Below are 144,179 nucleotides of genomic sequence, written 5' to 3' on the forward strand. Positions count from 1 at the left end.
AGAAATTGAGGAGGATCTCAGAAAATGGAAAGATCTCCCATGCTCATGGATTGGAAAGATCAACATCTTAAAAATGGCCATCCTACACAAAGCAATCTACAGATTCAATGCAATTCCCATCAAAATTCCAACCCAGTTCTTCAAGGAATTGGAAAGATCAATGTGCAATTTCATATGGAATAACAAAAGACCTAGAATAGCGAAATCCATCCTCAACAACAAAAAAAAAAACATCTATGAGAATCACTATCTCTGACCTCAAGCTATATTACAAGGCAATTGTGCTGAAAACTGCATGGTACTGGTACAGAAATAGGCATGTGGATCAATGGAATAGAATAGAAAATCCAGAAATGAGCCCTCATGTATATGGTCACCTGATTTTTGACAAAGGAGCAGTAAACATTCAATGGAAAAAGGACAGCCTATTCAACAAATGGTGCTGGTTCAACTGGCACTCAGCATGCAAAAGAATGAAAATAGACCCATTCTTATCTTATTGTACAAAGCTCAAGTGTAAGTGGATCAAAGATCTCCACATTAAACCAGATACACTGAAACTATTAGATGAGAAAGTAGGGAAAACCTTAGAACACATAGGCACAGGAGAAAATTTCCTGAACAAAACACCAATGGCTCAAGCTCTAAGGTCAAAGATTAACAAATGGGACTTAATGAGATTGCAAAGTTTCTGTAAGACTAAGGACATTGTCAAGATAACAAAACGGCAACCAACAGTATGGGAAAAGATCTTTACCAACACCACATCAGATAGAGGCCTAATATCCAAGGTATACAAGGAACTCAAAAAGCTAGACACCGGAAAATCAAATAACCCTATTAAAAATGGGGTACAGAGCTAAACAAAACGTTCTCAGTTGAGGACACCTGAGGAAGTGCTCGACATCCTTAGCCATCAGGGAAATGCAAATCAAAACAACCCTGAGATTCCACCTCACACCAGTCAGATTGGTCAAGATCCAAAACTCAGATGACAGCAGATGCTGGCGAGGCTGCGGAGAAAGAGGAACACTTCTCCACTGTTGGTGGGGTTGCAAGCTAATACAACCACTCTGGAAATCTGTCTGGCGATACCTCAGAAAATTGGATATAGTACTACCTGAAGACCCAGCTATTCCACTTCTGTGCATATACTCCAGAGACACTTTAGTACACAACAAAGATATATGCACCACAATGTTCATAGCAGCTCTATTTATAATAGCCAGAAGCTGGAAAGAACCCAGATGTCCTTCAGAAGATGAATGGATACAAAAATTGTGGTAAATTTATACAATGGAATACTACTCAGCCACCAGAAACAATGACTTAACCAAATTCTTAAGAAAATGGCTGCATCTAGAGAATATCATCCTGAGTGAGATAACCCAGTCACAAAGGAACAGACATAATATGCAGTCACTGATATTGGGATGCTAATCCAATGGCTTGCACTCCCCCAGAAACAAGTCACAGACTGTATAAAGTCCAAGAAATAAAGAAAACAAAACAAAAAAAATATTTACAAAACAAGAAGACTTTGACTATTTCCATGTTGCATTTTGTTTTGCATGTACTTTACGCTAATTGTAACTATTAGGTTTTCAATGCATACTGTCAAGCCCTTGAAAAAATCAAGTACTGACTAAAAATATATTCACATAGTTTTATGTAAAAATTATTTTAATATCTGAAAAAACAGTACTGACAAAAATGTATAATTTTAAGCAAAAAAGTTTAAAATCTGTACATTTATCTTTGTTTTGTAAAATAAATTCGTTAAAAAAAAATAAAACAAACCTCAACAGATACAAGAACATTGAATTAATTTAATGTATTCTATCGGACCACCATGGACAAAGGCTGGTCTTCAATAGGAATAAAAATATCAGAAAGCCTTTATTTATGTGTAAGCTGAACAACTATCTACTCAATGGTAACTTGATCAGGAAAAAATATCAAGAATGAAATAAAAGCAGCTTTAGAATTCAATGAAAATGAAGGTACAACATATCCAATCTTATAGGACACAATGAAAACAGTAATAAGAAGAAAACTCATAGCCCTGAGTGCCTCCATAAGAAATTGGAGAAACCATACACTAGCAGCTTAACACTCATATGACAGCTCTAGAACAAAAAGAAGCAGATTTACCCAAGAGGAGTAGATTGCAAGAAATAATCAAACTCAGTGCTGAATTCAAGCAAATAGAAACAAAGAAAACTATACAAAGAATCAACAAAAGTAGAAGCTGAGTTTTTGGTTCTTTTTGTTTTGTTTTGAGAAAATCAACAAAATAATCCCTTAGGCAGACTAACCAGGGGGCACAGAAACAGTATCCAAATGAACAAAATCAGGAACAAAAAGGGATACATGACAACAAAAACTGAGGAAACTCCAATCTTACTACAAATGGTGGTTCACAGACCCATCCTTCATATCTCTTCTCATAATTTAAATCACAATGCATCGGTTAACTGAAGCATCCTCACATCTTTCTAAGAGCAGCTTCTCTTTCCCTCACTTGGTTTCTAAAAACATTTCTATCCCTCACCCCTTTACAAAACCCTCTTCTTCAATATAGAAGCACTTGTTTAATTATTATTTGCTCCATTAAGTCTTTGCTAATTGCCTCTAAATTCTTCATGAGGTAGAAATGTCCTTGGCTATACACTGAGTATACTTGTTAGACCTATTCTACTTCCTTTCTTAAAAATAAAGAAAGAACACAGGCACTGTCCATGGGTATATCTTAGACTGAAATCTTCCACAAAATGGCACCTGATGCAACTGTTGGGGGTACTACATGTATTTGGGAAGTGATCCTCAAGTTGAGTGATGACTTTTCACATAAGCTTCCTTTCCTTAGGCCACTTTTCTGTGAACAGAAAAACTTTTGAAAGCAAGAATTTTTATCAAAATCATATTGCAATTTTTACATTGTTCATAGAAACTCAATAGATAGTTCTGTATTCAAAATAAGCAGTGAATTAATTTAAAGACAGAAATTATAGTTTCATGAATAATCATCATTGATCTTTTATTTTAAAGAATGGACTAACCCAGAAACAGTAGCATATGAATGTACCCCTGAAATCTTCTAATTGGTATGTGTACTTCAAGAAGGTGAAATAGCAATGGAAAGTTTTAGCCTGTATAAAACATGCCAAAAGCAAAATATAGTTTCATGCCAGCTGCTCTCACAACTACCTTCTTGGAAAAGATAATTTCAGACCTCCAGACAAAATATTAAACTTTAATCAGTGCATTTTCTTGTTTTATTTTCTCCATCTGTTTGTATTTGTATGCAATATATTGTGCTGAAATTGGGACTACAAAATGACAATAAGAACATCTTTGTTTTTATGGTTGAGTGAGTCTTAGAAAAATGGTTTGCCATGTAAAATAATCTACATTGGAGCAAGAATTTTTTTTTTTTTTTTGGTTTAGTACGTCCAATTTAGTGACAGGGATAGAAAACTGCTTTTCTCATCATGCAACCCCTGAGAATTGTGAGAACTGTGTTAAGTAAAAGAGTTGCCAGGGCACAGACCAAAACTCAGGAGCAAATACTTTCTGGTTCAGTTTCAAGACAAGCACATGCTTGTTTACTTTATATTTTTATTTATCCTGAAATGATGTTGCAAGGTGTATGTTATACAAGGAGTTTTCTTGACAAAAGAATTTGATAGCTTTATACTGGCATTTAAATGTGAGAGTTAATTTGTTTTTATTTCATAAATAACATAGTATATAGGGATAAATACATGTCTCGATAGTTAAGAGTACTTCTTTTTCTTATAGAGGATGCAGGTTTGATTGCTAGCACCCACACTGTATCTCACAAGCATTCCAAATTCTAATTCTAGAGAATATGATCCTGTCTTCTGATCTTCACAGGTACCAGATACACATGTGTTGAGTACATACATGAGGAAAACCACTGAAATGTCTAAAAAATATTTAAAATGACATACTTTACTCTGAAAAGGCACACATTTATATAAAAGTTAAAAAAATTAACATGGATAGTATTTACTTATAAAAATTTTTAATATGCATCATAGATACATCTTCTGACCTGTGATATTAACATAATATCCAGCTAGGATGTAATATACTGCTTAAGAAATTATACCTTTTCTAAAGTATAGCCATTCTTTATGAATAGTTTCCATGATAAGACAAGCTATTCAGCAACATAATCATAACACCTACATAAGGTTACCTTCTTTAACATCCTAAGAATTGTCCAGTTTCCCAAAAGGGAGTACTCACTGTTTGGGTCTACTAAAAAAAAAAAACAAAATCTGGATCACATATCAAACACTAGTTAGTTGAATGATTCCAACCATGAAGAATATGGTAGATATTTGTGTCTGGTAGTTTCTCTCTAGCATTTCCATGTAGACATTAGCTTTGTTTTTCATTTAGAAATAAAGCAGTACCATTACATGGTGAGCTTCTAGTTTCAATGCCCTTAGATTAACTAACATATTATTTGGGGAAAATGTGAGTAAAATAAAATTTATACAGAAGGCCCAAATATGAATGAAAAAAGAATATTTTTGATATTGGTATAGATATTTTTTAAAATTTTTGTCACACTCATAGTTGTTAGAGTAAGGAGACACTAGAGGTTTGGGAGCTAGAAATATAATAGAAAATGAAGAACAGATGTTAACTGAGATGTCAGAGAAGGAATGGCAACATTCTAAAGCAAACTGTGTTTTGATCTACATTCATACTGGGATTTGAGCTCAACTAGACTGTTTATGCTTGTTTTTATTTGTTAGGTTTCGTTCTTTAGAAAGTCTCACATAGTACAATTGGGTGTTGATGATCTGGTGATCTTAAACGGGTATATATATATATATATATATATATATATATATTGCCTAGTGCATTCATTTATGTTATTAGTTTTGCCTAAAGTAATTTGGTCAGGATTTCTTGTTAGCTTCCAACTAATAATTGAAATAGACAAGCTTGTTCAATTTCCTGTAAATAAAATAAACTATCCATCACATATTTTTACCATTATTATTTCAACGCACCATTAATAACTACACTTTTATAACACAGTGATAGGAACCTGAGAAATCAGTAGCTCATGAGATCTATTTGCTTTGCATTTTCTCTCACTAAGGAATGGGCTTTTAATGCTGTAGACCATTATTTTAAGAGTCGATTTCATTTCTTGAGATGAGCAAACATAGAACAAAACTGTGATGTGCCGGTGAACTAATGATTGAATTTGCTGCAGGAGGAGTTCCAAGACTTCCTATTTAAAGACACATTGCCCTCTCGCCTGAGACTACATATGAAAACCATATGAAACAGGGTGAAACACAGAGTGTTTTCCAGAGTCTCAGTTTTATACAGCAGTAAAAACCTTCATTGTGTTTACTGCACCTTTTCAGAATGAAATGTAACCTGAACTTTAAAAACATGAATTCAGTTTCAAGGAAGAAAACTTTAACGTTCCGCTGAGAATTAAACACTGATGGTTTGCTTTGTCTACTTTTAAATTCCAGTTGTCTAAAAAATCCTGCTAAGGGTCATGAATATGAATTTTGGAGTAGGAAGGATTTTGGCCTCTTTCAGTTGACAAGATTATATTTTATACCCCAGGGGTAGTGTTTTAGACTTTGAACAAGGGAAGAGGGGGTTCTGTTTTATTTATTTATATTTCAGCATAGAGCAGTACATTTCAAAAATTTTTCCTGTCCATCAGCCTAAAAACTGTATAGATATCCTGAAGTGGACCCTCTCTAACAGGGTTTAAGAGAGGCAATGAATGAATGCAAATTTATTGATTTTATTATTTATCTACATTTTTGTTTGTTTTGGTTTGTTGATTGTTTGTTGCTTTGAGTTGGGTCTTACTATGTGGCCCAGAGTCCTGAAACTCACTATGTAGAACAGACTGGCCTTCAGTCCCTAGAGATCTGCCTATCTCTGCCTCCCAAGTGCTAGAATTAAAGTACATACCATCACAAGCATCAGGATTAGTTCTAATCATTACGATTAAGTCTATTTTAATGTAAAAAAAATCAGAAATGTAATAGCAGCTTAGTGATGAGACAGGTGTCAAAAAGAAGCTATAGCAAATAATTACAACAATGTAGAGTATAGGAGAGTTTTTTCAGATGGCTATTTATTTTAGAACAGGTGCCAATAGGACTTTTATCTCTAACAACAATTTCTCTTCCTTCCATTGAAAATATTTGTGCATATTTGTTTTCTTCTGGTCATCTTCTACCATTGTTTCCACTGAATCATATATGCCATTACTAAACATATATGCTTTGAAGGTTCCCATGTGTTCAAGTCCAGAAAAGAGAAAGGAAACCAACACACAAAGGCTTCAATTCAGTAGCAACATGTAATCTCAGAGGCAGTTTATCCTTCAGTGTAATAATGTGAGTCAAGAGGAAGCCACAGACATTTCTTTGAAAAAGGCTCTCCTTAATTCTCTTTCCCATCAAGATGAGCAAACTCTTGATTCCATCTGTCTCTGGGTATTCAGCATGTCTCATGCCTTGGATAGGGTAATATATTCTCTCTTAGGATCTGAAATCACCTGGGAAGCAAGAGTGCAGACATACCAGTGAATGATTATTCATCATAGGTCAGCGTCTTGCCATGCTTATGAGAAAATATCTTTTTTCCTACTCAAGACAAGGTTTTATTGTATCCCAGACTTTAAACTAACAGAAACTCACCTACCTCATAAATGCTGGGATTAAAGGCATATCCTGCAATGCTATGCCCAACCATCAGGAAGTATAAGGATTAGATTCACTGAAGTGGGAAATTATACCCTAATAGCAATAAAGGCAATATTATTCACTGGGCTTTGGTCCTAGACTGTTAAAAAAAAAAACTTACTCCTTTAACCTAAGAATGTATTGTTCTCTACTTCCTCGTTTTAGCTGCAACTTGACCAGCTATATCCATCTATTCCCACTAGCACTGGTCAGTCAGGATAAACTCTGTCTTCAAACTGTGAGACAACGCTTTCACCTCACTACCTTTTCTGACCCTTTGCCATCCTTCTATATCTAATGAAGCTACTCATAGATCTCTAAGAGCTTGCAGGTCTGTCATCAGCAATTTTTTTTCTCAGCCTCATATAGTCCTTGTTGCTTTAATTTGACTTTATTCTCTTGCATAGGTGTTCCATTTCCTGATTCAGTCTCAAGCGTTTGCCCTTCTTTCCTTCCATTTCTGTACCATGGCATCTAGAGATAGAATAGATGTCTCACTTCTCATCCATGCTCTATATAAAACCTTCTTGCTGAAAGATGAAATATTCTGCCTTGCGTGATTCCCAGTATCAGACCAGGCCTCCTAATACTTCTTGTTTCCATTTACCTCTGTCATCACATCTCCTTGCAGACTGATTCCTCCTGCTCACCTCCATGCTTTTGACCATTGTGAATATCATGATGCTTGATGATTCCTGAAGCTACATGGATGATTTTTTTCAGATTTCTCGTCCATATTTCTTGGACTTCTTTTTCGTGGATGATAATAAAGCCTAGTGTTGGTTTGTATTGTCACCTTAGATAAAGTAGAGTCATTTGGGAAAAGAGAATCTCATTTGAGAAAATGCCTAAAGATTGTCCCACAGGAAATTTTATAGAGTGCTGTCTTGGTTAACATTTGATGTGAGAAAGCCCAGGCTGTTGGTGGTATCCATGGCCAGGTGTTTCTAAGTTGGTTTTGGTAATGGTGTTTTATCACAGCAAGACAAACCCTAACTAACACAAACCTGACTCAGAAATTCCATATCAAAATCAAATGCTTGCCAGTTCTGTTTATCAATAGAGAATCACAGCAGCCTCTTTGTAGTACCAATGTCTAGTGACCTTCCAGAACTCTAGAAGGCCTAGTGCTTTGATCATATCAATTACTCATTACTTTTCATTATTCCCTTCCTGTTCCTCAATTCTTCTTTTACTTAACTACTACTTTGGTCATCCATCTCTCCTGATAGAATTCTTTCTAGCTATTACCCTCACCGTATCAACATACCTGCTCTGTGTATCTCAGTAGACTTTATAGGTGTCAAGGATGGTCCCGTGTCATTGTACTTATTGTTGAACCTTGCCAAATTTTATCACATTAGATCACATTCTCCTTGCAAAGCTAATGTGGTTTCCAATCTTATTCCTCAGATCTCACTTCTCCTATTTTCTAACCTCATATTCACTTTGTTAGGCTAGATTCCTTCCATTTCTGACTTCTGCCTGTTGGAGTCAGAGCTCAGATCTGCAGCATCTTTGCTGTTAATCAAACCCAGGTGATATTAGCAAGAATCATTTTACATACTATTAAATATTCTGGTGCCTTGAATTTTTTTCTCCACACTACAACTTCTTCCTTAAAAATCTACATTTGTATATCCAATTGTCTGTTTCTTGTTCATAAAACTTAGCTCACTCTTTCTTCATCTAAGTTCCCACTTTCCTCAGCAACCTTCTAACCCTGCTGGACTCTCTTGGAACACATTAATTCATTAGCCACAGAGCTAGAATCTTTTATATTTCTTCTTCTATTTAGATTTTATGTTTGTCTTTCAGCAAGTCTTTTCAGATCAAATCTAAAACCATAATCATTCTATTCACTATGCTATATTACACTAAAGACTAAACCACTATGCCCAGATTACTGAAATACTATACTTCCATCTTAACCATGGGAAAGTATCTATGCTGCTGAAACTATCACCAAGTCCTATAAGTTAAGGTTTTCTCTATATGTACATACATATACATCATTAACTTTAATACTTAAATTACATACAGGAGTTAATGATTATCAGTAATAAACTGAATAATTATAGCAGATTCTAATGAGAATTATTTAAATCATAACCATCGTGAAGCAAGGAAAGAGGAGGAGGATACATGGTTGTTTTCCTAGGTTTGAGTGGCTGTGATCAGATGACTTTCTGTGAGTCTAAAGTCTGCCAGAGCTACATTGTGTGTTTTAGAGCAGCTTGTGCTGCAAAGTGTGAACTTATGTCGAAAAAAAAGTTATCAAAACAAATAAATCCTATGAATCTTCTGTAGGATCTTTCAATGATACTTTCAGACTATATATAGTAGATCATAGGCATCTGAAAGCACAGAGAGTGAAAGTAGAAGTGGGGGGACTATAATGTAATCTATATGCTTTTACTTGTCAAACCTATTGTATGTTGACTAGAATGACTTTCTGAAAGTTAGTCCTCATTAGTTATCTGTATTAGCTCCCATAGAGTTCTCCAAATGCCAAGTTCTCCTTTAGACCTTCAAGTTCTGTATATTATCTTTGTGGCAGTCATCTGCTTTTTTCTTCCCTCTACTGCTTTCTGCTTCAGACCTATATGTACCCTATACAAAATGCAGCTTGAGTCCTTGGCCTTATGAATTTGCTTTCCTTGGGATGAACCTTCTGCATGGATCAAATTTTGTTCCACAAATTCCCTGTACACCTCAGTTCTCCTTAAGGTATTTTTTCCGGTGATATTTCCAAAAAAATTCATGTTATAATTGATGTTCATTTTTGTACTAACCAATCACACACAGTGAGTGCATAATTACTTCTCTATCATCTCTCTTATCTCCTGGAATGTATAACTTCATGGAATTGTGATCTTTGTCACTGGCTTTTTTTGTTATTTTCTCTTCAATGTTGTTGTCTGTGTACTCTGGAGGCTTTGAAAAATTAAGGGATAGACGGACAAAGACACAGGAAAAGCTAGAATTTGTTAGGAGGTAAATTGGGGATGGAAATGAATTTGCTGTCAGCTTATCCAAAATTCATTATGAGGATATCCTTACATTACTACCATCGAGGAAATCAAACTTGAACTCATGATGAACCACCTACAGGTTTTATCCTGTACAATTACTACGAATATTACTACTATCAGAGATAGCCCTCTTTTCTGCCCCATTGCCATTGAAATTCAGGTCCCCTGGACTCATTCTAGAAAAAAGTGTGAAGCATAGGTTCCACAGTTGAGTGACTCCACCTAAGCTTCCTTCCTTTGAACAAGTACCTATGCGTTTGTAAAGTTTCATGTCAGTTTTAATCTTATAAGTCGTTGCATATGAAACAGTTGCTAAAACTTGTCTAGTTATTTCTTGTCTAGAATGTCTTATTCTTTTTTTTGAAGCTCAGCCTCTTAGCATCTCCATTATACCTTGTTAAGGAGACCACAGGGCTCCCAAATTGCTGCTGAGTGCATAGTGTTTGTGTAATAAATGCCATCTGAATGCTTCCAGTGTGCACTGAATCATGAACCTCGGGTTTTAAGAAGTCTTAAATCATCTTCCTCTGACATCCATCTACTGTTCTCTTTCTATAATGCTTCTTTTGTAGCATCTCCTGAGAATGAACACACCGCCTTCTCGAAAACATCAGTACTGGTGAATTACACAGTTATTCTGGGTTGAACCATAATCTCCACCCTTTCCATTTCAAACATGGGTCCTATTTCCATGGCACAGAAATGAATAGAGAAGAAAAGACATGGATTTAAAGGATTTAAAATGAGATGGATTAGGTTTAAGTCTAATTAAAGCACTTGTTGGGGTTTCTGTTTCTGTCCTCTTCACATCTCCCAAATTTCACTTTCTGAATCTGTCAAAAGGATCAATATGTTAACTGTTTCATATCAGATTCAATAATAAAATGATTTCAACTCAGGAGAAGATAAATAGCATCACAATGTAAGTGAACAAGTTTGTGGGACTGTTCTCCTCCATGTGGTCAGGTATAGGACCAGGCCAAAGGAGCCAACCTCAGAATTAGCATGGTTTAGGGAAGCAGTCTAATCCTGAATGTATTATCAGATCCTATATTCGTCATCCAAGCTTATTGTGAGGATGGATAGTGGGTTGAGAATTTAATATATAAATCTATTTGATCAATTATTGGTTTTGAGTCATGCTTTTACCTGGCTGTGGAGGACAGTGTGTGAAAGCGATGGCTGAGAGGCAGCTAAAGCTTATGGGTCTGGCTTTTTGCCTGCTGAGTAAGAACACATGGCGCCTGTTGTGCCCAACCTCGACTAGCAAGGAAGACAGGACCCGGGGAAGATCTTCTTCAAGCAGTTTATTTAGGATCCTTGAACAAGCTTCGGCTTCTGCTTCTGCCTCTGTCTCCACCCCTGGGGGAAGGTCCACACAGGCTTAAATCCCCTTGTGCCCACCAACCACTGTAAGCCACGTGGGCCCTGCAGATAGGCTGCTTCAATACAGAAGCAGGCAAGCTGAACAGGCACAGCCAAATAAGGTCTTGTTTACTACTGAGAGCACTCACCATCAAGGAGGTGGAAGGCAGAAACCAACGCCATCTTCGGAGCGTGGCACCTCACAGCTCTCTACAGGCACCATGGACTGAGGTGTGTGCCAGGCATGGTAACAACCTGCCTAGGGGACAACACAAAGAAGGAGGCTAAAATAGAGACAGCTGGGAGAGGGTAGCTTGTGGACCAAGTGGCAGAGTAGCAGCCAGGTCCACACATACCATGTAGCCCTGATGGATTTGGCACAAGGGCAGGATAAATGTTACCATAACTTTATTTACCACAACATCACTGCAACCAACAAAAATGATCCATATTGATCCTTATTGCTCATACCATACATCCTGGACCTATCCCACTAAGACTTCTTCCATATTTAATTGACTTTTCTGAAACTTTGATTCCAAGGTTGTGATGTAATTGTTTCTTCTAAACCAAAGATAAAAAAAATAAGTGATGGCATGTACACATGTGGGATCTCTGTATTTGTGTGTAACTCTGTATATAGGTGTATTGTACATGGAAGTGACTTCCTATTCTTTTACTAATATTTGTTGAGCAGATCACTGGAGGTCAGGAAATATACTACTTCTACGAGATAACCCTGAACGAAAAGAAAAACAAATTGGTCTTTGTCTCAATTGCCACAAAGAAGAATACTTTCTTTTAATATTTATAAAAAAGTATATATTTTGCAGAAAGTAGTTGTTATTTTCCACACCTGGCATGCACACAGAACACACCCATTCTGTTCCTTATATGGTAATCTTAAAGTACATAATAAGGTCAGCCATTACTTGTCACATGAGTATTTATCCTCCTGATGAAATTATTCTCTGTTCATTTGCTATTGCTTTCACACTGTGTTTCAAGCCCTGTGACAATCAGGCTTTGATTGTTTGCACAAGCTTTGAACCTGATCTATATTACACATAGGAATCCAGGTAGTGTGTGCAGCATCTACAGGAAAGGGTTTTTTTTTTTTTTTCTTGTTCAATATTCTATGTCTTTCTTAATGTAATGAATGATAAAGATAGTTGTGCAAGGAGTCTCGTTCTATCTCTGATGTACTATGGCACTGCACTTGAATAGAGCCCTTAAGTCTTTCATTGTTTCATTGCTTTGCATTTCAAAGATGATTTGCTGCCTTTTACCTGAAATGTATCCAATTTTCACATCAATAAAAATCCCATACAATTATCAAGAAAACTTAGGCCTTATCCAATGCAGCACTTAGACAAAAATGTGCACTTCTATACACAAAGATGTCCTTGGCATCCCACAGTTTTTTAAAAAAGATTTTCTTTTGATTTTGTTATTTAGTACAGAGATAAATCAATAGTATGGTATCATTTTACAATAGTCAAGCTACACAAGAGCAGAAATTGTCTTAGCTCTATCTTAGGAGAATTTGCCACATATGTAAATACTTGGAAATGGATGTACAGAGTTTGTAAAGATTTTGCACATCTTCCATTTCTGTATCAAATGTATTTTTTATTTGCCAGTGTACTTTAAAAGTCCAAATGTGTGTGTGTGTGTGTGTGTGTGTGTGTGTGTGTGTGTGTGTTGAAATACACAGAAGCAGAAGCATCAGCTTCTTTATATGACCAGTGCTTGCTATACATATATGAAAGTCCATTTACTGGGTGATCATTTTAAAGGTACTTAAATGAGGTCTGATTCTTTCCATTAGGACAAGCATGCTTCAGTGAGCTTCCTGAATCTACTTCAAAGCAAAAGCACTGTCATTTTCTTTTACACTTAAATATGTAATTATGGAGTTGCCCTAATGACAGTTTTAATTCTACGAGACAATAGAAACATTTTTTTTTTCTGAAAAGCTAAGGATGATTTTCATTTGCTTTCTCTAATAATGGCAGAAAATGCTTTTCTCTCTGTAAACTCACTAATAACATGTCACAGGGTACATAGGGTTTCTATTTAAGGCAGCCAATAATTAACATAGCTTTTTTCAAATCCATATCATTCACTTAACTTTTACTATTGACCTTTTTGAGGGTTTTGTTTTTGTTTTTTTGTTTCTGTTTTTTTTTTTTTTTTTTTTTTTTTTTTTTTTGCACTTAAAGGATTTATTTTGAATGTTTTCAGAAAGGATAAAGTTATATCATAATTATAAAAATTACTTACAAAATTAACAGAGTTGTACTGTGTAACTTCTAAATGCAGAGAACAGGGAACTGTCTACATGCTGTATAAAATAAAATTAATATTAAAAATTCAAACTCAAACACTGAGGTCGTTTATGGACCTCTTTGTTTTTACTGCGGAAATGTTTGCAACAGTTTTATGTCTTTGACTAACAGTGATTTTTAAGCATGTTTTAGAACCTGTGGTGACCACTGTTTTCTCTGTCCCCATTATGACACGAGCCTCAATCTGTGTCCACCCATGACTTTCCATGTCTCTACTGTCATCAAATGTCACCTAAGGAAAATTTAATTATCACACTGTGCACAGAGTATCTACCTATAGTGTGCTGTGCCCTGCTGCTATATTTAAGGTGTCCAAGTCATGATTTCTATTTCTCCCCCTAACTTACCATGTATAGTTCCATATAGCTTCAAGCAAAATCTATAGGCTTTATTCGTGAAATATATCCCACTTTATCCTGTTGTTGGTTTGTCTCCCTTCACTGACAATTTAATTTTCTCCTGGTAGTGGCATGTGCTTTTAGTCTCACTACACAGGAAACTGAGGCAGGAGTATCTCTGTGAATTTAAGGCCAGCCTTGAATACAGAGCTCGTGCTAGGACAGCCAAGGCTACACAAAGAAATGCTATCTTGAAAGAAACAAAACAAAACCAATAAAGAATTATTTTTATTTTCCCCTTAAATAGGATCTTTCCCATGACTGTGTACTCGTTATGTATGTATGTACTGATCCTAATGTTCTTTGCAATATTTCCTGTGTCCCTCGACAGTTTTTTACTCATTTTCTTGTTCTAGTTTAAAAAAGGCAAGTCAGGTTGAAATTCTGAAAGTAATCTAGGCAAATAGAAAAACTGCAGCTAGCTTGCTTTCTTCTTTTGTGACTAACACATTGATGAAGGCAAGTTAGTGAGCAGAGAGTTTATTTCAGCTTACACTGCTAACCATAGTCCATCCCTGAGGAATATCAAGACAGAAAGGAAAGCAGAAACTAAGCAGAAACCAAGAAGGGAAACTGTTTTTGGTGGTTTGTACTCTAACTTGTTCAGTTAGCTCTCTTATACAGTCAAGAACAACCTGCTTAAGAATGACACTGAACATAGTGGGCTGGACCATTTCACCCTAATTACCAAAATAATCTCAATTGAGATTCCCTCTTTCCTGGTGACTCAAGCTGTGTCAAAGTGACAATAAACTAACTAGCATATCTATTTTCATAAGAATAAAATAAAATGAACAGTTATACTTCTTCTGAGTTAAAAATCCTGGTAGGACCACCTTTTGATATAGGAAAAATGTCCTTACAGATATGTCTCACATAAGGACACATTATCTTATAGAGCATTGGGCCCTTGCATGATCTTTAGGATCCTTGTGTGTTCAAGGTAATAGCAGGATCCCTCCCCCAATTCATGGAATTGGAGTCATAGTGGGAGATGAGATTTATTACAGAAGTAGAAGTGTTAATGTCAACAAGAGAAAGTCATGAACTAAGAAATGGAGGTAGCTCTAGAAGTTAGAAAAGCAAGGGATTATCCTCTCAGACCTTCCAAAATGGAGTTTGCCTGGTACCCTTTCCAGTCACATACATGAGATCCAGAGAATAAGGACAGAAAACAAACTTAATAAAAGCTTTTGATAATGGTTTCATAATCACTATTTTCCCTAATGGGTAACTATATCTTTTATGATTTGTTTCTGGGTTTAGAGTGTCATGCCTTACCCAGTCTTGTTTCTTGCCTATGACATCTGCTCCATCAGACACCATGCCTGTTGTGCAAATAGCATCCTGAGAGATTTGCCGCATCATTTGCCAGTCATGCTCAGACATGTCTAAACTCTAGTAATGGTGTCAGCATCCTCTCCCTGCTCAATAATATTTTACCTTTGCATCATGCTTCCCATTAAGCAGAGCAAGCCACAGACACTGACAATCTTCATTCTCAGTGGGACTCTCAGAGGAAGGTGGATGAATAGGACACTTTTATCTTTATTTTGTGGACTCAGACCCTACATCTTATTTAAATTCACATAGCTTATAGAAAGTACCCTAATTAAACTTGTTTAATTTCAAACCCAGTGTTTTTTTTTTTTTTTTTTTTTTTTTTTTTTTTTTTTTTTTTTTCGATTTCTTAATATTCTTTAAAAGGAGGTAAGGACTAATTTATTTCACATGAGAAATTTTCATGACAGGGAATAAGCAGATGATAAACAATGCTTCCTGTTTATTATGCAAGGGAGCAGGGCATTTGGCTTGGAGAACAGCAGGGCCTCAATTGTTGCTCATTTCAACAGCATAGTCAATACTTTTCTTGTTTTTGAAAAACAGTTTTGTATGATTAGTATCCCTTGGTGAAATTTATTATTTTACCATTTTTAAAGAAAGTTTTAAATCTAACTCATGCCTTGGTAGAAGACCCTTAGTCTATATTTTCTACAAAATCTAGGAGCCAAGGTTTCTCTTGTGGATACCATTGCATCCTAATAGGTATCATAACAAGATTATGTATTCTGTTATTCCCAGATGCACAGTGTCAGCAGACTAAATGAAATTGACAGTGTTATCATTTTTATTTGCTAGCAATAGCTCTAGGGTTATTGGAAAAAATTTAAAATAATTCTGAAATCTCAAGTTCAGGCTGTTCCTGCCTCTTTCTCCTACTCCTCATTTAAATTCCAATTTAGAGCATCACAGAGACGGCATGACATTCATCATCTTTCCCAATGATAATGCATATTAAACATATGCATATTTAGATTTTGACTGCTTATTGTTTTTATCTTAACTGAGTCCTGAGATGTGGGCAAGGGCACAGATTTTATGCAGTTCTTATAGTATTATTGAGTCAATATGATGAAGGCTGGAGTCATGAAAAATGTATTTATACGCTGAAGTAACTTAATGGGAAACTTTAGAAAATATTATGCTTTTCACATTTTTACAAATGTTTGTTAACATGTTATTTTAAGTCCAAATTCAAATGATCTTCTTTATATCTGCTTTTAAGTATCAATTCCTATTTGTTGTATACTTGAATGATATTTTTCTTTGCAAAAATAATAACTTAATTATTCATGTAGTGTGTGAGTATGTGTGTGTGTGTGAGTGTGTGTGTGTGTGTGTGTGTGTGTGTGTACACATATACTAAAATGCTCTTATAGAGATCAGAGAACAACTTGAGAAATTTTATTTCTCCTTCCATTCTGTGGCACCTAGGCATGATACTCAGGTCATAGGGCTTGGTGACTAGTGCCTTCATCTGTTAAGCCACCTCTTTAGCGCCAATTTCTCTTAGAATAGAATTTCTTGGTTATTTTCTTATGGTCTGTCATAGTCCTAGTAATAGGTAAGAACTATTCCACTTATGAATTTCTTGATTATTTCACACACTCTTTCTTAGTCTTGGTGATATCTGAGAATGATTCCACTTATAGGAAATGGACCTTTATTTCCTGTGTAGTCTTTTTGTTTCATGCTTTAGAAAGAAATATTAGCACATCATTCAGCTTATATTATAGAACATGCTAACAGAAGCTGCAGTTGAACTTACATTTATAAAGTGCTTTCAGCACATAAAAAACTGTGTTCAACTCTCAGTAAATATGTTTCATTTTTATGGCAACCCGATGAATGAAGTTAAATTTCAGCCAGGATGTGATACAATTCTATTTTAATTAAAATATATTCTTTTTTTTTCTTGAACTTCACACAGTCATCGAGTTGTTTCTGGGGTGTTCAGAGCTTTCTGGGGTTAGTATCCCATTATCAGTGACTGCATATTATGTCTGTTCTTTTGTGACTGGGTTATCTTACTCAGGATGATATTCTCTAGATGCATCCATTTTCTTAAGAATTTCGTTAAGCCATTGTTTCTGATAGCTGAGTAGTACTCCATTGTGTAAATGTACCACAATTTTTGTGTCCATTCATCTACTGAAGGACATCTGGGTTCTTTCTAGCTTCTGGCTATTATAAATAGAGCTGCAATGAACATTGTGGTACATGTATCTTTGTTGTATGTTGGAGCATCTCTGGGGTAAATGCCCAGAAGTGGAATAACTGGGTCTTCAGGTAGTACTATGTCCATTTTCTGAGGAACCGCCAGACTGATTTCCAGAGTAGTTGTATCAGTTTACAACCCCACCAACAGTGGAGAAGTGTTCCTCTTTCTCCACATCCTTGCCAGCATCTGTTGTCATCTGAGTTTTGGATCTTGGCCAATCTGACTGGTGTGAGGTGGAATCTCAGGGTTGTTTTGATTTGCATTTCTCTGATGGCTAAGGATGTGGAGCACTTCCTTATATGTTTCTCAGCCATTCAATATTCCTTGATTGAGAACATTTTGTTTAAGGCTGTATCCATTTTTTAATAGGGTCGTTTTATTCTCTGGTGTCTAAATTTTTGAGTTCTTTGTATACCTTGGATATTAGGCCTCTATCTGATGTGGGGTTGGTAAAGATCTTTATCCATTCTGTTGGATGCCGTTTTGTTTTCTTGATGGTATCCTTAGCCTTACAGAAACTTTGCAATCTAATTAAGTCCCATTTGTCAATCTTTAACCTTAGAGCTCGAGCCATTGTTGTTCTATTCAGGAAATTTTCTCCTATACCTATGAGTTCTAAGGTTTTCCCTACTTTCTCATCTAATAGTTTCAGTTTACCTGGTTTAAAGTGGAGATCTTTGATCCACTTACACTTGAGCTTTGTACAAGGAGATAAAAAAGGGTCTATTTTCATTCTTCTGCATGCTGAGTGCCAGTTCGACCAACACCATTTGTTGAATAGGCTGTCCTTTTCCCCCTTTCCTCCCTACAGCCCCTCCCAGTCTCTCTCCTATCCCTTCAAATTAATAGCCTCTTTTCCTTTATTATTGTTACATATATACATATGTGTATGTATATGTACCTAAAAATACTTAATTACAACCTTAAAAAATGTATTCGTATACTTTTATGCAAAAATACTAAAAATTTGTACATTTATCTTTGTTTTTTAAAATAAAGTTTTTCAGTAAAAATAAAAATAAATAAATAAATAAATAAATAAATAAATAAATAAATAAATTGCAGCCAAGCCATTTTTTTTCCCCAAAACCAACCAACTGAGCAAACAAACAAAACCTTTTCTTCTTACAGAAGTTACTTGGGGGAGTTACCCAATCAAGGTCACTTAGATAGTAATTTGAGTGAAAGTTCAAATGTAGGCAATAAAACTGGATTCTGCTCATTCATACATAATGTGCACTTTAAAGCTTACTTTTTAAACATAAACCAGTCTCTGAACAAAACAAACACATGCTTGGAAGTGCAGAGTCGCACTTCTTATGAGCCAGAAGAAATCAATCATTATTTGGGGCACTTTCATTGCAGAAGGATTGGTTATTTCCATGAGTAAAAACTATGCAAAGCTTGGGGACTTTCCATAAACTAAGATTGACAACCACCCATGGCAGAGATTGAGTTATCTTTGGTGGGAAGAAAAGACCCATGCGCACCAGTCAACATCAAACTTCAGCCATCCAGTTTTGCAATTGTGGGCAAATTTTTATTTCTTGGAATGTCTGAGAAATCTATTCAAAAAATAAAAATAGTTCAAATGTCATTTAGAGCCCTCTGCAAACCTGTGCTTCTCTCTTGGTCAGTGCTGCTGGTTTGTCATCATGTGGGTATTTTTGAGTAGAGATGTGATACTCTGTAGTGGTGCCTTCCCTCCAGAGAGCATTTGACAGTGTTTGTCAGTACTGGTGTGATGCCAGCAGCAATAAGGGCCAAGTATGCAGCACATATATAATCAATGGCACATGGCACAGTCCCCTAATGAGGAAAAACTGTCCAACCCAAAATGTCAACACTGTGGCTATTGAGAAACTGTGGTAACAGAGTTTAATATCATTGCACATTGCAAAATGCTAATCTCTCATTGATGCACTATTAATGATTAATAACCATAATGTCTCTTTCTGCTTTACTATTTGTAATATGGTGCCAATGATGCTTTATTATTTGATATTTCTATTCCCAATGCTAATGTGTATGGCTTGGTCATATAATGATAATTAATAATACAAGACTGGGGGAGGAATATGGGCATGCCTGCCAATTGTATTTTTCCTCTTAATGGGAAAAATAAAGTTATAATCCCTTCTGTACCTGCTGTTTTCCCAACTCTATTGTGTTTCAAAATGTAAACACATGTTCAAAACTATTGAAGCTTAAACATTCTCCATGTGAAATTTGATATTACAAGAAATCGAAATAACACTGATCTCAGTGATAACCCATTTTCTGTATAAAAATGAAAAATCCGAAGTATGAAATGCCATTAAAGCAAAATGAGTCACACATTTCAAAGTGCCTCTCCATCGAAAATTGGCAACCGAAGCTCCTCTGTGCTTGGAGAATGAAGTAAGATTTCCTAACATGAAAACTCATTTTGCAGCAAGGCTTGCTGGCCATGAAAAGCATCTGATAAAATGAAAATGTCTGATTACTGTTAATAAATATGATCTCATAGTAAGCAGGAAAGCAAATGTTTGAAACATGTCCAGGATGTTTAAAGAGGAAAAACATACTGAACAAAAGCTTTCCTCAACCAGTACACCAGATATGATACCCTATGATTTAAATTTGCATCCAAATTGATACCACAAATGCTTGGGGGACTTTTGTACAATTTTCATTTCTTCTGTACCATTCCTCTACTCCACAGAGATGTTCTCTAGGTGGCATTGTGGCTGTCAGCTCCTCCCCCCTTTTATTTTCCTATGAATGACTAGACTCAGGCTGTTTCAAGGAAATGACACATTCAGTTGGAAGAAGTGTGTACATAGAATTCCATATAGAATCCCAGACTGAGGACTTGTTTTTTTTTTTTCCTTAAGAAAAATGGCAGGATTTAAAAGAGTACCAAAAAATAATCTATTATCATAGCAAACCTAGAGAGAAAACAAAGAAAAGATGAGAAGGCAAATAGAAGTCAGCGACCTTTAAGTGAAGAGAGAATATGGAATTAAAATAAAGCCTTTCTGACCATTTTCTCTGTTAAAACAAAGAAATCTAGGGTTCAATAAAAAAGCAGCCATGGGCCAAAGCAATGATTCGAGTACTTGATATTGATTCCATCAGGGCTGTCTTTAGCAATATAAACTTAATTTTAAAAGTAGCTATATCTTATGTCTTTCACTGAAGTTATCATTAGTCTTCATTTAAAGGCAATTAAAGGAAATGAAAGAGTCTTCTTCAGCCCCTCTGCTATTCATTAATACAGCCAACAAATGCTAATGGCGTGCCATCTAAAGAACTCTGCTTTGAGAACAAAAGCCAGCATTATCATTGTGTGGAGGCATTAGTAGACTTTTATACTGCAACTAACTCCCATATCTAGCATCATAGATGAAATAGATGTTCAGAATCTTGTATGAATTTTATGTGTCAAGAATCAGAAGAAACCTGTTTATATGATGCTAGCCCAGAAACTCTTGTAATACTATAATCAACTAATGATCTGTCAGAGCTATAATTCTTGACACCTCAGTGGTAGTTAATTCATTTTCCAAGATGTTTTATTCCCCTGGCATTGTTTGTTTTAGTGCACCTCCATGGCATACTTGAGTGCAACCCTTGAAAGAAGGTTGCTGGCTTTACCTACAATGAGCTATTTAAACAGAGGTAGGGTTATAGACTGACCCTGATGTTTTGTGTTGTAATTTCCAGAACATCACATTGGAAACAAAGGTCAACCCCAGAAAAGTAACCCTGGGGATAACACTAAACAAGAATCAGCAGGTAATTTTGTCTGACTACAAAGACAAGCGAAAAGATTGTTATTTATGATGTATGATAGTTTTGGGTAAACAGTAAGAAAGGAGTTCCTTCCCATAGAGATTCTACTCTGGAAGAAAAGACAGATAATCAACCAGTATAAATACTATGTACAAACATTTGCCACTAATAAGAATGAGCAGGAGAAAGAATGTGGAGAACTGAGGTTATCTAGAAAATTCCCTCTGCGGTGGTATCTAAACCTGAAATCTAAACAGACAAATAAGTATTAACCATTTGCAGCTCTCAAGGGTCACAAATGTGCAATGTCAATATCACAGAGAGGAGACCCATGTGGCCAAATAATTGTGTGCAGAGAAACCTGGAATAAAATATAACGCCACCCATTAGACAGGCTAGCTCAATTAAGTTTCCTTGAAACTCCAAGCAATGAACTTCAACTGCATGGAAAGTTACGGGGATTAGGCAATTGGAAGTCATTTGTTTACAATTTATGGATATGCAGGTGCTTTTAAGAAAGAGCTTCTTTAGGTTCAAACTTGAGTGTAGGTTTCACTGCTAGCAGACAGAAGTAGTAGCTTTCCATTGGGAGAAAATGGCTGGTGAGTGAGCCCTAAATGGTATGGCCTAAAATATAAAGAAACTCTTGCCTTTTGGCAATATCTGTTCGGAGAGTGAAAGGAGCTAACCATTCTCCCTTTTTGGGTGCCTCAAGCAGGTAGTCTCTAAAAATACTGCAAGTGGCATATTTCAATTAAACTATTAGATAGGTATGTCATGTTTTAGTTTCTAATTCACAAAAAAATGTACCTTTTGTATACAACTTCCACTGTACATTGTCTTTAGAAAACAAGAACATATGCCACATGTGTATTTAAAAAACACTATACCAGTAGATTATGAATACTGGGAATACTTTTTGAAAGCATATTATGACCCAGTGAATGAATGCATTCACAAAAGAGGAGTGTTTCCCCAGAACAATGAACCATAATTAAGGGGAAATTTGGACCACAATACTATGAAAGTTAAATCTAATTTTACAAAACATAGGAATCATTTTCATTCATAATGTTTACACTGCTTGTACAAAATCAAAGAGAGCAGCTACAGATTTGGAACTGAGGTTATTCACAGATGCAGTTATAAAATCTCTTTTGATAAGAACTGATACTACTAGATTCTGGGTGGTACAAGCACTTTAAACCTCACAGTCACTAGCACATGGAAATATCGCACAGGATGCAAATATTTATATGCACTGCCTGTATCTCATGGTAGATGAGCTGCTCTTTTCTGCTTCTTCATGGTTGACTGCTACAATTGTGTTTTAGCAGTGAACTTTATAATTGCTAACCCTCTAGTATACCTCCGTTTCTTTCCAGCCGCTCTGTTTTTCTTTTCAGTCTCTTCCCTCTTACGACTAGTTTTTTAGTGACATTTCCTTCCCTTTTCACTTGAAAATGTGCATTTAAAAATATACCCACAATAAGAATCTTTTCCCCAAAGCAAGCTCAACTCATCAGAGAAAGTGCATTTTGGAAACCATGCATTCATAGCAGGAGTGCACACAATGCCCTTACCAGGCAGATATATTAGTATCATTTATTTTAGATTTTAACCATCTAAGCGATAAAGGTCACTGAAGGGTGGCTTTGAAGACAATTAAGGTCATCAAGATTTACTAAGAATTATTAGTTCTCCTTAAAATGGCAGCAGACGTAATATTGAGCCAAGAATGCCAAGTGGCAAGAGCCATTTTTAATTATTAAAAGTAATTTCACATGTGGTTTAACAGTTATAATTGGAATTTTGAATTATGCTTTCCTTGGTAACAATCCATTTCCTTTGTTTGGATAAACCTCAGGCATGGAGAGATGAAATATGATGTCCGTTAATATGTGGTACTCAAAAAAAAATGCATTTCACCAGCAGGCATTCAGCATCTCAGCTGCTGAAATGGAATCTCAGTAAAACACAATAGAGATCAGGTCTCATCATAAATACATCTACTATTCCAGCTTCCATGGCATTATAAACAAAGGCTATTGGTAAAAGAAGTCTATATGATGCCCAGAGCATTTCACAAAAGCCTTGTGAAAGATTGTCAGAATATGGTTATCATCTAAGAGGAGGAGGTAGATTCCCAGCAGAAGCAGTGTGTGAATGCTCTTAGCAGATTTGGAAAAGAAGTAGCTGAGTGGTACTCCATTGTGTAAATGCAACACAGTTTCTGTATCCATTCCTCTGTTGAAGGACATCTGGGTTCTTTCCAGCTTCTGGCTATTATAAATAAGGCTGCTATAAACTATTCAGCTATTAGAAATAATGACTTCATGAAATTCATAGGCTAATGGATGAAACTAGAGACTATCATCCTGAGTGAGGTAACCCAACCACAAAAGAACACACATGGTAAGTACTCACTGATAAGCGGTTACTAGCCCCAGAAAGCTCTGAATACGCAAGAAATAGTTCACAGACATTACGAAGCTCAAAAAGAAGGAAGGTCAAAATGGGCATGCTTCAGTCCTTCTTGGAATGGAGAACAAAACACTCCCAGGAAGAAATACAATGTCAAATAGAGGAACAGGGATTGAAGATCACTCAGAAGCTGCCTCACCCAGGGATCCACCACATATGCAGTCACCAAATCTAAGCACTATAGCTGTTTCCAAGAAGTACTTACTGACGGAAACCAGATAAAGATGCCTCTGCAGGGTCATATAGATACAGCTGAGCATGCCTGCAGATAACCATTGGACTAAACATAGGGACCCCAATGAGGGTGCTAAAGAAAGGACCTAAGGAGCTGAAAGTGGTTGTAACATCATGGGAAGAAAAGCATTATCAATCAACCCTCCAAAACTCCCATGGACTAAAACACCAACCTTTGAACACACATTAAGAGACCTATTGATCCAGTTGCATATGTAGCTGAAGATACCAGTGACTGTCATCAATGTGAGAAGAGGCTTTTGGTCCAGGGAGGGCATGTTTTCCCAATGTAGGAGAATGCCAAGGCAGTGGGGTAGAGAGGATGATTAGGAGGGAGTGCACCTTAGTGAAAGCAATGGAGGGGGAGAGGGAATGGAAGCAGGGCAGGGTAAAGGGATAACATCTCAAATGTAAATACAGAGTAATAAAATAAAAAGAAGTAGGTGTATCAGACTAAAGTATAAATGACCAATATAAGAACCAACAGTGCCATCTCACCTCAAAAATATTAATCTAGAATTTCTCCTGTCAAAAAGAAATTCAGAGACAAAGTGTGGAGTAGAAACTAAAGAAAAGGGCATCCAGAGACTGTTCCACCTAGAGATCCAAACCATTTGCAGATACCAAACTCAGCCACTATTGATGATACCAAGAAGACTTTGCTGACAGGATCATGGTATAACTGTCCCCTTAGAGGCCACACCAGAACCTGACTAGTACACATGTGGATGTAAGCAGCCAAACATGAGCCTGATACAGCTGTCTCCTGACAGGCTCTGGCAAGCCTGACCAATACAGATTTGGATGCTTTTAACCAACCATTGGACTAAGCCCAGAGACCCCAATGAGAGAGTTGGAGCAAGGACTTAAGGTGCCAAAGGGATTTGTAACCACATAGGAAAAAAAACAATATCAACCAACCAGATCCCCCAGAGCTCCTGCAGACAAAACTACCAAAGAAAGAATACACATTGGGGACCCATGGCTCCAGCTGGATATTCGATGAAGGATTGCCTTATTGGACAGCACTGGAAGGGGAGCCCCGTTGTCCAGTGGAGGCTTGATTATCCAAGGTAGGGGAATGCTGGGGTGCTGAGGCAGATGTGGGTGGGTCTGTGGGGAGCACTCTCATAGAGGCAGTGGAAGGGGGAGGAAATAGAGAGATTGTGGAGAAAAAACTGGGAAGGGAATAACATTTGAAATGTCAACAAATGAAAACAAAACAAAACAAAAGAATTAACACCATCAGTAAGACCACACAAACCAGCCACCTATCCAGAAACAGCCTCTGCTTTGCTGGGCTTAGTAAACTCCTTCTGAGGTTCCAGACACAATTTTAATCTATTTTTTTAATTGTCAAATATTCATTAGTGTACACTGCATTTAATTTCCTCCATCTCTAGGGACTTATGGTCATCTGCCTTAGGCTGAACTCATGCTGTTACCTGCCATTTACTAACTTGTGTGTTCGGGAAATTGTATAGAGCACTTACTATGCTTTAGATACCTACTATGCATTGAGCAACTGACCTAATGTTTAGTTTCAATGTTTTTCTTCAAGACCCCTAGGTGATGAATTCTTCCACTAACTAGATATAAAAATTGGAGTATAGGAGGATAAAGACACTACTGAATTACATAGTAGGTATCCATACTTAAAGTTATATACTATTCTGATCCCCAAACCTAAACTCTTTATTAATACATCATATTATTGTAATTGTGCTACATAAAACTTATATTGCACTATATAATTTTAAATAATATTGGTGTGTGTATGTGTGTGCATAGATATTAATACAATAGGATGTATGCATGACACAATACAATACAGTGGTCCCCAACCTTCTTAATGCCATGACCCTTTAGTACAGTTCTTCATATTTTGGTGAGCCCAACAATAAAAGCATTCTTGTAATTATTATTAACAATTGCATAGTAAAATATTATGCTACTTCATAACTGTAATTTTGCCACTGTTAGCAATCATAAATATCTATGTTTTCCAATAATCTTAGGAGAACCCTGTGAAAGGACCATTCAACCCCCAAATGGGTCATGACCCACAGGATGAGAACCAACAACTGGCATAATACAATGTGGCATGCTGTGCAGAGTTGGCTAATACTGCTTATACTGGCTAGTTACATCCCAGCTCTACATGCATTGAAACAATGTTGGTAACTTGATAATAGCTCTGGTAGGAATATTTGCCCACAGCACAATAACTGCAAATGATACTATTCTTTCCTTGTTTTTCCAGAAAAGTTACTTGTTAAACCTTTACCAAGCCTACTGATTATATTATCTTATAGTTCATGTGCAACAGTCTATCTTCAATCATTTTCTTCTGGAGAGAAGGGACTGTATCTTTTCCCAAGCTTATACATATCACATCACTAGCACATAGAGAGTACTGATCACAGAGCCTAGCACCTAGTGGTTATTCAGTAAATTATTCTTACACGAAGAAGTGAATATTTTACCACATCTTTCACAGCTTTTACAATATTTACTTCCATTAGTCTAACAGTCTCCGTGTTTGTAATATCAAGGCAGTAGGTTGCCAAAGGATAAAAGGTATAAAGTCGGAAGTGCAGTTCATTCCTTTTCAGCTGAATTGCTTCCCAGAGAAGAGACACACTGCATATCAAATACCTTACACTCATTTTCACCTGCAAAGCCTGAGACCCTGAACACTGCACAGAAGGTGAAATTTTCTGCCCTCTCAAAACAAATCAACTCTAAATAGAAATTATTGAAGATGTTGAAGTAATCTTGTCATGTTTTGTTCCCCTGAACTTCTTTTGTTCCATTTCTCCCGATATTCTATCTATTTTGATCTTTAAGTAAAAAATATTTAAAATTCCAGGTTCTTGTTATAGCCAAGATATTGTTCCAAATTTATATAAACACTATCTTTTGAAAAACATGTTTTTAATCCAAATAGAATTATATAACATTCTCCACTTCCTATCCTGTCCCAATGCCCCAAACCATTTCCAAGTGCCCCCTAAAGTCCATAGATTCATTTTCTTTCATTATTATCACTGCATACATAAGTATATGTGTGTAGTATATGTATGCACAGCTATATATAAATACAAATACTTGAGTCCATTTTTGTCATCTAGATTTAAGTGGTTTCAGGATTGACTACTCTACACTGGACAACCAATAGGAGAGCTTAACTGTGTCTAAACACTATCTTAATTACCTCTTATGATGGTGATGTAATCCATAAACTTAATTTATCTAAGGCCAATTTATTCCAGAAGCCATTTTTACAATAGAGCACCATAAACTTGAAAATCTGATACACTTTCTGCCCATCTCTACCCTGATCAAATATGGGCTTTTCAGCATGTTTTCCCTTTTGTGAAATAGTTTGATACACCTTCTTTGAAGGGATCAATTACAACATGGAAAGCTCCTTGAATGGCAGTTGACCTTTAATACCCTTTAGTATTATATTTACTATAATATTATATTTATTATAATGAGAAAAATGGCTTATTTTCTTCACTGCCTTCAAACTAATCTAAATGAATGAAGAATGAATGAATGAATAAATGAACGAATGAATGACACTCTACCTGGTGTATAAGGTAACTCCTATAATCCTAACTTGACATAAACAATGCCATGTGTCAAAGGCCACCATCCAGCCTAATAAGATCCAAGCCAAATTGGGATAGAAAGAGAAAACTGGTACCAAAATACAAAATAAGAAAAAAATTCACCAAGCCTCCTGCCTTTCAGAGCAGTCAAGCAGATGTTTCTGTGACAGCAATAATAGTATGTGTCTGTCTGATACATTAAGCAGCCTAAGCCATTAAGCTTTGGGCCCCATGTACCTACTGGGGATGTTAATGTATCTAGTGGCTAAGGAGTTAAATCATGAATTTTACACAAATTCAAGTCTCTTGAATCTAATGCTTGCAGGTGGCTTGTGGTTTCTACATTACAATGAATTACATGACCAGCTATAGGTATTATGTTCTAAGCTGAGAATGAAGATTCAAAAGCTTTCCCTACGTGGGGAAGGACAGAGGAACAATATAAACACTCACTACCCCCAGGAAAAGCCTTGCTACTTTCCTTGCTCATCTCGTCCACAGAACTAGAAAACTGTGAGGAATTTCATGGGTTTGAGAGGTTCTGTGTGTGTCTACTGTAGCCACATAGTCAAAAGCCCTCCCTCCCTGCTGGGATATATTTAAGCACCAAGCACTGCTGATAGACACCAGAGTCACCCACCAGGGCACAGTGGGAGGAGTAAAGGGTTAGAAGGTCATGGGTGACTGCCTCGGTAATGTCCAAGCCCTTCCATGGTTCCCAACTGGCAGTGGTTAAAGGTTAGGGGAATTATGCTGTTATCTGCTGATAACGTGACCCGGCAGCCTCAGCAGCTTCATTTGCTGTTGCGTATTCTATTAAGAGGAAATACATAAATTCATTTTAGATAGTATCCTGAGTAATAAGGACAAAGGAGCTCTATGTATTTAAAGTAGGTTGCAATTCAAAGAGGCGAAGCTAAGTAGGAATGTGTGCAGACACATACTATTAAATCATGAAGCAAAGCCTCTTACTAAGTCATCTAATTCTGCCCACTTATGTTACAGCTACAAGGCTGAGGAGTGAGTGACTGAGGGACATAAAGAAGGCTGCAATACTAAAACCTTGGCTTGTTTATTTCTTGCCCTTTCTCTGGTACCCTGCACAAGTAGGCATAGAGATAGGAGAAACAAACCAACAACAGAATGCATCTCAAATTTTGTTCTCAAATACTGCTGGAATGTCACAGTACTCTAAGAACAGAGCTATAGGCAAATGAATTGCAACGTGACAGGTTGGAAAGAGGATAGTGTCATTTCTGGATTTGCTTTAATTTCCCGCAGCACTTCCTTCTCACCAGGCACTCCTAGATTCTTGTTTCCCCATAGGACATAATACCCTCTTGGAGTAAATTAGGCAGGCTGGAAAACAGCATTACCTCCTTCTGCTCCTTGGGGAATCTCTGGTAACTCCATGCTTCAAAACACCAATTTTCATCCTAGAGCATGGCTTGATGTACTGTGGAAGAGGGAATTATGGGGTATGCTGGTGAGGTCAAGGACCACATTATTATGAGTTCATTGCCAGTGAGATTAGGTGCAGTCTGCTCAATGTAAATCAAAGGGTTTATGGTGAGGCAGGTGGTTGCTTTGGCTTTGTCACCTCAAGCTCATAACTGGACAGGCTATAATCTCTCATTCTTCAGACACTTAGGCTTCTAGCAGCCACCATGCTTTTCAAACAATAACTCTGTGTTTCTTAAGAAACAGCACTGTATTATGCTGTCTGAAATCACTCAGTGGCTAAGAACTCATTTTATTTCTGCCATCCAGTCTTCTAGGGGATTGAAAAGCCTAGGTGAGCCCAGAAACCTCTATGGTCATCATTGCTTTAGCTTTTGCAATTTCTTGTTTAGGGAGAGCTACAACTGAATGTTCTAAACCTGCAATCTGCCCCCATGTAAAGAGTAGCATGATTTTAGCACTCTTACAAAACAAAATGGCTTCAAAACTGTAGGCATATCTCATACAACTCAATCTATATTCTGGCTACCTCCTGTTTGCATTTTTACACACACATACACACACACACACACACACACACACACACGCACACATACATCTCAAAAATTCTAATTTACTAAAAATAAAGATGATACTATATGATTCTTACCTCAAATTATTTTTAGAAATTAAAATAAAAGTTTATGGGCCTTTCAGAAGAATTACCAACACAGAAAACTGATGTTAAGAATGTGAATCATTCTGTATATACCCTCTAGAATCTTTTCCATTTTTTGCACGGTAACTGCAGTCTGACATGGAGGATTTCTGAGAAGCACTAGCTTCTGAGCATTTAAGTTCATTAAACATGCATCTCATTTTGGCAGGAAGCCACTCTCTTTAAGCAAAACCCAGTTACAGCTAAACGGAAGGCAATCATGGCTTTGCTAATAAATGCAGGCTGCAGAGATGGAGTTGCCAGTCTTAGAAAATGGGGTGCAGGGAGAACGTGTGTATTGTGTTCTTATGAATCCCACACCATACAATAGAGCTGAAGCAAACAAACCCTATGCTGACTCTAGGAAGTGAGATCACAACTGCGCCTGCAGACAGGAGTGATTCAATGTGTTTGGCTTGAGTTGTGTGTACTTCCTGAGAACCTGGACACCAGCCATTCAACCAATGACATAATCTGACTCTTTGAAATTCCTGTGACTTTCTTGGGAAAACAAATGAAGCCAAAACTATGGTGCACATGGAGACACTGGCCACAGGAAAGTCTCAGAATAAGGAAGGGCTTGGTAATATCATTGAGGTTTACCAAGAGAGTAAAAAAGCTTGCTGAGAAACCCATACTTGAGATGATAACCAATGAGAAAGGGCTATGGAACAGTGATTAGAAGATGACAGTATCACAGCAAGTGTTCCCTCACTGTAACCTTTATACAGCACGAAGGAATAAGGCAGGATGATGTCCTCTCACCAGGAACGATGAGGTCTACTGTCAAGAACACCTAGAAGCCAAGAGCTCTGTTCAGTGGACTCTGACAAATTCCTTCCATGTTAGAAATTTATTCAGGAATCCTAATAGACAGAGCAAGCTAAACAAAACATGATTTTAGCTCTGCCTACCAGTCTGAATCTTTACCCTAATCAATGAACATTTGTCAGCCAATGGTTCGAATCTCTGCTTTATCCTGCTTACCTAGACATAAGAGCTTATTTCCTTTCCCCTTGTCAAGGATGATGGCACTGTGTTTATCTTTTTGTACATAATAACTTGGGCACTCCGTTCTAATGGTGCAGTCATGATGACTAGGGTCAAAGTTGCCTTGGAAAGAATCTTTTGAGAAAATAGGAAATAGGTAGGTAGAACAACAAACAGAAAAATTAATTTATAGGTTTTCTCTTCCTGTTTCTGTGATTAAAAATAGCTATCAAAAGCAACCTAAGGGTTTATTTAGGCTCATGACTTAAAGAGGAACATATCTTATTACAATGGAGAAGCTATGGTGGCAAGAACATGAGGCAACTGGTGAGAATCCATCTGTAGTCAAGAAACTATGAGAGAGAAATTGGTGCTTAATGTAGAAGTGCAGCCATAAGATGGGATCACCCTAGTTCAAGGGGGAGCGGAAATCTGTTTATTCAGCTAAGCCTCTAGAGATACCCTAATAAAAACACACTGAAATGCATTTCTCAGGTGATAAATTTAGTACAATTGACAATGCAAATGAACCATTCAATGAGAACAATCTAAGGGTAAGAAAAACAATAGGAAACAAACAAACAAACCAAAAAATATATATCAGAGAGGTTCAGATGCCTAACAAACATCTGCATCTTTAGATCTAGAGGATCTGACACCATATTTTCCTTCCTTGGGCACTGTATATTCATAGTGCAAAAATATATATTCAAGCAAGACACCAATATATACAATAAACAAATAAAAGTAAATAAATCTTGGCTAAAATCAATAAATGAAAATAACAAAAATCTTACTTATTCTTATCTGGCTAATATCAAGTCTGTGTCAATGGCCAGTTCTCGCTACAAACCACACTCCCTTCCTTGTGTCAGGACTCATACCTCAGCCATTCTAGGGAATCCCACAGTTTCTGGCAATCCCACTTCCTAACAAATAGCTATCTGGGTATTTACATCTCTGCTTATATCCTAGAGAAGCTAATCTCTGCGATTTTTATAGGCCTCTGGGGTCAGAGGAGGGTAAGCCTACTGATGAAATCCCTTCTTTGTTAATGGGTGATAAAGTAAAATCCAATCCCTAGGGCCTACCACACAGAAACCCTCTGGTCCTGCTTTATGTGGATCATATATCTTAATAGATTTTCAAGCAATTTAGAAGACAAGACAAAGCAGCTGGTAAGGGCCAATTTACAAGGCCCTTGTTCCCAAGCCACATATCCCCTGCCCCCATGACAGTTACAAAAGCCCAATTGACAAAATGAAGCCTTCTCTCAACAGAAGAGTTTGCATATATCTCAGAACCCCACTTTACACAACACAGATATGTCGTATACATGGTGTAGGCTTATTTATTTTACCGAAGATTACATCCGGTTGGCGTTTAGTTTTTTTTCTTCTTAGGTATTTCAAAATAGCCACTCTTAGGTAAATACTATTGTCAGTTGCCTGTTTAAAAGAAAAAGAAAGAAAAAAATCTGACTATCTGAATAAATAGCCTATCCCTTTCATATTATTATTGCTTCTATAACAAAGGTTTCTCCAATGTGGAGGTGAAACATAGATAACTAATCTGGCATGTGATAACACTTTATCTCAGCAATTTCACCTTTGTAAATCTAAGGCAAGTGCTTTGAGGGGATCCTGTGGGGTTCAACTGCAAAAACCATGACAGGGTAATTCTCAGTGGGGAAGAAAAATGAGTCCTGCTCTTCAAGGTGCCTTCTGCTCAGGAATACATTCCAGGGTGGGGAGAAAATTAACATCCCCACTTTACTCTTGCTCATTGCAAACCAGAGTAAACAATTGCTGCATTACACACTCTTTGAGAGGCTCTGAAGGCCACTGGTGCTTACTGCTGATTTTCATAAATGATCTTCAAGGAGCTTCCCTGGGGATGATAGATCAGGGAGGTCCAGGGAGAGGTTAGCAAAGGCTGCATCCCATTACCATAGTGATGAGATGCAACATGCTGTCTGGATATAGAACCAGTTGCCATGATTTGGAGCTATGGTTTTCTGGCTTTCTCAGGGACTGTCAAATCTAATGGACAGCATGCTCCCTGGGCACTGTGCTTTGGGCAAGCACTTGAAACAGAAGTCTGACTCCAACTTGGAAGCAAGCCTGTGATCTTGAACTGTGTTGACATAAGACAGAAATCTATTGTTTTTGATAGTGTTGCTCTGGGGCTCTACAGATATTTCAAGAAGTACCTGCTCTGGATTCTGAAGTCAACCCTCATTGTGAAGATAATTACTTAATTCATTTACTTGTTTTATGAAGTCTCCCTTAATATTAAGAGAAAAATTCAGGAAGTACATGAATATCTTTGCTTTTGTTTTGTTTTGATTTTGCTTGTTTGTTTTTCTGAATTATCATACTCAGGATACCTTGCAAAGAGCAAAGAACATAGTAATAATTCAGTTGCTATTTTCTGAGATAATATTCAAGTAAATGGTGACTGCTTACTAGAAAAACAGAACTCATTTATTTATAGAGCTTTACATAGGGACTCAAGTCTAATAATTCTAGAATTCTGTTATTTACTGTCTACTGGGTTGTACAGTTAAAAAAAGAAGAAAATGAAAGAATTTCACTGTTCTGAGTCACTGATGACATGGGTGATTCTGGAGAAAGCAAATTTGTTGATCCAAAGAAGAAGAAGCGATATTTCATTAATTCACAGCCTTGAGTCCTTCATGCTTTCTTTGGCATAATTGATACAGTCTGTCTACCACTCTCCAGGGGCAAGGAGTCTTAGTGATAAGAAAATGTGCCATTTAAATCCCCCTGCTCAAAGAAACCATAAAATCAACATTTTTAAAACTGCTTCTATGGCTACAGTACTGACTTACTCCAGTTCAGTGTACTTGCATGGGGACACAAAAGAATGACTTTGCAAACATACTAGGTGTTTGTTATAAAGAGTAGGGAGGTGGGCAATTAGGAGATAAGAGAGGGAGACTTTAGGCTGGTGAAAGTTTAGCTAGGAAAGGCAACAATCCTGCATGGTAGGACAGGAGTTCTGTAAGGAAATATTCACACTCTACAACCTTTCCGTTACCACAAGCACAGAAGAGGTACAGCTTGGTGTCTTGAGAGGATGGGATGTCTTCAGTGGCACAGAACAGAGAGATCCTCTGACTCTCATTTCCAGACAACATCCAACCTGCTTGACCTATGTGCTAGAAGTCAGAAGGCCTTAATAAAAAGTTTTAATTCCAACTTCTTTTGACCTGTCACCTCTCACTTGCTAGAGGGAGGGAGGCAGCAAGGCCATGTTATACTTTATCAACACAAATCCAGGGAGGTTTCCAGGGAGCCATGACCTGGTGTATGGGTGTGTGTGTGTGTGTGTGTGTGTGTGTGTGTGTGTGTGCGTGTGTGTGTGTGTTGGGGGGGTCCCTCCTTCCCCAACTCCCTCCTTGCCTCTGCGTGTGGTGTGGGTGGGGGAGAAGAACTGCTCAGCAGCTGTGATCTAACTGTGGACTTCAGGAAGGCATCTTGCCCTACTGGTGTACATCCATAACTTATCTTACAGAGTTCTACTTCTGCGTGAAAAGCCAGGGTGCAGTTAGTATTTCATGAATGTGAGTAAAAGTATAACACATTTCTTAAGGTCTCCAAATGAGTTATCATACTCACCACAACTAGAACATATAGACTCATGCAAGAACAATTGCTCCTTTAACTTTCTGGAATATGGAGGTTTCTAGGACCACTCTTGGGCCACTAAATGTCTATCTGCTTTCCAGTACAATGTAAGACAAATAGGACTGGGTGTTATTTTGTAAATATTGCCCTGGCAACAGAGAGTTATCAGTTTAATTGGGTAAAAGCTATTTATCATCTCCATAGTTTGCCCATCAGTGGTATTTACTGGGTGTCTGCTTTGAGTACCTCGTTATTTAACTTGCCATTCAAGAGTATCAAATACCTGGCCCCTGATAACTAATTTAACATCAGCCATGCATGTTACCACTTACAGAATTATATTGTCAACAGGTAGAAGCTATTTCCTTTCACATTCCTTCTTGGACAACTGACCAAAGGTGTAGACACAGAAGTCACTTTATACAAGCATCACTTCTGCCTAAATATCTGCTGAATTCTATTTCTTCTTGGTGTGTGGGAATGTACCAAAATGGCCTCCTCTCCATTGATTTTCATCTTCTTACTTAATGACTATGTTGTCTTTGATAGTGGAATTGTTATGAATCATAGGCCAGAGAAATCATTCTGGTTGGCCCAATATCATCTCCCTCAAAAGTGAAAGAGGATGAACAAAGGGTAAGAGTTGGGGCAGGCCTGACTTAAAGGAGGTTATCATTGGCTTTGAAGAAGTCAGGGGCACTGAGCTATGACATACAGACAGGGCTGACAAACTGGAAAAGGCAAAGGGACAGCTGTAAGAAGCTAAGATGAAACATTTAAATTTAATTTTTGGAAACTGATTTCAGGCTTTTGTGCTCCCAAAGGGTAAGATGATGCATTGGCCCATAATATACAATAATTAACATGAGCATATTACCCACATAATACTTTTAACTTTCTGCTCCCATATTTTTACTTCCATATAACTGTGCTATCTTTTGTTTTGTATCAAGAAACCATCTTACAACTCCCAAGTTGGTTTGGAATTCAAAAGTCTTTTTGGTCTGGTTATTGGGTATTGGAAGTAGCGGTGTATGCTATCATACACAGTTACCTATTTTTACAGTAGTTAAGAAATCTATCTTATCTAAAAGAAATTCAAAAAAAGCAGATCAATGTTTAATGCCTATAATATTTTATTTGACACTTGACTCAGGACATTTGATTGGATAGCAACTGGTGCTCATTACATGACACTAGCTCCTAGACTGCCTCAAATAGCAACACTACTATATCCAAGCTCTGACTAAAACTGAGACTGTTCTTATTTGATTCACTTTCTTAATCTTAGGAATAAAAATAGTAATTTAACCTTCCTTGTAAGACAGTAGTAATTAATATGCATTCATTGGTTGATATAAAGAGTTATAACACAGCTGCGCATAGTGATGTATGCCTTTACTCTTGGGTGACAGAGGCAGGTAGATCTCTTGAAAGTCAAGGCTAGCCTGGTCTACAGAGCAAGTTGCAGGACAGAACAATGTTAACTGCATAAGGAATACCCCCCCTCCCCCAGAATTAAAACTCATGTCTGACATCTAATAAACATTATGTAACAGACATTGATTTCCCCACAGTAAATGTATTAAACTGAAGCCTGGAAGGTTTACTAAACAGGAAATGAGAACAGGAGTGGAATTAGGTTTATAAGACAATTTCAACTCATAAGATCAAAATGAGTTGCTTCAATTAATGCATCAAAGATCTCATAACGTCAGAAATGGAAGCTGTGGTAATACAAAGAAAGTAGAAAGCCCTGAGATTTCCGAGTGTCCTGAGACTGTTTGAAAGGGAAATGGATTTTGATAGGAAGAAGCGAAAGAGCCACTGGTGTTACTTGGTAGGTCTGCAGGCAGTGGCTACATCACATCAGAAATGGTATGTGGTAGTGCCAGGATAGTTTTACCCGACAAACATGTTGTCATGGAAACATTTACACATTCTTCTGAGGGAATCTTGGGAAATAAAAGATGTGATGGAGAGAAAGGTGCCACAGGTTCCTACATATCTTTCTTTCTTTTCTTTTCTTTTTATAGGGTTCTTAATTTTATTCTATTCAAATTCTTTCATTATAATTATATTATAATTATAATACTTTCCATTTTCCTTTTCTTTCTCAAAATTCTTCTATTCCATATACCTCTTATAGAAACAATGACTTTATGAAATTCCTAGAAAAAAAAATGGATGTACCTAGAGAATATCATCCTGAGTGAGGTAACTCATCACAAAAGAACAGGCATAATATGTATTTCTTTACATGGCATTAAATCTAAGATGGCTTCCTGCACACCAGTGAGACAGTAAAACAGAACCAAGGCCAGGGCACTGACTGCCTCCCCTGTCTTCATGGAAGTCCTCATAGAAGTCCTCACTCCCCCTACAGCTCTGAGATACCTCATTAGAGGGGCCTTTTATTGGATGATTGGAGCACGTGACTGACGATGTGGAGAGGTCCAATTGGGCAAAGTTTTAGGAGCTTGGGATTATTTCAAACACTGTATATATGCTTATGAGCTGAGTTTATCATCTGCACTCTGATGCTGGTCTCCGGAGTCGGATTTTCCAGGGATTTGTCACATGACTCCGTGGTCTCTCACCCTGTATTCTCAGTCCTGTGCCCACACATTCTATAATAATTCTCCACAGGAATTAAAAATATACACAAGCTGCGAACATCAGAGGTGCAGATTACATCATCTATGAGGACATGTGTTTCATTGTTAAGTCTTCCTTCATAGCAGAGATTCGGGCATCCTAATGGATCAGGTTGTGGAATTCAGTTGCTCGCTTGGGTTCACTTTATCCGGGCAGCAGAGCGGGCAGAACCAGTTTGTTCGAGATGCTGGCGGTCAGGATCCTGATCTTTTACAATTATTTCCTCGCTGCTTCTGCAGTCCACGTGTACTTCCGAAAGACTCAAAAGGATTTAATTGTCTCAATCTAACATTTCAGAGAACTAAAAGGGAAGTCTTGTCTGAGTATCTGTAACAGCGTGAAGCCCATTAAAAGTGCCAGACTGAGAGAGGAAATAGGCTTTATTCAAGAAAGCCTTTTAAAGATTTTAGGACAACAAGGAAATGATTCTTGGGCAACAGCAATGTCAGACACCCAGTTTTCAACAGCAAGAAAACCAGGAACATCGTGTCCTATTCACGTCTCCCTCAGCCCCACTGAATCTCATTAATTAGATTCGGATCTCACACCCATCACTTTGTTCTCAGTAATGAGTGAGGTTTTAGGGTCTATGTTTACAGATATTCTTGGTAGGCATTTTGTATTACTTTTTCAGTGAAGAAAAAGGAAGTGTGTGTGTGTGTGTGTGTGTGTGTGTGTGTGTGTGTAGAACTGTGCGCAAAACATATGCCATTAATAAATCACAGAAGTATCATTCCCAACACATCCAAATTTACACTCCTCACCTGCTCATCGGGTTGGGTGGGGTTCTAAGCATCATCATTCAATATAATCGAGAATAGGAGGAAAATAATCAAAAGAACAAGAATAGGGAGGAGAAAGGGATGAATGCTTCTACAAATTTTTTATTTCATTTTAAAATTTCTCAGCAACCACATAATACCTTTGAGCTCACATTTTTAAATGAGTGAAATGAGTGATTAAAGACTTAATTTGAGATGATAAAATATTGAAATATTTCTCCTTAAGATGAAAAACCAAGAAGCCTGTCTCTGAGAAAACCGAGATAAGTCAGCCTGACCCATAAGTGGGAAGGGGTAGTGGATATATGGAGCTGTCCAGATCTGTCCTACTAAAAGTAAATCACACTTCAAAATGCAGAAGAAATATATTTGAGGATGAGGAAGGTGAGGCAATATGGGACAACCACAAGAATGTAAAAGACTTCTAAAACCTACTGATTATTAGTAACTGTCCTGACAGTAACAGCAAGCAAACATTCTGTCTCATTCCTCCAATCCCATCTCAAATTAAGTCCTTAATCACTCATTTCACTCATTTAAAAATGTGAGCTCAAAGGTATTACATGGCAGGAGGGTCTATAGTTAATATGTGGCCAGACCGGGCTTCAGGGTGAGGCTGTCTCAGAATGAGAGACAGACAGAAAGACAAACAAACAGAGGCACACAGACATACATATGGGAGAAGGGGGAGGGAGGGAAGAAATAAGGGAATAAGGAAAACCATACAATTCCCAATAGATTTTTACCTAGTTTTATGAATTATGTCATGGTGAAAAGAAAAAAAGTGTGTGTGTGTTGTGTGTGTGTTCACATGTGTGCGCACATGTGTGCACATGTGTGAAAAAGAGGAGAGAAAGGGAGTGGGAGAATGAGGGGATGGAGGGGAAGAAATGGGGATAAAACTGCATGTGAAACTCATTCAAGGTTTATTGAAATATATCAGAGTTCCAGGTGATACTGACTTCTCTCCATAACTAAGGGTATGGTCAGCTCCCTAAGAGTTACAAATTAATGTCTGCGCATTTCCATAGAAACAAGAAGAGAAGCTGCAAACAAGCTAACAAGAAGCAGATTCTCAGCAGGAAAATTTTGCATTTTGTTTTAGAAAACCAATTTTTCTGTAATCACCATTAACCTGAAAAATTCTTCTTTGATAAATCTCTATGATAGATTTTGATTATCTTCACCCCTCCCCCAATTTCACCTAAATCCATCTGGTTTTTCTTACTCATCCAACGTTGTGTCCTATTATAAAATTAAATGGAGGCTAATTTTTGCTATACTCTTTGTGGTCAACCTTCTAGAGGCCACATGCTTAAAGGAACTGACTTTTCCCTTCTAGCAGCTATGGATTATCAAGATGTACCTGGGTGGTGGTGGGACTGGAGGACAGACCACTTGCCTTCTCCATACTGGCATCTCATCTGTCTTGAGCACATGCAGGTCTTATGCATACTGAAATATTTCTGCTGCATGACCCAGCTACAACATGCTTGGGAATGTGCCCAAAAGACTCTATTACCTGCAATAGAGATACCCTGAGCATCCATGTTTATTGCTGCACCATTTACTGTAGCCAGGAAATGGAATCAGCCTAGATGTCCCTCAACTGATTAATTTTAAATGTCATATATTTATACCCTGGCAAATTTTTAAGAAAAAGATGAAAACAGTCATCACTTGGTTTACACCTTGAAAATTATATAACCAAGAATGGTTCATGGATTCAGTTTAAGTCTTTATTCACAGACTTAACTACTTACGTAACTATTTAACTACAGACAGTTCTCTATGTCCCTATGTAGAAATGGGATGCTTATCTCACATATTTGTGAAGATTAAGTAAGAGATCATTTGGTTTAGAGCGTGGCCTTCACCAGTGATCAAATTGTCTTATTCAATAAACTCTTAAAAAACATTTTTAGTGTGAGGTTTTGATGTACCTAACAATGAATTAAAACATTTTTAAAAGCAATTCAATGACATTTAGTACGCCATCACTTTCACCATAATAAAGAGATTCTCAGTACCTAACAGTCATTTTAGTAATTGCCTGTAGAAAGTGCAGTGTATGGATCACACCGAGTAAGACACACATATAAAGGCCTTAATGATGGAGGCATTTTAAACATATTTCCTACTCCATTTGCAGTCTAGACTTCTGCCAAGCTGAAAACAGTATCAGAGACTGTCAAATGGACTTTGGAATGAGCTCCTCCAGGGATGGCAGTTTGCAGGTTGAAGCAAAAGCAATTAGTTACCCATCATGTGGTTATTGATCTTCCTGTCTTTTTTGTTATCTGGACTTTAAAGGCAAGATAAAAGGAGCCACTTCAATGCATCGCAATTTGGAATAAATATGAATAACATTTGGAACATAGGGGCCATGATTTTTCATGAGATGTAGATAGTAAATAGCTCTTGACCCCTGCAAAGTGGAAGTGATTGTCAAATTCAGATGACACCTTTCAATGAGGAGCAATGTAGAAAAGACCCTGGAAGAATGGATGACCCTTGGCATAATTGAGTCAATTAGAAATAACAATAAATGTTCTCCCACTGCCACTCAATTGCATGAAGCCTTTGAACTGCTGTTTTCCATTAAGGTTTGATAACAAAAATGTTTAGCCAAATGGATGCATCTGATTTTGTTTGTTTGTTTATTTGCTTTATTTACACTTTTAGTAGATACTTCTCCTGTTATTATGTTTTCTAAATGGACCCCACAACTCTATCTGCTACTTTCCAGTGTTAGTTTTACTAGAGACATGTACATTTAATATCTTAATCTTTCTTATGAATCTTTATTAATACTACTGAAAGATGACTGCATCTTGCACATGTGGGGGAGAAAACTTGTGCATGGTCAGACACATAGAATTTCCTAATGAGAGAAACAAAAATGCTTTAAAACATTAGTGGGACTGGAGTGGGGCTGGAGATATGTCCCCTCATTTGAGAATATATACACTTTGTACAGAGTATCCAAGTTTGGTTCCTGGTACCCATGTCAGGAAGCTCAAAGCTTCCTGTAAATTCAGATTCAGTGAATACAGTGTCTCTGGCCATAGTTGACAAATATACACACCTACACACAGAAGCATAGACATAAATGTGATGGAAAAAACATACTCAAATGAGGGAAAACCCACAATAATCTAGATTTCTAAAGTCATGTGAAGTTTCAAATTTTGAGTTAAGTATATTCTGAAAGATTGTTTGAATTAGAAACATGAGGCCCTTTTCCATCCTTCTGCTGTATCCAGCACAGGTTGACAAACTATAGACCATGCTTGTTTTGTAAATAAAAGTGTATTGGGTGCCTACCTTATTCCAGGTCCAACTATTCCCGGAGATGCTCCCTACCTCAACCCACCTCCTGTCAGTCTCAGATTTCCATTCGTCTTCATGGCCATCCAGCCATCCCCCTGCCCCTTCCACACCTGACATCAAACACCCCCTTTTCTCCTTAGTTCCCTCCCCCCACTTCCCTCCCTTTATGCCTTCAACAACCATTCCATTACTCTTCCAAATGAGACTCAAACATCCTTGCCTGTGCTCTCCTACTGGTCCAGCCTCTTTAGCTCTCTTGAGTATAGCATAGGCATCCTGTATTTTATAGCTAACATCCACTTATAAGTGAATATATATGGTGCATGCTCTTTATTGTGACTCACAGCATTAGAGATATGGAGTCTGGAAAGCTGCCCACTGTGGCCAGGCAGGAACTCATGTGGAATGATAGGGACACCAACCCACCCACAAGACTTTCAATCCAAAACTTAGCCTGTCTGTATGAAATATAAGGCACTGGGGATAGAGCAGAAGCTAAGAAAATAGCCAACCAATAACCAACCCAAATTGAGACCCACGGACAAGCACCAATCCCTGACATTATTAATTTCTACTTAGTTATGCTTGCAAGCAGGAGTCTAGCATGGCTGTCTTATGACAGGTTCCACCTACCAACTGACCCAGACAGGTGCAGACACTCAGTCAAACAGTGAATGGAGCTTGGGGACACTTAGGGAAAAATAGGAGGAAGGATTGCAGCCCCTGAGTGCATAGGAACTCCATAAGATGACTAACAGAATCAACTAATCTGGACCATTGGGGTTACTAGAGACTGAACCACCTACAAAAGCAAACATAGATTGGACCTAGGTCTCCCCACATATGTAACAGATGTGCAGCTTGGTCTTCATGTGGGTCCTGAACAACTGGAGTGGGGACTACCCCAAAAGCTGCTGCCTGTCTGTGAAATATGTTTTTCTACCTGGTCTGCTTGACTGGCCTCAGGATGTGCCTAACTTAGACTTGCAGAGACTTGAAGAGCCAGGGTAGGAGGATACCCAGGAGGACCCTCACCCACTCGGAGAAGAAGAGGAGGAGACATGGGGAAAGGACTGTAGAAGGGGTGACCAGGAGATGGGCAGTGAAAGAGACATAAAGTGAACAAAAATATATGGAACATAGATTCATTTATTTATATTTTGGCAGTGGCTGAAGACCATAGGGCTAACAAATATGAAATACTTACTATCTTCTTTTCTATTATCTTGTAAATGAAATTCTCAGACATTTACTGAGTAGAACATTTATCCAAATTAAAACTATCACCACCACAAGAATAATGGCACAAGCATAAATTCTAAAGCATCAGCTTGCAAATGATGGCTTATCTTGAGTTTGTTTCCTCTTTTTCTTCTCAAGTTTTCTTTCATCAACAAGTCCTATCTTGGGTCCTGTTTGTCCATCCCAATGCACTACTGCAATCCTCCTGCAAATCAGCACCATTTCTCAACGAGACCATGGATGGGATGTGATACATGTGGGATGAGATGAAGGACCGCAAGTCTCCAAAACACATATGATAGAATTGGGACAAGGGGGAGCCATGGATTCTCACCAGTAAGGATTCCTCAGAGTCTCTATCCAGTGTGCCTTGTCTTCATAGTCCTTCTCTAAGACTTTACATCTCTTAATCTCCCTAATGAATCACCATGCTTAGAGATGATCTGATTTAGTTACTCACTCATTGTCCCTGCTGTCTGTCTTCCTATATTTAAGGACATTGAATTATGCAATCTGCCTCTTCCCTTCTATCTTTCACTACCTTCTGCACATTAAGCGCTGCATTCGTGGAATAAATAACTATTTAGAAAGGCTTAACAACTATGGTTTAATGGAGAAAAGCTCAAATAAAGTTAAATAACCAAAAAAGTGCATAGAACAACTAATTAAGGTGAACGTATTCCAACAACACAACACATACAGTCAATGTTCTCGAAACACCAAGAAAGATGGGGGAAAAGGCTGCAGGAGCCTGAGGACTCAGGTATCTATCTATTATAAAGACACAGTGACTTTTAAAATCTATAACCAAGGATATGAAATGGAGAGTAAATTGAGGAGGAGGTGAGGAGAGATATGGGGAGTGGATATGATTAAAATGTATTGTGTGAAATCCTTAAGGAATCAATAATAATATATTACTTTAAAAAATAAATCTAAGAATTACTGCAATGAAAAAGTGAAATGAGAGGTCTGGGGAGAGAGATCAGTCAGGACAGGTCTCATGGTACAAACCTCAGAATCTGAATCATATCTGTAGTACCTTTGTGTGCATGCGCGCGCGCGCACACACACACACACACACACACACACACACACACACACACACACACACACACTTGTAATCAATGTGCTCAGAAGACAAGTGAATCGCCATGGCTTGCTGCTCAGCCAGCCAAGCCTGATTGACCCTGGGATGAGAGATTCCAACTCAAACAAACATGCCAACAATGAAAGTGGCATCTAAGCCTTTGCATGCACTCATACCCATGTGCGCACACACATATCCATGACATAATACACAGGAATGAACACATAAATGTATGAACATGGACACACATGCATATATACACAAAAATAAGAGGTGTGCAGAATGTCAAATTATATAAATCACTGAGGTCAGAGAATGAGAAATATGTGGGTTTCTTTGAAATAGATGTGTTTTTCTTGGAGAAATAAGACTTGAAAGAATATACAAAAGGTATGGATGAATATTAACGCAGGAATTTGTATTCTAAAGACAAGATGAAAAGGGAAGAACTCCAGCAGCCTAACCAGATATGAAATTTGCAGAAATAACAGAAACTTTATTGAGCATAAAATCAAAATTAATGAGGTAGCTGAGAGCACTTCGCACAGGAAGAAAGATTATTTCAAATCAAATTACTTAAGCACTGTACACACCATACAGAATAGAAGAGAGATATGAGGAAATATTTTATCTCCATATTGTAAGGTCGGCAGCTGCAGACATTAGCTCATGCTCTTGCAAATGCAAAGACGGTGAACTGACAGATGATTGAATCTAATGTTTGGTCCTTTGCTGATCTTCTCTGCCTTTTTGCTTTCCTTTTCATCCACTCATCCCAGGGTTACACTTTGAAGGGACAGTTACCTGAAACCCAATCCCTTCTCTGGAACTTAGTAGTTCACCCTCTGAAAACAAATGGCCAAAATTTATAGGTTGTGGTAACTTTTATTCTTTCCCTAGGAGCTTCCAGAGACCACTTAGTGTCCTCATAGTTACATGGCCCACCTTTCCTTAGATGCTCCATTCCTCTTGCTCTTCTTGTGTATCCAGTCTTTGAACTGTTCAGTACATGCTGTTCTAGTGCTTGCAAATGCTTTCTCTTGTTTTCATCAGCCTCTTTAGCCTCCAGACTTACTAATTCAGAAAATTCAAATGCTACTGCTCAAACATTTCAAATATTTACAGCCTCTTAATAAATTTAGAGATCTCAAGTACTTGTAGTGGTTCAAAGACTTTGCTTAACCAAATATACACAGAAACAACCCTCGGCATTATGGTTGTCTTTTAAAGAAGTGAAGCTTGGCCGTGATCAAATATGCCCAAACCTCAGAGTCTTGACTTTCAGTTACACCTAATTCTAATGTTTCTAGTAAGAGGCCTGTTCTCTAAGGCCATGGGCATTAACTTCTTTTTCTAAACTCAGATCTAGTCATTTATTATATGCACTGCCATTACATAACTAGGGCAGGAATTCAATTATTCATTCTGATTTATCTATGCTAATATAATATCATAATTAAACTGTGAACACAGTCATGCTTTTACTTTATACGGTGTATATCTTAGTCATTTTAAAAAATTCTCTTGGTGCTAAAATGGGTATTGCAGATTTTATAAAAAAAAATTCCTAGGGACTATTTAAGTAAGTAAAATAATATATTGCTTTTTAATAGTAATTTAATATTTTACTCTCTAGTATTGACACCGAGATTTCTAAAATCAGTGATAAGATATTAATTCAATCATCCACTGCATCTTTACTTCCCTGAACAGAACCTATGGTAATAAGTAAAACATCTAGTCTGGTGTGTGAAAGTATTTACAAGCAAGGTTCAAATATTTTATAGGATATAGGACATTGTTAGAGGATAGGGGCTGTCAATTATATTTTTGGAGAATCGTTAAGTTGGCAGGGTCTATGTACAATTTAGACCACGGTGAAAAGAGTGTATAATACTGAAACATAAAAAATAAATTTTATTGCAGTGAAGGAAAATGGGTCCCTTTTAACTGAAAGAAGCAGACTAGAACAGCTATTTGCAAGTTAAATCATGTAAACCTTATACTTTTAACATTTTTATGTTTTCTTGATTGTTTTTGTTTTGTTTTGTGTGTTTCTGGGTATCAAGTTCAGTCTTATACATAGCATGTAAACTTTTCACCCATGAGGTGTGTTCTCAGTTCTGAATCTCTTCTGCCTTTATTTTATTTAAAATCTGTATCAAGCGTAATAGCATTAGCCAGAGACCCAAGTACTTGCTTTGTCTGGTGCTTCCAGATCCTTTCTTTAACTTCCTGAATGCTGGAATAAATGGGCTTGCATCAGTAGCATTTCCAGTTTGTATAATGCTGTCAATTTAACCCAAAGCTAGAGAAGAACTCTGCAACTGAGCCCAGCCCATAGTCCCTAATGAGTGCTCATTATGTATGGGTCATCTCAATGGTGTTTCTGTCATTCATCTTACATAAGCCATACCTATGATGAACTGTCTATAATTTACATTTTCACTTTCTATTGCAAAGTTGAAAACTTAAAGGCATTTGAGTTTGTATCCTTACCCTACATATTTTACAGTTGAATTGTCAAACATACTTTAATATAATTTAAATTTATTTATCTATTTATTTCTTGTGTGTGTGCCTGTCTGTGTTTGTGTGTGTGTGTGTGTGTGTGTGTGTGTGTGTGTGTGTGTGTGTGTGATTTGTGTGTATACATGTATGCTTCAGTGCCCAACTTGATATCAGAACACAAATTATAGAGGTCACTTCCCTTGTTCCACCATGTAGAGTCTAGGAATAGAACTTAGAACATTAGACTTGCTGGCAACCCTCTCCACTCACTAAACTACTTTTCTCATTCTTAACTATTATTTGAACAATTTCCCTTTATTGGCTTATTCTAAAATATTTCATTAGTTTCCACGGCAATGCATTTCTTCATTTTTACACAGACATTTCACCACTTGTGCTATATTGAATTACATTATATAATTCTAATAACAAGCAAAGAAGGTAAACAGGCTTGGGGACAAATGGCATAACAAACTCTTAGTAAACACTCCAGTGAGGAAGCAGTAGCACATGAGGCGCATGCTCTTCCTTGGCTCCTGAGTTACAGATATTGGGAACAGGGAAAGCAACTATAACTGTGTGGGTTTCACAGAAATGATACTTTCAGGGAATTCTGGACTTTCTTCACAGAAGTATTGCATAAGCAAGGTTTGTTGCTTATACTAGCTTGGCTGACAGAGATTATGCAAGGTAGAAGAGAAGCAGGCAATAACAACTTTGGCAAACTGATTAGGTGGCGTGTGCTGTGGAGAGTTGGCATAGCTTATGTCTGGTTCCAAGTGGAACCAGTCTTCTCACCAACCATGCCCTTGTCTTTTCCTGGGCTGGTCACCATAGGACAAACGAGAATTCTTACAAATTCTTACACTCCACTGGAATTCCTATGAGTTACTCATTTTAGAGCCTAGTAGGCTGGGCCAAAGGCACTTCTACTCCTATAAAATGATGTTAGTTGAAATTGATTTAGTTTTAGAATTGAGTGTCAACTTTTGTGAGGAGACCTGAAGAACTATCCATTCACCTCAGTTTGGGTCCCAATGACAAACCAAAAAAATGATTCCACCTAAGTGTGACTTGCTGATCAATAAGTATTAGGTTCACTTGCAAGTATATTCATAGTATAGAGGAACAGAGATGAAGAAATCATAGTGGTGTATGGGTGACTACAAAAAATATCAACATGAAACTAAAGTCCCATTTGTTCATGGATGATACCTCATTGAAGCTCTATCATGAAACTCTACTTTCAATCAGCCTCCACCAATACCTTAGCAACCACCATGTGAGTATAGCTAAGGGAAGAAGGGAGTAGATGGTAGACTCTCACATGCAGACCCCAGAGTCTTTTATTTCTCTATTTGGAAATGTTAATGGCCCCATTATTGATGCCACTGATTTAACTACTGCTTTTTTGTTTTAGTTCATTTCTATGAGTATCGGCCAAGGTTATGTCTGTTTCATGACAGACAGAGTTACATGTTACATGCTTAGAGGAAATAGCCATACTATAATCTTGTTTCCCTTCCGTCTCTTACATCCTTTCTATTCCCCCCCCCCCCGACCTTTTTGTGACATGACCTGCCTGCCCCTTGGGTATGTGTATATTTATTTTTCTAATCATCAGAATGTTATGTCACATCAATGGTCCTTTTAGTCTAAATACTTCTCTCTCTATAGCTAATGGCCAATAGAAGCAAACATTTCTTCCTGAATTTGTACAGCCCATATGCAAAGGGACATGATCTAGCCAGTGGCTTTAAGACATACATATAGTCTGATATTTAGACATTTTTGAAGTAAAGTTGCAGATACCTTCAGGATGGGGATTACAGTTGTTTAAATCAGGTTTTGAGCAGTGGTATTTACAATGTAGATTCCATGAAATATTTATACATGAAGTGTCCCAATGAATAATTTTAATCACTCTTACCCTGTCACACTCAGATGTCTGGTTCTCTAAGAACAAGATATAAGTCATACTTTACATATGATATCCAACATGCTTCTTGTTTGGTTTTGAACCCAAGACAAGGGCTGAGGTGCATATTTTGTATATCAAAGTAGACCCAGCCTACAAGTTCTCTTAGCATCACTCAGTCCCTTTCTTGCATACCCTGCTCCAAACTCTGAAGCTTCCCTTCTCCTAAGGGTTCTGCCCTATATACAGACATCTTTATTTCTTTTCTCATCTCTTCTTTTCCCTTCTCTTCTCTTCTCTTCTCTTCTCTTCTCTTCTCTTCTCTTCCCTTCCCTTCCCTTCCCTTCCCTTCCCTTCCCTTCCCTTCCCTCCTCTCCTCTCCTCTCCTCTCCTCTTCTTCTCTTCTCTTCTTTTTTCTTATCTTTTTCTGTCTTTCTCTCTTTGTATTTTCCTCTCCTACCCAACCCCTTTTCTCATGGCTGAAGTTCCTGGACTTGATCCTTGGAGCCAGTGAACTTACACACTGAACAGCAACTTCCTAATAAACTTGCCTTCAATATAGTCTAATCTGGCTTAAGTTGGCACATTATATTGGTGGTGAAGAAATAACCTACCAGTTCTTACTTTTAACACTGAAATTAAATCTTTGGGAAATAAAAATACATGAAAAATTGATAAGGTTTTTTGTTATTTTATTATTGCTTTTTCTTACTTAGGTGAACTAAATATTCAAATAATCTTCTGTGATTCATACAGCTTCTAAGGAATTTGCTGAAATAAATATTTCAACTCACATTGAAAACCAAAGATAAAGATGCATGCTCCTTAGGGTTTCTTCAAAGGGAAACATTTATTTATTATTCTGCCTATGAACTCTAATGGCATATTAAGATATACCTTCCAGAAAAATGAGATAGAGAAAATTCCTGTCATCATAAAAAAGTCATGACTGTATGAATACACCTAGTTTACTGTTTTAAAAAAGGCATTGTAGGGTTGGGAAGATGGCTCAGTCAATGTTTGCCTAGCAAGCATAAGGACTCGAGTTCAAATCCCAATAACAGACATAATAAGCTGCAATAGGCCATGTGAATGAAATCACAGCAAGGTTGAACTGTTAGACTGAAAAACAAATTTTTCAAAGCTCAAAGACCAGCTAGCCTGGCCTTTGCAGCAAAGTTCTAGGTGGATCACATTCTCGATGGATGAGAGATCCTGCCTTAAACAAAAGGAAGCAAGAACCTGGAGAGTGACAAGTGAGGTTACCCCTCTTACTTATACACACACCTGCTATAAACACGTGTATACTTCTGCACTCACAAATGAGTGTGCAACTAGTATACATCAGAGTTAAACTTACACCTATACAGGCAAAAAAAAAACAGAACAAAAAACAACAAAGGCATTTGTAGGACAAATCCCAACAAAGGGATGCTGTGAGATTCATATTCTGAACTCCTGCTGTCAGGATTTGATCCTGGAAGGTAAAAGGGGTCATTGTCTTTTTTGTGTACTATATCATTAAGGACCCTTTAAAATTAATTCCATATATTAAATGATTGGTAGCATATAATGTTGTGCCATGCTTAATGTATTCATTATTCTCAGTGTTCATATTATCTCATAAAAAGTATGTAACACCCTGCATGTAAAAATACTCCCTCACTATATAACATTGCTGTGTCCTGAAATAATGAAGGGCATCATCAAAGATCTGGTTGGTTGGTCATTTTTGCAGACATGAGCTGTGGAAGGCACCCGTTGGCAATGAAATTTTACAAGGAACATATGGGCAGAAATTTACAAGATCCTTGGGGAGGAAGTTCTGTTACCCATATGGTTGCCAAATTCCTGATCTCTGCACTTTGCAAATGAGACTGGGAGAGTTAATCAGATTAATATGAATGATGATACAGGAACTTTGGTTTGACCCACCTCCCTGGCTCACAAACCTCTGAGGATTACCTTCATTAGGGTCCATCTCTTTAGAAGTCTTGAAGTCATGGAACCATTAGCTTAGCAACATAATTATATCAAACTCTCATTTATGAATACATTTTGAACATGCACAGATGGAAACAGTGTGTCCACAATGTAAATACTTACAACTAACTTTCAGTCACTTTGAATGATCCTCTTTTAAAACATTATGGCCACAGTGATGAAGATGAATCAGAAGTTAAAAGCACTGATATCTATAACTCCAGTTCCAAAAAAATATAACACCCTCTTTTCACCTCCACAGGCACCAGGCATGCACAGTTCACATCCCTGCATACAGACAAGAAATTTATACACTTGCAAATTTTTAATTGATTAAGTCTAAAAGAGTTCAAGAAAAATACAAAATGGTATGATCATATTTTCTGTCACATATTAATACTATATATTTTGATCCAGGTGGTAGTGGCACATACCTTTAATCTCAGCACTTGGGAGGCAGCAACAGGTAAATCTCTGTAAGTTCAAGGCCAGCCTTGTCTAGAGAGTGAGTTCTAGAACAGCCAGGGCTCCATAAAAAACTTTGTCTTAAACAAAACAGAACATATACATATATATAAACACTACAGAATAAGAAACAATTCACAACTGTGAAAGAAATAAACTTGTGCTTGAAGTTTTCTAGTAACTACTTTGCCATTGCTTTTGCCCTGCTAGATCTCAGAAGATCATTCTCTATCTAAGAGAGACTAATATTTTATGGAAGAAATGAATTTTTAGTAAAAATTCAGTGAAATTGGAAGTCTCCAAAATTGTCAATACTTTTACTCAAGTGAGAAGCTGAAACTTACTGTGTTTTTCTGTCATGTGTAAAAGACATGTTCAACACAGGGCCAAAAATCTTGGGCTGTAGTTTTTTGTCACATTCATCTAAACCATGATGTGAGTGGGTGCCATTAAGTAGGGCAAATAGTTCACTTTCAACATTAGAAAAATGTGATAAGCCTTCTGAACTCCTGTCTGCCATTTCTAGCTTAGGCTGTCATCTATAAAGCAATACTCCATAATACCTACATCTAAGCACTGATATCAGAAGTAAACTGTGTGCCTTTTAAAAATTGAGCTAATCTAGTTTCTGGAGCACAGCAGCATGAGATACTTGCACATGGTACTTGTTAGAAGCCCAATCTTCCTGTATGTATGATTCATTCATGAACTCATGACACTGATGAGAGGGAACTCTACTGCATACATTCTATGGATGGATAACTTGAGGAATAGAAAGGTTATGCAATGCTTCAGGGCTTACACAACTGATAAGCAACAATAAGAAGATTCCAAAGTAAGTGAGTTGTCTCTCTGTTCTCTTTTCTAGTTGCCAGTAGCATATACTTACTCGTAGTGAGTAGTGAGCACATTTTCTGTGATAGACTATCTGTGACGTCCTACCCCTACGAGTGTTTTTAATGTTACTTGAGTTCTTGTATTATCTGAAATAGATTTTTTTTTAAGCTGGAAAGAAACATGGTTGTATGATGTCAATTTCTATATTGTTCTAACTCAGGTTTGGAAGTCTCAGATCAAGTACACAGAATGAATCAGGTAATCACAGCAAACTAGAAAGTTACCTATGTCTGAGATAACCAATTGTGTTTTCTTACCTGGGGAAGACACAAAGTTGTAGTAATGTCCAGTTTGGTACTGCTCTCTAGTCCCTGGAGCATATTTGATGCTAAATTGTAACCATCAACAAAATTCGGGATGTTTGCCTGAGACTAGGATAAAAGCCAGTCTAGTAGCTGCTGTAGCTGCTTGAGCAATTGAGACACCTGTCTCCTAGAAGGCTAAATGAGATCACTACCTCATTTACATAAACCATTTACAGCAGATGGGAAGAATGGCATTTCTTATCAATTCTGGCTGGATTTCAACCAATTACATGGACTTAAAATGTCTGATATTTCACTGCCAAACTTCTAAGCTATCTAGCCCCCTAATGTGTGTGCATGCTTCTTTTTTTTTTTTTTTTTTATAACAAATGTGATATTTAGAATTCAAACTAATGATAGCACCTGGTTTGCATTTTATCTCCAAAGTGTATGGGTCACAGCTAAAATGTTCTTTCTTCCAATCATTTCTCATAAACATTTCTCACAGTTAACTTCACTGTGAGCTTCTTCTGTATGTTAGACTAAGTGTGATTCCTTCCAAGGCTCCTCACAGTAGTCCCTGTACTCTTTGTTCCCCCACCCTTTAACTATCGTTTGTGAAGCTCTTTTTGTTTTGTTTTTTTTTTTAATTATAATACAATTACATCATTCTTCTCTTCCCCTTTCTCCCTACAAATAATCTCATATGCTCCTCCTTGCTCATTCTCAAATTTAGAGCCCCATTTTTAAATTGTTATTATTTGCATATATGTATACATACCCCCCACAAAAATATATATAAAACATACTCAGTCTACATAATATTACTCACATGTGCATTTTTAGGACTGACTATTGGTGTTTGGATAACCAATTGTGTTCTCTTCCCTGGGGAAAACAGTTTCTCCCACTCTGTCTTCCTTGGTTGCCTATAGTTTTATGTGTAGAATTGAGACATTATAGGCTTTCCCCTATCACTTAGGCATGCCTCTTGCATGCAAGAATGTGGGCGCAGCAATTAACACTCAAAAGAAAATAGCCAAAATCAAATAGATAAAAGTTTAGGGGATTCATATATTATAATTACAATATAACACTATGCCCTACTTTTATCCTAGTGGCAAACACAGTCTCCAATACATAATCAATATGCAATAAAGATTTGCCAAATGGCTAAGTAAATGAGTCACTGGTGAATACTTCAACTATCAACATTTGAATAACAGCTTTCACAGCTATAATGGAAATAAGTGAGAATTTCAGACACCTCAGAGGAGTCTCTACAGGGAAAAGCAATCATTCAACCACCCCCCAATCAATATTTACACAGTGTGAGCTCCTTCAGGCTATGTCAGAACTGTGTCTTTTTCATCCTTCTATCACAGGTTGTTAAGGAGTGCCACGTACAAGGCAGAATTTCAATAAATGCTTTTAAATGACCACAAAAGAAGGGCCAGTTTTAACCCTACCCCCAAGGAATGCACAGTTTATACCTTAAAGGCTACTTTCAGTATCTTGGGGGTTTCTGCCCACTTCCACTGTGGGTCAAAATGAATATCAATACAGTTTTTACTGTGGTGTTTTGGGACATGTTTAATAGTCCGTTGTGACTGCTGTCTTCATTCCCTTTTAAATGAAAAGACAGTGGGTACACACATCTCCCTATGTCTTGATTCTAACACAGTGATTCAGAAGCAAGAATCACCACCATGTCATGAGTTACTATGTAGGAAATAAAACAATTCATCTTTTGTCATTAAGTTGTGACACTTGCCGGCATGTGGCCTGAGTTCCAATGAGCTTGGCTTTGTCTAATTCCCTGGGTCATTAACTATGCAATCATAATTATTTTCAGCTGTGCAGATCGGCATTGTTTTTCTCATCCATTTTTCCCCTCCCCTTCTTCATCACATCTCAGCATTGATGGAGACCATGAGAACACCATCTGGTAAACTTGTGCATGGGAGCCATCAAAATAAAAGGCAGCCAATGAAGGATGCCCAAATTTCATTAGATGCATCATCATGTGCTACTTCAGTCTCATGTCATTTCCCATCCCTCCTGATTTTACTGTAGGGAGTTCAAGGACTCCCCAAGGCTCACTAAATAACAACTACCTGTCCCCAGTGCCAGTGACATCTGAAAGCCCATCTCTATTTAAGGTGAAAAAATTGACATCGATTTATGAATAACTATATTTGCAGAGAATTAACATTTTCTGCTTGGCTACAAACTGACTTAGGCAATTAGAGAGGCAGCTGCCAAGTGGGTATTAACATAACTGGAAATGCTTCCCTGTGCATGACTCAGAGCATCCCGGCTGTTTGCAACACCCTCAATAAACTGCATTGACTTTCATTTCCAAGAAGTTCTTTCATGTGCAGACAATGCCCTATCTTGGAGCAATTGACTGGAATCCTACTCAGTAGAAATTGCTCTGCAGCTTGTGGGAAGCAAACAAAAGCAGGTTTTGGCTGTACTTTTTCTTTGAGTCCAGTAGATTTAGGCGAACTACCTGATCTCTGTGAATATCAGCAAAGTTGGTAGATTGAATTTTTTTCTTTGCTATTTTTAGCATCCTTATCTGTGTCACATGTAGAAATGGGCATCAAGTTTGATGGTATAGGTCTAGTTCACAGAGAGTGAGATCGGCTTTTCTTGAGTTCCAGGCCAGTTAGATTAAGCTAAATAACGAGACCCTGTCTAATAGAAGACAAAACTAAAATCAACAAAAAGCAAAGAAGAAGAAGAAGAAGAAGAAGAAGAAGAAGAAGAAGAAGAAGAAGAAGAAGAAGAAGAAGAAGAAGAAGAAGAAGAATGTTATAAAAATACAAACCAAAAATGCAAGTCCTAGTGTAGATGTGTTATGCACCATTAGGATTTGACATTTGTACTTCTACATTGACTGGTCTTTGGGTAGGTGTAATTTCATGTTCTGTGAAATAACCCTCAGAAAGTGGCTCCTGAATATCTTCCTCTGGACTACATAGGGCACATGTTAGAAGTGTACATTCTTAAGTGCTTTCCCTTTTCAGTATAAGGAAGTAGATATAATTCTTGATATTCATATAACTATGTATAGCTAGAATCTATAGCAATCATTAAAAACAGACTGTGTTGAATTAAGATGCAAGAAATAGAACTGAGGGTGGCTTTCTGCATAATGTTCTGGGTGTATACCTGACAAACTGTATTTATATTCTCCAAACTCTGGCATTCACACAAGTGCAAAGGTAAGTATATACTGCACTCTCACATACATGAACACATTCATATAGTTAAATACACAGAGATAAATTAGCATATATTAACTGGTTTTTCACTATATACCAGGGCTCTATGATCATGTTGCATTCAAACAAAGAGACACCAAAACTAGAAACACAACATAGTGAAGAATTTCTGTGAAATAACAAAGAACATCTTTTTAAGCCTAGAGTACTATGAAGACTATTGCTTAAAAAAATGTATTCTCATTTGAATAATAAGAGACAACGTAAAGTCACTCAGTTCAACAATAGTGTATCTGGAAGAGACGGTCTAGAATTAAGGTAGGAATAATAAAATAATAATAATAAAATAATATAGTTATTGATGGAAAGAAACATTAAATCTTGCTAAAGATAAAGCCCTGTCAAGAGCATGTTTTTCACTGATAGGACCTCTATCATGTTGGCTACACAGGCAGATAGTCAAGTAGATAGCTTTACCTAGGTATATAGATTGCATGTGGGGGAAAAGAGCAAATATTTGGTATACAGCAATCAATGCTTGGCTTAACACTATGAGAGTTCATGCAATATTTCTTATATTATACCACTTTTAAATGCTCAAAGTGCTATTTTAAAATGTCATTTTCCCTTTTTCATAAAATATATAAGATCACACAGCATGTTTCAAATATCAAAAGTAAACAGTTTTGCTTGCCAAGAATAAATTCAAAAGTTGTGCTAAGATATGGAGGGCTTTGCGGTGTCTTGTCACAGATGAAAATATGTAATTAAAACTGAGAAACAGGAAACTCTAAATAATAAAGGACAATGAACAGTCAATATCAATATCAAAAATATCAGTAAATTTTAAATATGAACAACACAACAGACCTTGGACAGTGTCGAAGCAAAGGCTGGTATGTGAATTAGAAGCAAAACGTAGAGCCTTTCTCCCTTGAAGCCTCAGTGGAAGTATGATTCTCCTCTGAAATCCCTCTGGTGACATATACCCAGACACGTGCTCAAACAAGGTTTCACTTCATAAAGCAAATACCAGGTGTCACAGTTGCCCATTTGATGCTGAGCCACAGAGCTATGGTTTTCTTTTCATTTCTATGTTTTCCCCCTCTTCTTTTAATATCACCTCCCAAAAGAATTATCCTCCATGTGCATGATTACAAGCCTCTTTTACAGATGCAGAAGTAGTTCTCATGCCTGTGCTTGTATGGAAAGATGCTTGATAGATTTGTCAGCAGTGTACTCTGAGAACGCTGATTTTGCTTTTTAAAAAAATGAACAATAAATAGAATGTTTATGATAAAAAAAGAGCAAGAAATATATTTGATAATGTATAATTATTTTGTACATGAGTATGGAGAGATGGTTCACCATTTAAGAGTACTTGTAACGTTAGTAGAGGACCTGGGTTCAGTTTCCAGCTTTCACGTAGAAGCTCACAATGGTCCAGAACTCCATTTTGAAAGAATCTGATGCCCTATTCTGGCCTCCTCCAGGGGCTTACATGGTATACACTCACATGTGCACGTAAAACACTCTAAGGAAAAAACAAAAATCAATATATCTGTACAAAATATAATTTCTGCCAAGGTAGGATTGTCATATACCCAAAATCAAAGTATTAGTGATTGTGGAGGCAAGAGCCTAAGGGGTTTGGCCTCACATCGATTATGACTTCTGAGATTTGTAAAAGCCTATCTCAAAACAATCAAAAACAAAGAAAAAGTAAAATAAAAGCACTTATCAATAAGAAAGCTCTGAACATCCCCGAAACAACTTACAGACTATATGAAGTTCAAGAAAAAAAAAAAAAAGAAAAGAAAGTGTTGAGGGCCGAAGGCTGCGCCCTTACAAGATGGTGCTGGTTTCAGGTGCCATGAATCAGCTAAAGTGTGGTAAATAACCACTGGGCACATGTGCAAAGAGTGGTGCGAGCCAAGTCACCGCCCATCCCGGGGCATCACGATCAGACCACTGGCGGGCAGCCAATCACACAGAGACACACCACCCTTGGGGGGTATAAATTAGGGTTCCTTTTCCTGCCCGGTGTCTTCCTCTTCAACATACAATAAAGGTTGTTCGCAGAAGAATCCTGTTGTTGCACGCCTTTTTCTGCCGGCGGGAAGTGGGGCGCGCAACAAAGAAAGTGAAAAACCATTATGCTTAATCTTTACACACCAAGAAAATTTTGACAAATTTAAGGTTACATCTTGTTTTACATGTACTTTATGCTCATTATTACTAGTATGATCATAATGCACACCATCAAACCTTTTAAAAAACCAAGCACTGACAAAAATGTATTCATATACTTTTATGCAAAAATGCTTAAAATCTGTACATTTATCTTTGTTTTTTAAAATAAAGTTGTTCAATTAATAAAAAAGAATATATCTATAAATTAACTATTCTTTTAATTAATTAATACATTTACCTCTTATTTATATCTTCCTGGAATATATAAAACATCATTTACTTTCATACAACCTTTATGCATTTTGGGTTAGAGAGTGTTGCCTATATTGCAATTAGATTATACAGTGATAAAGGAGCCTATCAAATACTGAGGGCAAAATCACAGGCAGGCTTATGTGGTGATAAGAAATCTACTGATTAAAGAATGCATTCAGAAGGGAGGGGGACATTTAGTGTATGCACATGACAAATCATCGAGAAAAGAGTAGAGAGAATTATTTAGCATAGCCCAAGTTGAAATTGAAGAGGTAAATTTCTACTATGAATGAAGAAAATGATTCCCGACAGTAAAAATAATTGGATAGTAAAGTCGTGTCCTGAGAGAGACAGGGGACACTTTATCTTGCATCATGTGTGTAGATGGGAAACAGCAGCAGTATTCTGCTAAATCCCACAGGGGAATCTAACTTCCCTCCTGGCATACTTATTTTGTGGGGCTCAGTGATCCTGTAATTTTTGTCTTTTGGAAACAAATAAAAAAACAGCACAAAATCCTACCAAAGTAATAAAGAAGTGCACGCATGCTCTGTAGTTGTAGTGAATCAGAATGTATTCCGAAGCTTAAAATTCCTAGTGATGATGTGGAGTGTGAGGAAAGTAGGGAGCAGCAAGAATGGGAGTCATTCCATCTCCCTCAGTTTCCTGCTTCTGCAAGTACAGAATAAGATCTCATATAAGGTCACTTAACTGAATTTGTATGTATTTGTATGTGTGGAAGAGGCTGAGAGTCATAAAACCTTTGAAATAATGAAAGGTTTCTGAGTGTGTAGTGACTGACTGTTTAAAATCAGCTATGTAATAAGCTCAAGATGTTTGCAGAACCAAGTTCTCATGATCCATTGTACAACTGTACAGAACCTCTTGGCATAGCACATGTCATACTTGATACTATGTAAGTGATTACTGACAGAAAGACCAGGTCTCAGATAAGAGACCACCATATATATATATATATATATATATATATATATATACTGTGCTTATTCCACACAATGTTTTCAGCTCTTCTAGAAACAAAACGGCAAAATTCTGAGATGCAAGGAGGTTCAATGCTTTCTTATCATTATTTCCTAATAAATTAGTATATCTCCAGATTGCATTATGTTAGAATCTTGGATTTTAAAAATGTTTGAGGTCTGGATAAAGGACTCAGTGGGTAAAGTGCTTGTTGCTCAAGCGCAAGTATTGAATTTGGATTCCTAGCACTCAAAAGGTGCTAGGGCATGTATGCTACTTCCATGCCTGTGTGCAGGGATTGGAGATAGAAGACCCAGGAGGCTTCCTGGCACTTTACCAAGAGAGCAAGCTCTAGGTTCTTGAGGGACATTATATCCAGGAAAGAAAAAGGGGGTGAGGGTGAGGTTCGAGGTGGGAAGTAAGAAAGGAAGCCACTTACCATTTACTTTTGGCTTGTTCAAGTGCACGGATGTTTAAACCACCATCAACTCCACCCAAATACACGTGTTGCAACTTGAGTTTTGTTAGGTCAGGTTGAGATGAAATTCTCCACCAGTTTCTGAAATGGCCCTAATCATACCTATTCCATTTTGTTTTACATATTTACATAAAGCAGAGTTTTCGCATTGATAGTTACGGGCAAAGAATAAAACAATGATCAGCTCTGGAAAACAGAAAAGATGCTCTGTGTATGGTACTGCCAAACATTCTGCCAAGATTGGGTTGTCTCTGTAAATATAAACAAGCACATGCATCTCATTAGTATACAAATCTGTTTTATGCTCTCCAAGTGGCAAAACAGCAAATAATTGTTTTAAAATAAAAGTCCTAGCTGTTTATGCTCTATGAATGTTTGGTTTGGAAACCTCTTTCCTAGGCTGACATATTGGGATTATATAAAAATCTGGAGGGCAAAAGGTTGCTGAGTGGAAAAAGTTCAAGAATCCCTACCTTAAATAATAAGTATTCTCCAACACTGAGCTGAGTTGAATGTGGACATTCTTTCCTACTAAGTCAGACCCACTCCTGTAGAACAGGTTTCCTAATCTTACCACAAGGAGGCGGGAACTACTCTAAGAAAACTGAAACATCCAGCAGCGATACAAAGCTGCTGAGGATAGGCTCAGGGCCTTAACCAGGTGGCCTGGCTTAGAAACTTAACTGCTGTCTTTCCTCCATCTTACCTTTTCTTAGGAGGTAAAGATCCTGAGGCTCACAGGGCTGGTACTTCTGGGCCAGCGCTTCCTAGGTGAAGAACAGCATACATAATGCTATCTTCTCATTTTTTTTTTCTCTGCTCCTCAGGCAGACATTCTGTAAGCACTTCTGAGTACTTGGAGGCAAACCATATTCATCTCTCTAGTTATCTGAAAACTAAAACTGGTGTATGTGCATGTGTGTGTGTGTGTGTGTGTGTGTGTGTGTGTGTTGCATGTAGCCTTCTTTCCACTAATATATTTTTATAATGTCTAAAACTCTGAAAATTGCTGGAATCTTCCACCTTTCCTGGTTTTACACTTAAAGAAGATAAGGTATAATATTTCTGTATTAAAGCTTGGTCACATGTTTTACTTAACTTTCCCCTTACATCCCCTGCATCAATCCCTTTAATGCCCATGGACATTTGCTACTAGTTTCTACCTTCAAATCAGTTGCTTCTCTGCCCCTTGGATGTACCCTGCTTTGTGCTCAGTTGAGTATCCCTGTCTCTGCCCAAGGTTTTTTTTTTTTTTTTTTTTTTTTTTTGGCAAGGACAGTGTTTTATGTCAAAACTGCCCTGACTTCTTTTTTGAGAAGCCAAGCTTCCTTCCGGTAATGAATTAAAGGTCAGACCTTTAAGGGAAGCACCCAGGGTTCTCACTTACAAATGGCAAAAAGCCACTGGCTACTTTCTGAGTACAAGTGACCTGGTTTACAACTTTGACTTCAAGCCACCCACAGCCACAAGACAAGGGGTCCAAGACAGACACAGAGCAAGAACATTCAAGAACAAATGGACATTCAAGATGAAAGTATCTCTCAGAGTTAAAAAGATTCTTCCCTGAGTTTCTTCTTTCCAGCTTTTGTGTTCTCTCTTTAAAGACCTCACTCAATGATAGGGTTGTCTTTTTCAATTGCAAATGAAACACTGCCTCTCTAAATACAGTTGGCTCTTGGCAGGCTTTGCAAAGGAACCTTTCTGGACTCAAAGTAGCCGAGGCTTTCAAATTTTGGAGACATTAACCAAAAGATTCCCTATTCGTAGCAAGGGGTAATATGTGTGGTTAAGAATGGCTGATTGTCCCCTTTTGGTGGTCAAGAGCGAAATGTTATTTCAAATTTAAAATTAAAATTTGAAAATTTTTGATGGCTTAAAAAAAGAAAAAAGAAAAACGTTTACATGTATGAAGGATGGGAAACCTCTGAATTTTCATTGGCATCTAATTTGAAACTTTCTGGGAGAATACCACAAGGCAGGAACCTAGTAGGAAACATTACTGGAGGATATTTGGGAGATTTGAAGCCACAATTGGATGTCTCATTTTCATCCATGAGCAACAGTGCAGGTTACTATCAGGGCTAAGTGACTTCCCTTCCAGATGAAAACTATTCACCAGCATGTGCTCACACATGCAAGTGCACAGACAGAGGCCACTTATCAGTGGTCAAAAAAGCCCTACACCACTGGCTAGGTTCAAAAGGGCACTTTAGAGGAGGAATAGTCCTCTGTGTCCTGAACTAGAATTCATTGCACAAGAACAATGATCTCTTCAAAGATCCTGGCACATGGACAGAGAGCAGGAGCCATCCAAAGCCCTTGATAATAAACATACCGAGACCTTTGCAGTGACTAGAAGCACAGATCTGCAGCATGAATGAAATGTTTGGATCTCAGACAAAAACCCTTCTTTGCCCGATAGTAAACTCTGAAACTGGAGTCTTTCAGGGTTTCCAAGGTCTAATTTCTCTTGTGGTTGACAGTAGCTTTACAGCAGTCAATACTAGATATTAATTTTTGGTCTCCCTAAGTTATAAATGATGAGAGGATGAGACAAATGACCAATGTCAGAAGGGACTATTTTATCTTTTGTTCTGTTTTCTTTTCTTTTCTTTTTTAAGAGAGGAGAAGCTAAGACTTCTTGCAAATGTGGACAGGCATCCTCACTGATCACAACCTGGAAGGCTTCACTCAGGAAAATCCAGGCTCCAGTGCTAAAATCCATTCTGTTGTCTAGATGCAGACCCTGAGCAGCTAATGTGGGAAGTGTGCTGCATTTCTGAGTGGGTTTCAGCACTGACAGTGAATCTGGGCTTCTGTGCTATTTCTCTTTGGCAGCTGCATTGTAAAGGCCACAGCTGAAATGTGGTGACAGGAGTATAATCTAGAAAAACTCTGCCTACATATCAATCATCTGGATGCTCTGAAGGTTACTGCGGCTGGCCCCAGTCCCTCTTTGTTGAAATATTTCCTCTGAAATCTTCTTCTATCAGGTTGTAGGCTGATTTACTAGATGTTCTGGCTGTTTGCAAGATGGCAATGTTCAGATTTTTAGTGAGGAAGCTAACATTTCACGAATATTAAAAGGTACCTCTTAGAATAGCAAGGGTTTGTTAGGGAATTTTATTGTCTTAGTTTTTGTTTACTGACATGTTTGCAGATTTTCTAAAATAACCTAGCCCATTAATACATTCATATATCTTCGATTCTCTAGGGATGGGAGGTCTTAAATTCCAGCCATGCAAGAATGTGTAGGCACACAAAGACATGCAGAGAAAGAGGAGCCAAATGGAGTAAAGACGAGCAAAATGGCCCTAAGATAGAAAAAAGTTTGACACGATTTAAAACTGAGGGAAGACCAGTGAAGGAAGTGATTGACTTCTTGGAAGGTCAGGAAACCCAGACAGGTTCCAGATGGCTATAAGGTAGAGGCTGGAACTCATGGATGGGCCCTCAGGCCTATCAGCCTTGGACCTTCCACAGGAACATTGAAGTCAACACTGCAGTGTGAAGTCCTTGGGGAATGATACTCTGTCCAAGACTTTGATGCTAAATTATATGAATTGGGGGCAATAATGGAGTGGAATTTCTGATGTGCAAGCTAATGGACTTTTTAAAGAATTTAAACAATTTCTTGATTTTTGTAGAAAATTTCAAAACAAAGTAAAATAATAGTAATTTGGGAGTAGCCTGGAAATCATTTACAAAGTACAAAAATGGAAGCCAAGGAAGGGTGTATATCATTTTGACGGGATCAATGATTCCACCAGTAAAAGCTGAGCATGCCAGGTCCCAGGGAAGCCCACATGGCATTCTGGGGTAGCTAGAGTAGAGAAGAAAGAGAGCAACACAGCAGAGTGGTTGTGGGTACCATGTTCTCAGCATCTGAAGAATCATGTATAAATTTCCTAGGAATATCTTTATTTCCAAATTTTCATGAGAAACGGGAGAAAAACCTAAATTTTTATCTGTAAAAGAAATTTGAGAGAGGTTAGAAAATAGTTGCAGCCATTAAATGAGATGTGTCAGTTTAATTAGGTTTTTGGAGAGCAAGTCTTGCACCCTAGAGTTTGGCCCTCACAGTGAAAGCTAGCATATTCATAAACTGGTAATAATTCTTCTGCCTCAGCTTCCCAAATCCTATGGAAGATACAGGAATGTACCACCATACCTAGCTCCCTTGCAATACTTATGAAGATATTTGGTTGATATTTAAAGAGCTTGTGATTGTCATGGAAAAAAGGTGGGTATAACACATTAAAATAACAAATAAACTTTGATATCCTTTGTTATACATACATTGGAAAAGACATTTATACACAGTAATAGGCTATGACATTCCATTATGAGATCTATCAGATGTTTAAAGATCTACTTATTTTATTTTACTTATGTAAAAATGTGTGTGTATGTGTGTCCCTGTGTTTGTTTGTCTGTGTGTGTGTGTGTGTGTTTGTGTGTGTGTTTGTCTCTCTCTGTGTGTGTATGTTTGTGTGTGTGTGTGTTTGTCTCTGTGTGTGTGTGTTTATGTTTGTCTGTGTGGTGTGTGTGTGTGTGTGTGTGTGTGTGTGTGTGTGTGTGTGCATACATGCACAAGCGCCTGTATAGCTGGTAGGCTCATGCTATGGTGCACACAAGAAGATACAAATATAATTTTCAGGAGTCATTTTTTCTACTGCCACAGAATTCAGGGATGTGACAAATGCTGTCAGGCTTTCTCTTTAAGCCATCTCACCAAACCAGCCTCTGAGGCTTAATTAACTCACTTGAGATCAAAAGGCCAGAAAGTGGCTGAGTCAGGAGGTAATCACAGACCACTACCTAAATCAATTTTTCCTTTTCAGAATTTCCCAGTTTTTTTTCCCAATGTGCAAATTACTTGCATTAGAAATTTAAAAGTAAATCAAATTCTGATTCCACAGAAGGGCTGGAACCACTCATTGTGCCAAGTTGGCCAATTGCATAATCCCCTCCTCCGAGCACTTCTGAGCTATCTCATTACTGCTGGCTTTCTGGTCTGCTCTCAATTCATTAAGTGTTCATTTAGTGGTGAAGATGCTGGTGGGATTATTGATTCTCTCCTCTCTCAGAAACACAGGAAATGCCAGTTCTCCTCTGAAGCACTCAACCTTGGTTGATAGGAAATGACTAGCTGGACCTGGGCCGGATCTTGTTTGTAAAATCTGTGCTGCTCAGGAGCCTCACAATTCAAGTGGTCCTGCAGCACACTCTTTTTGTTCCTGTGAAGAAGTGGCCTCATGGTTTCAAGCCATTGTTGTCTCACAGCATTCTTGTCTCTGGGAAGGACATAAGCATTCTGAAACCCTCAAAGCTGTCAGCTTGAATTGAGTATGCAATAGTACATGCCTCTGCTTCTCCTACTTAGCAATCCCTTGCTCTCTCTATTGAACTGTGGGATCTGTGGTTTACACTGGATTTATTCTTATCTTGTTTCCTGCTTGTGGCTTTATTCATGTCTTCACAAGAATTTTCCAAAACTACTTTACTTTTTCAAAAATGCTTCTAACCCTGGTACAGTCATTCCTAGTTCTATTCCCAAAATGTAGTGGCAATTATTTCTTAAAGTTTCCAAGGTTACAAAAAAAAAAAAGCAAAACAAAACAATTCTTTTATATACCCTACATAACCCTAAACATAAGCATTTACTAACTGCAACATAAAAACTAATTTGTTTGAGGTTTTGTTGTTGTTGTTGTTGTTTTCTCAAAAATTTTGTGTGTTGTTCTGTTTAGGTTTTCAGGCAGGGTCTCACCAGTATTTCAGTCTGTCATAGAACTGTGACCTATACTGACCTCAAACTCATAACCACCCTCCTGCCCCAGCCTCCCAAATGCTGGAATAATAAACATGAGTCCTCATCTGGGATTAGAGAATTTCTAAGAAAAATTGCTAAAAATTTCAACATCATGCAACAATTAAAGGAAGAGAAAAGCACCATAATGAAAAAAAAAGTCATTAATGTATTCTTGGAGAGAACATGCCAGAATGGGACTCAACTGGACTACATCTATACAGATTTGGTTTGGGCTTTAAATGAAAGTTATTATTTTATTTAACATTCAAAAATGATGAACTCATATTATTACTGCTCCTTATGTTGATGACATGATAGGTCCAAGAGAGACATTTATCTAGGGCCCCAAACCCATAAGTGACAGACTCAGATCATCCCCACTTGGTGTGTAGCTTCCACGATCATAATACACTATATGATTTAATTGTATCTGGCAAGCAAGAGGCGTGTGTGTCCATTCACCTTTAAGTAAAGTCTCAGCTTGCAAAGCCAGGAAAGTTGTATCGACGCCCAAGCCAATCAACTTAGTTTCAGCTAAAAGAAAGCAGTTTCCAGATTATTGATCACAGGGTATAAAAAGCACAGTGGAAAAGAAGAAAAGGGTGATCTAATTTATTGACTGTAGGACACTAAATGCAAATTGATATAATCAAGTCCATCTCCTGATTTTAATAAACCCTCTCTCTACCACACACATAATCAGTTCACTGTCTCAGTTCGCTCTGATAATCCTCACATTTGGGACGCTGAATCAGAATTACTGTGAGTTCTACACGAAATTCTGAAGAAAATGGATCATCTAGAGAATATCATCCTGAGTGAAATAACCCAGTCACAAAAGAACAGACATAATATGCAGTCACTGATAATTGAATACTAACCCCAGAAAGCTCTGAACACTCCAGAAACAACTCACAGACTGTGAAGTTCAAGAAAAAGAAAGAAAGAAAGAAAGAAAGAAAGAAAGAAAGAAAGAAAGAAAGAAAGAAAGAAAAGAAAAAACTATTATGTTCAATCCTTACACACCAAGAAAACTTTGACTAATTCCAGGTTACATCCTGTTTTACATGTACTTTATGCTCATTGTAACTAGTAAGACCTTAATGCACACTATCAAACCTTTGAGAAAAAAAAAGCCAAGCACTGACAAAAATGTATTCGTATACTTTAATGCAAAAATGCTTAAAATTTGTTCATTTATCTTTGTGTTTTAAAATAAAGTTGTTCAAACTAAAAAAAAAGAATTACTGTGAGTTAGAGGCAAGTTTGGGCTACATTGTGAGTTTAAGGCTAGCCTGTGTTATAAAGTGAATCTCTGTCCCCAAAATAACAAACAAACAAATAAATTAAATTAGCTCTCTTATGTCTGTATACAAATAATGGGCAATATAAATCATACAGCATTGAGTGTGGTTTCCTGAGATATATGTTTAATTTTGGCACAAGTCAAGTTCCACCATTTCTAATTAGATAATGCTTAAAAGTGTACAAATGAAGGTATGCTTTAATGACTTCCTGACATGGATGATAGAGTAGAGGAGAAAAATTGTCCAGTGGCTATCAAATTGTAAAGGAATAAGCTCTGGTGGATGCTAGTGTCTGTTGACCGTAGATGACCACAACATTCTGAATATTTTGAGAAGCAAGAAGAGGCCAACGATGGCTCTTAATGACATGCTTATAAAGCATGCATGTGACAATAGTTTTGAAAAAATAGAAGAGGCTCAGTGATAAGCACCAAGAGGCAGAGAAATAAATATGGAGGTGAGGGAAGCATAAGAAGGCAGTATAATGACATCTCTATGATGGCAGTGTCACTAGGAAACCTCTTGGGGACTAGCCTGAAAATTAATTAAAAGACCAGGGCATGATAACAATTCTTGATCTGTTTAGTCTGATTAAATCATTACTCATCACCTAATAATGAAGACTGCATATAAGTATATACCATTTGAGAATTTTTATTTGTTTTAATTTAGTGAGATAGGTCCTAAGGTAGCTAGTCCACACTAGATTCAGACTTGCTTTCTGGCCAAACCAGGCCTTGAGCTCTTGTTCCTCTTGTCTCTCTCCCAAGCACTAAGACTGCAGCAATATACTCAGCTACCATTTATGATTTTGGATATTGGCTAAAATAAATTTAAATACAAAATTTTAAGTTGGTGATGTAGCTCTTAGTGTGGAGTAAGCCTTAGATTCAATCACCAGAATTAAATAAATTCATTCATTAATTAAGTGATCTGCCTGAAGAATATTCCATCTTTAAAAACTAACTAATATTATATCATACTCAGCCATCAGTTGTGGGCTGGAAACAATTTTATGCTCTTACCATACTTTATCATCACAATAATTAAATAAGAAATTTCAACTCCAGTACAGGTGTGAAGAAACAGAGCTACCTAGAAATAGTCAGCTAAACCCCACATATGTTAAACTGAGTCAAGCTATAAGTATTGAAAATACCTCTCTTTACTGATAGCCTGCTATATCACTTCACCCACAATTTTAATCATCCTTAGACTAAGATACTATGTGACAAGGGGGTCTCATGCAAAAGAGAAGTAAACAGTACATGTTAATACTTGCCTATTTAATTTCCTTGGACTGTTTTACTAGGGTCTTTACACCAGCCTTGGTGTTACAGTTGTTTGTGCAATTGGTATAAATTTACATGAATGTTGGTGTACCAGAAATTCAAATGCACATGTCCTTGAAATATTAATAAGCAATAGATCATGGTCCTTCAAGGAACAGAAATCATATTTTTAATGAGTAAATAAGGGTTTTTATGGCTTAAATAACCAAAGTTCTCAAAAGATATGAATTTCAAGAAAATCAAAGGTCAAAAAAAAAAGAAATAAAATGAAAAACCATTATGCTTAATTTTTACACACCAAGAAAACTTTTGACTATTTCCAGGTTACATCTTGTTTTACATGTACTTTATATTCATTGTAACTAGTAAGATTTTAAGGCATACTATCAAAACTTTAAAAAATTCAAGTACTGACAAAAATGCATTCATATACTTTTATGCAAAAATGCTTAAAATCTGTACATTTATTTACAATAAAGTTGTTCAATTGAAAAAAAAAGAAATAAATACACATATAGCAGGAAAGGAACACTCTGAGGTCTCCTTCGGTCTAACATGTTTTGTCCAGGAATCAAAGCCTGTAGAGCGTTTGATTTTCAGGGTTTTTATTTGAGTCCTCAGTAGACACTAGTTCTCTGGACACATCCACAAGTTAATTAACCTTCCTAAAATTCTGGTTAAAACAAAACAAAACAAACAAACAAACAGTACCTCATTATCAGATTATATCATTGTAATTGGTGAAAAGAGGCTTTTAAGTATAAATGTAAATTAATATTTCTAGCAAACATAATAAAATTCACAAAATCCATTTCCCCCAATTTTATATTCATCGAGACTATGATGACTGAAAGATTTGTCCAAGGACACGGGGTCATTTCTAAAGACAAGATTGTGCTGAGTCTACTCTTCCATGCTGACATTTAGAAGACATTGCTACCATAGCAACAGTTTCAGAGATGCTTCAATGAGCAACTTTAGAGGGTAATGTTCACATGCTCTAGTTTGTGTCCTGAGTCATTTTTGAAAGTTCAAACTGAATGGAGCTGTGAGCTGCTTCAACTCACCTAGCTTAGTCTTTCTTCTTTCAATCATTCACCCATAAAACACAGTTTCATTGCTTATGATTTTCTATTACTTAGCATTGCAATAAGATGTTTATATGGAATAAGGCATGTACTTAGTACACCCTTTCTGTAACATACATACACACACACACACAGACACACACACACACACACACACATACACACACACACACACACACACACACACACACACACACACAGGCATGCACAACCTTCCTTTTTCTTGCCCCCTTATCTTTCTTTTAATCTTTTTATATGAGATACTCCGTATTTACATTTGAGATGTTATCTTTTTACCCCACCCCACTCCCATTCCCCACCCCTTCCATTTGCCTTCACAAAGGTGCACTTCCTTCTGATCCCCCTCTCCACCCCATTGCCTTGGCATTCCCCTGCACTGGGAAAACTTGCCCTCTCTGGAACAAGAACCTCTTCTCATATTGATGCCAGACACTGCTATCTTCAGCTACATACACAACTGGATCAATAGGTCTCTCAAAGTGTGCACAAAAGTTGGTGTTTTAGTCCATGGGAGTTTTGGAGGGTTTGGTTGGTTGATAATGTTGTTATCTTCCCATGAGGTTGCAACCACTTTCAGCTCCTTAGGTCCTTTATTTTGCAACCCCTTTGGGATTCCTGAGTTCAGACTGATGGTTAGCTACAAACATGTTCAGCTGTATATATATGACTCTAGCATAGTCCCTGAGGGGGCATCTCTGTCTGGTTCCAGCTAGTAAGTACTTTTTGGGACCAGCTGTAGTGGTTGAATTTGGTAACTGCATATGTGGTGGATCCCCAGGTGAGGCAGCTTCTGAGTGATCTTTTCTTCAATCCCTGTTCCTCTTGCATTTCTTCCGATGAGAGTTTTGTTCTCTTTTCTAAGAAGGATTGAGGCATCTCCATTTTGACCATCCTTCTTTTTGAGCTTCATAATGTCTGTGAATTGTTTTTTGGGTATTGGGTATTCAGAGATTTCTGGGGGCTAGTATCTGCTTATCAGTGAGTGCATACCATATGTGTGTCCCCTTATCTTTTTAAGATTTATTTATTTTACATGTATGTACATGTGCCACACATGTGCAGATCCTTACAGATGCCAGAAAAAAAAGTAGGATCCCTTAAAATTAGAGTTTCTGGTGCTTGTGAGCTGTCTGATACAGATGCCAAAGTCAAAGCCAAACCCAGGTCCTCTAAAAAACTAGCAAGTGCTCTTAAGTAATGAGTGATCTCTCCAGGCCATAACTCTACCCTTTCGAAGATAAATTCTTTTTTGGGTTTGTGACAATATCTCTTATTAAGCCTGGATCTTACCCTTTCTTCACATAGACTGACTAGATAACAGGTTCTCAGGATCCTCCTGTTTCTCTTACTCACCCAGTCCTGGTTTACAGGCCAGTCTGCCATGCCCACTTTTCTGTCTCACCCTTCAAAGTAGCTGAACTTACACAATGTGTCACTCTGCTCAGTTTCCATGTTGTTTTACTGGTGTTTTCTTTCTTTGCAGACTCTGGGTCTTCTTAACCTTGATGATTATCCTCTTTAAGGTGCCTATACAATGCTCATAAATAGAAAATGTCACATAGTTGTAACTTCAGTGCAAAGTAGCTCCAATGAGGGAAGATTTCGAGTCATATACTGCTCAAATTAGCCCAAGTAAGGAGTCAAGCTAAATGCAAACTTAAGCTTATCTGTGAATTTACATCTCTCAGAGAAGAAATGCATTGAAAATTCAAATTAGCATTACAAAATCTTCTTTCTCCTCCTTTTTCCTAATCTGCCATCTTTACATGGCTTCTGTTTCTTTTGCAATTTCCCACACAACCCTTTTCTGTAAGAATTTTTGTGATTGTTATTTTTTACCACCTTGCCTTTTCACCATTTTTCCTTTACTCATTGCTCATGCATTTTTTTTATTAAGAAACGATTTAATGAATGTTTTTCATGTTCTCAAGTTGGCTAACAGTAATAAGAAGCTAACAGTAATAAGGAGAATCGTAGGAACAAAACTTGAAGAGCCTTCAATTTGAGGATCTCTCCAGGAGTACAGTCTCTTGCAGGATCCTTCTCTTTTTTTTTCTTTTTTTTTTAACGACTTTATTTTGCAAAACAAAGATAAATGTACAGATTTTAAATATTTTTTGTTTAAAATTATACATTTTTGTCAGTACTGTTTTTTCAGACATTAAAATAAATTTTACATAAAACCATGTAAATATATTTTTTAGTCAGTACTTGATATTTTTCAAGGGCTTGACAGTATGCATTGAAAACCTACTAGTTACAATAAGCGTAAAGTACATGCAAAACAAAACGCAACATGGAAATAGTCAAAGTCTTCTTGTTTTGTGAATATATGTATATTTTTTGTTTTCTTTATTTCTTGGACTTCATACAGTCTGTGAGTTGTTTCTGGGGGAGTGCAAGCCTCTGGGGTTAGCATCCCACTATCAGTGACTGCATATTATGTCTGTTCTTTTTTGACTGGGTTATCTCACTCAGGATGATCTTCTCTAGATGCAGCCATTTTCTTAAGAATTTGGTTAAGTCATTGTTTCTGGTGGCTGAGTAGTATTCCATTGTGTATATGTACCACAATTTTTGTATCCATTCGTCTTCTGAAGGACATCTGGGTTCCTTCCAGCTTCTGGCTATTATAAATAGAGCCGCTATGAACATTGTGGTACATATATCTTTGTTGTGTATTAAAGTGTCTCTGGGGTATATGCCCAGAAATGGAATAGCTGGGTCTTCAGGTAGTACTATATCCAATTTTCTGAGGCATCGCCAGACAGATTTCCAGAGTGGTTGTATTAGCTTGCAACCCCACCAACAGTGGAGAAGTGTTCCTCTTTCTCCGCAGCCTCACCAGCATCTGCTGTCATCTGAGTTTTGGATCTTGGCCAACCTGACTGGTGTGAGGTGGAATCTCAGGGTTGTTTTGATTTGCATTTCCCTGATGGCTAAAAATGTAGAGCACTTCCTCAGGTGTTTCTCGGCCATTCGGTGTTCCTCAACTGAAAACGTTTTGTTTAGCTCTGTACCCCATTTTTTAATAGGGTTATTTGATTCTCTGGTGTCTAGCTTTTTGAGTTCCTTGTACACCTTGGATACTAGACCTCTATCTGATGTGGTGTTGGTAAAGATCTTTTCCCATTTTGTTGGTTGCCGTTTTGTTTTCTTGACGATGTCCTTAGCCTTACAGAAACTTTGCAATCTCGCCTATGTGTTCTAAGGTTTTCCCTACTTTCTAATCTAATAGTTCCAGTGTATCTGGTTTAATGTAAAGATCTTTAATCCACTTACACTTGAGCTTTGTACAAGGAGATAAGAACAGGTCTATTTTCATTCTTTTGCATGTTGAGTACCAGTTGGACCAGCACAGTTTGTTGAATAGGCTGTCCTTTTTCCATTGAATGTTTACTGCTCCTTTGTCAAAAATCAGGTGACCATATACATGAGGGCTCATTTCTGGATCTTCTATTCTATTCCATTGATCCACCTGCCTATTTCTGTACCAGTACCATGCAGTTTTCAGCACAATTGCCTTGTAATATAGCTTGAGGTCAGGGATAGTGATTCCCGCAGATGTTTTTTTGTTGTTGAGGATGGATTTCGCTATTCTAGGTCTTTTGTTATTCCATATGATATTGCACATTGATCTTTCCAATTCCATGAAGAACTGGGTTGGAATTTTGATGGGGATTGCATTGAATCTGTAGATTGCTTTTGGTAGGATGGCCATTTTTAAGATGTTGATCTTTCGAATCCATGAGCATGGGAGATCTTTCCATTTTCTGAGATCCTCCTCAATTTCTTTCTTTAGAGGTTTGAAGTTCTTGTCATACAGGTCCTTCACTTGCTTAGTTAGAGTCACACCAAGGTATTTCATAGTTTTCGTAACGATTGTGAAGGGTACCTTTTCACTAATTTCTTTCTCCACATGTTTGTCCTTTGAGTATAGGAAGGCTACTGATTTGTTTGAGTTAATTTTGTATCTAGCCAGTTTGCTGAACTTGTTTATCAGCTGTAGGAGTTCTCTGGTGGAATTTTTGGGGTCACTCAAGTACACTATCATGTCATCGGCAAAGAGTGATGTTTTTATCTCTTCCTCTCCGGTTTGTATCCCCTTGATCTCCTTTTGCTGTCTAATTGCTCCAGCCAGGACTTCCAGTACTATGTTGAATAGGTAGGGGGATAGTGGGCAGCCTTGTCGAGTCCCTGATTTAAGTGGGATTGCTTCAAGTTTCTCGCCATTAAGTTTGATGTTGGCTGTTGGTTTGCTGTGTATTGCTTTTATTATGTTTAAATATGGGCCTTGGATTCCTGTTCTTTCCAGGACTTTTAACATGAAGGGGTGTTGGATTTTGTCGAATGCTTTCTCAGCATCTAGTGAGATGACCATGTGATTTTGGTCTTTAAGTTTGTTTATATGGTGGATTACATTGATGGATTTCCTTATGTTAAACCATCACTGCATCCCAGGGATGAAGCCTACTTGGTCATGATGAATGATGGTTTTGATGTGTTCTTGGATTCGGTTAGCAAGGATTTTGTTGAGTATTTTTGCATCAATGTTCATAAGTGAGATTGGTCTGAAGTTCTTTCCTTGTAGGGTCTTTGTGTGGTTTAGGTACGAGGGTTATTGTAGCCTCAAAAAGTGAGTTGGGTAATATTCCATCTGATTCTATCTTTTGGAATAGTTTGGCGAGTATTGGTGTTATATCCCCAATAAATGTCTGATAAAATTCTGCACTGAACCCGTCTGGACCTGGGCTTTTTTTGGTTGGGAGGCTTTTGATGACTTCTATTTCTTTAGGTGTTATAGGGTTATTTAGATGGTTTACTTGGTCCTGGTTAAACTTTGGGACCTTGTATCTGTCTAGGAATTCGTTCATTTCCTCCAGATTTTCCAATTTTGTGGAGTATAAGTTTTTGTAGTAGGATCTGATGATTTCTTGAATTTCCTTAGTTTCAGTTGTTATGTCACCACTGTCCTTTCTGATTTTGTTAATTTGGATACTCTCTCTTTGCCCTTTAGTTAGTCTGGCTAGGGGTTTATCAATCTTGTTGATTTTCTCAAAGAACCAACTCTTAGTTTTGTTGATTTTTTCAATGGTTCTTTTTGTTTCTATTTGGTCTATTTCTGCCCTAATTTTGATTATTTCTTGCCGTCTACTCTTTTTGGGTATATCTGTTTCCTTTTGTTCTAGGGCTTTTAGCTGTGCTGTCAGGTTGCTGATGTGAGCTCTCTCCAGTTTCTTTGTGGAAGCACTTAGGGCTATGAGTTTTCCTCTCAATACTGCTTTCATTGCATCCCATAGGTTTGGGTATGTTGTGTTATCGTTTTCGTTGAATTCTAGAAAGTCCTTAATTTCTTTCTTTATTTCTTCTTTGACCCTGCTATCCTTTAACAGAGCGTTGTTTAGTTTCCATGTGTATGTGGGCTTTTTGTTGTCTTTGTTGTTGTTAAAGACCAGCCGTAGACCATGGTTTTCTGAGAGGATGCATGCTAGTATTTCAATCTTCTTATATCGATGAAGGCTCGTTCTGTGTCCAATTATGTGGTCAGTTTTCGAGAAGGTGCCATGGGGTGGTGAGAAGAAGGTGTATTCTTTTACTTTAGGATAGTATGTTCTGTATATATCTATTAATTCTAGTTGGTTCAAAGTCTCTGCTAGTTTTGCAGTGTCCTTTTTCAGTTTCTGTTTCCCTGATCTGTCCATTGGTGAGAGTGGGGTATTAAAGTCTCCCACTATTATTGTGTGGGGTGAAATGTATTTTTTGAGCTTTAGTAGGGTTTCTTTTGTGAATGTGGGTGATTTTTTATTTGGAGCATATATGTTAAGGATTGAGAGTTCCTCCTGACAGATTTCTCCGGTAATGAGTAAAAAGTGTCCTTCCTTATCTTTTTTGATAACTTTTGGTTGGAAATTTACTTTATTCGATATTAGAATAGCCACTCCAGCTTGCTTCTTGAAGCTGTTTGCTTGGAAGTTTTTTCCCCACCCTGCTCATGCATTTTAAAAGTTTTATTTTTAACTTCTCTTTTGCATATGTGCGTGTGTGAACATGTGTGAGTCACTTAACCTAGGTACTGGGAACCAAACTTGGGTCCTCTGAAAGAGCAGAATGCACATTCAACTGATAAGCCAAATCCACAGCCCCTCAATTTCTCATATTTTACAAAAGTCATATACTATGTACAAAGAGAAAGGTGTAAAAAGCTGAAGGTCATGGGAACAGCTTCTATTTAGCTACAATGGATGGATAAAGGACACAAAAACTACCCCTACACTATGAACTTGACCTCTGTATTATATAATGTTTGCAGACTGGTTTCTCATTTTCACTGTGGGAAAGCCCATGGTCTTTTCTGCCTCTTCCTCTTTAGTTTCTGTATCCAGAAGACTGTGCTGCTGTTTATTCATTCTGAATCATGCTTTTTCAACCCATCTTAACTAGAAATAACCGATTCATGTTGTTCTTCCACATTGTAACAGATTTGATCAGAGTTCTATGGCCCACCTGAAGGAAGGTACTTCAGGAACTGATTGAACACCTAGAATGACTAGCAACCCTTCCTCTCCAGTTCTACCAATGAGTAAACATACTCCAAGGCATGAGACTAGCGAGTCTGAGTGAAGGTTCCATCTTCAACTTCCCTCTTGATAATGTACGCAATTGAGTTCCAGTTTCCTGTGTCCTAGAGCAAAGAATTGAGCAAAGAAATTGGGCCTATTTGTTAAGAAAGGGAAAAGCGGCTAAGAGATTAGAAATGGTCTAAAGAGTTGGGAAAGATCTGAGACTTAATAGCGCTGGACACCAAGCCTTGTACAGATCACCTGCTTAGCACCTGCCTTTGTTCACATGTGTTGATGGTGCTATTTTCTTGTACGTGTTCTGTCTCTTATCTGTAGCCCCAAAGAAAGGAATTTACAGTCTTTCTGGCAACTCTCTATTTTATAGATTTACCTGGTTGCCTCTCTCTCCCAGTCTTCTACCTTCCTGTCACACTTACTGATTCACTTATTATGTACCCAGTTTTCATTGTGTCCCCACATGGAACTAAGCTCATTGCAGATGCAGGTAAGTTGAAAGAACATCTGCAACGTGCATGATTAAGTTTTCTTCAAACATGCAGAGTCGAGAAAGGCCAAATCTTCTTAGAGAGCAGAAGGGGTGACTGTGTACACTTCATGCTGAGGCAATCTTTCTGAAAATACTGGATAAAATTCTGTTTGATTTAATTGCTTATAATTTTTACCACACTTTTAACAGGAATGGTGGATGATCTCGAATGTCACTGAAACCTATGATATTAAAAAGGGTGCAGGTGTGGGTTAGAGGTTACCCAAAGAGAATACAGAGCATTGCAGAACTAAATTCCTCTCTTCACTCTAACAGGAATGGATAATGTGCTTTAAAATTTCTTATTCTCTCTTAATTTATATCTCTATCTGACATATGTAGATGTTAAATGTAAGCATCAAATATTAATTCTCTCTCAAACAATTGGTAGAAGGAGCTTGTTAGAGCTCATAAGTAGAACAACATTTCCCCTTCTGCCTCTCCCTCTTTATTCTCCCCATAGGCAACCCTGTAGAAGCTAGAATTACTATTCCATCAGTCAGATACTAGAAGACCAAACCCTTTCCCCCTCAAAGCCAGCCATAAAAACAGGACTGTGGCTTTTCCTTCTTGTGTGTAATAAAGGGCCATCAGGACATTCTGTGGGACTAACTTATTTGATTGTGGAACCTCAGACTCCATTTCAAAGAGGGCCCTTTCTCATTCAGAAGGAGTGCTGCATAGCAAGGGAAAGGAAAATCTAAGCAGGCAGGCTTTCCTGTCACCCACCCACACTCAGACTGTTAGAAATAAACCATCCTTTTATATATAATGAAACATAGAAACTTAGACAGCTTATACTACAGCTTTGGTTTTCTCAATCTAAAGACATCTGTATCATAAAGTGGAATGAACAAGTTTCTTTCACATTCCTCCTCCTTCCCCTTCCATGTCTCCTCCTACCCTTCTTCCCCGTAGTCTGTCTTTTTCTTTGATTGTGGGGAATGGATCTAGAACTTTATTCATGCTGTTGCAGCCTCCTAAGTAGCTGGGATTGAAGGTATGTAGCACCTCACCCAGCTTCCAATGCTTCTCATATTAATGCATCTTTTGTTATATGAGAATCAGTCATAATCCTTCCCAATAAGCAAAACAGGACTCCTCCTCTTTAAAACACCATTGCTTCTCTAATTATATGTTATCAAAGTAGTGAAGAGAAAAGCAAGAAAATTGGACAGCAATCTTCAAAAGGAGAGATGCCAAAGATTACCAAGAGTCAAGTTCTTTTTACTAGGCTGTTTAATCTCCATTATCTTAATATGCCAATTGTTCTCATGGGACTGTTTGTGCCTTGATTTTTCCATTCACACCCTTGTCGTTCAGGTTGCTGTTTTTCAAATCCATGCCTAGTCACCATTAAAATAAAATATGTGGGTTATATAATTGAGGCTTTATAAGTCAACTCCTGTAGATTTTGTGCTATCATTTAGGATTTCTCACAGCACTGGGATGAATGCAGATGGAGAAAGCTTGCCTAGGGTGGAGTGTCCCTAGATACAGCATCTTACCAGGCATAGGGGAAAAGGCTCTATTGTCCAAGTTATATTGCAAAACAGCATTTGATTCTGCTGAGCACAGACTGCTCCGTCCCTCCCTCTTACTTCGTAACCTGAGAACAAAGAAGCTGCTCCTGAGAGAGATAAGGTATTCAGCAGTGTTTGAAATGATTAAAAATCGAGAAAAAAAATTATTCCTTGTGAGCTTTGACAGGGTTTTCTCTTCCCTGCTGGTGGAAGGCAGTTTTGGTTAGCATTCTGCTACCATAAAGGAGGTTGCAGAAATTCCCACACAGCAAAACCAAGCATAATAAGATTTTTTCATGCCAGCACTAATATGAGATGTGCTTCCAAGGTCTTTCTCTACATGCAAGGTATAAGTTGCTTTTGATCTCACACGTTTACAGCATAACTTCAGGACACTCTTATGTTTAATCTGTGTATTGACCTTGTAAAAGTAGAGTTTTAAGCATGACTGTGCAGCAGATCCACCATAAATCAAGCTGCACTCCTAATCTTGTTTTGGGAGCAGTGTTTACTTAAAGTGATTGTTTGGGAAAGAGAGAACGAAAGGAAGACAGACTTTAAAAACACAATCTTTGAGGGTGTTTTATAGATGACACCAATTTTTACTTTTGGGGGAAATTTTGTCTCACTGTTGAGAACTTACAACACACAGTGTCTTCATACATACTCTTACATGCTAAATTCATGGTTTACTTAGGTAATAAGTGAAACCCATCATTTTTATTTTTTAATATCTTTTCCTCTTTCCAAGACCATTTCTGCTTAAAAATAAAGACACATGCAATCCACTTGTTCTGGCTTACAAGATTATTTATATCATTGTCTGTCTGTCCCTTCTATGTCCTGTCTCTCTTGGAAGGTCTTCAGTTGCAGTGACACTCACAAAGCTGTCTGCTTCTATGATTGCAATGCTTTTATCTTGAATACCTCCTGAAAGACTTACATCAGGCTAGTTTACAGGTGAAGGTTTCTATTTAATAAGTACAGGGTGTCCATGCAGAAGTGGTGATAAGCCGGATCACAATGAATACATAAGCCAGTAGAATATTCCTTTGTCACCATTGTCAAGTACAATGTATTGTTCCTGCTTGCATTTAATGAACTTTGTGGACCATCAACACAGTTGGTCTGTATATACCAACATCACCATGAACATGAAAGTAGTCAGTTTTCTACACAGTGTTAAGAGCCTTGTCAATAGGCAATGGAAATTTCTCAGCCACATTAAGTATTATGAGACCATTGTTGTATATAGGCTCCGTCTGTCCTTAAACATAATATATGGTACATGGTTTAAGTCATTCTTACACTGGGTGTACACCGTTCTCAGAGATTTCAGAGTTGTTCTAATAAAAAAGACAAAGTTGGTGACTTTAAATAAATATTTTTTTTTACAATTTGGGAAGGTAGAAATAAAATATCAAGAAACTGACAAGGTCATTTTTTTTTCTCTGAAGCAATGACTTTAAACGTGGGAGTCACAATCCCTTTAGGGTCATATGTGATATATCCTGCATTTTAGATATTATGATTCATAATAGTAGTAAAATTACAGTGAAATACCCAACAAGATAATTTTATGTTGGGGGTTCCCAAAACATGAAGTACTGTACTAAACAGTCACTTCATTAGGAAGATTGAGAACCACTGTTCTAAAGACTAGACAAATCTATATGGCACACATGTCTTGTAGACTATGGTAGTATGACTTAAAAATGGGGAGGTTTAGTTAATAAGTACAGGCAATCCCATTTTTAAAAAATAAGAATGATGAAAGAATAAACATGGTTACTGGTTCTAAGAAGTTCAAAATGCTGTGTGAGAAATCCCACTTAGGTTTTAGGAACTATAGCCTCTGGATCTGTTCTTTCATCCTTAAATCAAGCTTCTGGTATTGGAGTTCTTTTTTTTAATTTTATTTTATTTATGAAAAAAATAATTTTTTTAGAAAGTCACTACTCATTTAACACTGGGCAAGTCCATTAGCCACTTTTTTTTTGCCAGTAGAATACAAATCATTTTACCAGCTTTCTTCCTTACATCCCATATCTATTCCATATGACTTTGCTTCTGATAATATAGTCTCAGAAGCTGTTTTAGTCTCCCACATGTGCAATGAGGACTCAGCATTAGACTGGAGCATGCTTCCTAGACGGTCCAGTACTGCTTTATCTGTGGTCCAAGTTTCTATGAAAACATTGAGTGAGTTCATGCATCACATACCTGTAATTTGTAATTAATCTGCTGTCCAGTCATATCCCTAACCCTTTAAGAGCATGTATTTTTATTGTGAATTCTCATTTTCTCTCTTCCAATTTAGTGTGATATAAATATCTGGATCCTTGCCCTTAGGAACTGAAGTAGGAGAGTCACTATTTGCAGAGTGACTTGTGGGTATAGTGTAACTCCCAAGCTAACCTACAGAAAGAGACACTATTCTAAGAAAGTTAAATGACACATTTCTGGACTTGGTATGCAACTGAATGAGAGAATGCTTGCCTAGGGCATAAAATGCTCTTGATTTAAAAAGATGAAAGAGAAGGAGGAGAAAGAGGAGAAAGAGAAGGAGGAGGAGGAGAATGGGGAGGAAGAGAAATGGAGGAAGGGTTTGACCGAGAGGAGAAAGGAAATGAGAAATAACATTTACTTTCTTTTCAAGTGTAGACAGAATATAAATTTCTGAAGTTATTCTGCACTGACTCCATTTAGTTTACCAGTTCTTTTCTTGGTTTATTCCTTTCTTCCTGTATTTACTTACTATAAGTAAGCAGCAAGAGGAAACTTGGCTGTGTATGTGACACCTGTAATATATTATACTCAGCTAAATACTCTAGTTCATTGGTCTATATTTTATTTTTGACAACAGAAACCTGCAGTCAAATTGTCTACCTTTTTCTAATTAGGGGTCCTTTCCCTTTAGTCTGTAATAGTAACAGTCCCTTCATTTGCTCCTCTTTCTTTATTCACATTGTTTCTGACATTCTTACTTCTTTCTTTAATACAAGCACTTGGTTACATTATAACATTTTTAACCCCTCCCCTTTTCTTTCTTCTTTTTTTCTTTTTCTTCTTCTTCTTCTTTTTTTTTTTTTTTTTTTTTTTACTTGCCTTTTTACTTCTACCTTGGCTCCCCTGACATATATATTTCCATCAATGTTCACCTCAGGGAAGCATGCATACTCACTAATACTATTGAAAGAATCCCTATTTTCTCCATAATTCTTTATGAACCCTCAAAAGATTCTTCTTCACAGTCTTTCTCACAATATTTTCACCAAGTGTCTGCTTTAAGAAAATGTAGGAATTTGCTACCTTACTTTCCCAACTCTTCCTGCTTCTGTCAATTGTTACTTGATTGCAAAGCCATGCCTATATTTCTAGGAATTTATTGATATAGAAATTTTAAATATGCATTAAGTTCCAATTGCAGCCATGACAAATGACTAAGCTTGATGACTTTAAACATCAAATATTTATGCATTCCTAATCCTGGATACCAGGAACCAGAAACTAAGTTTTCAGAGGTGCTGTCATGGTAACAAACAGCAGGTTATATTCACACAGAAAGCTTCAACAAGAATCTGATGTTTGAATCTTTCAGCTGTTGTTGCTGACTATGACCTTTTGGACATAGAACTGACATTCTTAATGTCTGCCTTATTTTCAGGTCACCTGCTATTATTCTGTTTGTTTATTTCTCAGTGTGTTTATGTCAATATTGCCCTTGACAAATACACTAAATTGCTACTTCTATTGTCTACAGTGATTCAGAGGTTGAGTCTTAGAAGAAAGTGGGTGGAGAACACAGCCCAGCTTAGAAAGCATTTGTGCAAGCAAGAGAGTCTGAGATTAGATCATTAATACTCACATCAAAGCTGGACAGATGCCACCCATAATGGCCCTAATCAGGAGGCAGGGGCAGGGCATTCCTGGAGCAAGCTGGGTAACTAGACTAGTCAGAACTGGTAAGGCACTGCTTCCACAAGAGACTCTACCTCAGTAAATAGGGAGTGATCAAGGAAGATACCTAACATCAACTTTGGGCTGCATGCTTGAAGGTATATGTGGACCATATGGGTGTGCACTCACACACGTGTATGCACACGCACACAGTACATACTAAGAAGACTAACAAAAAAGGTACATTACAAAACAGCCACTTATCCCAACACAATCTATGCATACACGGTGTCTAGCATTAAAATAATAATAATAATAATAATAATAATAATAATAATAATAATAATAATAATAAAACAGCCCTGATGAATCTCCCAATTGCCAATGTGTTTGAGGCTCTTTTCCACTTTCTTTTCTATTAGATTCAGTATATCTGGTTATTTGTTAGGTCTTTGTTTCACTTGGACATGAACATTTTGCACAATGATAAATAAGGATCAATGTTCATTTTCCTACATATAGACATCTAGTTAGACATGCACCATATATTGAAAATGCTTTCTCTTTTTCCATTACATGGCTCTTGCTTTTCTTTATTTTTTTATTGGATAGCTTATGTGTTTACATTTCAAATGTTATCACCTTTCCCAGATTCCCTCTCTCCCATATCCCCTTCCCTGATTCCTCATCACACTCTCGCACTCCACCCTCAACATCCTGGCACTTATTCCTACACTGGGAAAATGAGTCTTCATAGGAACAAGGGCTTCTCTTCCTACTGATACCAGACAATGCATCCTCTACTACACATGTGGCTGAAGCCATGGTTTCCCCTATGTATATTCTTTGGTTAGTGGTTCATTCCCTGAGAACTTTGGGGGGTCTGGTTGGTTGATATTGTTGCTCTTTCTATAAAATTATAAATCCCTTTTACTACTTTATTCCTTTCTCTAACTCCTCCACTGTGGTCCCTATGCTCAGTTCAATGGATGGCAGTGTGCATCTGCCTCTGTATAAGTCAGGCTCTGGCAGAGCCTCTCAGGACACATCCATTCCAGGCTCCTGTCAGCAAGCACTTCTTGGCTACAGCAATAGTGACTGGGTTATGTAGCTGCATGTGGGGTGAATCCCCAGGTTGGGTAGTCTCTGGATGGCTTTTCCTTCAGTCACTGCTCCACCCTTTGTACCTGTATTTCCTCTCATAAATATTTTATTCTCTCTTTTAAGGACTGAACCATCCACATTTTGGTCTTCCTTCTTCTTGAGCTTAATATGGTCTGTGAATTGTATTTTGGGTGTTCCAAGCTTTTGGGATTGTATCCTTATCAGTGAGTATATACCATGGGTGTTACTTTGTGACTGGTTTACCTCACAAAGAATAATAGTTTCTAGTTCCATCCATATGCCTAGGAATTTCATAAAGTCATTGCTCTAATAGATGAGTAGTATACCATTGTGTAAATGTGTCACACTTTCTGTATACATTCCTCTGTTGAAGGACATCTGGGTTCCTTCTAGTTTCTGGCTATTATAAATAAGGCTGCTATGAACATGGTGGAGCATGAGTCAGTCCTTGTTAGACATTGGAATGTCTGTTGGGTATATGCCCAGGAGTGGAATAGCTGGGTCTTCAGGTAGTATTATATCCAATTTTCTAAGGAATGACCAGAGTGATTTTCAGAGTGGTTTTACCAGCTTGCAATTCCACAAAAATTGAGAAGCGTTCTTCTTTTCCACATTCTAGTCAGCATCTGCTGTTACCTGAGTTTTTTTAATCTTAATCATTCTTACTCGTGTGAGGTGGAATCTCAGGGTTGTTTTGATTTGCATTTTCCTGGTGACTAAGGATGGTGACCATTTCTTTAGGTGCTTAGCAGCCATTTGATATTTTTCAGTTGCGAATTCTTTGTTTTGTTCTGAACCCCATTTTTCAAGAGGATTATTTGGTTCTCTGGAAAACTGCTAAACTTGATAAACAACTTCAGAAAATTGGTTGGTTATAAAATTAATTCGAACAAATCAGTAGCTTTCCTATATTCAAATGATTAACAGGCTGAGAAACTAGGAAAATGACACACTTCACATCAGTCACAAATAACATAAAATGCCTTGGTGTGACTCTCACCAAGCAAATGAAAAGTGTGCATGACAAAAACTTTATGTCTCTGAAGAAAGAAATCAAAGAAGATCTCAGAAAATGGGAAGATCTTCCATGCTCATGGATTGGCAGGATTAATATGGTAAAAATGGCCATCTGGCCAAAAGCAATCTACAGATTCAATGCAATCCCCATAAAAATTTCAATGTAATTTCTCATAGAGTTAGAAAAAGTAATTTGAAAATTCATTTGGAATAACAAAAAACCAAGGATGACTAAAAACTATTCTCAACAATAAAAAAAATTTGGGGGAAACACCATCCTTGACCTCAAGATGTATTACAAAACAATAGTGATAAAAACTGCATGTTATTGGTACATAGACACCAGGTAGACCAATGAAATAGAACTGAAGAACCAGAAATAAACCCACACACCTGTGATCAGTTGATCTTTGACAAATGAGCTGAAACCGTCCAGTGGGAAAAGAGATAGCATTTTCAAGAAATGGTGCTGGTTCAACTCGAGGTCAGCATTTAATTAGAAATAAAACAAGTTTCAACAGATACAAGAAGCCTGAAATAATCAGATTACCATGGACTAAGGCTAGGCTTCAATAACAGCATATACAGCAGAAAGTCCACATAATCTTGAAAGTAAACAACTTTCTGCTAAATGATAACTTGGTCAGGGAAGAAAGAAAGAAAGGAAGGAAGGAAGGAAGGAAGGAAGGAAGGAAAGAAAGACAGAAGGAAGAAACAAATCAAAGACCTCATAGAAGTCAATCAAATTGAAGACATGTCACACCCAAACATATGGGACAAATGAAAATAGTATTAAGAGGAAAACTCATAGCACTAAGTGCCTTCATAAAGATATTAGAGAAACCTCATATAAGCTATTTAACAGCACCCCTTAAAGTCCTATAACAGAACCAAGCAAATATCTCCAGGAAGAGTGGAGGATGGGAAATAGTCAAACTCGGGACTGAAATCAATCAGTTAGAAACAAAGAGAATGACACAAAGAATCAACAAAACCAAGAGCTAGTTCCTAGAGAAAATTAACAATATAGATAAAGCTTTAGCCAAACTACCTAAAGGTCATAGAGACAGTATACAAATGAACAAAATCAGAAATTAAAAGGGAGAAATAACAACAGAAAATAAGGAAATTTTAAAAAACTCACCTACTAAAAAACCTATACTATATAAATCTGAAAAATCTAGATGATATTGATGATTTTCTAGACAGATACCTCATACCAAAGTTAAATCAAAATCAGGTAAATTATCTAAATGGTCCCATAATTCCTAAAGAAATAGAAATATTCATCAAAAATTTCACTATCAAAAACAGTCCAGGGCCAGATGGTTTTAGTGCAGAATTCTATCAGACCTTCAAAAAGAGATAATACTAATACTCCTCAAACTATTTCAGGAAATAGAAACAGAGGAAACACTACCTAATTCACTGTATGAAACCACAGTTACTCTGATACCTAAACTAAACAAAGATGCAACAAAGGAAGAGAACTTGAGACTAATTCAAAATATCCAATAAAATTCTCAAAAACCAAATCCAAGAACACATCAAAGCTATCACTGACCATAATCAAGTAGGTCTTATCCCAAGAACGCAGGAATTGTTTAATACATGAAAATCTACAAGTATAATACACTATATAAACAAATTCAGGGAAAAACCCACATGGTCTTCGAATTGGGTGCTAAAACAACCGTCTATAAATCATTTTTTAGATAAATGTACCTGCAAAATATTATCTTAATTGTGTAGCTTTTTGTCCCACACAAGTGCATCATTATTTATTTATTTTTTTATATTTTTAAACTTTATTTTAAAAAACAAAGATAAAAGAAAAAATTTTTAAACATTTTTGCATAAATGTATACAAATACATTTTTGTCAGTGCTTGGCTTTTTTTTTCTTTTTATAAAGGTTTGATAGTCTGCATTAAGGTCTTACAATGAGCAAAAAGTCCATGTAAAACAGGATGTAACCCAGAATTAGTCAACGTTTTCTTGGTGTGTAAGGATTGAGCATAATGCTATTTTTTGTTAGTTTTGTTTTGTTTTCATTTTTTCTTGAACTTCACACAGTCTATGAGTTGTTTCCGGTGCAGTCCGAGCCTCTGGGGTTAGCATCCCACTATCAGTGACTGGATATTATGTCTGTTCTTTTGTGACTGGGTTATCTCACTCAGGATGATATTCTCTAGATGCAACCATTTTCTTAAGAATTTGGTTAAGTAAATAATTCTTTATAATGATTTTTAGAAAGTTTTCTATTCTATGTTCTAAATTGTTTCACTCAAGGCTAAATTTGAGATATGGATTTTTCCAAAGTTACTCAATATTTTTATATACTTCCTTCCATGTTTCCTTAGCTGGCTTACTGCAGAACACAACAGCATGCACACATGCATTCATATGCACACACACACACACACACACACACACACACACACACTGAAATAGATCCACAGAGTATGTAAAATATATGGAACAGAATAGACAAATTGAGATGCATACATGGCAAATTAGGGGTCATAATCAGTGATCTTTAAGGTGACATTTCAACTCTTCTCTAAGCTGTTTACTGGTGAGAACTCACTCTCCCCAGCAAGATAAGTAGTTTAGGAAACTGTTTCTTAGAACTCTCTGAAGACTGTGAGGTAATAATATTATCAAGACCCTGGTTTAGAATGAATAGAGGCAGACAGGTGTACATAGTTTGATCAAATCTTGATATTGTACAGCTGCTAACTGATACATTTTACAAGAAGTCTACAGTTCGAACATGCATATTACAACACAATTTTGAATTATACATTTGAGAAGAAACTTTTGGTCTCTGACCCTTATGCTGCTGGTACATATGTCAATGGTGGTGATATAATATGGTGATATAATATGAACTTTAACAATACAGAATCAATAACACTATTGTTTGACCTCAAATCTCATGTCTGGCCTATTCTATGGATTTGACCTGCAACTCTATTGACATCTGTGCCTCTTTTGCATCTGAAACTAAATCCTTATAATTGGTTAGTTGCAACAACTTAATGGGATAAATAAAATATGTTCTTTATAATTAATGCTTCAAAAGAAGTTGGACAGCATCAAAAGCATTGAAAGTGGACAGAGAATGGTGGTACACAAGTGATTTCAGCCCTTGGAAGGTAGAAGCAGGAGGATGAGGAGTTCAAGGTCACCATGGCTACCTAGAGAATTGCAGTTCACCCTGGGTTACATGGAGCTGTAAAACCAAAAATAAAGTACTACTCAGCTATCAGAAACAATGACTTTATGAAATTCTTAAGAAAATGGATGCATCTAGAGAATATCATCCTGAGTGTGGTAACCCAGTCGCAAAAGAATAATACACTGATAATTGTATGCTAACCCCAGAAAGCTTTGAACACCCCAGAAACAACTTACAGACTATATGAAGTTCAAGAAAAACAAAGCATAAAAATAAAATGAAATATCATTATGCTCATCCTTTACACACCAAAAAAACTTTTACTATTTCCAGGTTACATCTTGTTTTACATGTACTTTATGCTCATTGTAACTAGTAAGATTTTAAGGCATACTATCAAACCTTTAAAAAAAATCAAGTACTGACAAAAATGTATTCATATACTGTTAAGCAAAAATGCTTTTAAAATCTTTATTTTTCAAAATAAAGTTGTTCAATTTAGAAAAAAATTACTAGATAAGTAGTCACATTTACTCTTTTATTGAGATTCAAGGAGAATTGTGTAAGAATATGTACATCCAATTGGGCACTCTCTATTAACAGTCACAGTTTAGGAAAATTCAAAAATACTTTCTTTGATACTAAGAGTGGAGGCAGGGTCTCATCCATGTTAACTATCTGCTTTCCTGATGAAATACTTATCTAGCCATGAAATTAAGTTCTGACTTCTTTGTTTCATAAAACAGTCATCCAGTCTTTATACTAAGTACATTCAGTTGACACAAAAGAATGGAGTTACCTTCCTTACATTTAGACAACTCTGCATAGAGTGTCTAGCGTAAATAAAATCAGACAGAGAAGGAAAACAAGGAAGGAAGTCAACAGGCCTGTTCCAGAGAAGGCCTGGTTTATGAAGACCAAGACTCAAATAGAAAAGAATAATTTTCCATTCTTCCAATTCAGCTTTAAAAAGTAATTAAACTTGAGAACCTTGGTTCATAATAATATAGTATCATGGGTCAAATAGGAGTTAGAGGGTCCAGGAGGAATATACATTATGTTTAAAAGGACATTGATCCAAACACTGAAAACACAGAATCAAGGGAAGTTATGGGAACAGGAATGACTTAGAGAAAGTTCTAGAACCCTGCTTCTAAAAAGTCTACATTTTTCCATCCTACCATTTATATGAATGTGCATGTGTGCCTGTGTATATGTATGTCTGTGTGTATGTTTGTGTATGCATGTGTCTGTGTATAGATGTGTTTTTATGTATGTATGTGTGTGTCTGTGTATACATGGTCATCTGTGCATGTATGTGTGTATTTGTATGTGTTTTTGTATGAGCAAACCTTTGTATGAGCATGTATTTGTGTTTCTTTATATGTGTATGACTGTGTATTTATGCATAAACATGTGTATTTATGCCAATGCATATGTTATAAATTTTCAGGAATGTGTTATATGTATACAAATGAGTGCATACTTACATTACTGGATATTTATTGCATGAATTTTCATACAGATATAAACATGATATGCATAAATATTTGTCTGTATATATATATTTCATCCTGTATATTCTGTCAAGTACCCACTCACAGCTCTGCTGCATAATTTATGTCATGAATAATGGATATTATCTGTAGAGAAAGTTTAAGTTAATTTACATCAAGATCCTTCTTTATGCGTTTAGCAATACTTCACAGCTGCTCTTAAAGCTGTGGGAATAGAGATGTGGCTGCTTTGTTTGTGAGCTTTATTTTGCTGATTCAGTGCTGAGCTACAAAGACTGTTTCAGAAAAGCACATTTCTACAAGCAAATCAAATGCCACTGTAACTGAGGTCTGCATCTTGGGAAGGGTTCCCCATTGCTTCTTTGTCACTGCCTAAGACTCGCTGTGCTGTGTGTGCTGTGTGTGTGTGTGTGTGTGTGTGTGTGTGTGTGTGTGTGTGCTCTGTGTGTGTGTGTGCTGTGCTGTGTGTGTGCCTTGTGTGTTGTGTGTGTTCTGTGTGTGCTGTGCTATGCTGTGTATGCTGCATATGATGTGCTGTGTGTGCTGTGTGTGTGTATGCTGTGCTGTGTGTGTGGTGTGTGTGTGTGTGTGTATGTGTGTGTGCTCTGTGTGTGTGTGCTGTGCTGTGTGTGTGTGCTGTGTATGTGCCTTGTGTGTTGTGTGTGTTCTGTGTGTGCTGTGCTATGCTGTGTATGCTGCATATGATGTGCTGTGTGTGCTGTGTGTGTGTATGCTGAGCTGTGTGTGTTGTGTGTGTTGTGTGTGTGTGTGTGTGTGTATGTGTGTGCTGTGCTGTGTGTGTGTGCTGTGTGTGTGCCTTGTGTGTTGTGTGTGTTCTGTGTGTGCTGTGCTATGCTGTGTATGCTGCATATGATGTGCTGTGTGTGCTGTGTGTGTGTGTGCTGTGCTGTGTGTGTTGTGTGTGTTGTGCTGTGCTGTGTATGCTGTGTATGCTGTGTGTGCTGTGTATGCTGTGTTTGCTGTGTGTGCTGTGTGCTGTGTATGCTGTGTGTGCTGTGCTGTGTGTGCTGTGTGTGCTGTGCTGTGTGTGCTGTGTGTGTGTGCTGTGCTGTGCTTTGTTGTGTGTGTGTGTGTTGTGCTGTGTTGTGTGTGTGCTGTGCTGTGTTGTGTGTGTGCTGTGCTGTGTTGTGTGTGTGCTGTGCTGCGTTGTGTGTGTACTGTGCTGTGCTGTGCTGTGCTTTCTTGTTGCAGACAAAGGACCCATGAGAGAAAGGCAATGAGACTCTTCTTACCTGTACAGACACAGTTTACAGACCATGCTTTCTACTTTTCCTCTCACAGTTCCCTATCTTGATTCATTCATTTAATGGAAAACACGACATACTCCCTCTTTTACAGAAGTAAAGACCTACGGTTTCTAATCCATCAGTGTTTCCTTGGTAAAAATGATTAATTCCATCTATGATCCATGTAAACTTTGTTTTCAATAATTTCTTGTAAATAATAACCCATCCTTGGGGGCCATAGTATAAGGACTCTCATCTACTACCTTCATCTTTAAAACTCCCATACCTGGAAATCAGAACTGCCATGCAGGTCGGCTGGTGAAATTCATTATTTTATTTTTTGTACTGTAGCCGCTCTACCTTCCCATCATGCCAGTGTGCAGGAAAGGGAGGGACCTCCTGCTTCCTCGGTTTGCTCTTCAGTGTAAGCTGATGCTGAGCATCTGCTTATTGCCAACGTGAGCCTCAGTGCCAGGTTTCGGGCTGCTATAGCAATAAAATGAGCATGTTAGCTGAAGATAAATGTGCTCACTTGACATTTGTGGAACGCTGGTAGGTAACATGCTAGAAAGCATGGATGTCAGGGAGAAAGTTCTCTATCGCCACAGCTACAGTGCCTGGAACGTAGGGAATGCATGGCAGGAAGGGTGGGAGAGAGGAGAATTTCATTATTTCTATGTGTCTTTGACATTATTCTTTTTAAATAAGGTTTTGCCCAAAATGGCTCAATTCTTTCAACTTATATATGTCTTAGAAAAAAAAAGTGCAATAGAAATATCTTTAAGTTGTTGACTATTCATGCAGTGTAACACTGTTATTTAAATTAGTGGTCTGTGTTTTGTCCATTTGAATCTAAGATGGAAAACCACACTTTGAGAAGCACTCAGAGTTGATGATCTTTAAACAATACTTATAGGTATAGCATAGCTCTCCTAAATAGGTTCTGCACATGGAATGAGCTCATTTACTTAAATTCTTACAATACATCCTCTTGGAAAAAATCATATTTTAGAGTTTAGTAAAAAGAATTGGATATTGCACAGAGTAAAGAACCTATGTTCCAAGAAAACACTTAAAATACTAAGAGTCAGTGATAGACAGATGGTTTAGTGATTAAGAGCTCTGGCTGTTCATTGATAAAATCAGGGTTCAGTTCCCAGCACCAACAGGACAGCTACCTATCATCTATTTCTCTAGGATCCATTGTCCTTGCCTGGCCTCTGTGAGCAGCAGGTCTGCAAGAGACACACAGACAGGCACACAAGCAAAATACCCATGTGATTCAAAAATAAAGTAAAACAAAATCTTTCAAAGTCTCTTTTTGGGGAAATTCTTTTGTGTTGATATTTACCGGCGGTCCCTTGTCTGACTCTCACAGGGTTCCGGTAAGACATGCTCTGTTTCCTTCCTTCCAAGAGGCAACAGATGGATTCCTCAGCCTTACAGCTATCAAGGAGAAATGTCAGCATTTATTCCCAGTTGTCATCCGTTGCAAACCTGCAACAGGTTCCTGGGGTTGACAGAATTTGCATAATTCTTGGCAATGCATAGTACACTTCCGGCTGTGGAAAAGTAAAGGAGATTTACACATCCTTCCGTCTTGCTTGGCCATGTTAAAACTGAAGGAAAGCCGCCCCGGAAGCTGAAGGTTCAAAACTAAGGATAGCCTAGGATTTTAAGGCAGACAAAGGGGTTGAGATCTTCCAAATACGCAAAGGGAACAAGCATCAGAGCTCATCTGGAAACCCCATTGATCAGGAGCCTGGGTCAGGGGGAGTGAGATTTCACTGGGAGTCAGTTCTATATTTTTAAAGTCCAGAATAGCCTAAGGTACACAGGAACAAGAAGCCACACAAATAAAAAACATTAAATGGACCAAACAAAAAAAACCACAAAAATACCCCTGTTTCTCAGTTAAGGGGATAGAAACATCACCCAGCATCAGGGCACTAAATAGAGTGAAGTTGCCCCGATGACCAAGCATTTCAGAGCAGCCTTCCACAGTGCAAGTGTTTGTTTAAACAAAAGTAGCAGAAAGTCACTCAGCACCAAGGGCAGTGGAAGGTTAGCAATTGACCTTTTGCCTTCTTTCAGGAAACGCTGAGAAGCACAGAACAATTCAGCGTGGGGAGAGCAGTATTCACAAAGTGCTATTTGTTTGCTTCCGTTTGATTCATCTGTTTGAAGCATTTTCTCAGCACCGAAGCACAGACCTGTCATTTACCCACGTTCTGGATTCTTATGTCTGAATCCCACTGGCCTACTTCAAAAGCAGGGAGATACACCAGCAAGCTTCTGAATGGATTCCTTCAACAATGCAGCACCACCAATTGACTCACATTTAAAAATACTTTGATCGACCCATCTCTTTGTGCTCTTGAGCTGGAAGCAATAGCAGAGACTATTGGAAGGAAGGTCGGCTTCTGTGGCCAGATAGTAAAGCATGTGACTTAATAATAAAGCATATTCCGCAGCTTTTGTATCAAGATGCACATGTACCCTCAAGATTGATGCTTCTCGGTTTCTGTCACCTAGGAACATTCTTTGTGTCACATTCACTACATGATCAGATGAGTGGCCTTTGTGAATGACCCGATACACAGTCAGTCCATTTGATGACATTTAAATGGAGCTTAGGAATAGTGTAGAAAATAAGTCATTCGATTTTAAAAAATAAAATAAAATTCTTTAATGAATGATTGAACTAATGTTCTATAATTTAGAATTAAAGAAAAGCTATCCCAGAAGCAAAAGGAAATAGATTCATACTGAAACATGCACAAAATACATAGAATCATAAAAAAAAGTATTAAGAATGAGAAATACAAGCAATGCTTTATTTCTACTAAATTTTTGAATGTATAAATGTATTAACATAAAGGTGGACAAACACTGTATGTTTTATGAACAGGTACCAGCCACTAAAGAGTAACTAGCTACGTGATTTACATTGTCATCACAAACTAATTGGAAAACATGGTTAGGGAAAACAGTATCATGGCGGAGGGGGGGTGGACAGAACTGATACATGGTACTTCCATCTTATATTCATCTAATAATTGATCTTTGTGTTTCTTACACAGCCTGTGTGCCCTTAGGAAGGAATTTAAATATTATGAAACTGGTTTCCGCCCCGTTGTCATTCTCATTAGGAGGAAGAGAGGCAGAGCTCAAAGTCCTCAGCACAGATTTCTCAGTGATACAAAAGAAACGATTATGCATGTGTGCTATTACCAATCCTGATGGACTTTATGGTATTTAAAGGAACAAGGCTTTCTTTGTCATGTCATCAGCATGATTTTGTTGCACAGACTGAACAGTTCTTCTTTACTCACTCCATGCTGGAAAAACAACCCATTTTTTTTCTCAAACTCCTTTGAAAGGAAAATGGCAGTTGGATCAGCCATCATTGAGCAATGGTATGCATGGCCTTAGCGCCAATGCACCTGCTTCCAGGGCTCATGTTTGGGAATTCAGTGGGTCAAGAGCTGTGCTCTGGTGTATTACAGTAGGATAAGAAGCATAAATGTGCACAAGAATGGACACGACAGACTATAATTCCACATCATCTGTTTTGTTCATTCCTTCCTCTTCCTCCTTTTCAGTAATTTATTATTTAACTGTCAATAGCACATTCTGTTTGGAGAGAAATTAAGTGGTGGATTTCTACTCCTGAGATTTACCCAAGATGAAATGATAACATATTGTGTTTACTGCTTTCTTTAATTCTCCCCCCCCGTGTGTGTGTGTGTGTGTGTGTGTGTGTGTGTGTGTGTGTGACACATGTGAATATGTATGATACCATGTGTGTATGTGAACACTGGTGTACATAGGCCACACAGCATGTTTAGAGACTACAAGGCAACCCTAGGTGTCAGTCTTAACTGTCCACCTTGTGGGACACAGGGTCTCCTTGTTGTTCTCACTGTGTATGTCAGATAGCTGGCCCATGTTCTTCTGGGGAGTCAGCTTTGTGCTTATTTCTGGCTTTGTTTGGTTTTTGTGTTTCTGTAATGTGAGCTGGGATGGGAATCACTTTGCAGCCAAAGGTAGCCTAGAATTTATGAAAGTCTCAGCTCCCCAGTGCTGACATGCTAAAAGAATACCACTATGTCCTACTTACTCTGAAGTATTTTAAGGATTTCTTAAGGCTGATAAGATGAAGCAGCTTACCACAAACCCTGAGGACCAAAAGTAGATTCCTGGGATCCATGGGGACAAAAGCAAAACAACAACAAAATAAACAACAGCAAAATAAGCTGGATGAACAAGTTTGGAATTAGCTGTGACATGCATTCACAACAAGAAGAAGACACTGAAAAATAAGTAGGAGAATTAAACCAACTCTCGAATATCTCCATGTGTGCCAAATGTTTAAATGTGTGTATGTACCCATGCACACATACACATCATATGCATGTACAATAATAAATAAAAAATAAAATCTCATACTCAATAGTATTGATAGTATGTTTCTATTTAAATAAATAGAATGTATTATGCATATATATATATATTTACCCACATAAAACTGTGTTTATCTTGTTGACTATATGATATACATAGTATTCATCATAAGGTTCAGTATAAAAATCTGAAAGAAAGTTTTAATCATTTATATCTAAGAAAAAGCTATGCATGACACTTTTAGTGGTTGGCTGAACCTCCTGCAGCATTCTCCTTAGTCACTGAGCCAGTGTTTCAGAAAAGAGTCTTGGTGTGATGGGTTGTGAAGGACAGTTGGGTTAACTAAATAAAAATCAAGACCAAAAAAAAAAAAAAAAAACAAAAAAAAAAACAAAACCAAAACAACAACAACAAATAAAAACAGACTAACAAAGAACTACACTGTTGGACATATGCCTGGAAGAAAAGAAGAGAGAATATTTGACATGTGAGTTAAAAGTACCAGTAACAAGGTCCATCAGTCCAAAGATGTAATCTATATGTGTGCTTTAAAATTTGGGGCAAGAGAAATAAATTAATGCGTAAGAGTGCTTGTTATATGAGCATGAGAATTTGAGTTCAAATCCTTGTTACCAAATTAAAAAACTCAGGGAGTACAGGGTTGGGAAAGAAAGGCAAGTTCAACTTCTATATGTGCACGTAACCCTACTACTGTGGGAGTCTATTTTAGGGGCTTGCTGGTTATCCACCTAGTTCCAGGTTCAATGAGCAACCCTACCTGGGGGGAGTAAGGTGGACAGTGGATAAGTGAGACCCTGGAAAGCATTCTCTGGCCCTTGGAAATGAGAGCAAATGTCATTATAAATGCTTTCTGAGGAACATTCTCCAGGTTTACAGATAAAGGGTGAGAGTTGAGAAGATAAAACAGATTTGAAAGGTCAAAGGAGTTATTACTCTAACTTGGTTATAAGACATGTTTTGACTGAAAACATGGCTTATATTCTTTCTTATGACTTTTTTTCCCCAAAACACCAAGTTTCCAAATGACAGAACAGCACTAAGATTAAACCCAAAGGTTGAATACATTTTGCCTCTGAGCAAGGCTCCTTATCTGTGTTAACAATCTCACTCGATATCTCTTTCAGAAAAGGATGCCCTGTGTCTATGTAGGTATGTAGGTAATATTCACGATGTTCTTTTTGTAAATTGCCTAAAATTTTCAGGAAAAGGGTTGAGTCACAGCCAGCATGATGACAGGGATGATGGAGTCATGCCTGTCCACCCTGCTTCTATGATACTTGTAAAAGACTGAATCACTACTTTGAATCTTTCTTGTTAGGATGGTTGATCCATGAAAAAAAATCCATTTAAGGCAAACTTTATGTTTATTAAAATAAAAAATCACACCTTTTTTGGCAAGGGATCACATTTTTGTTATTCTCTCTCTCTCTCTCTCTCTCTCTCTCTCTCTCTCTCTCTCTCTCTCTCTTTCTCTCTCTCTCTCTCTCTCTCTCTCTCTCTCTCCATCTATCTATCTATCTATCTATCTATCTATCTATCTATCTATCTATCTATCTCTCTCTCTGTTTATCTGTCTTAAGCTGTAGCCCAGCTGAGTTGGAACGTACCAAATAGCACAGTCTGGCCCAGAACTTCTGCCCATCTCCCTGACCTGTCCTCTCCAGTTGCAGGATGATAGGCATGTATCAATATATATGCCTGGGTTAGGAAGCTTTTAAAATTATTTTTTTCATTCATTCATTCATTCATTCATTATCTGTGTATATGTGTAGGGTGGGGCATAGCATATATGCATTATTCTAGGGAACAACTTTGTGTAGTCTGTTTTCTCTTTCTACATTTATGTACTTTCCAGGAATGAATGTAGTTTGCTAGGTTTAAACTGTTTATCCATGTAGTTGTGCAGGTAACTTGTTAGGGACTCTATGAAAGACAGAGAGCCAGACAGACAGACAAAAAGCAAACAATCAAAAGAATGGAATTACAATTTTTCAAATCACATCAGAAGTAAATGTTAGTTATGAATTAACAAAAAATTCTCATCAAATTGCAAGGTAAAATGCAGGCATTGTCTTCCACAATTTTTATGGCATATTTGTAGAAAAATATATAGAGGGAGGATAACCCGATTCTACCTGAAAATTCCCCTTCTTTCCTCTCTCTTGCCCAGGAGAGAGGCTGGAAGTAGGCATTGTTCTCAACTTTTTGAATATTTTCACTATGATACAGCCAACATTATTTCTCACACCGTATAGATGAAAAAGCCAAGAAGCAAAAAGCTTAAACAAATAGTTTTTGATCAATAACCTTGTCCAGGTTGAAGACAAGATAGATGCCAACCTCTGTAATACTCAGGGGCATCCCTGACGCTGGCTCTGTGCTCTGCCTTCACACAGGTATGGTGTTGCTTTGTGGACCACTGTCTCGGTCTTGTTAATTTTTGCTTACCTTGAAAATCTTGACTTTTTTGTCATCTACAAGTACCATGATTGCACCATTCCTTGTGGTTAAAAGTGAGTTCCATTGTGTTTCTGTGACATACTTTGTATCCATTCACATGCTGACAGAGATCTGATGTGCTTCTGTGCCTTGGTCATTTTGAAGAGCATGGCATAAAGCAGGAATGTGAAAATAAAATTATGAGGATAATAATAGTAATAGTGAAAATAATGCTGACGAAAAGGTGATGTGTGACACTTTCTCCATTTCTGCTTCCAGTGGCAACCGAGCTCCGTACCCTTAGGGGTTGTTCTATATAAAAGCCAGCTTCTCCATCACTGTTAATCCAATTTGTGGATTTCTGAAGACTTGCAGCCTCGGCACCCCCTACAGATTCTTGCCTGTAGGAAACACTTTATATACTTGTTAGTCCCTCCCCAGAGATGGGAGTTCAGATAAAGACCCTATTACAGCCATTGTCCTCCACAATGGTTGGTTATCCTGGGGACTGGGGAGGTTAATCTTGCAATAGCTTGTCAGTATGTGTGGTTATGCCTTGGAGGAAACTGGTTATTATCTGCACTAACCCTGTCCACCTCTTAGACTCGTCCTCTCACAGGAACTATGTTAAAACATAAGGATATACAACTTCAGGGGAAAAAAAGATTCAGTAGACAAGTGACAAGACTAAATCTGTATTTGAGAAAGATAAAAGACAAATTTCAAAAGAAGAGAGGGTAATATGAAGGTGAATGAAGGGCAAGCTGGATTATATTTGTGGTGTGAGCTTCCCATGTGGACAGTGATGTTGCCAAGTGGACAGTCCTTTCAAAAATATTCTTTTAAAAGCATTCCTTGCTGTAAAACACTTGATTGCAATTTCCAAAGTCCAGTGCTTTCTCTAACAGTTTATTTTGAGAACCTGGTGAGAAAAGTCTTCTTTTCTGTAATTAAAATGTGAATCCAACTGGGTTCATCAAAATAATTATGCTACTGTTTCCTAAGCCAGCCAACGAAACTTAACAAAACCTTCCTCCTTCAAGGTTTATTTCTACCATGTAGATATGTCTTATTGTAAGAGGAGGAGATATTAAGCCAAGAGGAATGTTTTTCTTGCAATTGCAAGCATATGAAAATGGGAAATGTCTCCACTGGAGAGAGAGCTACTGTGATTTTGTAATCTAGCCCGTATATGTTTTATGCAACATTAATCTGCCTCGTTCTCCACAGCTGGGAGGTTTTATATGTCATTCCCAGGAGGAACTGGTGGCACTAACAGCATAATGAAGCGGAAGTCATAGTAGCTTTCCAGGATTGCATTCCTGACATTATTTCAGGGCATGCATGGAGTCTGGCCAAAGCATGCAGTGTCACTTCTAGGTAAAACTGTATTCGTGTAGAAGGCACTGGAGAATTGATGGCCATGTGGCAACAGGAGGCATGGCCATTAGCTGGACACTGCCTACTCAGTGGCACTGTCTGAACCTGTCCAGGAGAGAAAACTGTGTAAAAGCACAGGTTTCTACTTTATTGGTATTGATAAATTAATTAAAATACTCATTAGCTCACCAGTTAAATCAGGTGTCCTACACATTTGTTACTGCTACTGGCTTCTTCTGAGTACATTTATGTTGTGTTTCAAATCACTATCTACCCATCGTCTGGTGCTATTTGTCTTATTTTACTTAATAAAGCAGATATTGTGTGTTTTACAGGTAAAATGCTCTTTGGCCATACAATCCATCATTAGGAATTAGGTATTGGATATCCAAAATATAAATATTTTCTATACTGTAGGAATGAGGTCAATTTCATGCAGGGTCCAGATCTACAAGCCATGTTGTCTTTGAAGGATTTCCACACTCCTTTTTCTTCTGCTCCTCATCAGGTTACAATTGCCTTTTGTTGAACCTGACATCCCCTTTGCATAGCATAAATTTTTACTCAGAACCCATTCTTTCTTTTTCTTCAGGAAGGAATGAGTGAGTGATAAACAAGTGATTTGTCCCAGAAGATCCTGGCCTGAAATGTACAGCATCATCCTGGCCTAAAATGCACAGTATCATTCAATGTGTCTGGACGGAGCACATCATGGTATTTGGTCAGTCAATGTCTCTCAATTAGAATTGGTTAAGCTGAAATACTACTGGAACAAAGGAATGACCAAGCTCAGACAAGGTGTCAGCCATGTGTACAGTCAGTCAACTACCATGTGTTTCTACACATTGTTCCGGCACACTACTGGTGACTCTGACTGTGTGTATCCTAATCCAGAAATGTTGCTATTAAATAACTTCATTATTATACCTGTATAACATTAGTCTCTCTACACTTGACATGAAATAACTTAAACTTGAGAAGGTTGTGTGGTTTTTTTAGTTATGTATGTATGTATGTATGTATGTACGTATGTACGTATGTATTTTTACTTGATTTCAAGACAGAAGATTACACTGTAGCTCAGGCTAACTTGAAACATACTATGTAGTCCAGAATTGCCTTCAAACTTCCAATAATCCTTCTGTTTCTACTTCTCAAGTGCTGGGATTCCAGGTGTGAGCAATTGTATTCAATTTCCTTGGCTCTTTAAAAATTGAACTACATGCAAGAAAAGATCAGGGTTCCATCTGCATTCAGGAATGATAGATGCATTAGCTTTGAGTTGCTGAGCACAAAACCATAAAGCATCCACAAATTTATTATTATTTCTGATTTGCTAAGCAAATCTGTATAAATGCCAATACACAAAAATAGTCATGACATAAAATAAAAATTTTTCTTTTATTAAAAGAATTGGTTTTTATTTGATTAATCTTCACTGAACAGCTGAATCCTATGGTGAGATAATTAATTAGAGGCCCACACATCATCTGGCTTTTCTGGTTACATCTAAGAGATCATTACCATATTTAACTTAGAAAAAAAAAAGAATGTTAGCGTTGTTTGTCCTCAGAATCTACCATTGCTTTGCTTACCAGAAAATGATCAAGCATCTGCTAACTCACTGAGTTTGGAAAATGCAAGTGTATCTGGGAGGTGGTCCATAAGCCTTCACTGTAGCAAAGATCATGCTTTCAGATTAGTTAAAGAGAAAAAGGAAGGATGAGAGAAAATGGGATCAACTGGATGAGGTGTTAAATATCAGTAATTCATTCATTCAGAAAACAGGCCAGACAATCAACAGAACAAGGCTTTGGCCATGAGGCACTAAAGAATTATTAATAAAACAACTAAATCAATATAAAGGAAATAAATTAATTAATTCCAAAATGGAGGAAATGTTCACTGATAAGAGGTGGACTAGGCTGAAAAATTGGAAAGGACAATGACAGATAAATAACAAAGATCGTGTTGATAATGGGCTTATCTAAGTTTTTTTTTTTTTTTTTTTTTGGTGCCATCAGCTGATAACCTTAATTAGCTAGCTTGCATTTCATTATAAAGGTTTTAAAGGCCTATTAAATATAAGGTGAAAGATGATGTGACTATCTAAAGTTTTTTTTTTTTTAATGATGAATAATTTGGTCATTTTAAGGAGCTTGGTTTCTCACCATGCCAGTAATGCTAAACATAGTTCAGCCAAACAAATATGGATACAATTTGGTATATAGTTGTCATACTTACAGAGGGGTTTGGGTTTGAGCATAGTGAAGGCATTCTAAATGGAACTGACTATGTTGCTCTGTCTGACTTGTCAATCATTATATTCCAGCTAGGCCTTGAATGTGTAGTAATCCTTCTGCCTCAGCTTCCTGGGTGTAAGATATTATAGGCCTGTCCATATGTTTAAAGTATATAGCCTCATTGTTTCTTTTTGTCTTCCTTTTGTTTCTTTCTTCTTTTAAACTAGACTTTTATTATATAGCCTTGACTGTCCTGCAACTGTCAATGAAGACCATGCTAGCCTCTAACTTAGGGATCCCTCTGCCTCTGCCTCCTGGTTACTAAGACCAGAGATGCAGGCCACTACTCCTGGCATTCTTTGTGCTTGTTTCTTCATTTTGTTTTGAGATAGGAATTCACTCCCTAGAAACTGACCTTTAAACAGCTGTGTGTCCAAGGAAGACCTATAATTTCAGCTTCCTCCTCTACTTCCTATACTGGAGTCTGGGGTTATAGTCTGACACCACCCCTCTCCTCACTGCCCTTCTGAAACTGCATTGGCAAGTTTGGATAGCAGGAAACAGTGAGGTTTGTCTGTTATAATGCTGCAAATCAACTAAGTGAATAAGCTACGTAACACATACACACTCATGCACACACACACACACAAACATGATGTGTCTATGTATATAAAGCATAGCAGTTTTTGAACTCTCCTGTATGAAACCTCAGTGACTATTACTAGAAGCGTATGGAAAGACTACTGTATAAGTTGATGTGCAGGATATAGTCTAAACAGTCAATCCACTTTGTCAAAGAGAACATTGGAATAAATGATGATGTCAATAACTTGTCTCCAAGCTGTACAGCAAGAAGGATCTTTGTAGATGTTCAGAAAAGGTCATAAGTGAATACTTGTGGGAGTCAGAAGATTAAACCAATGTGTTATCAGTGCCTGTCAAGATTTTCAATAACTAGAGAGCATGCGTTTAAAAAGTGACCAAAGAATAAGAAGACAGTGCAGAGAAAGTGGAATGCTCATGGATTGGAAGGATCAACATTGTAAAAATGGCCATCTTGCCAAAAGCAATCTACAGATTCAATGCCATACCCATCAGAATTCCAACCCAAATCATCATAGAGTTGGAAAGAGCAATGTGCAATATCATCTAGAATTACAAAAGACCTAAAATAGTGAAATCCATCCTCAACAACAAGAAAACATCTGTGGGAATCACTATCCCTGACCTCAAGCTATATTACAAGGCAATTGTGCTAAAAAAGGCATGGTACTGGTACAGAAATAGGCACATAAATCAATGGAATAGAACAGAAGATACAGAAATGAGCCCTCACATATATGGTCAATTGACTTTTGACAAAGGAGCTATAACATTCAATGGAAAAAGAACAGCCTCTTCAACAAATGGTGTTGGTCCAACTGGCACTCAGCATGCAGAAGAATGAAAATAAACACTTTCTTATCTCCTTGTACAAAGCTCAAGTACAAGTGGATCAAAGATCTCTACACTAAACCAGGTACACTGAAGTTATTAGAAGGGAAAGCAGGGAAAAACATAGAAAACATAGGCACAAAAGAAAATTTCCTGAATAGAACAACAATGGCTCGAGCTCTAAAGTCAAATATTGACAAATGGGACTTAATGAGATTGCAAAGTTTCTGTAAGGCTAAGGACACTGTCAAGAAAATAAAATGGCAACCAACAGACTGAAAAGATCTTTACAAACCCCACATCAGATAGAGGCCTAATATCCAAGGTACACAAAGAACTCAAGAAGCTAGACACCAGAGAATCAAACAACCCTATTAAAATTGGGGTAGAGAACTAAACAAAAAGTTCTCAATTGAGGAATATCAAATGGCTGAGAAGCATTTGAGGAAGTGCTTGACATCATTAGTCATTAGGGAAATGCAAATCAAAACAACCCTGAGATTCTACCTCACACTAGTCAGATTGGCCAAGATCAAAAATTCAGATGATTGCAGATGCTGGTGAGGATGCAGAGAAAGAGGAACTCTTCTCCACTGTTGGTGGGGTTGTTAACTGGTAGAACCACTCTGGAAATCAGTCTAGCAATTCCTCAGAATATTGGACATAATACTACCTGAAGACCCAGTTATTCCACTTCTGGGCCTATACCCCAGAGAAGCTCCAACATAGAACAAAGACACATGCACCACAATGTTCATTGCAGCCCTGTTTATAATAACCAGAATCTGGAAAGAACCCAGATGTCCTTCAGTAGATGAATTGATACAAATATTGTGGTATATTTGTACAATGGAGTACTACTCAGCTATCAGAAACAATGACTTAACCAAATTCTCAGGAAAATGGTTGCATCTAGTGAATACCATCCTGAGTGAGATAACCCAGTTATAAAAGAACAGACATAATATGCAGTCACTGATAATTGAACACTAACCCTAGAAAACTCTGAACACCCCAGAAACAACTCATAGACAATATGAAGTTCAAGAAAAGTAAAAAGAGGCAGAGTGGAGCCTGGCCTACCTGCCAGGCGGAACGGGGGCTCATAGAGGCTGAGCAACTGGTGAGTGGGAGACCAAGACTGCAGGGGAGCAGAGAGATCTCTGCGGAGTGCACACGGAAAGTGCACACTGTAACTCGCCCTGCCCCGCTCTGCCTGATCCAGTGATTGGGAACAGAAAATTAGAACTTCTGTTTCCACCCGGAGGCGACCTCCGGACACAGAGCAGAGCCTGGCCTACCTGCCAGGCGGAGCGGCGGCTCATAGAGGCTGAGAAACTGCGATAGGGAACAGAAAATTAGAACTTCTGTTTCCACCCTGAGGCAACTTCCGGACACAGAGCTGAGCCTGGCCTACCTGCCAGGGGGAACAGCGGCTCATAGAGGCTGAGCAACTGTGCCTGAACCAGCAAACAGAAACAGAACGTTGGAACTTCTGCTCACACCCGACGACTCTGAGGCATAAAACAGGGCTTGACCCATCTGACACCTCAACCAGTGCAGAACCAGAGATACAGGCCAGATAAGGGAAAGGTAAGAACATATCACTGACAACAAAATGGCAAGAGGAAAGAGAAAGAGTATATCCCAAGGGAACCAAGACAATCTAGCAACACCAGAGCCCAGCTCTCCCATAACAGCAAACAACGGAATTCCAAACACTCCAGAAAAAGAAGACACAGACCTGAAATCATGCCTCAAGATGCTGATAGAGTTAATTAAACAAGAAAGGGAGGAAAAGCAAAAAGATTCAGAAGCTTTTAAAGAAGAAACAAGAAAAACACTCAAAGAACTCAAAGAACGAGAGGAAAACAGAACCAAAGAAATAAAGGAATAGAAGAGGGAAATTAAAACAGAGATTGACACAATAAAGAAAACACTAAAAGAGTTAACCCTAGATTCAGAACACCAAAAAAAGAAATCAGGAGTCACAGAAGCAAGCATTTCCAATAGATTACAAGAGATCGAAGAGAGAATCTGGGGGCAGAAGACAACATTGCAAACATAGACAAAACAACCAGAGAAGATGCAAAAAACAAAAAGCTCCTAACCCAAAATGTCCAGGAAATCCAGGACACAATGAGAAGACCAAACCTAAAGATAATAGGAATAGAAGAGAGAGAAGAGTATCAACTAACGGGCACAGTAAATATCTTCAACAAAATCATAGAAGAAAACTTCCCTACCCTCAAGAATGAGATGACCACGAGCATAAAAGAAGCATTCAGAACTCCAAATAGGTTGGACCAGAAAAGAAATACCTCCTGACACATAATAGTAAAAACATCAAGCGCCCAAAGTAAAGAAAGAATACTAAAAGCAATAAGGGAAAAAGGTCAGGTAACATATAAAGGCAGACCAATCAGAATAACACCCGATTTCTCAACAGAAACTATGAAAGCTAGAAGAGTCTGGACAGACATCATGCACTCCTTAAGAGAGCACAAGTGCCAGCCCAAGCTGCTATACCCAGCAAAACTATCAATCACCATCGATGGAGAGACGAAGATATTTCAAGACAAATCAAAATTCACACAATACCTGACCACAAACCCAGCACTACAACGAATTATAGGTGGAAAACCCAATACAATGAGGGAAAATACAGCCTAGTAAGAACAAGAAAACTCCTAAACAAGAAAACTAAAAGAAGAAAAAAAACACAGACACAACCTAACCCAAAAAAGCAATAATAGCAGGAAACAGAAACAACTATTCCTTGATATCTGTTAATATAAATGGTCTCAACTCCCCAATAAAGAGACATAGACTATCAGAATGGATACATAAACAAAATCCAGCCTTTTGCTGCATACAGGAAACTGGAAACTCATCTAAGAGACAAAGACAGACACTATCTCAGAGTAAAAGGGTGGGAAAAAAACTTCCATGCAAACAGCTTCAAGAAGCAAGCTGGAGTGGCTATTCTAATATCGAATAAAGTAAATTTCCAACCAAAAGTTATCAAAAAGATAAGGAAGGACACTTTTTACTCATTACCGGGGAAATCTGTCAGGAGGAACTCTCAATCCTTAACATATATGCTCCAAATAAAAAATCACCCACATTCACAAAAGAAACCCTACTAAAGCTCAAAAAATACATTTCACCCCACACAATAATAGTGGGAGACTTTAATACCCCACTCTCACCAATGGACAGATCAGGGAAACAGAAACTGAACAAGGACACTGCAAAACTAGCAGAGACTTTGAACCAACTAGAATTAATAGATATATACAGAACATACTATCCCAAAGTAAAAGAATACACCTTCTTCTCACCACCCCATGGCACCTTCTCGAAAATTGACCACATAATTGGACACAGAACGAGCCTCCATCGATATAAGAAGATTGAAATACTCCCATGCATCCTCTCAGAAAACCATGGTCTACGGCTGGTCTTTAACAACAACAAAGACAACAAAAAGCCCACATACACATGGAAACTAAACAATGCTCTGTTAAAGAATAGCAGGGTCAAAGAAGAAAGAAAGAAAGAAATTAAGGACTTTCTAGAATTCAACGAAAAGGAAAACACAACATACCCAAACCTATGGGATGCAATGAAAGCAGTATTGAGAGGAAAACTCATAGCCCTAAGTGCTTCCAAGAAGAAACTGGAGAGAGCTCACATCAGCAACTTGACAGCACAGCTACAAGCCCTAGAACAAAAGGAAGCAGGTATACCCAAAAAGAGTAGACGGCAAGAAGTAATCAAAATTAGGGCAGAAATAGACCAAATAGAAACAAAAAGAACCATTGAAAAAATCAACAAAACCAAGAGTTGGTTCTTTGAGAAAATCAACAAGATTGATAAACCCCTAGCCAGACTAACTAGAGGGCAAAGAGAGAGTATTCAAATTAACAAAATCAGAAAGGAAAGTGGGGACATAACAACTGAAACTGAGGAAATTCAAGAAATCATCAGATCCTACTACAAAAACTTATACTCCACAAAATTGGAAAATCTGAAGGAAATGGATGAATTCCTAGACAGATACAAGGTCCCAAAGTTAAACCAGGACCAAGTAAATCATCTAAAGAACCCTATAACACCTAAAGAAATAGAAGAAGTCATCAAAAGCCTTCCAACCAAAAAAAGCCCAAGTCCAGACTGGTTCAGTGCAGAATTTTATCAGACTTTTATTGAGGATATAACACCAATACTCGCCAAACTATTCCAAAAGATAGAATCAGATGGAATATTACCCAACTCATTTTTTGAGGCTACAATAACCCTCATACCTAAACCACACAAAGACCCTACAAGGAAAGAGAACTTCAGACCAATCTCACTTATGAACATTGATGCAAAAATACTCAACAAAATCCTCGCAAACCGAATCCAAGAACACATCAAAATGATCATTAATCATGACCAAGTAGGCTTCATCCCTGGGATGCAGGGATGGTTTAACATAAGGAAATCCATCAATGTAATCCACCATATAAACAAACTTAAAGACCAAAATCACATGGTCATCTCACTAGATGCTGAGAAAGCATTCGACAAAATCCAACACCCCTTCATGTTAAAAGTCCTGGAAAGAACACGAATCCAAGGCCCATACTTAAACATAATAAAAGCAATATACAGCAAACCAACAGCCAACATCAAACTTAATGGCAAGAAACTTGAAGCAATCCCACTAAAATCAGGGACTCGACAAGGCTGCCCACTCTCCCCCTACCTATTCAACATAGTACTGGAAGTCCTGGCTGGAGCAATTAGACAGCAAAAGGAGATCAAGGGGATACAAATCGGAAAGGAAGAGATAAAAACATCACTCTTTGCCGATGACATGATAGTGTACTTGAGTGACCCCAAAAATTCCACCATAGAAATTCTACAGATGAAAAACAAGTTCAGCAAAGAGGCTGGATACAAAATTAACTCAAACAAATCAGTAGCCTTCCTATACTCAAAGGACAAACATGTGGAGAAAGAAATTAGGGAAAATGTACCCTTCACAATCGTTACAAAAACTATGAAATACCTTGGTGTGACTCTAACTAAGCAAGTGAAGGACCTGTATGACAAAAACTTCAAACCTCTAAAGAAAGAAATTGATGAGGATCTCAGAAAATGGAAAGATCTCCCATGCTCATGGATTGGAAAGATCAACATCTTAAAAATGGCCATCCTACCAAAAGCAATCTACAGATTCAATGCAATCCCCATCAAAATTCCAACCCAGTTCTTCATGGAATTGGAAAGATCAATGTGCAATTTCATATGGAATAACAAAAGACCTAGAATAGCGAAATCCATCCTCAACAACAAAAAAACATCTGCGGGAATCACTATCCCTGACCTCAAGCTATATTACAAGGCAATTGTGCTGAAAACTGCATGGTACTGGTACAGAAATAGGCAAGTGGATCAATGGAATAGAATAGAAGATCCAGAAATGAGCCCTCATGTATATGGTCACCAGATTTTTGATAAAGGAGCAGTAAACTTTCAATGGAAAAAGGACAGCCTATTTAACAAATGGTGCTGGTCCAACTGGCACTCAGCATGCAAAAGAATGAAAATAGACCCGTTCTTATCTCCTTGTACAAAGCTCAAGTGTAAGTGGATCAAAGATCTCCACATTAAATCAGATACACTGAAACTATTAGATGAGAAAGTAGGGAAAACCTTAGAACACATAGGTACAGGAGAAAATTTCCTGAACAAAACACTAATGGCTCAAACTCTAAGGTCAAAGATTAACAAATGGGACTTAATGAGATTGCCAAGTTTCTGTAAGGCTAAAGACATCGTCAAGAAAACAAACCGGCAACCAACAGAATGGGAAAAGATCTTTACCAACACCACATCAGATAGAGGCCTAATATCCAAGGTGTACAAGGAACTCAAAAAGCTAGACACCAGAGAATCAAATAACCCTATTAAAAAATGGGGTACAGAGCTAAACAAAACGTTTTCAGTTGAGGAACACAGAATGTCCGAGAAACATCTGAGGAAGTGCTTGACATCCTTAGCCATCAGGAAAATGCAAATCAAAACAACCCTGAGATTCCACCTCACACCAGTCAGATTGGCCAAGATCCAAAACTCAGATGACAGCAGATGCTGGCGAGGCTGCGGAGAAAGAGGAACCCTTCTCCACTGTTGGTGGGGTTGCAAGCTAATACAACCACTGTAGAAATCTGTCTGGTATACTTCAGAAAATTGGATATAGTACTACCTGAAGACCCAGCTATTCCACTTCTGGGCATATACCCCAGAGGCTTGTACTTCCCCAGAAACACTCACAGACTGTATGAAGTCCAAGAAATAAAGAAAACAAAAAAAAAAAATGTACATATATTTACAAAACAAGAAGAATTTGACTATTCCCATGTTGCGTTTTGTTTTGCATGTACTCTACGCTTATTGTAACTATTAGGTTTTCAATGCATACTGTCAAGCCCTTGAAAAAAATCAAGTACTGACTAAAAAAATATATTCACATGGTTTTTTGTAAAAATTATTTCAATGTCTGAAAAACAGTACTGACAAAAATATATAATTTTAAGCAAAAAATGTTTAAAATTTGTACATTTATCTTTGTTTTGTAAAATAAAGTCGTTTAAAAAAAAAAGAAAAGAAAAGATGAAAAACCATTATGCTTAATCTTTACACACCAAGAAAACTTTGACTAATTCCAGGTTACATCTTGTTTTACATGTACTTTATGCTCATTGTAACTAGTAAGAACTTAAGGCACACTATCAAACCTAAAAAAAAAAAAAAGTACTGACAAAAATGTATCCATATATTTTTATGCAAAAATGCTTAACATCTCTCATTTATCTTTGTTTTTTAAAATAAAGTTTTTCAATTAAAAAATGTAAAAAAAAAAAAACAAAGAAATACAAATCAATAAAAAAGAAAAAGAAAAAGAAAATGACAAGAAGGAAGAACATGAGAAGCAGGCTATTTCCAAACAGTCAAGAAGGAAGAAGGAGGAGGTTGGGGACATTTATAAAGAGAAGGACAAGAGGAGGGGGCAAAGAAGGGAGTAGGAGAGAAGGGAAAGAAATTACCTCCCAATTCTAAGAAAAACAGAAGAGATATTTAAAATCAACCCCCTAGTTGTGTCTTTGTAAGGGGGAAAAAAAGGCATTTGTAAAGTCTACAGTGACATTTTCCACCAAAGAATGCTAAGTTAAAATTGAAGGCAGGCAGAAATGAGCTTTAAATAGATTAGCTGAAAATAGCTCCTTTACACAGAGCTACTGGCACTAATGGAGTGGTCACATTAGTGCAAAATGCATTTCGAGCAATATTTTATAACTTCCTTTGTGAATAAAATCCTTTCATTTATTATAATATCCAATAGCCACAACTGTCAAAGAGCAGAGAAAGTGAGAATATTGTGTAAAAGGAATAAGTAAGTGATTGTTCTTGTGCTGGACCAATCATCTTGGCTTTACTTGCTGATCTTAATTTGAAGTGCCAGTCTTCCCACACAGGGAGTATGAAGAGAAGGAAAAGGTTAATAGTACTTAAAACAAGCTTTCAAGTCATGTAGGAAAAAGTGCTACAGGGAGAAGGGAGAAAGGCAAAAATAGATCATCCATAGAATAGAGGTTCAAACTTTCCACTGTGAACTCAAACAGGGTACATCTGTGTTCTCTTGTTTACGACAAGGTTCTACAGTGCACCAATACTGTGTCTTTATACAAATGAATAGGCACACAAATACAATTTTACATCTCTCCACCTTCCAAACTCTCACAAGCATTATATTAACATTCACATATACAAACATCCAATTGGAACACACACTAGCTCACCCATGAACTCAGGCACACACATCACACATGAACACACCACACCATAGTTCTTACACACACAGCATGTAAGTCTCCTTGAGCATCACACACAAAACGTAGCTGTACACATTTTATACACTCCCCCGTGCATTTGCTTCTCTGCCTGGCCCCATCTCATTTATAACATACCTGATATTTACACAGGGATGTGTTCTAATACTAACACAAAAAGGTACACGCTTTGTCCCACCATTCCCCTGCGCATCACCACACATATATGTATACGTGAGCTCATGAATCCATGTTCACAGAATTATATTCGCAGACACAGTCTCAGAAATAAACATCCAAAAGACACCTGAGAAATAAAATTATCTGTATTACGATCTCTGGAAATTTCAATTACACTGATGGAAAGTAAACAAAGAAAGAGAAAATAGATACAAGGAGGAAAGGAAGCACAGCTCCAAACCCTGAAGATCTTTCCTTCTAGATGGGAGATGAATATTTTAATCCAAAGGGAAACCGTTTTTAACACCATAACAAGTTATATTAGGTATGTCCCTCTGTAAAATGTCAGGCAGCAATGCTTAATCTGTTAAATACACAATTCAGTTTCCAGCTGAGCTGAGCTACTCCATCAAGGTCATGGTGAACAGTTACCAGTAGGGGCCTGAGAGGTTTTTAAGCAGGAACCACAGGACCACTCCCTTAGAGTCTCCTCCAGCATTTCATTTCACAGGCAAAGAAAAATGTGTATTTGGGGCAGATTTCTCCATTTAAAATTCTACTTAATTCATCACCACACATCGTGATTTTGACAGTGTGTGTGTGTGTGTGTGTGTGTGTGTGTGTGTGTGTGTGTAGGGGGATCATCATTTATAGATGAGTCTGGAGCATTTTAAGCATGCTCACACATACAGAAGATTGAGATTATGTGCTGAGGACTGGTGATCTCTGCTTTAATGATGTTAGTTAGCAGGCTATGTAGGCTGAGAATGTGAGGAATGATGCTGGTAACATTAGTGATAAACATTAGTGATAGTAATTTAAAATGAAGAAAGCCCCAAGTCTCTCTATTGTGGTATATTTAGTAATTATGCTTTTGTGTTTATGAAGCAAAAGGCCTTCATACTGCCTGTGTCCGGTTGGAAAGCATAGTTTCTTACTGCCCTCTGGTGGTATGTACTAGGAACGACTGTCTCATCACAGAAAAAAAGCAAATGTTTTAGGGCAAATATAAAAAATCATTGATATTGAAATTTTCTTTAGTGATAAAATGTTTTACGTGTCCTATAATATGGCATTAGGTAATTCCCTATTGTCCACATGATCCCAAGAATATTTCAGATACAGATGACTTAAATTTGCATAAATTACTATTTCAAATTAATTCTCTATCTATTTAAGAGTGACCAGAGCCATATCTGTTGGTTCATGCATGTAATTTCAGCTCATCACGAAGCTCAGGCAAAAAATATGTAAATTCTGAGCCCATCTAGATAACTGAGAGAGACAGTGTCACAGAATTACAAGCTCGTACATAATCTCATATAACATTCTACATATAAAATAATGCATAATTCACATAATATTACACAACATCCTGCATAACATTCTGAATATAAAATTCTACATAATTCATATAAGATCAAAAAATATTCTGAATAGCATTTTTATATAAACGTTTGTATAATTCCTACAATCCCTGCATTCAGGAGGTAAAGACCAGGGTCCAAGGTTATCATCTTTGGTTACTTCAGCCTGGTCCACATGAAAATATGTTTCAAAGAAAAACAAAAGAAAGAAAAGAAGGAAGAAGATTAATCTGAGGGTTACAGTACCTGTCTGGCAGAATGAAGCCCCAGACTGAATTATGCACTGAGGACGAGGCACCAAACTTATTCCTCATTTTATGGACACAAGTTTCGTCACTATTTGCCACTATGGCCCTCTGATCCCTCTGAGGTGGCTTCAACCTGTCAAGAAGTCCTCCGACTAAGGTCCAAGTCTATCATTACTGGATAACCCCGAGCTCAGTGTAAAATGGTGGACTCCCTTGGGCAGCAGAGCCTCCTCTTCTCTTGGAGATCCCAGAGGTCACTTAGGCTACCTGATAAATGTCAAGTAGTCCTTCACCTGAGATCCCTGGAACGACTCCCCATGCTAATGAGGCATCTCAGTTGCCTTAGCCTTCAGCCAATGACCTTTGCCCACCAGTGAATATTTTCACCGCACTCCCCAAACTGAATCTTTGGTTCACCCCAAATAAAGCGCACTCACATAAACCCACCAGGAATAAAGACGTGTGCATAAGCTAAGTCTCAGAAAACCATTTCATTGAAGGTCGTCTGAGAAGGTTTTTGCCTAAAAAAGCTGTAACACTAAGATCACTAGAGAAGCCCCACCAAGCATCCTCAGTCCGACCCGGGACCCCACCTGTTCTGGATGCTGCTTCATCCTTCAGCCTAGTGTGCAGTCCTGTCTGGACACCCTCAAGGGAAAGTACAGACGATAGAAGAACCTCACTGCCGAACCACACTGTGCAATCACAACACGCCTGTGGTCTCCATTCTAAGCTGTGTGTCTCAATAGTGCCCTCCGTCTTACCCAGCCACTGCAGACTTCTTGACTGAATGTATCCGGTTCCTTTGAATGTGTGCCTTGTTTGTATTCCAGCGGCCACTACTCGACTTCCTTCCCATTTTCTTATAAAATGGTGTTTCTCACACAGAAAATTTCAGTTTCATAATCATATATGGAGAGAGAGACAGCAAATATATTCCGTACCACTTAGATATCTACTATCTATTAATCTATCTATCTATCTATCTATCTCTCATCCTCAGTATCTCTTTATCTATCCTCTATCCACTCTATCATCTACCTATCTATGAGCTGTGTATTAACTATTTTTTAAAAATAATCATTCTCCAGTTGTTATCCTAATTCCTTAAAAACTGCAGATACATAGGTTATATCCCAAAGATGATGACAGAATGATATTTTGGGGTGAGAAGTGAAGGTCCATGAATACTGGGTGGCCTATTTGGAACTCAATCTCAAGTCTGTAATAAATCTTGGCCTTAAAAGAAAATAGTAATTATATAACTTGCAAGCAATTACGAACAGGCCCTGGCATTCCATGTATATTGAAGCAAGTAAGAATAAGAGCTCCGGGTAAAGGCTGGGACACCTGAGACTACCAGCAACTACTGAGCAACTCCAGAGGAGGCGTCATGAGAAGACTATGTCGGACTGAGATAAGGAGTGAATCCTGCTTCCAAGTAGGAAAAGTGAGGAGAGAGTGACAGGCATTACCAAGTAATAGGGTGACACTGAGAAATACCGCAGATCGTCACCAAAAGGAAACCATTCTTCAGTAAAAGAGTTGGCAGTTCAAATTTAGAGATTTATTATTATTATTTTCTTTCTCCTCTAAGCAACAAAGAAGGTATTTAAAATATCCTCCAGGGGGCCTACAAAGATTATAAACGTTGGACAAAATGCATTCATAATCACGAACATGACCTTGAGTGCTATGGAGGATGCTGGCCACGTCTAACTCCTAGATAATGTTCTTATGGCTGCATTTTTAAATTTCGCATTGAATATCAGTTAGGCTTTACATCCAAGAATGCAGATGCTTTGGACATCTGATTTCAGCCTCGATGGCTTCAACTCTCTAATTACCCGTTTTCTTTATGGATTAATTAGCTGGGTAGCTGTGTGATTTATCCTGATTGACTGTCATCAAGGCAGAGCATTTGCAGATGGAGTAAGCGATGTGTGTTTTTAGCAGCAGCTATTCTGGCTCTCTCAATTTACATAGAGTGTCAAGGTCTGACAGTCATCCCGTGCATACTAGAAGGTAAGCCCCCTTGGGAGAACAGCAACACTGGGGTTTATTTAGACAAAAAAAAAATTATAAAGTCAACTCTCCATACATACACAGTTTCAACCAGTTACATGTAAAATTATTTGAGAAAAAAATGTGACTATATAAAACATGTGTAGAGCTTTTCTTTTTGTTAATCCTTAAGTATACAGTATAAGAGTTTTCCACAGTAGGAATTATAAGTGATATAAAGAACCATTAAATATATGTGGGAATGTGCAGAATTATGTGCAAGTATTAGCAATCTTACTTTAATAAGATTGAGTGTCCTTAAATGTTGGTGTCTGCTAAGCATCATAAAACTTTGGGATGCTGAAGAACACATTTATTTGTGCCACATGGTTATGTTATACCTAAATGTATACACACACACATATCACACACACATATGTGTGTATGTTATGTATATATAGTTATATATGTGTATACATATGGAAAAATGTTCACATAGTCAAGAAACCATCATCCTTTGCATCATAAAATATTTTCAACAGCTCTGGCAATACTGCTTGTGAACCAATGATGGGGAGCAGATCTAGCATAAAAACAGGTTTGGAATAACCCACAGTGTGTTTTATTATTAAAAATTTTACCATTTTTTTAATTTGTTTGAGTGTGTGTGTGTGTGTGTGTGTGTGTGTGTGTGTGTGTGTGTGTGTGTGTGTATTACATGTGAAGCTCAGAAGTTAACTCCTGAAATGTGGATTTTGTTATTAAACTCATGTCAGCAGGTTTGGCAGCAGCCACAATTACCTGTTGAACTATCTCACCATCTTTCTGACACCTTTTGTTGTTTTATGGTTCTTCTTTTCTGTGTAGTATAATGTGGTGTGGTGTGGTATGCTGTATGTGTGGGGGTGTGGTGTTGTGTGTTTGTGTGTCTGTCTGTCTGTTTTGTGTGTTAAAAGTTGAAAGCCCACATAGGGAAGCACTGTGCCACAAAACCTACTGCACATTCCCTCCTTTTCCTTATTTTTCAAAAATTGAAACATGGACTCTTTAAATAACTCAGTGTTGCCTGTTCATTCTATAAGCCAGGGTGGTCTTGAACAAACTCAGAATTTTCCAGTTTTAGATTCCTGCTTCCCCTATACACATCCTTCCAAATAGGTGGGATTATAGGCTTATGTCAACAAGCACAGCAGTAATTCTTTAGACAAATAAAACCTTCTTTTGGAAAAGCAGAATAAATTTTACATTAATTGTTGTTTTTTGCATTTTGAGACATGACCTCATGTAACTCAGGTTCGCTGCGAACTGACTTTGCTGATGAGGCTGGTGGTGAAAGCCACAGGCTGCAGCTTCTACCTGTCTAGGGTAGAAATTACCAGCATACTCTACCATGCATTTCCTTTTCCATTAAAGGCCTTGGCAATCCTGGCCCTGAAATTCTGAATGTCAACAATGGCTGCTCTGCATCGCTATTATGTGTAGCCCAGGCCATGCATTGGGTTTCTACTGTCTTTCTCTCATTAAGTTACTTTCTTAGCTCCTCATATTTCTCTGTCAGGGCTGTCTCCACACAGGGGAAACACTGCAGCGATGATGGCTTAAGTGGGAGAATTGGATTCCTTATGTGTCAACAAGTTGAGACATCTCAATTAAGGATACAAGCAAATAAGCAAGCTTACTGCTGGATTTTTCCCATTAAGTTGCATTTTTGGACTGCCTCATAGCATCTATAGGAGGATTTCTTTTGTTCTAATTCATTGTATCAAGTAAAATATTTTAAAAATTAATATGTACATCCCTTAGCTTTCTCCTCTCCTCTCCTTCTTTCCATATCCACCTCTTTCTCTCTTCCTTTCGGTGATGCTGGGGAATAACTCCAGGGCCTTGATCATATCCAGGAATATTCAATCACCATCTATTTTTATTTCTTGTTACTCACTCAATTCCATCCAGAACTTGAACCCATAAGTTCATGAGCTCAGCCTCTGAGTGGCAGACACTGTAAGCCTGCTTTATCAGTATCATCAAGAATTTCTTTCTTGCTGATAATAGCTCCCAGGGTCTTATTTTGATCAACTTGCAAAAGAGTCATCTTTGTGATAATGCAAGCTGTCTTTATGTTGGACTTTCCTGTTAGATGGGTAGAAATAAAGTTTAGTAACAAATGTATGAGGAACATTTACTCTTTTCTGATCAAAGGCACCTATAGTGGGATGGATAGGAAACACTGCCAGTGTCTGAGGACATCTACATAACATGGGTGAGAACTATTAGCAACAATATGCATTGATTCTAATTTACTCTTGAATATCCACAAAAAGCAGTCATTTCAGGGGACCAGGGAGTAGGCTCAGCTGGTAGAATGATGGCCTTGTAAACATGACTTCTGGAAATGAGCAGAAATGCCAGATGCAGTGCCTGCTTGTCATGCTATTGTGGGGAGGCTGAAACGGGTGGATTCCTGGGATTGAGGACCAGTTACATTATACTTCTCTTGGAGTTCCAAGCCAGCAAAGAGGCTTTGTCTCATAAAAAGAAAGATGCACAGTACCTGACCTGACAGGACTGACAGCTAGGATTATCTTCTGGGCTTAGGCATCCGCATCCATGCACCCTCATTCCCCATCCTATAACATGTGTGGGTGAGCACACACACACACAGACAGACACACACACACACATACAAACACACACACACACACATACACACACATTTGAACTATGCATACACACAGAAAACACAGACATACATTTGAACTACACATATACACATAAGATACATACACGCTTATGTTGTGCACATGCACTCACACACACACACATCATGCAGAACTATTAATAATACTGTTAGGCTTGCAGAAATAATACCAGCATAGCTGTCATCTGAGAGGCCCCGCCCAGCAGCCAATAGAAACAAATCCACACCCAAACATTAGATAATGCTTGGAGAGACATGTGAAAGAATTGGGGAAAACTTGAGTGACCTGAAGAAGATGGATACTCCATAGAAAGACCAAGAGAGTTGACTAAAATCTGGACCCTTGGAGGCCCCGTGAGACTGAACCATAAATCAATAAGGAAGCAAGGGGTGGACTGAGGCCCCCATGCACATATGTTCAGTTTGGTCTTCATGAGGGTCCCCCAACAGCTGGGTTGTTTCTGAATCTTTGAGCTGCTGTGATCTAGTCCCTTGTCTGGCCTCAATGAGAGGTGATATTTAAGGGTACCTCTCTCCCTTCTCATAGGGGAAGGGGAAGAGGTAAAGAAAGGAATTGATGTGTGAGGTTGGCCTAGAGAGGAGGTGATATTGGGTTGCAAAGTGAATAAATAAGTAAATTAATTAATAAAATATCATGTAAAAAAATCAATGTATTTACCATTAGGACAAGTCAATCCACCTTTAGCCCAGTTGAATTGGATTCCAAAGAGTATTAACTCTTGCTGTCCTAAGGTTTCCAATCTGGGAAACACCTCATTTTGACAAATGCTATGCAAGGCTGAAAATTGAATGCCATTTAACTTTAGCCTTCACCTCATACTTTACTTTCATCAGACCTAGTAATCTACTGAACTACTGCTGTACATGGGAGAAAATGGATAAACAGAAGAACCCGTCTGTAGGAAGCAAACATCACTACAGGGGAAACCACCAACTGATATTTGGAGCTAAAAGGACTTCAGAACCAACTTCTTCTTACAAAGAAAGATAATTCACATTCATTACTAAGATAAAAAATGGTGATGCTGTTTCCAGCTTCTGTAACATGATTGCATAATTCACCACTCAATTTAACTTAGAATGAAACCTTCTGTTCTGGGCTGGATGAAGTGAGAACTTATCAGATGTGAGGCTACATTTTCAGAAAAGAATGATAGTCCCAAGCTTAATTGACCCTCTGAAAATATAATGTACCTTCCTAGAATCTCCTACGAGGAAAGTTCTGATGATTTTATCTTAGTGGGCCACGTAGCACTTTCAATTTTACAGGACAGAATCCATTCACTGTGTGTCTCAAGGGCCATTAAATTCCCCAGGACTTGCGATAATGAAGATAAACAGTTTAACCTCTGCTAGACTTGGGACCCTGGTTACCATATTGTGTCATTAGGAAGAGGCACCCTTGGGAAAAAGCATGATTAAACATGAGGGCACCAGGTCCCTAAGTGGCAGCCCAGTGTGCTGCTGTTAAACTCTAGTTTTGCTAACCATTGCATTCTGTTCATGTTGTTGCTGTTGTGAAAGACATTTGTTCCCAAACACAAAGCCTGGCCTTTGAGAGTCAAAATCACCTATATTTTAAGAATATAGAGTGAAATGCATTTTGTAAATAAAAACGGATTCTTTAGGGATGAGTGTTGCATATTCTCTATTTTTTTTAATACTAAGATGGCTTACTGAACCTTAAAAAAAATGTGAAATTTGGCAATAATCACTCTTGTGTCCCTACTATAATTTTTGCCCATCTCATTTTTTATTTCTTTATCTGTTAAAATTTTATTGGTTATTTCATTTATTTACATTTCAAATGTTATCCCCTTCCTGGTTTCCCCTTTGAGAACCCCTTATCCCATCCCCTGCCCCTGTTTCTATGAGGGTGCTCCCCTACCCACCCACCTATTTCTACCTCACTATCCTTGAGTTCCCCTATGCTGGAACATCAAGCCTTCACATGACCTAGGGACTCCTCTTCCATCATTTTCAGATAATACCAAACTGCTACAATGTAGCTGAAGCCATAGGTCCCTCCATGTGTTCTCTTTGGTTGGTGGTTTAGTTCTTGGAAGCTCTGGAGGATCTGGTTGGTTGATAATAGTATTCTTCCTAAGGAGTTTCAAACCCCTTTCCCCCTTCAGTCCTTCCCCTAACTCCTCCATTGGGGCCCCCATGCTCCTTTTGATGGTTGACTAGCATCTGCATCTGTATCAGTAAGGCTCTGGCACAGACTCTCAGGAGACATTTTTATCAGGCTCCTGTCAGCAAGTACTTCTTGGCATCAGGAATAGTTACTGGGTTTGGTGGCTGCATCTGGGATGGATCTCCAGGTGGGGCAGTCTCTGGATGACCTTTTGTTCAGTCTCTGCTCTGATTTTTGTCCCAGTATTTTCTTTAGCCAAGAGCAATTCTGGGTTAAAATTTTGGGAAGTGTGGATGGCCTTATTCCCTCAACCAGGGGTGGTGACTAACCTCTAGATAGATATCTACAGGTTCTCTCTCCCATTTATTGGGTATTTTTTAAGCTAATGTCATCTCCATTGGGTCCTGGAAGCCTCGTGCCTTTCTGATATCTGGGATTTTCTAAAGTATTGCATATAAGTGTTGCATATTCTCAATTTATGAAAATATTTCTCAAAAGATAATTCACAATTATTTAGAGTCACAACTTTAAAACTATGGTACACTTGAATGGTTGTCATACTCTATAAGTAAAATAAAAGCAAATATTGCAATTTTGCTGCCCTTTATTTTCTGATAATATTTATGTCTTTATGTTAATAAGATAAAGTGATTGAACTGGCAGTGACTTTGCTTCCTTCATCTGAATAAACCTCAGGAGCAAATCAGCCAGTGAGTAATTTTATTTCTCATCTCCATCTTTTGACCATAGAAGTGGGGTTTATTGTAAAGCCCAGCTGTGAATGAGCGCTTCTTATGGAAACACAAGTTTGTGCAATGAATTGAATGTAGAATGTTTTGAAGGACTCAAGAGTGAAACCTAAGTCTGAAATATCTGGAGCTGCTCAATCCTTTCATCTCCTAGATAAGAAACCCAATCCTTCTATTGAGAAACAAAAGGGACCCCTCCTCATTTCCCAAAGAGTTCAACAATATGGTATTTTTTTTTATGAAGAGATCACACATAAGTATTTTTATGTGATCAAACCACATGATGGATGTCTGAGGTTTAGAATTAAGGATCTTATCATGAATCTAATCTGTGGTTTCTTAAAACTCATAGAGAACCTTTCCATTTCATTATTTTGGAAAACTTAGAAACCTCCAGAGATACTGTTCCTTCAGGGAATGTAGCTAAGGTTTAGGGCACAAATATAGACTTTAGTAGACCCTTGGCTCAATACTGGACATGAATAAATAAACTAAGTAATTGGGAAGAACAGAAAACAATTAACATATTATCTAAACATACTTTGACCTGAGAATCCTAGTTCTTAAAAAAACTCAAAGGGTATGATTAGTTATTGAGGAACGAAGACTTTCTCACATTGAACTAAAGCATGGAGATGGAGAGACAGTTCAGAAGTTAAGAACACAGGCTGCTCTTCCATTCTTCCAGAGAACCTAATTTTAAGTCCCAGTATCATCCACATGATAACTATCTGTAACTCCAGTTCTAGAGGACACAAAAACTTCTTCTGACTCCCTAGGCACTGAAGACACATGCTGCATAAACACACATATAGACTGAACACCCATAAAAATAAATCTTTTTAAAAAATAAAAATAAAATAATCCACAGTGCTGTTTTTAAACAAAGAAGGAATTTCATGATTTTCGCTGTCTATTACAGTCTTATTGTTTCTCTCTCTTCCAGGGAAACGCTTCTCAAGAATTTCACCTTCTACATCCATGTCTGTTTTCACATATGTGCACACTGAGTTTAATTAGAATTGCCTGCTAGAGCACAGGTGGGGGTTGTTTACTGGAGCATGGGTGACTTATCAGTGGCCACAACTGTTCGTCTTTATGTGATGGCACATTATGACATTGATGAGTCCCATGGGCTTTTGCCTGTATGGACCACTTTTTCTCTGTTTCTATCTCTCTATCATTCTGTCTCTGTCTCTCTGTCTCCGTCTCTATCTCTTCCTGTGTCTGTCTGCATCTGTCCACCTCTGAACACAAAACTATACATTGTATAAATAAATATTTCTATTGTAGGATATTTAAACCTTTTTATGATTATGAGTGTTTTATACTCATGTATGTATTTGTAATATTTGCATGCCTAGTTTCTGTGGAGGCTAAAATAAGGTATTAAATCTCTTAGTATTTGAAGTCATTATGGGACAGGAACTGCCATAAGATGCTGGGAACTGGAATTGAACCAGAATCCCCTGCTATAACAGCAAATGCTGTTAACCGCGGATCTATCTCTCCAGCTACTTACATGAGATTTTTTTGATATAGTATTTATTAGCAAAAATTTGGATTACTTTTATTCAGTCTGGGATTCCAAAAATGATCATCTCAAGGTCTGTACCACTTATATCAACCCAGCCTTCTGCCTGAGCGCTATGAACCACCATGATTAAGTAATATTGGTATCATGTACTGTTTGCTTTGGCCTGAAGGGAAATTTTTCCTCTAATTAGGGCAGAATAGCTGTTTCTTAAACTCTTGAAATAAATGAGGCCTTGGGCACATAAACTTCACGTTCTTCATAGAGAAGTCTGTATTCCACCTCCTCATGTCTGGATATGACACACTCCCATGAGTACAAGTTCAACTTGAACTACAAACTAGTGAGTGTCCAAAAGCTGCTCTAACATATAACAAGGACACATGCTCCACTATTTATAACAGCTTTATTTATAATAACCAGAAGCTGGAAAAAACTCAGATGCCCTTCAACAGAGGAATGGAAACAGAAAATGTGGTACATTTACACAATGGAGTACTACTTAGCTATTAAAAATGACTTTATGAAATTTCTAGGTAAATGGATAGAACTAGAAGTTATCATCCTGAGTGAGGTAACCCAGTCACAAAGTAATGCACATGCTATGCACTCACTGAAAAGTGGATATTAGCCCAAAAGCTTGGAATACACAAAAAAAAAAAAAAAAAAAAAAAAAAAATTCACCAAGTCTATGAAGGTCAAGCAGAAGGAAGACCTAAATGTGGATGCTTCAGTCCCTCTTAGAAGGTGGAACAAAATATTCATGGAAGGAAATTAAGAACAAAAAAATGGAGTATAGACTGAAGAAAAGGCCATCCAGAGACTGTCCCATCTGGGAATCCATCCCATATGCAATCACAAAACCCAGTCACTATTGCAGATGCCAAGAAGTGTTTTCTAACAAGATCCTGATATAGATGTCTCCTGAGAGGCTTTGCCAGAACCATACTGATACAGATTAAGATTCTTGCAGTTAACCATCAGACTGAGCATAGAGAACCCAATGGAGAACTTAAAGGACTGAAAGAGCTGAAGGGGTTTGAAACACCATAGGAAGAATAGCAATACCAACCAACCAGATCCCTCGCCTAGCTCTCAGGGACTAAACCACAAACTAAAAAGGACACATGGAGGGACCCACAGCTCCAGCCACATATGTAGCAGAGGATGGCCTTGTCTGCCATTAATAGGAGAAGAATCCCTTGGTCCTGTGAAGGCTAATTTCCACAGTGTAGGGGAATACCAGGATGTTGAGATGAGAGTTGGTGTGTGGGAGTGGGAGCATCTTCATAGAATCTTGCTGGGGATGGGAGAGAGAAGAAGGGGGATAACATTTGAAATGCAAATACATGACATATCCAATAAAAAAGAAAAAGAGAAATAGTTAAAAGAAAAAGAAGAAAGATAAAAAGAAAGGCAAAAGAAAACATCTCAGAGACAACATTGCTGAATGGTACTAACATGGAAGAGAAGTGAGTAAAGTTGGAGAAGTTGGAGGAAAAAAGTTTTCCTTGGTTGAATGATTGAAGATGAATGTAGTAGCTGTGAAGGTTCAAGAAGCAAAATGATATGAAAAACAAAACCTCTCCAGGTCCTGAGAGCCACCTAGGATATGAACTAGGCTTCTATTTGCTCTAAAGCCACTGTCCATTACATCAGTCCGGTAACTTTCCAGTAAGAGCTTCCCAAATCTAGAAGGCTGGTCTACTGAATGTTATTGCTTTGTTATCAAACTAGATCATATTCATACTGCTGCTATAGACTTTGGGGAGAGCAAAGTAAAGTGAGAGAGAGAGAGAGAGAGAGAGAGAGAGAGAGAGAGAGAGAGAGAGAGAGGAGAGATGCATTTTCAGATAACTTTGGATCATTGACCTGAAGTTGTCACAAAAATGCCATGTCAGATAGTGATAGAGGCTGGAGCATGACAGTTTTAGTAGAAGGGAGACTGGATTAGAACTGAGAGTACGTTGCTTCTAAGAAAGAAGAGGGGCAAATATGTACTACCTGCTCGAGAAACTATTGAAGAAAGCTTTACATTGCCCTGTAAGGGAAGAGTGGAAAATTCTGCCAGGGGTCTGGCAGAAAATGCCTTTAGTGCACAGTGATACAGAAGAGATGAATCATTGCTACTGGACTACCAGTTCTCACTAGACAAGCATCCCAAATACCTTGATTTCAGAATTCAGGACAATTTTACTCAAAATACATGACAGAAATATATTTATCAACACCTACTCACTCCCTCTCTTGGCAAAAGAAGTCACTATGGGCCTTCAATAATTTAGTTTAGTTCTGTTTCCTTGTTTCCCTATATTCTTCATTGGGTAGAATGAATATAAGGTTCTTGGCCATTGGCATCACGTAGTGTTCAATTTGAGAAAATACAAATAATTTAAAATACTGAAGAACCCTCTATATGCTAAAACAGACTTTATTTCCCCAAGTCTTTGATAGTCATGACTCAGCATAAACAGAGTGACTTAAATATGATTTATATGCATAACCTAAATGATAATTTAGTTTGAAACTTAAATTGTAAGTGAGACATTTTTTTCTGTAGATGCTATTGAGATGCACATTAATTATATGACAGAAAATATGTTGTTTCATAAGTGTTCTATTTAGTAATCTAATTCATAAAACCTTTACAATCAAAATACAGATTTTAGAGGGTGCAGAAGTATTTGCATTCATAAAGTGCTTAATTAGTATATACATAGCCATGGGTTCAATCCCCAGTACAGCATAAGTACAGCATAGAGGTTCATATCTTTAATCTCAGTGCTGCAGAGGAAGAGGCAGAAGGATTAGAAGTTCAGGGTCATCTATAGCTACATAGTAAATTGGAGTTCAGTAGGACTACATGAGGCCCCGTCTTAAATCAACTAGATAGGTGAATGAATGAGTAGACAGATGATAGACAGACAGACAGATAGATAGATAGATAGATAGATAAATAGATAGATAGATAGATAGATAGATAGATAAATAGATAGATAGACAGACAGATATTAACTTGCTATTCTGGATTATTTTATTTTACTCGGGTGAGATAAAAGTTTGTTCTGGGTTTTGTGATAGTTTGCATATGCTTATCCCAGGGAGTGGCACTATTAGAAGTTATGGCCTTCTTGGAGGAAGTGTGTCACTGTGGGGGTGGGCTTGGAGATCTTACTCCTAGCTTCCTGAGGATGCTCATTCTGTTTCTGGCTTCCCTTGACTGAAGATGTATAACTACCATGCCTGTCTGAATTCTGCCATGCTCCACCTTGATGATTCTGGACTGAACTTCTGAACATGTGACCCACTGTAACTTCCTATAATAACTGTTATAATTGTATGAAATGCATGATGTGTTGTTTAAAATTTATCTTTATTTCATGTGTGTATGGTTGATTTTCCTGCTTATCTCTATGTGAACAAAATGCATGCTGTGACTGTGCAGGTCAGAAAAGAGAGCTGGATCTCCAGGATTTAGAGTTATAGTGGGTTTTAGTTACCATGGGTGTTTTATGAATCAAACCTGGATCCTCTGGAAGAGTAGTCAGTTTTCTTAACCCCTGAGCCATTTCTAAAACCCCATAGACAAGGGGCTTTTATCAAAGTTACTTTTTAAAACCTGTAAGTTTTTTTCCTGGTCACATAATTTTGCTACTTGTCTATCTTTTCATTGTCAGTCTACGAGTTTGAACTACCTTTTGTAATTTCTAGCTTTCTGGATTAGAACTCTGATCCTTCACAAAGTAGAAGAAAGAATTTTGTGTGGGGCGCTGCCTGCACATTCTCCATTACAAGATGGCGCTGACATCCGGCTGGAGTTAGCAGTAAACAAGTCATGTGCGCACGTGCTGGGTAACTTTCCACTCCTTGAGCTCTGCCTCTCCCGTGGCGTCATAGGGCCTGATGAGTTTCAACGAATCAGGGGGCTCCACGTGCAAGGCAAGGACTGATCCCTTTATAAGGGGATGGGCTAGGTAGTTCGGGGGTCTTCGTCTTCACGTGTTGCAAGCTTACACTCTGCCTCTCGAGAGTATTAAAGCTTTACCGCAGAAGAATCCTATTTCGTGTGCCGTGTCGTTCTTGCTGGCGAGACGGTTGCGCGGGACAATTTTGTAGTCTTAATTTGTCTTAAAAGTGGGAGAAAACCTTATTTCTGCTATATAATCATGTAGGAGCATGCCAACTTTTGTCTATTGTCTTCATGTAAGATCAGATCACATCATGTAGCTCTGACAGGCCAAGTAACTTTCTATTTAGCCCATGCTTATTCCAAATTATGTCAGTACTCCTAACCTAGTGTCCTGAATGCTAACATGACAGGCATCCACCACTAAGCCCAGCTGACATGCTGAGCTTTGCTTTTTTTTTTTTTTTTTTTTTTTTACAGTAAAGGGAAAACCAAAGAAACAGAGGTTATGCCCTGTTAAACGTGTGCTATAATGCTTACAAAAATGTTTATTTTCATTCTGAGAATCTCAGCAGTGAAAATGTTAGTGTTATTATTCAGTGTTCAGTGTATTATCAATGTCCAAATCTAGCTGCAACAACTGAGAGGTGTGATTTCACCTTTTTCTTGATTTATAGTTAGTAACCTAGCATCTTTTAATAAGTTCTTTTTTTCTGTTTAAGTAGATAGATCACTTTCTAGTGAACAGTAAAGGTAATCAGTTCAATGTATCTCAATACATATTGTTTCAACATGCAAAAATCCTATGAGGGGAAAATAATGTAATTACTTAATCTTAAAAACAAATTTGAGACAGGGATTAAAATACAGAAATTAAAAACATATCTGTATGTTACAAATTTGTATTAAACTTTTTCTTAGTGGGAAATGAAGTTGAACTCTGAATTTCTTGACTTAATCTCTCCAGTGCTGAGACTATAGGCGTGCCCTGACATGTCCTGTTACCTGATGTTAGGGATTGACCTTAGGCTTAACAGCTGTTAGCAAACATTCTCCAAACTGAGCTACATCCCCAGCCCCAGACAGAACGAAAAAGAAGGGCAAGCTCAAAGCATTGAGCAAGGTGGAAGAATGGGGAGATAGCAGGATTTAAGTTTCACGAACAAGGAAGACACACAGAGCTGCTGAATTTGTTAGTGATTTCTCTTGGGAGGATTTTCAACTTCTTAAAATGAGTACAGCAAGAAACAGGATGGCTGAGGAAAGGACAGAAAGATAATTTAAAGTGTCCTTGAGAAGAGGAAAAAGATAAAGTAAAACAGAAAAGGAACCGGGAACCAGAAAGGATATTCTTACAAATGTCTCAGGCTTTCCGGTGGAAACCCACAGAACGTACAAAACCTGCCTTTCATCTCCCAGCTCACACACACTAATGAAAGGGGTTCTGTGGTCATGTTGTTTGCCAGAATGTCTAAAGACTTCGATTTACTGTGTCTGGAAGTAAATAAAATTACTAGCCACATACTGTTTCAAAATAGCTAACCCCTAAAACAGGCATTAAAAGTCAAACAATATGTGATTCATTTACTTGAATTAAATTTATAAATTTTAGTTTTTATAGATTTGTTTTGAGACAGGTCTTATGTATCTGAGTTTGCCATCAAACCCATGATGAAGATAAAAGGGTTACCTTGAACACCTGATTATCCCACATCCAAGCTGTGAGACTATAGGTATGTTCCAGTACAAACAGCTCTGGAAATTAGAAGTTTAAAAGTAATTCTAATTATTATACACAGGAACATATATGGCCAGATTATTTTGACAAAGAGTTGGATTACATTTTAACAAGTAAAACCAACAATATAAAATTTTTTTTAAAAAATTAAAAATTAGTTTATTCTCTTTAAACTCAGCTGAAGAGCCAAGCATGAAGCACTAAACAAAGAAGCCTCAAGACACAAAAGCACAATTTATGATTTAGCGGCATTGAGAAGCAAGATGATAATAAAACAACATAGCATATGCAAATGAGCAGTACCTTTTCATATCTACAGACGAAAAGGGATCTATAAATTACTAAATATAATGAAAAGAAAAAGAAATCACAAAGAGACAAAGGGACAAGAAAGAAAAATCATAAAATAAGGCAGAGTACTTTAAAAATAAATAAATAAAACAGTGAACACATCGAAGCACAGTGATTCAAAATGTAATCCTAGCCCTCAGGAGACTGGGACAAGAACATTGCACGTTCAAAGTGAGTTCACGGCTACACAGTAAAACCCTGTCTCAAAAAACCAAAAAGGAGGATTTCAGAGTAGTAACTTCAAGGTGCTAATTTCCCAAGAGAGATAAAAAGAAAGGCATAAAAACAGACAATAAAGAATAATATCTCTCAAGTGGTAGGAAAAAAAATCCTGCTAACCTAAAATTATATATGCAGAAGAAATACAAGAGTAATGTGAAAGACCAACTCTGGAATAATTTATTCTCACTAGACTCCTAAGAAAAGAAATAAGAATAGGAAAAGGATTTCTTCAGTAAATGATCTCCCAGAAGCACATGGAATCCAGAAGCTAGGAAGAATAGATCTCAGTGTAAATGTGTGGTCTAGTCCAAAACCATATTGCCTTTTTTAAAGCAAAAACAATACCATTGTAAATATGGAGTGTACTTATTTAAAGGTGAAACTACCACCATAAACACACACACAAAATCATTCATGTGTTTTATGTTCCTAATATGATCTAGGAAATGATAAAAGTACTTGTTTTTTTTTTTTTAATCAGACTTTAAGTATTCAAACATAACTATCCAAGACAACTTCTGCAGGGAACAGATATATGTCTACCTAACAGGGTTAAAAGGATGTAGGATTAAAGATACAGCTGTGGAGTCAAACATAAGGCAATTAGAAGTGAAGGGACAACAGAAGTGTGGGACAAAAGTGAGCAAGTACCTCCCCATCATTTCATTAATTAAATAATGCTTTAATTTATTAAAAATTTATAAATTTAATAACTTATTTAATTTATTAAAGACACAGATCACTGGTTACTGAGTATCATCATACTGCTCTTTCAAAGAGCACAAATTGAGTGCTCAGGATGCATGTTGGGTGAATCCCAACCACCTGTAATTCCAGAAAATCTGATACCTTCTTCTGGCTTCCTCGAGCACCAAGCCACATGTGCACATACATACATGCATACATGTACATAGGATCTGAATAAGGATTAAGTCTCAACTAATCAAAAATTCTGATGAAATGAAAAAGGTTGTCAGTTTTGATAGTCAATAAACCAAATTATATACTACCAAATATAATACTAAGGGCACAGCTATACCATCAAAGACAGAAAAATATGTTTCTAACTTTGAAGTCATCCTAAGCCACAATTTAAATCAAAAACAAGAACGATACATAGAGTAAGCTTCTTTTATAAAATTAGTCAATAATATTATTATTGTGGGTAGCTGTTTGTTTATTATAAAGTAAACATGTATGTAGACTGTGATATTTTCTAAACTCATGAAAGCAGAAGACATTTTTAAATACTTTAAAGGCATTTATTACATTGATGCTATTTATCATTTTATTCAAGATCTATTAAAATTGCTTTATAAATGACAGCCAAAAAGGAGTCATTTTTTATATAAATTCTAGAAAGGGACATGTAAACACACACACACACATACACACACACGCACACACACACACACACACACACACACACCCCACATGCACACTGCTTCACTGTGCTTGTTGTAGTTTGGCAAAGTGAGATGTTTGTTCTCTTCTCACATAAATGTAAGCCATAAACAATCCTAAATGCTGACAGCTTTATTCCACCTGAAATTTACATTAGATAGTCACTGGGCTATGAAAGGTACAGTGTCTATGAGAGAACTCATCAAAAACACAGATATAAAACATACCCCTGCCTTTTTGCCTCAGAAGGCTGCATGGCTTTTATCTCAGCCCATAAATAAAGGAAGCATCAGCACACTTATCTGCACGCAATAATAAATCCCATTCTTCTGGCAACTGTAAAAACACTGAAGCCTGTTATTGACCTTGGATAAAATACAGAAATGGGACAAAAAGACAACAAAACCTTTTGTCTGTCTGCATTCACATCTAAAGCACTACTGCACACAGTGAAAACCATTAAAATAAAGTTAATGGTGTGAAAGCGGGGAGGAAATATGTATTATTATTATTGAATAAAGCAAAAATGTATTAAATATGAAGACACGTGATTTGTCTCATTCAACATTCTAATGTTCTCTGCTGAAGTCATACTTTTGGGTTTACTTTTAAGGAAAGGCTAAAAACATCAGACTTCAGTGCTGTGATTAATGCTGTTGTTTCTCACATTCTTCTATGCTGCCTACAGATTTTGCTAATGGGTAGTTTCTATGGATACATTTTCAAAATACATAACAATGTTTTTACCTTTTTGGAACTCAGGTAATATGACTAAATTGCAGTGAGAGATTGGCAAGTGTTCACTGAACAACTTTCAGAGCCTTTTGCCTTACCTCCACTCCAAACTCGGACAGTTTCCCTGGAGATGATACAAGAACAGCCGTAGATCCCAAATTCTGATACACACATGTGTATTATGGGTGTACATCAGGACTGAAGGTTAAGTCTCTAAGTAGCCTTCAATGAGCTAAGCAGAAAGATTGCTAAAATATTTTATACAAGGTAGCAGTGGTAGTGAGAAGAGCTGGAGATAATAAGTACCAGTGTCCAATGAGAAGCAGCTCCTTAAGAAAGACAGGATTTGAGAAGTATTTCAAGATTAATTTAGAAGGATGTAAAAGTAAGCAAAGACTATTTCATCATGGATGAGATAAAGGCTCAGCGTCTTATTAAAGAGATACATATGAACACAATACATCCTCCAAAAATGAGATGGGAGAGAGTCAGGGATAAGAGTTGGAGTAAGAACCATAGGGGACAATTAGGAAAAGCCTTTACATATATGCTAAATCTACTAAATTTGATATAGAAGAAGAGACTATTAATTAAAACATTATTTAAAATGGACCAGTGAGATGGTTCAGCAGGTTAAAACCAATAAGATGGCGATCTGCATTTGATATCTGGAACCAACTCCTTTACTTTAATGAGTTTAATTTGTAAAGTTTTAAAAATACTTATTTAATGTCACTAATTGGTCCAAAGTGAACTTCATTCAGGATCCAGGCTTTGCTGGATCCTTCTCAGAAGAGTCTCTACAAAAGTGTGATGCTGAAAACCTATAGGAATCTCACAGCTAAAGGTTACATTTGGGAAGATCATACTATTGAAGAACAGTTTCAAAATTCTAGAAGATATGGAAGCAAATTTCATGTGCAAGCTGGTAAGAAAATGCCTATGATAGAAGTTTAATGTGTCCTGCAAGTTTTTTAAAAAAGTGAGTGTATTTAATATAACTTAATAAATTAATTAATATGTATTTAATAAAGTGAGTGTATTTAATATGTGTCATACTTAGCACATTTCTATAGTCTTCATCATCATGAAAAAAATTCATACTGAAAAGAAACTCAGTAAATATATTTAATATGGTGAAGCTTTTTCAAATTTCACAAGTCATTATCATGAAAGAGAAACCCTATGAATGCATCCAATCTAGTAAAGTCTTTGCGCACTAGTCTCCATCATCATGAAGGTAATCATACTAGAGATAATGTTTCTGAGTGTAAGTAATGTGGTAAAGCCTTTGTAGTATTAGGTCCTCTCAAACCCAACACAACTTAAACTCTGGAATAGGTTAAAGGGGTCATGACTAGAAAAAGAAAGCCTCATTCCGTAGGTAAAACCACAATCCAGGCCATAGACAATAGAAGGAGGTAGTGACAACATGAACATGTAGACAGTGTTATAGATTTAAGGCATTTTAAGGGTGTAAACATCTTTGTATATATGTTAAAATTGGCTCCACTCACCTTCCTACTGTTAGAGAGCTTCCCAGTCAAACTCTGAACTAGAATTGCTCCTTTCTGAAAAGACCTGCAAGGACAACAACAACAAATGGAGAGGAACCTGAGCACAATGAAGACCTGTGACATGCCCAAACTGGGATGCAGCTGGGAGGGAGGTCTGACACTAGTATGGATGTTATGGTGCACGTACAAACCGGGGCTTGTCAGGACTGCCCTCCAAAAGGCCCAACAAGCAGCTGAAATAGATACAGATAGTTACACTCAAGAAAAGAGCAGAAATCGGTGACCCCAGTGGTTAAATTAGGGAAAAACTGTAAGAAGCTGAGGAGGAGGGCGACCTTATAGGAAGACCAGCAGTCTCACCTAACCTGCATACCTGGGATATCCCAGACACTGAATCACCAACCAGGCAACATACATCAGCTGATATGAGGGCCCCAACACATATACAGCAGAGGACTGCCTGGTCTGGACTCAGTCAAAGATACAGCTAATCCTCAAGAGACTTAGGTGCCCAGGAAGTCAGAATGTCTGGTGGGGGCAGGTCCGTCCTCTTGGAGACAACGGGAGAAAATGGGGAATGTGGAACAGTTAGAGGGTGGACTGGGAGGAGGATAAAGTCTGGACTGTAAAAAATGATCAAACAACAAATCCAAAAAAAAAAAAAAAGGAAAAACATATTTGCAGTTACCTATGTATAGTCTATACAATACCACTTATTTGAGTTATTCATTAAAAGAGCTTGCATGAGGGTTTCCTCTGGGTAATTTTGTTGATATTATTTTAGATAAATTGGTTATTGCTGTTTGTTTTCTCTTGTTGCTTCCAAGTCTTCTCTTGACAGTGTCTGCAAATGTATTTTTTTGACTGCTTAACTTACGATTTCTAGTAGCCCATTATGCCCATGATGATTTCCTATGTGAGGAGAGGTAACTAGTCAAATGACATTCACTTTTTCAAGATCATTCCATCTCACCAACCCTTTGATTACCTCTTTCAGTTCTTACCATAAAGGAACTCTAACAGTTGCCCCTTGCCTACTCAAAGTTCTTTTCTTAACCTTACCTACATTGTCTCTCTCCTTCCAGCTTTCCATGCCAGGTATGCTTCTTCCTTGCTATCCCCATAAGCCCAGATACATTAACTTTATTGTTTTGGAATTTGTCCTAATTACCTGTCTGCCTGGAACAGTGTCCCCAATTCTTCCTCTTCACTGAAATCTTCACCCCTTTTCTCTTTCTCTGACTTTTTTATTCAGATAAGGAATTACACTGTAGCTCAGGCTACTCTAAAAGTCTCTATGTAGCCAAGGCTTGTTTCTAATCTTATCACCTTTCTGTTTAATCCTATTGGCATTACAGATGTGAACCACCAAGACCCAAGCAAATGTCATCTCAAATGACATAAAAAGGTATAATGTCCTGCAATGATGTGGAATATTCTATTTATTTTTCTTATTCTTTTCAAAAAAATAATTTCTTTTTAACAATTCTTCAATTTACATTTCAAATATTATCTCCTTTCCTGGTTTCCCTTCCATAAACCCCCTATCCTATACCCGTCCCTCCACTTCTATAAGGGTGCTCCCCCACTCTGTCCCACCTTCCTGCCCTAACATTACTCTACATTGGGGCATCCAGTTTTGGCAGGACCAAGGGCTTCTCCCATTAATGCCAAACAAGGTCACCTGCTAGATATGCAGCTTCAGCTACGGGTCTGTCCATGTGTGCTCTTTGGAACGTGGTTTAGTCCCTGGGAGCTCTGGTTGGTTGGTAGTGTTGTTCTTATGGGATTGCAAACCCCTTCAGATCTTTCAATCCTTTCTCTAACTCCTCCTTTGGGGAACCTGGTTTTACTTCAATGGTTGGCTGTGAGTATCCACCTCTGTATTTACCATGATCTGGCAGAGCCTCTCGGGAGACAGCTCTATCAGGCTCCTGTTAGCCTGTACTTTTTGGTATCAGCAATATTGTCTGAGTTAGGTGGCTGTATATGGGTTGCATCTCCAGGTGGGGTAGTTTCAGTCTCAGTTTTGTTTCAGTCTCAGCTTCAAACTTTGTCTCCACATTTTCTCCTGTGAAGATTTTCGTTCCCCATTCTAAGAAGGACTGAAGCATCTACACTTTGATCTTCTTTCTCCTTGAGCTTCATGTAGTCGATGAATTGTATCTTGGGTAATTTGAGTTTTTTGGGCTAATATCCACTTATCAATGAGTGCATACTGTGCATTTTATTTTTGTTTTCTTGTGTGTGTGTGTGTGTGTGTGTGTGTGTGTGTGTATGAGAGAGAGACAGAGATACAGAGAGGGGGGGGAGAGAGGGGGGAAGAAACTGGGTTACTTGACTCAGAATATTTTCTAGTTCTATCTATTTGCCTATGAATTTAATGAAGTCATTGTTTTGAGTAGGTGAGTAGTACTCCATTGTATAAATGAAACACATTTTCTGTATCCATTCCTCTGTTGAAAGATATTCTTTCGAGCTACTGGCTGCTATGAACATAATGGAACATGTGTCCTTGGTATATGTTGGAGCATCTATTTTTCTTCTACCACCATTTCCCCTTTATATAAAGTTCTTACTTTTTACTTGTATTGTTCAATTTTTTCATACTATAGCTGCAAGCCCTTAGAAATAAATATTTGCCCCTTATCCTTCTTATTCATAGATGTATTCAAAGCACCCTCAGAAAAAGTATACCTTTTCCTTTTCTAGACTGGCTTTTCTCTCAGGAGCATAATTTGTACTTGAACCCACTGTTGTCACTCAGCCTTGTAGCTGTTGCTGTAAATATTAAAATGGTTCTATTGTTGTCAACACAACAGTCTCACTCCATGGACGCTGCTCTGCTCTAGACACTATCACAAGATTTGAAAGCAGCTCTCTCTAATGGCTACCTTCCCAGTGGGTGCACTCTGCTCTCTCAAGCTGCTTCTGTCCAGGATGGTCCACGACCTCCCCTAGAATGTTGTTTTCACACACTGTCCTTCACCGTCCTGTATAGGCATGACTCCACAAACATTAAGTTATCAAAGAGTTTTATATGTTAAATTCTCAATCCACAATCCCTGTACACAATAAGCTTACAATCTGATGACAAAGATAAAACTGTCTGGCCAGATAAGATAAATTGACCCATAGAAACCATTAAAAATAATCATAATGAGGTCTGCATGGAGCCCCGGTTATGGGTCTCTGTTCTACAAGATGGGGTTCATAAAAATTGTCAAGAATAAGGCCTACTTTAATAGAAACCAAGTGAGATTTAGAAGGTGGCGAGAGGGTAAAACTGACTACTATGCAAGAAAAAGATTGTTGATCCAGGAAAAATAAAAGTACAACACACAAAAATACGGGATGATAGTTCGTGTAACTAACAGGAATATCATCTGCCAGATTACATATGCCCACATAGAGGGGGATATGATTGTCTGCACAGCATATGCACATGAACTTCCAAAGTACGGTGTGAAAGTCGGCTTGACAAATTATATTGAAGCCTATTGCACTGGCCTGCTGCTGGCCCGCAGGCTTATGAACAGGTTTGGCGTGGACAAGATCTGTGAAGGACAAGTGGAGATGACTAGAGACAAATACGATGTGGAAAGCATTGATGGTCAGCCTGGTGCCTTCACTTGCTATTTGCAAGCAGGTCTTGCCCGAACTACAACTGGCAATAAAGTTTTTGGGGCCCTGAATGGAGCTGTGGATGAAGGCTTGTCTATCCCTCATAGTACCAAACGATTCCCTGGTTATGACTCTGAAAGTAAGAAGTTCCATGAAGAGGTACATCGGAAGCACATCATGGGTCAGAATGTGGCAGACTACATGCGCCACCTAATGGAGGCAGATGAAGATGCATATAAGAATCAGTTCTTTCTTTTTTTTTTTTTTTTCCTCTGTTTACAATAATGTTTTTCTTTTTTTTTAAACGACTTTATTTTACAAACCAAAGATAAATGTACAGATTTTAAACATTTTTTGCTTAAAATTATACATTTTTGTCAGTACTGTTTTTTCAGACACTAAAATAATTTTTACATAAAACCATGTGAATATATATTTTTTTTAGTCAGTACTTGATTTTTTTCAAGGGCTTGACAGTATGCATTGAAAATCTAGAAGAGAAGAGGAGATGAGGAAGCCGCCTAGGCCTAAAGAAGTAAGGCCATACTTGTTGAAGTGATGGTAGGATCTGGCTGAAAGTTTCTAAGATTAGAAATCTAAGCAGGCCAGTTTAGCATTCTGATGACAAGCTTCATCATAGCTGCACATTCTGCAAAATATAAATCTGAACAGAAACATTTTAGTATCAAGATATATTTTTTTGTTTAATGCCCTTGAAATTAGTTTTTCAGGTAGTCTTCCTTAATTAAATCGGATCCTTATAATTCTGGAAGGCATGTAGCCTGTAATCATCCTTTTTAAAAATTACAAAACAAAACCTTTCTCTCAAAATAGAGTTTCCTTTGGTCGGCAACCAGAAATATCTTGTATTTTGGATTATCTCCCAGAGAAATAATAAAACCACAAAACTCAACATCACATACATTTTGAAATTTAAAGCAATATCAAATAAATTAACAAACAAAAGAACTGTATGATCTTATTATTAGGCCTCTAATAATCTGTCATGTCAAGTAATTAACTTAAATTCCTTTGGATCCCACATTAAGAGAATATGAGTCTCCTGTTGTGCTAATTTAAAAATAACCATAAACCCTCACTAGCTGGCATCTGAGGAGGCACGTGGCCTTAATGGAATAATTCATAAAGCAAACTAGCACTACCAATTTTAATATCAGTAAGTAAGCAACTTGTAAAACCAGAACTTCAGCCCAAAGATTTCTCAATCTGAAGAATCAGATTTTCATTTATTAATCCTCTAAGTGGTCAGTTTCAAGCCTGGTATCCACACATCTCATTCTATGGGCCAGTAAAAACATGACTCCACAATCATTAATTTATCAAACAGTTTTATATGTTAAATTCTCAATCCACAATCTCTTTACACAATAAGCTTAAAACCAGTTGACAAAGATATAAACTGCCCACCTAGATAAGATAAATGGACCCATAGAAACTATTAGAATAATCTTTTCTTCTTCTACCTTTTACTCTCATCCAATGATAGGCTAGACTTGCTTCAATGTGTAATAACATTATCCTACATGCAGCAATTCTCTTACCTCAGCATTTTGAACATTAGGATTATATTTGGGTTAAAAATGTCTTGAAAGCTTAAATTTATAAACAATACTTTTATGGTAGATAAAAATGATTAATGCTTTTCAAGTAGACCTGCATTCTCCTAGAAATCACACACCATTTGTGCAATGTTTTTATAATTGTTTGAGGACACAGAGATTTAGGCTAACATGTTAAACATCTCACAACTTCTATCTTATTACTTAACACAAGTTCTCCACACCTTCTTTGCTTATTGGTGTGAATGGAACTTAACAAGAACAAGAACAACAACAAAGAAACATCTTCGTTTTTTTTGTTCAAAAATAGCATCTAGAGGCAGGCTGTACAATTTGGGCACAGTCCTAGCAGATGAAAGTTGTTCGGAAAGCTATGTTAGAAAATGATGACAATTCTCAATTTTAATTAAACTAAAATCAACATGCTGTAGAAATGCTTGTAAAGAAGTGAGGACACCATACTTCATTGTTTATGTTTAATCATCTGCTATTTATTTTATTGGATTTGGAGCCTGTATATTAGAGTCTTAACATACTTGAATAATATAAAATTATTCATTGGATATATTTGGTCTTTTGTTCTTGAAACACATATGCCCTTTCTTCATATATTGCTACTATATTGTATGTTATTTACATATAGCTAATATTAATTGTTAGAATATGCTAGAGAAGGTTTAAACACACCACATATATTCATTGACCTTAGCATGGTGCAATTCCCAGTTATCCAATACTTGGATGATATTAGATTTATCTAAAATTTAATCTTAGTGTGAACACAGAATTAGACTATAAAAGCTAAGAAAATTTTTTATTTACTAAATTCTCAAAATTATAGGAATTTCTTTGAATGATGAAAAAAGCAAATAGAAAAAAATATGAAACTGTAGCACACAAAAACATTGCATGTTCCTTTCTTATAAAAAGCAATCTTTCTGTTATCAGAGAGCTCACCAGCCAAAGGTAACTGATTGATTGATCTTTTTCATTTTGAAATAAAATTATTATACAATTTAAGTTAAAAAAAAGCAAAGAGTAAATATAATGGTGAAGACAAAATTTACAAAACAATGTCTTCTGTATAATAGTTACTGAAGCAAAGGCATTGTGTTTCCTCTTTTGATGTATATAGACATCTACTTTTATGATATGGAAGGATGATTCTTTAAGTAAGAAGATGGAACCATGTCAACAGTACCACAATAAGTTTTTAGCTGCTTTTTCTCATTTACTTAGGAGTAAATTATTTCAGCATAAATTTATGCTTATAAAAAGGTTAGATAAAGTGTCATATGCCTACTACTTGGGAAGTAGAAGCAAGAAACAATGGTTATATAGCAGTATTCTCTGATACTGAAAACTTGTCCTGGCAGAAAAGCTCAGTAAAAAAGAAAATAATTCAAAGTAGTTTCAGGAAGTTCCTGAAGCTGAATAAATTCACTGCAACCCTCTTCAAGCTGCTTTGATTCACTGACAGGCAAGCCAAGCTTCAGAAAATAAAACAAAACAAAACAGAAAACATTCTCAGACAAGCAGTGCTTTCTAGAGGAAGTAGAAACCAGCCAAACTACCTAAAAAAGACGTTGGAAAAGATTCTGACCAAATGATACACCTGGAAAGGGCATACTATAGCCTACTGAGCTGCATGTCGGAAGTTCAGTGTGTTCCATGCTCCAAGCTGTTGTGAGATGCCACTCATATTAGAGTGAGCTTTGGTCATTTTGGTTTTTGTTAGCAACCTCTCACCCACCTTCCCCTACATAACTTTGATAAAACTCATTGGTTCAATACGTTGAACATTGATAGTATCCAGACTTTGATTTTTTGTTCCTTTTGTAGTTTACATTTATGTGTGTCTTCTTCCTCTTCATGAAAAGCCTGTCATGTGAAATAATGTCAAATCTCAGCTACATAGTAAGTTCAGGATTCTTCAACATTACAAGTTTCAACAGAAGGAAGAAAATAGCCAATGTTACTCCTATTTTCTCAGTGAAAATTATTTTTAATTATGTAGTCTTTTAAAGAACTGTATATTCATGTCTAAAATTTAAATATATTTCTTTCCTGGGAAAACTAAATGTTTTCAAAATCCTAAAATTCTGTTTTTGTTTCCCATGTGCACTAAAATATGACTAACAGTCAGCAATGTCCATAATACAGACTGGAAGATATTTGTATGAAACTTTATTGTTCTGCTTAATTAAATTATTAATTTTAATGTAAGTCACACCTAAGACAAGAATAAAATATAGAGAGATTTCTTACCATAATGTAACAGAAATAAATTCCAGTTGTGTTACCAGTCTGTTCTCTGTTTCTTTGTAAAATCTCAAGAGTATAATCCTTACTTATGCCAGTATTTGGCTTCTGAGCTCCCAACAGAAAAGGCATTCAGCTCTGCTTTCAGCATCTAAAGCTTTCTCTAGCCTATTCCTCTACACATTGCCAAACTTCCCCTGCAAATATGTTCATAGGACTAAAGAGTTAATGTGGTTAGGTTAGAGCAGATCATAGTTGTGACCCTATTTCTGGCCCTAGTTTTTTTTTGGGGGGGGTTCTTTTCATTATTGTCCTACATATATGACAGAAACAATTTAAAACAGAAAAGTTCCATTTAGTTGTGACAACAGATGCTTTTCATATCCACTATCTTTATATGCAGCTCCTAATCTTGTTTCTGTTGAACTTTTTTCTCTCGTTATTCATTCTGCACTGTATGCGTTCACTTTAATGCATTCAAATTCAATGTATTCAACACTTCATCTCAGTTGAAAAAGAAATGCTATGACAGGAAGTACATGACTTAAGTGAAGATAAAAGCATTTTTATCCAAGCCTAGAAAAAACCAAAATCCCGAAGTATGTTGGAATAAAGCCTTGTTAACAGAGCAGGCTCATGAGTGTTTTGTCATGCTAGATGCCAAGACCATTCTATCATACTGCACAACAGGGTTCTCTCTGCACACATAGGTGTCAAGGTCAGCCCAGGCCACACATTATAAAATAGAAATATACTGAACATCTCATCTATGTTATATCAATATAATAAGATGTATTTTGCTATATTAATTTTATTCTCTGATACTGCATATTCCATAACATATAATATCATTCGAAAAAACCCTATTGAACGTAGAAGACTAAAGAATCTAAAAAAGCTGTCTCCTGAAAGTCAACATTGGGCTACCAACATTTGATAAGAATACTTTGTGACAGACAATTAAGCTCAAACCCTGGACACAAAGCTTCCATTTTTATTAAAAAAAAATACATTGAACATATAGATTGTATAGTTGTGGGATCAGAAATTGCTAAATCTGTACCTTCACTAACAAAGTCCACCAAATACCACTTGAGGCTCACTGGAGTTTTGGAAAGTAAAATTTTTATTCTGAAGATCACTGTGGTATTATTTGATGACTATGCACTCTTTGAAATGCAGGAGTGTGGGAAGTGAGTCTTAGCTATTGGCCAAAGACTGACCGTGGACTTTTAAAGAACCTTAAAAGGTGTACTAACCTGAGCCTTGAACTCCTTTTTTTCCCTCCCCTTTCCCTTATCCTCTTCCCTATTCTTCACTTATTATTATTCCCTATCCACTAGACACATTTCTTAACTTTGAGTCAATCAGATGCATCAATATCAGAATTGTTTCTGTGAGTAAATACAAAAAAATAAGCTTCTTTAAGTGAAATCCTGTTTTTAACATGGTGGCACAGATTGCACTAATGACAAGTAGTATGAACCAAACTGTGTCCTTTAAAAACTCATCTTGACATATATGTGATGTGTCTTATATATGAACAATTGGAGGACTGGAACAGAAATATCATAATTTAATAGCCAACCTGGGTTAGATAGTAAGACACTGTCAGTAAGGGAGAGTGTGTGCTAACACTGTCATTTATTATCCCTGTGAAGGAAAGTTGATTTAGAACTAGCCTTTCCAGATGGAATCAAGTTAAGATGTGGTCATGTTATCACAATGGTTGATAATCTCATTGGCATCTGCTGGAGAGGAAATTTGATGAGACATTTAGACCTGAAAAAATAAGGCCATGAGAAAACTGGAGTATCTGACATAAAAACTAAGGAGTATCAGTGGTTACCACAACAGCAGACACAGGAGACAAAAAGGACAGGTGAGGCTTAACGAGAACCTTAAGGGAAGCAGAATTTCACGGCCTTAAACTCTTTACTTGAAGTCCAGCCTTCAGAAAATTTGAGAAAATAGAGTTTTGCTTTAATACATATACTTCTGGTATTTGTCACTGTAGCCCTAGTACATTATTATACATAAAGTAAGCATAAAGGCTTAGATGCTTTCATGAGAGTTGGAGAAGAAATAACCATGGAACCTGAAATCCCAACTAATATTCTGGTATATTTTAAACAGGCATTGTATGTTGGAGAGGGGACTCTGATGTTGAAAGAAAATCAGAGAGAGGACTGAATGAGATGTGAGTTTATCCTCTTAAAAGCCCAGAATTTATGTTATTGGAAACTAATAATGGCTTTAGAGGTATCATTGTAAGATTTCCATTTTTTCCATGATATTTGAACCCAAAAAAAAACAATGCCTATGACTTGGACTCAGAAAATAGCTGAGCAAAATGGAGTATGACAGTACTTTGGGATATGCAAAGAGTACTGTTACATAGTTGACTCATATCATACAACTGGAGGCTTATCAGTCCAACAGAGTTCACAACAGTAGGGTGTATTCTGTAAAGTGCAGATATGAATGCAGGGCTTCAGACTTTCTTGATTCACACAGGCCCCACGAAAGAACTGCAGGTGTCTATCCTCCCATACTTTTTGTAATAGACAAAGTTATGGGGTTTTGTGTTTGTTCGAGTATTGGTACTTCTAGAAACCTTTAAAATTCCCCACTGCATTTTACTCTAATGGATTTCTTCCAAGAGCTCTACTTAATGCATCATAATATGCTCAAGGCAAAGTGAAAATGACTGGAGGTGGAGTGGTCGTTTTCTCAGAGGCAAATATGAAATCCAGCGATCTATCAGCCTCCCTTGTAGCAATGAGCTCTGGGTCAGCAAGTATTTGCCACCTCAAGCTTGAGGTGAGCTTTGTCAAACTCTGCTTAAGTTCCTCCATAGCGTTTCGTGGGATTTCCATCTTTCTTGCTCCTCTTTGTGTCTTGCATTGAATGCCCAGCACGGGGGGTTCACTTAATTTGTCTTTAACTATTATCTACTCACTGAGGTAATTTTTTTATTCTTACTTAGATAATATTTTTCTTCATATACTCATCTCTTGAATGTCAACATAAATGGCTCCATTCTTTCACCCCTTGGATAAGGAATGGTTTTTCTTTCTCTAAGTATAATTTCATATTGTTTGTGACTATTGTGAAGGGTATCTTTTCACCAATATTTTTCTCTGTATTTTTGTCCTTTCAGTAGAGGAAAGCTACTGATTTGTTTGAGTTAATTTTATATCAAGTCACTTTGATGAACTTTATCAACTGTAGAAGTTATCTTGTGGAATTTTTGGGGTCACTTACATACACTATCATGTCATCTGCAAACAGTGATGTTTTAACTTCTTCCTTTCCGATTTGTATTTCTTTGATTTCCTTTTGCTGTCTAATTGCTCCAGCCATGACTTCCAGTACTATGTTGTATAGGTAGGGGGAGAGTGCGCACCCTTGTCGAGTCCCTGATTTTAGTGGGATTGCTTCAAGTTTTTCACCATTAAGTTTGATGTTGGCTATTGGTTTGCTGTATATTGCTTTTATTCTGCTTAGCTATGAGCCTTGGATTCCTGTTCTTTCCAAGACGTTTAACAGAAGGGGTTTTTGATTTTGTCAAATGCTTTCTCAGCATCTAGTGAGATGACCAAGTGGTTTTTTTTTCTTTGAGTTTGTTTATATGGTGGATTACATTGATGGATTTATATATTAAACCATCCCTGCATCCCAGAAATGAAGCCTATCTGATCATGGCGAATGATCATTTTGATGTTTTCTTGGATTCGGTTTGCAAGGATTTGTTGAGTATTTTTGCATCAATGATCATAAGTGAGATTGGTCTAAAATTCTCTTTCCTTCTAGGGTTTTTGTGTGGTTTAGGAACGAGGGTTATTGTGGCCTTGAAAAATTAGTTAGGTATTGTTCCACCTGACTCCATTTTGTGGAATAGTTGGAGAGTATTAGTATTAGGTTGTCAATAAATGTATGATAGAATTCTTCACTGAACCCATCTGGACCTGGGTTTTTTTTTTTTTTTTTTTTTTTTTTCCATTGAGAGGCTTTTGATGACTGCATCTGGTATCTGTCTAGGAATTCATCCATTTCCTATAGATTTTCCAGATTTGTTGAGTATAGGCTTTTGTAGTAGGATCTGATGATTTCTTGAATGTCCACAGTTTCAGTTGTTATGTCTCCACTTTCCTTTTCTGATTTTGTTAACTTGGATACTCTCTCTTTGCCCTCTAGTTAGTCTGACTAAGGGTTTATTAATCTTGTTAATTTTCTCAAAGAACCATCTCTTGGTTTTGTTGTTTCTTTGAATGGTTCTTTTTGTTTCTATTTGGTCAATTTCTGCTCTGAGATGGATTATTTCTTGCTCTCTACACCTCTTGGGTGTATCACCTCCCTTTTGTTCTAGAGCTTTCAACTGTGCTGTCAGGATGCTAGTATATGCTCTCTCCAGTTTCTTGTTGGAAGCACTCAGGGCTATGAGTTTTCCTCTCAGTACTGCTTTCGTTGCATCCCATAGGTTTGGGGATGTTGTGCTTTCATTTTCGTTAAGTTCAAGAAAATCCTTAATTTCTTTATTTCTTCTTTGACCATGCTATTGTTAAATAGAGCACTGTTTAGTTTCCATGTGTATATGGGCTTTTGTTGTTTTTGTTGTTATTAAAGATGAGCCTTAGTCCACGGTGATCTGATAGGATGCATGGGAGTATTTCAATCTTCTTATATCTATTGAGGCCTGTTTTTTGACCGATTATATGGTCAATTTTGGAGAAGTTGCTATGAGGTGCTGTAAAGAAGTTGTATTTTTTTGTTTCAGGATGAAAAGTTCTGTAGATGTCTATTAATTCCAATTGGTTCATAACCTCTGCTAGTTTCACTGCATCCTTGTCCAGTTTCTGCTTCCATGATCTGTCCATTGATGAGAGTGGGGTGTTGAGGTCTCCCGCTATTATTTTGTGGGGTGCAATGTACTTTTTGAGCTTTAGTAGTGTTTCCTTTATGAATATGGGTGCTTTTGTATTTGGAGCATATATGTTAAGGTTTTCCCTGTCATGAGTAAAATGTGTTTTTCCTTATCTTTTTTTGGTAACTTTTGGTTAAAAATCTACTTAGTCAATATTAGAATGGCTACTCCAGCTTGTTTCTTGGGCCTGTTTCTTTGGAATTTTTTTCCCAAACTTTTACTCTGAGATAGTGTCTGTCTTTTTCTCTGAGAGGAGTTTCTTATATCCAAGAAAATGCTGTATTCTGTTTATGTATCCAGTCTGATAGCCTATGTCTTTTTATTGGGGAATTGAGTCTATTTATGTTAATAGATATTAAAGAATAATGGTTGCAGTTTCCCAATTTTTGCTTTTAGAGGTAGAATTGTGGCTTTCTTCTTTTGGTTTTCTTGCTTAGTTATTTTCTTGTTTTTACTAGGATCTAGTTTCCCTCCATGTATTGTGTTTTCCACTTATAATTCATTGTAGTTCTGGATTTGTGGTCAGATATTGTATAAATTTAGTTTTGTCCTGGAATATTTTGGACTCTCCATCTATGGTGATTGAGATTTTTCTGGGTATAGCAGCCTGGGCTGACATTTGTGTTCTCTTAGGGTATGCATGATGTCTGTCCAGCATCTTCTAGCTTTCATAGTCTCTGATGAGAAGTTGGCTGAGATTCTGATTGGTCTGCCTTTATATGTTCCATGACCATTTTTCCTTACTGCTTTTAGTATTCCTTCTTTGCTTCTGACACTTGGTGTTTTGACTATTATGTTTCAGAAAGAATTTCTTTTCTGGTCCACTCTGTTTGGAGTTCTGTAGGCTTCTTTTATGCTTATGGTCATCTCATTCTTAAGGGTAGGGAAGTTTTCTTCCAGGATTTTGATGAAGATATTTACTGTGCCTCTTATTTGATATTTTTCGCCCTCTTCTATTCCTATTATCCTTAGGTTTGGTCTTCTCATTGTGTCCTGGATATCCTGGACATTTTGGGTTAGGAGCTTTTTGGTTTTTGCATCGTCTCTGACTGTTTTGTCTATGTTTTCAATGTTGTCTTTTCCCCCTGAGATTGTGTCTTCCATCTCTTGTAATCTGTTGGAGATGCTTGCATCTGTGACTCCTGATTTCTTTTTTTGGCTTTCTACCTCCAGGGTTGTCTCTTTTAGTTTTTTGTTTGTTTGTTTGTTTGTTTGTTTCCATTTCCATTTTCAATTCCTTCTTCAATTCCTTAATCTCTTTGGTTTTGTTTTCTTCTAGTTTTTTATTTCTTTGAGTGTTTTTTATGTTTTCTTTTTAAAAGCTTCTATTTGTTTATGGTTTTCCTCCCATTCTTGTTAAGTTATTTACACTCTTCTCAATGATCTCCATCATCTTGAGTTATGATTTCAGGTCAGAATCTTCTTTTTCTGAAGTGTTTGGCATTCTGCTGCTTGCTGTGTTGTGAAAACTGGGTTCTGATGTTGCCAGGTTCTCTTGGTTTCCATTGCTTAAGTTCTTTTGCTTTCCTCTTGCCCTCTTGTTGTCTGAGATTATACATGGTCTTGTTGTCAGTGATTGATTCCCATCTCTGCCGTGTACTTTGCCTGTGTTCCTGGATCGCCGCTGTTTTAGTTGGGGAATGGCTTGAGCGTTTCTTCTGCAGACAAGGGCCTTCTGGTCAGAAACTGAGTTCCTGTTGCAGAGTTCCTGCTCCGCTCGACCAACCAGAGGGTTGCATTTACCACATGCTAGGCCTATCCCTCTCTGTGCCCTGGCTCCTCACAGAGCAGTCTCACCAGACCTGTATCCCTGGATCTCCGCTGTTCCTTGTGGGGAATGGCCTGAGTGTTTGATCTGTACGTGATGGTATTCTGAGAGCATACCAAGTACCTATTCCAGGGGTCCTGCTCCCCTGAATCAATGGGGAAGGGGCACTTTCCACACACTTGGCCCAGACCTTTCTGAGTCCTGGCCACTTAAGGCACAGTCTCATTAGGCCTGCGTCCCTGGATCTCTGCTGTTCCCTGTAGTAAATGGATTGAGCATTTGGTCTGCACACAAGAGTTTTTTGGGTGGACACCAAGTCCCTACAGCAGAGTTCCTGCTCCCCTGGGCAAACCAGAGGGCCGCACCTTCCGTGTGCTAGGCCTAGCCCTCTCTGCACCCCGGCTACTTACAGCACAGTCTTGCCAGGCCTCTGTCCCTGGATCTCTTATATTCCTGGTGGCAAAATCAACAAAAGGGTTATAATCTACATCAGTGTGTCCCTATTTTCTAATAAAGACATTTTTTTTTTCTTATAGACCAAGGAAAACTGGAAAGAAGAAGTACAAATCTTTTCACAGATGCTTTGTGGA

The 144,179-nt window shown here is 37.5% G+C and overlaps 1 pseudogene across 1 annotated transcript; it reads left to right on the plus strand.

Moving 5' to 3' along the window:
- Window positions 1-132,632: 132,632 nt before the first annotated feature.
- LOC308418892 (large ribosomal subunit protein uL18-like) lies at window positions 132,633-133,337 on the plus strand (annotated as a pseudogene). The gene has a single exon. The product of its transcript is annotated as a large ribosomal subunit protein uL18-like (transcript).
- Window positions 133,338-144,179: the final 10,842 nt, after the last annotated feature.

Source organism: Micromys minutus (genome assembly GCF_963924665.1).
Source record: "Micromys minutus genome assembly, chromosome: 3".
Taxonomy (NCBI): Eukaryota; Metazoa; Chordata; class Mammalia; order Rodentia; family Muridae; genus Micromys; species Micromys minutus.